Source organism: Haliotis cracherodii, unplaced genomic scaffold (genome assembly GCF_022045235.1).
Source record: "Haliotis cracherodii isolate W230 unplaced genomic scaffold, xgHalCrac1.p SCAF_21, whole genome shotgun sequence".
NCBI lineage: Eukaryota > Metazoa > Mollusca > Gastropoda > Lepetellida > Haliotidae > Haliotis > Haliotis cracherodii.
In genome coordinates, this window is record NW_027266277.1 from 522394 (window position 1) to 666572 (window position 144179).

General features: G+C 40.9%; 4 protein-coding genes and 1 pseudogene across 7 annotated transcripts; 4 read left to right on the forward strand and 1 right to left on the reverse strand.

Annotated features, from left to right (window-relative positions):
• The first annotated feature begins 3469 nt into the window (after positions 1-3469).
• Positions 3470-9181, forward strand: LOC139471012 (uncharacterized). The gene is made up of 2 exons (XM_071253315.1): positions 3470-3831; positions 6964-9181. Exons 1-2 carry the CDS (start codon positions 3470-3472, stop codon positions 9179-9181), a joined length of 2580 nt encoding a protein of 859 aa, XP_071109416.1.
• A 7896-nt stretch (positions 9182-17077) lies between these two features.
• On the forward strand, positions 17078-56271 carry LOC139470850 (macrophage mannose receptor 1-like). The gene is made up of 5 exons (XM_071253164.1): positions 17078-17239; positions 22009-22174; positions 33592-33806; positions 43457-43485; positions 51796-56271. Exons 1-5 carry the CDS (start codon positions 17176-17178, stop codon positions 52015-52017), a joined length of 696 nt encoding a protein of 231 aa, XP_071109265.1. The 5' UTR covers positions 17078-17175; the 3' UTR covers positions 52018-56271.
• Positions 43561-44517, forward strand: LOC139470897 (uncharacterized; annotated as a pseudogene).
• Positions 56272-60666: 4395 nt separating the features above from the next.
• LOC139470754 (general transcription factor IIH subunit 2-like) lies at positions 60667-80662 on the reverse strand. Its single transcript, XM_071253038.1, has 14 exons — positions 80470-80662; positions 79688-79802; positions 78078-78164; positions 77198-77303; positions 76333-76438; positions 74609-74699; positions 71721-71808; positions 70861-70937; positions 70419-70449; positions 69937-70000; positions 66454-66560; positions 65895-66000; positions 63948-63984; positions 60667-61216 (listed from the first exon to the last, which is right to left on the reverse strand). The coding sequence occupies exons 1-14, from the start codon at positions 80523-80525 to the stop codon at positions 61079-61081; spliced, it is 1209 nt and encodes a 402-aa protein (XP_071109139.1). The 5' UTR covers positions 80526-80662; the 3' UTR covers positions 60667-61078.
• Positions 80663-80996: 334 nt separating this feature from the next.
• On the forward strand, positions 80997-116952 carry LOC139470736 (dynamin-like GTPase OPA1, mitochondrial). 4 transcript variants are annotated; one of them, XM_071253010.1, is made up of 30 exons: positions 80997-81083; positions 82839-83202; positions 85323-85460; positions 87121-87226; positions 90654-90695; positions 94411-94484; positions 95738-95788; positions 96399-96503; positions 96678-96764; positions 97144-97220; positions 98460-98577; positions 99647-99721; positions 100616-100687; positions 101356-101455; positions 102209-102339; positions 102653-102725; positions 103345-103417; positions 104458-104573; positions 105653-105717; positions 106188-106264; positions 107287-107379; positions 108138-108210; positions 108975-109130; positions 109574-109682; positions 110325-110458; positions 112140-112226; positions 113352-113468; positions 115245-115338; positions 115985-116095; positions 116233-116952. In XM_071253010.1, exons 1-30 carry the CDS (start codon positions 81052-81054, stop codon positions 116295-116297), a joined length of 3015 nt encoding a protein of 1004 aa, XP_071109111.1. In that variant the 5' UTR covers positions 80997-81051; the 3' UTR covers positions 116298-116952. The 4 variants fall into 4 exon arrangements, with proteins under 4 accessions (XP_071109111.1, XP_071109112.1, XP_071109113.1 ...); XM_071253011.1 differs by having other exon boundaries at positions 87121-87217; XM_071253012.1 differs by lacking the exon at positions 90654-90695.
• Positions 116953-144179: the final 27227 nt, after the last annotated feature.

A 144179-nucleotide genomic window follows, 5' to 3' on the forward strand; every position in this document is an offset into this window, starting at 1 on the left:
ACACACACACGTCGCTATATAAGTGCAATAATCTTTGACGCGACGTTAAACCCCATTTCACCTCACTTCCATATTTCAACACATAGCTGATGCGAAAAACATCTGCCATTAGGAGAAAAAGACTTATAACAGAGCAGGGATATATTCACAAAACATTGGCCCGGGTTGTTTGATGCACTGCAACTGTATGTAGAGAGTATTATCCCAGTTAGGCCATAGTTAGTTCAATATCACTAATATCCCTGCTACATCAGTAAGTTATGAATAGACCATGCCTTTTAGAAAGTGGTCACATGGTACTTATGCTTTTACACCTTCTCAGTAAAGTACAAATTTTAGGGGCTGTCCGATAGCTTCGTTTTTACATGTATACATGGTGCCTATTTCTAGTGACCCCCGCCGTGAAATTGCTGGAATATTGCTAAAAGCGGCGTAAAACCATACACAAATTCCAGAACCTTTTCCGAGTAGTGTTCCTTCCGGGATTATAAACGCTGGTAAATGTTGTGTGTAACACCGGTTTGATCATCAGCCTGTCTCACAGTCTCTGAACCATATCTCCCCTTCTGCTCAGCCCTTTCTATCATGCAAAAGATCTAAATAAAGCAAGTCTTGATTTTCCGAATGTTCTTAATTTCCATCTCACTGGGGCTCCTTTTCAATTTACATGAAGTTATTTGTTTTGGGTTTTTTAAATAATATTTTTTCAGAAACTAAGTCTACATCAGTTCCAGTTATATCACGGCGTGTCAGCTTAATGTGGGAGGAAAGCCCAAATGATGCATGCCTCAGACGTTTAGCGCTTTGGTGAAACGACGAGCACGGGTATGGTACTGACAAACCAAGAATAATAATCAGGGCGAATGCGGGATTCGAACCCACGATAGTAGGATTCCGCCACGCACCTCTCCACCTCTGCAAATTATGGCGCCTTAGCCAACTGGGCCACCTGTGTCCCCTGGAATAGTATCTGTTTTACTCAATGTGGAAACACCCCTTTCTTAAACTTGTCGACTATCATGGGATCAATACATTTCGTACAGTGTGGATAGTACTGCCTTTGGTGTAAAACAGCATAAGCTCAAAATCTTGTCAGTGTTTCGTCACGAACAAAGCATGTCTATTAATACAAATGCCCTTTACACAAAAATAAGACCGCCTCTGTGGTCTAGTGGTAGCCTCTGCCTGGAGAGCGGAAGGTCGGGGGTTCGATCCCTGGCCTCGTCATACCTAAAGACGTTAAAAGATGGCATTGGCATTTAGGGGCTGAAACAAGGCCTGGTCGACTCGGAGTCAGTATACTTTGTCTGAGTGGAATATTCATGTTAAACTGTGGCTTGGTATCCCAGTGGGCTAGCAGTATAAAAATCGGTTACTAAAAAATCGGACTAATACAAGCAACCACACACACACGTGCATGCACGGTGCAAAATAAGTGCAATTATCTTACATTACACAGAAATAGACATGGATGTGCATTTCATCACATCTCAGTTTGCACAAAGGCTTCAAGGTTACGCCACAAGAAAATATTTGATAATTCTTCCCATTTCCGACACTCTTACTCGCTCCGGTTCCGCATCTGTTACTTTCCAGTTTTGAATGCGCACTTTTGTATGTAACCGTCCTGACGACCTACAACTCCGAACGTGGATTATCGTATCAGGAAAGGATACGGGGGATTTAAGTCTCGGGGTGCTTATGACAACGGTGACTCCTAACAATGCAAGATCAAGAAATGTTCCGTGACCTGAGAAGCTATTACGATGATTACCCATGAGAGTCATGCACATTAACAGCACAAGTTCTACTCGCATCAGGCTCATTAACTAATAAGCCTTGCAGACAAGCACCCAGACTCACCCTCTCACCCCTAGCCTACCCTTGTCCACTGAGTGCGGCCAGCGAGGTTTGTCATCGTTCGTGCTTGATACGGTACTCAGTTCATGTACATCTTCATCGATTGTCGTTAATTGACGTCAACTGGGAATGACGAACGAGGACATAGTTTACTGATGTAATCAAGTGATGCATTGATGATATTACAACAAAATTGCTCAAGCGACTGCTCAAGGAGGCTCACAAATGTTTCGTGTCATATGAGGGAAACACCAATCACACAGTCTTGAATATTTGTCAACAGTTACGTATTCTGATTATATGTTGGTGTGTGTCCGTTGTGAAAAGGGATCGTGCAACCTCTTTAAACCGGTCAGGACCCTTCTTGATACAATCTTTGGGATTGTCAATGTCCGGTTTAACGAGCTGTGTAATGGCGTTAAATTCTTAACATTGCTAGATATTCCTTACAGTACTCAACTGAATATGACGGATCAACGGGTCCTGACTAACGTGGTATTTATAGCATTCTACATGACTTTGGAAATTACTCATTCTGATTTGTCATTTAGAAATTTGAAATAACTTTAAACCCATCCCATTTAAACAACTGATTTCTTCATCACCGCCGGTGTTGATATATACAGAGAACATTTTCTTCTCATTTCTATTCATGCCGCACAAATATTTGAAAAAACGAAATTTACAGGACTAGGTTATAAAATGCAGAATTGTTGTTGCTACCATATTCAAGGTAAGTGTGGCAACATATCGTGGTAAGGTGGCCGAGAGGGGACATCCCTTTCTCGCCTTCAGTTACGGCCGCGAGAAAGTGATTACACGACACGAGAAAGCGAGAACACGAGACGAGAAAGCGCTTACTCCAGACGAGAAAGCGAAAGCGCGATATGGGAAAAGGATAGCATAAGACGAAAGAGCGAAAGCACAAGATGAGAAAGCGATAGCACGAGACGAGAAAGGGTTAGCACGAGACGAGAAAGCGATAGCACGAGACGAGAAAGCGATAGCACGAGACGAGAAAGCGATAGCACAAGACGACAAATCGATAGCAAGAGACGAGAAAGCAAAAGCACGAGACGAGAAAGGGATAACACGAGACGAGAAAGGGAAAGCACAAGACGAGAAAGCGATAGCACGAGACGAGAAAGGGATATCATAAAATGAGAAAGCAAAAGCACGAGACGAGAAAGGGATAGCACGAGCCGAGAAAGCGATAGCAAGAGACAAGAAAGAAATAACACAAGACGAGAAAGCGAAAGCACGAGACGAGAAAGGGATAGCACTAGACAAGAAAGTGAAAGTACAAGACGAGAAAGGGATAGCATAAAATGAGAAAGCAAAAGCACGAGACGAGAAAGGGATAGCACGAGACGAGAAAGGGATAACACGAGACGAGAAAGGGATAGCACGAGACGAGAAAGTGAAAGCACAAGACGAGAAAGGGATAGCACGAGACGAGAAAGTGAAAGTACAAGACGAGAAAGCGATAGCACGAGACGAGAAAGGGATAGCACGAGAAGAGAAAGTGAAAGCACAAGTCGAACAAGTGAAAGCACAAGACGAGAAAGGGATAGCACGAAACGAGAAAGAGATAGCACGAGACGAGAAAATGATAGCACAAGACGAGAAAGTGAAAGCACAAGACGAGAAAGGGATAGCACACGACAAGAAAGGGATAGCACAAGACGAGAAACTGAAGGCACAAGACGAGAAAGGGATAGCACACGACAAGAAAGCGATAGCACAAGGCGAGAAAGCGATAGCACGAGACGAGAAAGCGACAGCACGAGAAGAGAAAGCGACAGCACAAGACGAGAAAGCGATAGCACAAGACGAGAAAGCGATAGCACAAGACGAGAAAGGGTTAGCAAAAGACGAGAAAGGGATAGCACAAGACGAGAAAGGGATAGCACAAGACGAGAAAGGGATAGCAAAAAAGGAGAACGCGATAGCACGAGACGAGAAAGATAAGTATTTCGCTTTCTCGTTTTCATGTTATCACTTTCTCACAATAAAGCAATATCCCCTCTTGGCTACTACATGGGTCGCATGTATTTCTATACGATAAAAGTATACACAAAACAGTCTCGGTCAAAGGCATTTACAATCATATTAAACACGCTATTTTCATGGGAACATACTAAAGAAGAAAAGATGTGCGAAGAGCGGCCCATGGGCGAGAATATGTTCCTTTACTTAAAACTCGTGTTTTTGTTTCGTAAATACATAAATGTATTTCTTTCAAGAATCATGACACAAAATTTAACTCATTTTAACTTAATTCAACTATTTTATAGCGATATTGAAATATTTCGCCCATGGGCGAGACACTTAACATTTGATTTACAATCATCTTGTATTGAGTCTCAACTCTTGTACATGTCCCATGTCGGGAATCGAACCAGAGTCTTCGTCGTGACGAGCCAGCGCTTTAACCACCAGGCTACCCCCCCGCCCGCTTAAGGAACAGAGGCAGTGCATGTTTTAACTAAACACGTTCTGCCTTTTATGACACATGCCAGGATCTTTTATAACACATGCCCCAAATCTCAACATGTTTTGAACATAAACATGTTTATGAAAACTGTAATTATGTTAATGGTGTCAATCTTTAGTTACCGTGTCCCTTTAACGCGTCAATGCGTTTACAACAACATCGCTTTTGTTACAATCGTTATTTCAAACTCATGCAGAGTCTTGGGGAAATTCAATCGTAGGGCAAAAAAATCAAGCATGTCAGAAGAGAAATATCGATCGTTGTGCGATACCATTTAAGTCTGTTGGTGATCAATCACATTAAATTTTTCTTTTTTGACAATATCGTCTAACCCAACACATATAAACATTAAAAGTTCTTGATTATCTGAATATTGTATCAATTTGCTTTCATGAATATATCTAAAATGTTTTCATTCTAAAAAATTCCAAAACAAGTTTAGAATACAAACATTTTGGGGTATCAAAACGCGTTTAAATTATCGGACAAGGATTAAACAGTTTTTACAACGTAGTTTCAATTTAGACATCTTCTAGGGCGTGGAAGTGCCCACGATTAAAAAAAGATGGACATCATATCAGAATATTAATTATTTGATGAGATGATAATATGAGTCAGGTCATGAAATAATTTGAGTTACTACACGATACACTGCCTGGGACCCGAGCCTATATACGATAGGCCAATATTCTATTTTGGCGAATGAGATAAGGCACACTGTTAGAGTAAGATTTGTCGGAACATTAGCTCTTGAAATGCATGTCGAGTGAGTGTGTTGGATTTAACGCCGCTTGTAACAGTACTCCAGTCATATCACGGCGTGTCCCCCCACCCCCCCCTCCCGTAATTAAACGCGAGAAAGCGATGTCGTCTCACGGCCACCATATTTTGGGCAGAACATAATTCAGACGTTGGCTGAGTCTGTATAAAAAATATAGAGGATCTTCAAATTTGCTACTTAATTTTGTATTATAAATTTAGGGGCCAACAGAGAACATGAAATTTGGAACTTAATTAGGAATAATTATAAATTCAGGGAAAACAGATAGCTTGAAGTTTGGCACTACGACTCTCCGTTCCCCCGACTGCGATATTTGTTCATATCCGAAGGTGATGCGTCCAAGATTATTTAGCTTATATAGTGACGTGCATGCACGTGTGTGTGTGTGTGGCTGCTTGTACTAGACCGGACTTATGCCGATTTATAGTGCTAGCCCACTGAGATACCATGCCGCAGTTTAACATGAATACGCCACTCAGACACAGTATACTGACTCCGAGCCGACCAGTCCTTGCTTTAACCCCTTAATGCCGAGCGCCAGACAGGGTAACAACAAGTACCATCTTTAAACGTCTTTTGGTATGACGCGGCCGGGGATCGAACCCCGGACCTTCCGCTCTCCGGGCGGACGCTCTACCACAAGACCACGGAGGCGGTCGTCATTTAATTTGGATTTGCTTCGTACAAATACGCATGAAGAAATTAGATGCCCAACAGTACAACACCACTGTGCGCAATTACCTCAATCAGTTCTTTCACGTTAGGGGGGCACGGGGGGCCCAATCGTCTAAGGCACCGCGATTCGCTGTGCAGAGTTGCGTCCCTTGGGCACGCCAGAACCCCGGACCTTCCTCTCTCCGGGCGGACGCTCTACCACTAGACCACGGAGGCGGTCTCATATACGAAGAAAATGTCCATCTGGAATGCTCTGTTGGTATTCAGACCCGTGGTCAAGGTGTATAGTTCTTTAGTCTTCATTGCCAGAATCCCCAAGCGGGAATCTTTTGTGTCCAATATCATTTATTTATGTTTTTCTTCAGTTGGTCGAGCTCACTCTCATTGATTTTGAATCAAAACGTCTTGAAACAAGTTAAATAGTCATACAAAATGTATGAATACGCTCCAAAACCGTCATATGTTATTTCATTGTCATCTTAAAAGAAGCAAATCACTGCCTTTATCCTACACCAGCGTGTATGTATATTTAAACACCCGGCTTTAGGCTGATAATAATGTGTGACGTCGCAGTGAAGGGTGCGCGCCATTTTCTTTTGTTTACAGAGCATCAATCTACATGACAAGAAGTGATTTAGCGTTATTCTTAATGTGTCGAAGGCGTGAAACGGGTTATTGTTTTGCGTTCGGGGTTGTGCAAGTTCAAACAAACGTACTATAAGTGTTATGTCTTAAAATTTTCAAGACCGATTAAGCGAGGAATGTTTGGATTCAGCGATGTCCTCGCCGAGAAAAGAAACGGCGTCATTTTTTTTAAATATCGGGACATATTCAGTTTTTGTTGTGTGTCTATGTATATTATCAGTCAGTTCATTTGACTGTGGTTGGCATGGTTACGCTGTCTAGGGACAGATGCTTTCTGAGAGTCGAACGATATTTGCAACAATGGCTACTCTCTCACTTTCTCACAAACAAAAATCACACAACTTGTTGACTGAATTCAGTATCACCCATGTTGTCCATAGTCACCCCTCTGTATCCTCCGTCAACCCACCCCTTAGTCAACTCACTTCTCCGTCAACCCACCCCTCCGTCACCCATCCCTCCGTCAACCTACTTCTCCGTCAACCCACCCACCGTGAACCCACAGTCCGTCTGCCCATCTCTCCGTCAACCCACCTTTCCGTCAATCCACCCTCTGTCAACCCACATCTCCGTCAACCCACCCCTCTTTCAATCCACCTCCTCCTGGCCACATCCCTCCGTCACCGACCCCTCCTTCATTCCAACCCTCAATCAACCCACCCCTCCGTCAACCCACCCCTCCGTCAACCCACCCTGGCCACATAACTCCGTCAACCGAACCCTCCCTCAACCCACCCCTCCGTCAACCCCCTCTCCGTCAACCCACCCTGGCCACATACCTCCGTCAACCCATCCCTCCGTCAACCCACCCCTCCGTCATCCCACCCTGGCCACATCTCTCCGTCAACACACCCCTCCCTCAACCCACCCCTCCGACACCCCCTCCGTCGACAACCTACCCCTCCGTCAACCCACCCCTCCGTCACACACCCCTCCGTCAACCCACCCCTCCGTCACCCACTCCGTCGTCAACCTACATACCCCTCCGTCAAACCACCCATCCATCGACCACTCCTCCGTCAACCCACCCCTCCGTCGTCAACTTACGTACCCCTCCATCAACCCACCCCTCTGTCATCCATACCTCTGTCAACCCACCCCTTAGTCAAACCACTTCACCGTCAACCCACCCATCCGTCAACCCACCCTCCGTCACCAACCCCTCCGTCTACCATCCCTCCAACAACCCACCCTGGCCACATCTCTCCGTCAACCCACCCCTCCCTCAACCCACCCCTCCGACACCCACTCCGTCGTCAACCTACCCCTCCGTAAACCCACCCCTCCGTCACACACCCCTCCGTCAACCCACCCCTCCGTCACCCACTCCGTCGTCAACCTACATACCCCTCCGTCAAACCACCCATCTGTCGACCACTCCTCCGTCAACCCACCCCTCCGTCGTCAACCTACGTACCCCTCCGTCAACCCACCCCTCTGTCATCCATACCTCTGTCAACCCACCCCTTAGTCAAACCACTTCACCGTCAACCCCCCCATCCGTCAACCCACCCTCCGTCAACCCACCCACCGTCAACCCACAGTCCGTCAACCCATCTCTCCGTCCGACAACCCACCCTTCCGTCAATCCACCCTCCGTCAACCCACCCCGCCGTCACCCATCGTCAACCTACGTACCCCTCCGTCAAACCACCCCTCCGTCGACCACTCCTCCGTCCTCCTCTCCCCCCCCCCCCCCCCCTCGGTCACCCACTCCTCAGTCAACCCACTCCGTCTTCAACCTACCCCTCCGTCAACCCATCCCTCAGTCACACACCCCTCGGTCAACCCACTCCTCCGTCACCCACTCCGTCGTCAACCTACGTACCCCTCCGTCAACCCACCCTCCGTCAACCCACCCCTCCGTCAACCCACCCCTCCGTCAACCCACCCTCCGTCAACCCACCCACCGTCAACCCACAGTCCGTCAACCCATCTCTCCGTCCGACAACCCACCCTTCCGTCAACCCACCCTCCGTCAACCCACCCCTCCGTCAACCGACTTCTCGGTCAACCCACCCACCGTCTACCCACAGTCCGTCAACCCATCTCTCCGTCCGACAACCCATCCTCCGTCAACCCACCCTCCGTCAACCCACCCCTCCGTCATCCCACCCCTCCGTCAACCCACCCTCCGTCAACCCACCCACCGTCAACCCACAGTCCGTCAACCCATCTCTCCGTCCGACAACCCACCCTTCCGTCAACCCACCCTCCGTCAACCCACCCCTCCGTCAACCCACCCCTCCGTCAACCGACTTCTCGGTCAACCCACCCACCGTCAACCCACAGTCCGTCAACCCATCTCTCCGTCCGACAACCCACCCTTCCGTCAATCCACCCTCCGTCAACCCACCCCTCCGTCAACCGACTTCTCGGTCAACCCACCCACCGTCAACCCACAGTCCGTCAACCCATCTCTCCGTCAACCCACCCTTCCGTCAATTCACCCTCCATCAACCCACATCTCCGTCAACCCACCCCTCTTTCAACCCACCCCTCCTTTATCCAAAAAATCTTTGTCAACCCAACCCTCCTTCACCCAATCCTCCGTCAACTTCACCCTTCCGTCCTTCCCACCCACCCCTTCGTCAACCAATCCTCGCCACATCCCTCCGTTACCCACCCCTCCGTCAACCCACCCTCCGTTAACCCGCCCCTCCTTCACCCACTCCCTCGTCAACTCTCTTGTTCGTCAACCACCTCTCCGTCATCCAAAGTGAGTGAGTGAGTGAGTTGTGTCAGGATGAAGCAAGATATCAATATGTGAGAAAATGACCTCACCCTACTTAAGTGAACCCACGACCCTCCCCCACCAACACTCAACCTCAACCCTGAACACCTTCAACCTCTACACCCCCACTCAAGCAACAAATATGTTCAACTGCTTATATATCTACCAATCACTCTGACCTTCCGAAACCATTCCTAAAACAACGACAGTAAACACTTTATACACCTCAAGTGCATGGGCAGTCGTTCCAGAGTTACGTCCCTTTGCCTCGCAGGATGCGCTAATGTTATGTCAAAAAATAATTCCGCTTTAAGCTGTTTCGTTGAATCAGAATATCAACAAGGCGCCCACAATACGTCACTAAAATACAATATTGATCTTATCCAAGAACACAACATAGTGTCCAATGACTGTCACAAATATTTTGCTCTAACGATGCCATATCCTTCGATTTACATTACAGACACAATAAGGATGAATCGTTGAAATCCTTCTGTAGATGGGGCATTGTCAGTGATCTGAAACTCGTTTACAGTGTTTGGTCACTTTCTTTATGGCAAATAAGGTAATATTACACACACTGCATTTTAAGTAGGTGAATCTAGTGTAAATACACAAAACAATTGGTTTCCGTAGCAACAAGATATACATTCTCAATTTTTGTAAATGTTTTATCATTGTGTATTTGGAAAACACTTGTTTCTGTTGAATAAGGCGGCAGTACCAGCATGAACAAGCGTGCTGTTTGACTGCTATTTGAAGTGCATCGTTTGTCTAATGTTTAAAGTAATCTAAATCTATTTGTGACATGTTCCAACACTGACTGCGACCGGACTATGAATTGAAATAATAATCGTCGTGAACGACAGTTATTGCGCTTGATTCGTGAAGATCCGGGGTAGAATAGGTCTTCAGCAACCCTTGCTTGCCGAAAAAGGTGACTATGCTTGTCGTAAAAGGCGACTAACGGGGTCGGGTGGTCAGGCTCGCTGACTTGGTTGATGCATGTCATCGATCCCAATTGCGTAGATCGATTCGTATGATGTCAATCACTGATGTGTGTGTGTGTGTGTGTGTGTGTGTGTGTGTGTGTGTCCGTGCGTGTATGTGCGTCCGTGCGTGTGTGCGTGCAGGCGGGTGGGTGGGCCCGCGCTTGTACAGCGCCGGACTAATGGCGTGTTTGTAGTGCTAGCCCACTGATATACCATGCCGCAGTTTAACATGAATACCCCACTCAGACACAGTATACGGACTCCGAGTCGACCAGTTCTTGTTTTAGTCCCTTAATGCCAAGCGCCAGACAGGGAAACAACAAGTACCATCTTCTAACGTCTTTTGGTACGACGCGGCCGGGGATCGAACCCAGGACCTTCCGCTCCTATGGCAGACGCTCCATCCACTTGACCATGGAAGCGGTCTGACTTGGGACAAAACCCCGAATTAGAGCAGATCCAAGACATTTCCCACGAGCACGGATCGTATCTAACCATTGGACACCCCATACACGCACGCACACACGCACACACGCACGCACACGCACACACACGCACAATACGATTACATAGGTGCAGCTATTCGTATTCTTGAAAATACAACAGGGAATATCATCGGGTTTTTTGTCTTTCCCTATACTTGTGTGTCAAAGCTCCCATTGTGCATACACTGTTCTGCTTACTGAGTTCAACCCCTTACAAATAAAACAAGTACTCAGTCGCGCTCTTTCATGCATCCATTATTAGCTCCAGACATTATCCTGTTGTTTTAATACTGTGGGTAACTTGGGACTGTCGGCAGGTGTTCACCGACGTGTTCTAAATTTCTAGGGTTAGGATTTTGAAACACAAGTGAACTGTTCACAGATGAGAGTTTTTTACCTTTATGTCATGTAGGTACTGGGGTCAAATTGGAAGGGTCCATAGCTTAACGTTCAAGGGGTGAGTGAAAAGAGTTTGGTGTTGTGCTCAACTGGATGCTCAACCTCCAGTCACAAGATGTGGTTCACGTCCATCAGCGACATGTCAACGGTGATACGCTGGTGTTTTGCCCTCCTTAGTTTCTGATCAACAACGTGTTTCTTTACGTTGTGGCTGTCCATTCTGACGTTGCTTCTGGTTTAATCTTGGTGCGAGGCTGTTCTGTCTTGAGAAAACAACAACTGCAGATCACCCAAACATGTCACCCGAACATCTATGATCACAGAAATATCACATAATCGGTAGAATCACGAAAGGATAAAAAAATTCAATCAGGTGAAAACACAGAAGGGTCATAAAATCAGATGAAAACACAGAAGGGTCATATAATGAGATGAAATCACAGAAGGGTAATGTAATCAGATGAAAACACAGAAGGGTCATATAATCAGATGAAATCACAGAAGGGTAATGTAATCAGGTGAAAACACAGAAGGGTCATATAATGAGATGAAAACACAGAAGGGTAATATAATCAGATGAAAACACAGAAGGGTCATATAATCAGATGAAATCACAGAAGGGTAATGTAATCAGGTGAAAACACAGAAGGGTAATATAATCAGATGAAAACACAGAAGGGTCATATAATCAGATGAAAACACAGAAGGGTCATATAATCAGATGAAAACACAGAAGGGTAATATAATGAGATGAAAACACAGAAGGGTAATATAATCAGGTGAAAACACAGAAGGGTCATATAATCAGATGAAAACACAGAAGGGTAATATAATCAGATGAAAACACAGAAGGGTCATATAATCAGATGAAAACACAGAAGGATAATATAATCAGGTGAAAACATAGAAGGGTCATATAATCAGATGAAATCACAGAAGGGTCATATAATCAGATGAAATGACAGAAGGGTAATATAATCCAGATGAAATCACAGAAGGGTCATATAATCAGATGAAATGACAGAAGGGTAATATAATCCAGATGAAATCACAGAAGGGTCATATAATCAGGTGAAAACATAGAAGGGTCATATAATCAGATGAAAACACAGAAGGGTCATATAATCAGAGGAAGTCACAGAATGACCATATAACCGTTGAAATCACAGAAGGGTCATATATTCACATGAAATCAGTGTGTCACGCTCCAGAATGGAGCCTGCATGATTCAGGCATCATGATCAGCGTTGCCGTTTATATCACACAGTCGGATGAACACATTTGTAAACACAGAAACACATTATCCGAGAAAGACGCATCGTCAATACATCACTGGTTTGTAAACGTGACGTTCCTCCATCACCCGCTTTGCGGGACAGTAGCTATTTTCAACCATCCAATCAAGTCACGACTTGTTCCACCGAGAGGGAAGCCAGCGAACCAATGAGAGCTCAGATAACATCTTACAATATAAGTTGTCCACCGGTCTTGAGGGGGTCATGGTTTGATGTCCCCGGGGACCGGTGGACAACGAATCTATTTACCGCACGCCTCATTATATAGCAGGTATGTCTTATCCATTACCGCTCTGGCCCGAATCCGTAAGAATACAACAGTTAGGCATTTATCCTCTTCGGGGTTTTTCATTGTCATCGAATAATAGCAGACGACAGAAAACAATCTTAGAGTTATTCCCCCTAGATATTTTTCATTCGGAAAATATCGTAAATATCCGGAGAATGGCATTATTAATTCGAGATACAAAACTGCGGTTGGTATGATGCAAATTTAATGCCAACAGTTCGGCAATTGAGAGGTGAACATTAGGAAGGTGAATATTGGAAATAATAGAATGGGCCTCAGCCAGTCAGAATCCGCCATTCACGTGCAAGGTTTGACAAACGACAATATTGCTTTAACATAAGGAAATGGTAGGGTTTCCATAAATTCACTCGCTGACTTGGTTCATGCATGTCATCGATCCCAACTGCGTGGATCGATGCTCATGGTGACAATCACTGGAATGTCTGGTCCGGACTCGATTGTTTACAGACCGCCGTCATACAGCTGGAATATTGTTGAGTGCGGCGTTAAACAACAAACCAACCAACCATTAATTCACGTGGGGTGTCCGTGAATTATTAACGGTCTCATTTCATTGGAGGTTAAAAGACACCTGTCTAAAAAATGTATTCACGGATGGTGAAATAACGAGACGGAGTTATACACAAAATTGTATTTACGATAGGAGACTCGTATGTTTGGAAACGGTCAATTATCAGCGGTCATTATACATCAGACCGCTCCGTGGTCTTGTGGTAGAGCGTCCGCCTGAAGAGCAGAAGATCCGGGGTTTGATCCCCGGCCGCGTCATACCAAAAGCCGTTAAAAGATGGTACTTGTTGTTACCCTGTCTGGTGCTTGGCATTAAGTGGCTAAAACAAGTACTGGTCGGCTCGGAGTCAGTATACTGTGTCTGAGTGGGGTATTCATGTTAAACTGCGGCATGGTATCTCAGTGGGCAAGCACCATAAATCGGCATCAGTCCGGACTAGTACAAGCAGCCACACACACACGTGCATGCACGTCGCTACATACGTGCAATATTCTTTGACGCGACGTTAAACCCCATTTCACCTCACCATCACACATCAGAACACATAGATACGTACATAGAGACAAACACACGCCATTTGTCACTTGTCACGTTAGTCTGTATGTTAAATAACGGTAGATAATACCACAGATCAAGTTTCATACATACGTATATTGAGACATGCATACGTCATAAGTCACGTGTGATTATTTTTTTACTGATTTTACGAAACGAGTGTCCCGAGCGAAAACGAGGCTAATACATGAATTCTTACACGAGTTTCGACACATCAGTGTTACACACATGCGAGTATAATAATATAATTATTTCTTTATTACCCATTATTTCTTAATTCTTTTGAGCTCCCTTGAAAAATGCTCCGATCACGACTGCCGTCTTAGAAAACCAAAATAGTCGAATGACGTCAACAATCTTCAGCTATGACGTCGTTTCTAGTGTGACATCATTCCGGCCTTACGTCACAATAGGACGTCAACAATGCCGTCAACATAACGTAAACAACACAATGCGTGAGGTGATATTTGCACAAGTGCAAATACGATTTTTATGAACTCGGTTATTTCTAACATTACAATAATAACCTGTATGTTTAATAACGGTAGATAATATCACACACAACATTTCATACATACACACGCCATTAGTCTCGTGACACGTCATGTTGTATGTACAATAACGGTAGTTACTATCACACGTCAGGACACCTACATATTTATATAGAGACATACACACGAAATTTGACACTATTAAAAGAAAAATATAGTAAATGAATATTTTATTATCACATTTCTCGGTTTTGATTGGTTTGAAATGCAGAATAATATAAACTGACGTCCAAAAGAAACTTTACCAACTGAAAATATAAATTTCAGACAAAGTATAATTTCTTTTCCGATAAAGTGTATCTAAAACACATAACCTAAATACAACAATAGTGTATGCAGAAAATGTTAATCGTCTGTAACATGTTTGCGAGATAACACGCGAAAAAGTGAAAAACACGTGCACCACGGACAACTGCAAATGCACGTGCGGGTGAGGGTATAAAACGATTGCAACGGCAAGTCCACATCCACAGTGATAAAAAAACACAAAAGAAATGCCACGACTCACAGTCGAACAACGTGAACGAGCCTTGGGTATGGTACAGATGGGAGCCACCCGCGCCCATATTGCACGAACCTGCTCCTGTGTTGCCGTTACCAACTTGATGCAACGTTACAGACAGACAGGGCGGACCGCTGACAGGCAAAGAACAGGCAGACCCAGGTTGACCACGCCCCATGATGACCGGGACTTGCGTACCTCGCACCTCCGAAAACGCTTCCTGACAGTGACGTCATCGGCGACAAATGCAGGGTTAGTCGACAGACAGTGACCAGGAGACTCAGGGCTCATGGAATCAGGGCTTTTAGACCATACAGATGACAGCTATTGACAGCGCAACATCGTCGACTGCGATTGAGATGGGCCCGGACTGTACGACGTTGGCAACGACGTGACTGGCAGAGGGTTGTCTTCACTGACGAAAGTCGTTTCTGTATGTTTAGGGCTGATGGAAGACAACGTGTTTACCACCGAAGGGGTGAACGAACGGCGGCGTGTTGCGTGCATTAGGTCGTACCATATGGTGGAGGGAGTGTCATGGTGTGGGGAGGGATCTGTGGGCAAGAGAGGACACCGCTGGTCATCGTTGACGGAAACTTGACAGCTCAGCGTTACATGGATAACATTCTTCGTCCAGTTGTCCTACCATTTCTCCAACAGCAGCCACGTGGTGTTATTTATCAGCATGACAACGCTAGAGCCAATACAGCCAGAATTGTCACTAACTTCCTCGCAGCCAACAACGTCAACGTCCTGCCGTGGCCTGCACGCTCACCCGACATGTCCCCCATAGAACACCTTTGGGACTTGATGGATCGTCGTGTTCGACAACGACCACACTCTCCAGCCAACCGGCAAGAACTGATCTTGGCCCTCCAAGAAGAATGGCGTCAAATCCCACGTGACCTCATCAGACGACTGACTTTTTCTGTGCGTCGAAGAGTTTTTGCGTGTATTGAGGCATTTGGTGGTCACACACGCTACTAATGACTTGTTATTGAACGTGAGCGATTGTTTAATATGTACTCTGCCTATTGTCCATGATTCTGAAAGCTCGAGTTTTGTACCACACCCAACTTTGGGGGGCTCTGACGTTATTCTCGGTATATTGATCTTCTCAATACACTTTACTTCATGCATGTATGTTTTGTTGTTTTTGAGCAAGAGTGATTTCAAATTCTGGTAAAGTTTCTTTTGGACGTCAGCTTAGTTAACTAAACTAGCTTATGTTTATAATCAATATATTCCGCAGGGCTACACCTTATCGTGTTTGTTTATTCAATAACATGAATACCTTAATATTATTTATATGTAATATTACAGATTGATGCATATGAGTCCCTTCATGTGGACGAGGGGCGGTCAGGTAGCCTGATGGTTAATGCGTTCGCTCGTCACGCCGAAGACCCGGGTTCGATTCCCAACATGGGTACAATGTGTGAAGCACATTTCTGGCGTCCCCCGCCGTGATATTTCTGGAATATTGCTAAAAGCGGCGTAAAACCATACTCACTCGCGTGGATTAGCGTCAGGATCTTACGCTCTATTTCAAAATTAGGTAATCTTTAATGACGTCATAATGTCATGACGTCATTTTTGCAACTGATGAGGTAGCTTATGGTGCCTACAGTTAGCCTTGCCATTGCGACCTTTGACCTCAGTTCATTCATTGCAGCGTTAACATTCTGACAATATCAAGTCCTGAACACATGTTTACCGAATTATTTTCTTTGCAAATCACTCTGATATAGATTGCTTTTCTGTGTGAGTGAAGCCGATCGATGGATCGATCTCAATATTGAAATAGATGAATAATAGATTGTCTGTCAGCTTTAAATTTAGGGATAAATACATTGTCACTCACAAATTTGAATATCTTGCTCGACCTACATCAGACCTCAGAACATTGGATTCTCGGGAAGATAAAATCTGTGGATGATATGAGAGTCAGTCTGAATAAATAAACACGCACACAAACACGTCATTTCATCTCTGAATAATACGTGGATTGAACGCATAGAGACAAAACAAACATAAACGTTCCACATAATCCCGACTTTCCCCCAAAAAAGTTGCGTCAACAAAAGTATGAAATTAGCAAATTGATACATTGAACTACAAGCGGAGTTATTCCATGGAGCAATTCATCACAACACAATGTCCTGTCGCTACATATTGATGCGACTATATAACCTACCCGGTATAAATCGATGTAGTGATACATATTGTTTACGACACGTTGGTCTGCGCATGTCATTGAAGCGCTGGAGGAGCAAGTGTCTTGACAAACGCAGGCCAAGCAGCAGACTGTCGACAACGGCTGCAGGGTCAGCTTTTCTTGGAATTAGTTCTGCAAACCTCCGTGCCAGATTGAAAATCCAAAATGGATGTCAGTTTCTTCTACGGTTCTGTGGCTTGTATGGTTCTGGCCTTGGTCTCGTGTGTTTGTAAGTAGAACCATTTCAGTATCCATGTGTGAATTATTAACTTTTTAAGAGATACGGTTTTGGCAATGCTGTTAACCTGAGTGTAGAAAAAGCGAATGTACAGCCATGTTTTGAAGGTGGTTAAAATAAAACGAACAAGAAATGGTTATTCGAGGATTATGTATTTGAAACGGGTATCATAGTTGTGTTTTGGACCTTAAATTTGTTCCGGCAGCCGTTTTCATTCTTGGAACGTGTTGATAATGTGTGTAATTTTTTGGTCAACTCAATTTTCAAGTGTATTCTTTTTTTGTCCGTCAGTTTATTAGTTGATTGAAAGAAACTAAAGATTGGATTAATGATTGAATGATTAAAGTGTTATATTTTCTGTTAAATAAATGGGGTATGTTTACCGCGTGGTAAATATTTACTTTATTTAAATGTTATGATTTGATGGGAAACGTGACTTAATCTATCATCACTGTGTATGAAAGTATGTATATTCAAAAATAATTTTAATAGGTAAAACCCTTTAACATACAAGGAATATAAGAACGACGAACAAACGGAAGCTTTATTCATCCAGCCCATACCCAAAGCGAATTATCAAATACCGGTAATATAGACAAAACACCGTCATTATGTCACTGTTAGTTCGTATTTCTGTTAACCTATCGGAAACACCTTTAAATGTAAACACGTTATTTTCTGCAGATGGCCCCAAGATAGAATTATCCTCTGGTAACTATGGTTACACATCCATTTTATCAATATCTTTATCGTTCATGCTTGTCATTCATATACTCATCTGCCGGCTCGGTGTATACGCAAAGTCGAAGTATGTAACAAGTATATTGATTCCACGTGGGAAATAACCATGAAATCGTTGTGTATTTCTGACTATCAAAACACATTCCTCTTTTTTTTGTAAGAATCATTTTCACGAACCAACATGGCAATTGATTATTATAGATGTAAACAAGCATAGCAAGATCCGATTATATTCAATATGTTGATACACTGCTGGAAACTGGAGTATTGAGTTTGTATTGAACGATTAAAATCAGAGCGGTAGGGGCAGGATACGCTCACCTTTTCGCAAACATTGGATAAAGATTCATAAACACATGAATACCATTATGAAGCATACACTAGACTCTGCTCTAACGTTTTTGTATTATTATGACTATTATTATAATTATTATTATGATGATGATGTTTATTATTATTATGATGATGATGATGATGATGGTGATGATGATGATGATGGTGGTGGTGATGATGATGATGATGATGATGATGATGATGATGATGATGATGATTCGCCCTGATTACCATCTACATTTTCTAATCCTCATACCCTGTTCTTACCAAGTCTGTTAACTACCGCCATCTGGAATAGTGTTGGTTTCCCTCCATTTCAAGCTGACACTGATATGTAGTTCTAGAGGTGTTAAATAATCGCCAGGTCACTCTTGTTCTCAATATTGCGTTATGATTGAGAAAATAGAGACAAAACACGTACAGAAAGTACTCATCTCCGATTGCTTCTTGGCGTATTTCTGAACTAAAGCTTACCTGGTATTTTCTACACCTCAACTGTTTTCCCTTTTAGTGTCAAGGCATTACGTGGTGTCGTTACACGGAGATGTTATTTCAGAACATTGGAAGTGATATCACAGAGTCATCAGGACCCTGAACTTGAATAAATGTCACTTTGGAGGAGCAAAAATCCTTGGAACAAGTGTTATCGTGAATATACTCGAAAGGAGTTGCCATTAAGCATAGCGCCATTAAAAGAGAGTTTGTTTTCACTGTGCGGGTGTTTTGCTGGTTGTCAAGTCAACGGCTGATGCGAGTCTTCCTGCAAAGACATCAAAGAGCGATATACGACTCTTGCTCAAAAGTTGTTTGATCAAGGTGACAACATTCAAGGCCTCAGTAAAGCTTTCAAAACGTTTTATGATAAACATTTTGAGCATATTTCCAAATTTGATGCACCAGTGACAAAAATTATGTCCGATGAACTTCCCTATTTCAACTTGTCTCAGCGTTTTTTCGAATGAACAACTGACTTGCTCTTGCGTGTGTTTGTGACAAGTGCCACCGACGGGGTAGGATACGCTCACCTTTTCGCAAAAATGGTTTTGATTACTTTAGCATAGTTTTTTCACATACGCATGTAAATGATATAATTGGAATCGTGCAATCGACTCAGCCGAGATGTGCTATGATATTTTTTTGGTTCTGTCGCTTTTATTTAATGTTTCTTTTAATGTATAGATATTGCAACGCTAAAATATATGTTTGGTAATATACTTAAATATAAAACTTTTAATGACATCTTTTTATTCGTATTTTGTTCTCGTCGCTACATGGCTGAAATTCTGCCGTTTACGTTTTCATTCAGTCATTCACTACCACGTTATGTTTTAATCCTGTTATTTGTTTATCCGGACGATTTCACCAGGAACCACATTACCCGGTTTAATGGTATTGTCTGTAGAACGTACTTTCCGCCTCAACCACCGATACTGCTGTTTGCATTGTGGCTCGCGTATACTGTCATATTCTACTGGGGATGTGAGTTATTGCAAACTCAATAACCGGATTATCAATACTGGATCCAATATAGTTGATTAGGGATTCAATATCCCACAAATGGCCTGTCGTACATTGACCTGTGTGAGATGGAAACGGTGAGAGAAAGTGAGATGGCCAGGCCTTCTGCTGAGACTGAGTCGTGATGGGTTTGTCAGATGTTGAGATTAATGTCCCCCCAAAATGTCGAGTGTCGTTAACTATTGCAATACTAATATAACCAATAATGAGCCCATTGTGACTCGTCATCGACGCATTCAAAGGTATTTTCAAACATAGAACAAGGCACAGTCACAACGGAGATGGGGTTACAATGTTCAGAGTTTTAAGATATGAAGTTTTTGAAAGGCGTTTAGAAATACATGATACACATGAGGAAGAGAATTCATCGGGTGATCGATATGAGTGTTGATTTGAAATTTTGAGAGTCACTTTTATGACAGAACGCGTTAGTCTGAGGTTTCAAATGGATACTTTCCAGGTTTCAAATCTCATACGTACAATGGTGTTTTATCACCACACACACACACACACACACACAAACCACCACGACCCCCCCCCCCCCCCCCACCCCCCACCCCCATACACACACACTCTCTTCGTCTCTCTCTACTAAATCCATATCCAAAAGTTTAACCACAATCCCAAAATATAATAAAACAAACATGTTCTTTACATTCACAATAGTGAGTGTGTGAATATGGATCTACGCCGCTTTTAGCAATGGTCCAGCAATATCACGGCGGGGGACACCAAAAATGGGCTTCACACAACGTACCCATGTCGGGAATCGAACCCGGGTCTTCGGCGTGACGAGAGAACGCTTCACCACTAGGCTACCCGACCGCCCCCACTGAACTAGAATTAACAGAGACCAGTGAAACCGCCTCATTGTTTTCATACTTAGTTCTAAGCATAATGATTCAGAGTGACAAAACACTCCACAAAACTGAATGACAAGAGGGACGACTTCAACTTTCCAAACGTCAACTTTCCCTTCATGTCGAGCAATATTCCTGCCGCTCCAGCCCTTGGTGTCCTCGTTTCACAACTTTTAAGGTTCAATTCCACATGCTCTTTCCACGACGCTTTGAAGGAGTGTCATACAGCTCTTGCTTGGTCAGCGTTATGACATTCAATATTGTCTCAGTGAAGTGAGCAAATAGGACGGGTGCCACCGGTAGAGCATGATCCGCTGACCTTTTCGCGAACACCTGGTATCATCACAATTTCAAAGTGATTCACAAACAAAGGAGACGAACCGTTTCAATAATCATATGGAATCTCTAAAAAGTAAAATCCATTGTCTGATTCCGACTACGACAAAAGCATGACTTGTGTTTATATGACACGCATACTTCTGCTGTGGTCGAAATCGGGTTTTGTCGCTTATATTTATCGAATATAGGATTCAGCCCTTTGTTTCAGCACACTGGTTCCGTCTCCTTGCAATGTTTTCTTTTTAAATATGCGGACGATTCACTTTCACTTAACTTTGGAAATACCCCGGTATTATTATTATTATTATTAATATTATTATTATTAATAATAATAATAATAATAATAATAATAATAATAATAATAATAATAATAATAATAATTATTATTATTATTATTATCATTATAAAAATAAATATAAAAATAAATATAAAAATGAATAATAAATAATATAAAATTGGTCATTATGACACTATGGAATTATTTCAATAATTGTACAGAAAATACTGATTAATAACATTAATTTGTCCTGACAATACTGGGAAAAAAATTTGCTTCAGTTTTTAAAAGAAATATTATGGTTGCAGGACATGGTGCATATCCTTTAAATGCATTGTGGAAAAGACGACGACTCTTTCCAGAGAAACGTGTTTTGTCTGTTGTGTTTTGCTGTTCGTCTGCTTTTGTTTGAGACGAACACGACTTTAAGCTACACTTGAGTTCTTAAACAGGCACATATCGTGTACAGCGTGGAGACTGACTTCTCACTTGGGCGCGGTTCGAACATGATTGAAGTTACAAAATGGGGGTTCACTTCCAGTAACTAATCCGAATACAGAATATATATAATTATTCTACGGCTCCCTAAAAAAATATTAAAGGTCGGTACCTAACGATTGAGTGAGTGAGTGAGTGATGTGTTATGTCCGACATTAAACATGACATCATTCACTTCCTGAACTCCCTTTCAGGCGGTGAAGTTGACTACATGATGGGGCCAATGAACGCGTCATGGACGGAGGCGAAAGACTACTGCACGGCGAGGGGAGGCCTCATGTACATGCAGACAGAGGTCGGACAGTGGGACGATCTCAACAGAAGCCTAGAAAAACAGAATCTGGCACTTAAAAATGACAGGTAGGTGATATGATCCTGAGTGCATCTCAGCAAATTCACTGTTAAGAGTTGCGTGGATTACTCATACCAAGAGGGCACATGTGGCACATCGTCTTGGGCGCCGCAATTCGCTGTGCAGAGTTGCGTCCCGTGGGCACGTCAGAAACCTTTGATCGTTGGTTCGAATCCCAGTTCACTCCGGTTATGTTTCTAGGTCGACACCATACCCGTGCTCGTGGGTTTCACCGAAGTGGTAAACGTCTGAGACCTGCATCACTAGGGGCTTTCCTCCAACATTAAGCTGTCACGCCGTGATTTAACTGGAATACTGTTAAAAGCGGCGTTAAACCCAACTCACTCACTCACTAACTCATAGTTTAAACAGCGCACTGATCACAATACGCACCACAAAAAGCATCCTCGTCCAGTGTATTGTATTTCTATTCTAATGCGATACGGTGCACCTTGAACGTTTTGAACTTTGTTCGAAAGAGCTGCAACCCAAAAAGGAAAGGGCTGCCACCCAAAAGACACAATGGAGCGTCCGGGGATCCAGGCAATTCATCCCAGTATGAGAATCTTGATAATCGGGCTTGCGCAAAGTACTTGAGCTACATATTGATAAACGTTCGACGCCACAAAGGCCATCAAACACTCTCTCAGCGGGAATTTGATCCTCCACCTTCAATGCTTACCCTTTTCGCGAACACCTGGTGTCATCACTTATTTTCAATGATCCATTCCTAACCCTCTGCAACCAAATTTTGTCTTTTACGCCCAATGTTTGTTTGTTTGTTGTTTAACGCCACACTCAGTAATATTCCAGTTATATGACGGTGGTCTGTAAATAATCAAGTCTGAACCACACAATCCAGTGATTGACATCATGAGCATCCCGTTAGCCACCTATTACGACCAGCACGGTCGCCTTTTACCGCAAGCATGGGTTGCTGAAGACCTATTCTACCCCGGATCTTCACAGGTCTTTTACGCCCAATGGAATCTGTTTCGGCGGATAATCGGGCGTAAACGTTAAATATGTACACAGTATACCAATGTGAGGAATCAAACCCGGGATTTTGAATTGACAGGCGAACACCTTAACCAAAATGTGGGTTGTAATGTATACTATATGTAACCCGCATCACAACCCACATCAATACATGAACCGTAATCTTTCTTGACAGATTTCCTCAGTAGCCTTTTGTAATTCATAAATTGATTAATTATACATTGTATCTAGGCAGTAATATTGCGCTCGCTTAGAACAGTGAGTATGGTTTTACTCCGCTTTAAGCAACATTCCAGCAATATCACGGCGGGGAACACCGGAAATAGGCTTCACATATTGTACCCATGTCGGGAATCGAACTCGGGTCTTCAGCGTGAAGAGCGAACGCTTTAACCACCTGGCTACCCATTTCTGATGTCCCCCGCTGTGATATTGCTGGAATATTGCTAAAAGCGGCGTAAAACCATACTCACTCACTAATGCCTGGGTGAAACTAAGCCATTGTTTCTATGTAGTTGCAGTAATCATTGATAAAGTCTGTGAACTAAGAAAATATCTAGTGTTATGACTTTAAATGATTTTCAATTTATATTGTCAACACAGTATAGTTACTAATCTTACAAATACATATATTTAATCATGTGTCAAAAAAATAGAAAATGTTCACCCAACACGGCTACAGCAGCTGCTCCAATGAACACAACACAGAAAGCTTCTCCAGTTCCATAAAGCATTGTCGTAACTGCCTTTGGGCGTCCAGTGCGACCCTGCTACAGTTACTAAATGTATTGCCGTTCCTGGTCCTTGTGGTCAATTAAGCCAGGACATTGCCCTCGCCTTGTCCACCACGGCTCGGCTCCGTCAAGGAGTGATTGGCCTAATGACCCTTACTCCAAGTTGTCTCTATCAGCATTCATACTCACATAATAAAGAAACGCAACACCAGTTTATACTCACATAGTTTTACTTACTCTCAGCCCATCTATCAATACAGAACAGGATCAGACTGGTCAGGCTCGTCACTAGCTGGGGGAAACTTAGAACGATCGGGATTCGACTCGATCGACTGCAAACCGCGCTTTTCTCTCCTAATGTTGAGGGTATCATTTTATAGTGTTCGAGCCTGACCTGTCCTTGTCACATGTCTCAATACCTCCATTTGATTCGTTACAAGTTTAGATCTGACCATGAACTCATGTGTGTCGCCATCGGAAAAATACCAAAAGCCTACGTGCCTGATTGCTCATCTCTCTATTGATTCTGTGACTCGCTCCGAAGCTCCCAATGGCTTATACCTTGTAATTCCCCATTTGTTTCATTAACTCATGGACGATAGCCAGAGACCAATCCAATGATAAATGTGAAATGTCCAGAATACACTTGTGATAAATGTAAAATGTCTTTTCTCTATTGATTCCTTTCCAACTACAAGTTCTGTCACGAACTATATTTAATGCAATTCCTAATTGCAGCTATAATGGTTCTATTTATTATCATTCGTTTCTGAGATGCATTTTTGACCTTATAACAGCATCATCGCAAAAAACTTTCAAAATTGATCGATGAAGATGAATTGTTGATCGAGTTGAGATCACAATGGCAGATGTTGCACCGGTTGGCCGGGGGGGACGACCAGTACCCGAGGAACGAAAATTCCTGAGGGTGTATTTATTGCTTGGTCTATTGCTAGTCTTCAGTAACTAGTTTGTCAATATCTTTCGCCTTGTTGGAAATATTGGCAAATATACATGTATACATCAGTCACACATCATCATATCACATATCATTGTGAGGTATGGTAAGATGGATACCCTGCAGCTGAGAGATGTGCGTAAAGGGTCATTCACATGGCACAACTAGTTGGTGCAACTTGTTGTTTGCGATTAGTTGTACCGTGTAAATGGCCATTAAGTCGGATAAGGTGTTCGCTCGTCTCAAGTTCCGTTTGCGAATCCAAATATGGGTAAAATGAAGCATATGTTTGGGTCCATTTTTGGGACGTTGGTAAAACGGCGTAAAACTATATTCACTCAGCATCACCCCGGAGGCTGGCTTCGATTACCATCTCGAGTATGATATGTGAGTCCATTTCTGTTCTTTTCTCGCCTTGATATTGCTGGAAAATCCTAAAGACGGAATAAAACCAAACTCAGTCACTCACTCATTCTGAATGCCACGGGAGCCCTGTGATTCCGGGGATAAAACAGGACAAGAACTGTGATCAGTGTTCTTGTATGTTTGAACAACTGCTCACATTGTACATTGACCAAACTGTCCACCCTGCCTTCTTTTAATACGTGAAGATCCGGGGTAGAATAGGTCTTCAGAAACCCATGCTTGCCGTAAAAGGCGACTGTGGCCTCTGTGAAGCTTTCAAAACGTTTAATGTTAGACAGGTGGAGGGCATTTAAAAGTTTGACGCATCACTTACAAAAAATGATGTCAGGTGCAAAGTTTTGACCATATGTTCCCGTGGGTTGTTTTTTCAAGTGAACAACTGACTTGCCTTTGCATGTGTTTGCGACGGGTGCCACCTGGGGGACAGGATACGCTCAACGTTCTGTGAATACATGGTATCATCACTATTTGATAGTAATTCATTAATACATGCTCATGATATAGTCGGTATCGTACAATGGACTCTGTTGTATAGTTTTCTTATGACTATGGACCCGTGAAGATCCGGGGTAGAATAGGTCTTCAGCAACCCATGCTTGCTGTAAAAGGCGACTGCGCTAGTCGTAATAGGCGACTAACGGGATCGGGTGGTCAGGCACGCCGACTTGGCTGATGCATGTTATCGTGTACGGATTACATGGATCGATGCTCGTGGTGTCAATTACTGGAATGTGTGGTCCAGACTCGATCATTGTTCAGACCGCCGTTTAATGCTGGGATATTGCTGAGTGCGGAGTTAAACAACAAACAAACAATACACACAGCCCTCCGTGGCACAATGAAAGTGTATCCTGACCTTCACATCAATTGCGGCGTCCAAAATGAATTAAAATCAGCCAAACTGTTTGTTCCATTTCAGTGAGACAAAATAAGATAATATTAACAATAGCTTTCAGACTTCTGTGTATTCACGAAATCACAATAACATTCACCTCTTTCATAACTGGATCAAACCGAAAAATGGCTGCTTTGATGCATAAAATACGTACCATTGTCCAGTTTTCAGCGGATATCAGGGGCGGTAGCCTAGCGGTTGAAGCGTTCGCTCGTCACGCCGAAGACCCGGGTTCGATTCCGAACAATGTACAATGTGTGAAGCCCGGTGTCCCCTGCTGTGACATTGCTGGAAAATTGCTAAAAGCGGCATAAAACTATACTCACTCACTAAGCGGATATCAGAACCACACTCTGTGGAGGAGCATGGCCTGTTGTAATTGTAGTAGGTTCCAGAGGCAATCAGCACAAAGGGAAAAAAGAGACACTTTTAAAACAAAGGCACATAAAAGCCACAAACAAACTTAGACATATCTGTACGTTTGTACCAATGTACGATTCCGAAGAGATCATAATGAAATAGTGATGACAGGTGTTCGCGTATCCTGCTCCACCGGTGGCACCTTTACAAACACAAGTAAAGACAAGTCAAGTGTTCGTGAAAAACTCATATGGTACAAGTCAAAATAGGGAACTGCATCAGACATCATTTTTGCCATCAGTGCGTCAAATATGGATCGTTGTAGCCCTCTTCAAACAACTTTTGAGCAAGAGTCGTACAGCACTCTATGAAATCTTCACAGTAAAACTATGTTCGATTAGACCTTGTAAATGTAGACACCAATGGCTGGAGCTGCTGGAATATTGCTCGACATAAAAATGCCATCTCCCTTGTCATGCAGTCTTGTGGGTATTTTTTTTTGTCGCCCTGCTTCTTTAAACGCAGACCTAAATATGAAACAGATGAGGCGGTTTCTGGTTCAGATAGGTAAACGATTACCGAGATCCTATCTGACTAATCCAGGAGTGAGTGAGTTGTGTTTAACGCCGCTTTTAACAGTATTCCAGTTATATCACGGCGTGTCAGCTTAATGTGGGAGGAAAGCCCGAAGTGATGCAGGTCTCAGACGTTTACCACTTCGGTGAAACCCACGAGCACAGGTATGGTGCTGACAAACCTAGAAACATAATCGGGGCGAACCGGGATTCGAATCCACAATCATAGGTTTCTGGCGAACCCAAGGGACGCAACTCTGCACAGCGAATCGCGGTGCCTTAGACGACTGGGCCACCCTTGGCCCCGACTAATCCAGGAAAAGAGGTAACGAGTTAATGTAAATCAGTGGAAGGGATTTGGCTATTTGACCATCATTGAACGATATCAGATCATTGATGTTCCTCAAACTTCAGTTACCATTCTAGACATCAGACAAAGACACCAGACACCACCATGACTAAAACAAAACGACGACTACCGACTCAGTTGGGACAAAACATACCGGAGACGCAATTGTCACGAATACGAACTAATGACTTTAAAATGCTGTAAACACTAGGCTAGCATTGTGTCCAGGCTTGGTGGTGCAGGTATAGGTATAGCGACAAGTTTGTATATCTTCTTGTTGTTTGCTGTTTAAGGCCGAAATCAGCAATATTCAAGCTATATGACGGCGGTCTGTAAAAAATCGAGCCTGGACCAGGCACTCCAGTGGTTGAAATCATGAGCATCGATCCATGCAGTTGGGATCGATGACATGCATCAACCAAGTCAGCGAGTCTGACCACCAGGACCCGTTAGTCGCCTCTTACAACAAGCAGAGTGACCTGTTTGCATGGGTTGCTGAAGACCTATACTACCCCGGATCTTCACGGGTCGTATTTATATCTATTGTTTAAGGTACAATCAGCACTTTTCCATCTACATGACGTTTGTCCGTAAATATTAGGGTAATATGCTGATTAAAATTAGATGTGTGAAGAGCCAGCCTTCTTTCTTCGAAATGTTTATTTTCCACATTTTTTATCAAGACATATCGACCTAGCTGTAGAATTGTACACATAATATTTTCTTTGAATTAGTCAAATCCCCGAAGATACACACGCTTCAGTGTGCTGTTGCCCTGGATTCCCTCTGTTATCTCTGATCCCATTGTTCTGTCCTGCTTGTAAAGTTATATCTGGGCCGGAAGACATCGAGAACAATAAAGTAATTTCCCTTCGCTTTGGACACAATGCATCCATTGAAGCTTGGACATGGAATATTTATGAACGATTAAAGAAAATGATGAATATATTGACATATGTCTTCAGCCCTCGTCTGGGGACTGGAACATGGGACCCCGTGATTCGCCGAGTGATCAAAGAAGTCTGACACACGCGTCACACTGGCGTCACACTGGCGTCACACTGGCGTCAGCTGGTTGGCTAGTGCAATAGGATTTGTATTTTTTGGAGACATTTGTGCTTGTCAGATCTCCTTTTTGCTCACAAAATCTTTCGCCGCTCAACGGAACTCCGGGTGTACCGTTAACTTTAACTTTTACGTGGTCATAGGTGACGTACAGCAGAAGTGTTAGACATACGGACCCTGAAACAAATATATGCAACACAGCCCTTGCAAGTCTACAATATTTGGCAAGTCTACATTACTACAGTTGCTGTAAAGGAAGACAGTCTCCTTTCTATTATATTTAGTTTGACAACGTTTATTTCTACAAAACGTGTTCATTTCAGGGACTAAATATTTGGTGAAGTGAGGTGAAATGGGGTTTAACGTCGCGTCAAAGATTATTGCACTTATATAACGGTGTGTGTGTAAGGGTGTGTGTGCACGTGTGTGTGTGTGTGTGCGTGCGTGCGTGCGTGCGCGTGCGTGTGTGTGTATGTATGTGTGTGTGTGTGTGTGTGTGTGTGTCTGCTTGTACCAGTCCGGAGTGATGACGATTTATAGTGCTAGCTCATTGAGATACCATGCCGCAGTTTTACATGAATACCCAACTCAGACACAGTATACTGACTCTGAGCCGACCAGTTCTTGTTTTAGCCCCTTAATGCCAAGCGCCAGACAGGGAAACAACAAGTACCATCTTTTAATGTCTTTTGGTGAGACGCGGCCAGTTGATTTTAGTTTGTGTTTGAAATTCAAAAGAAAATGTCTAAAGTTGTGGGCATTCTTTAACTATTTTGCCTTGATCTAAACCAGGACGTGCTCTTAAAGTTACAGAACGAAACGTCTTCGACCTATTGTTTTCAGCAGCAAAGCAAATGTCAGAAGGTGCGGGATGTTTGCTAAAAAAACACAATATCCCGTAATCACTTCCAAGTAGCAAAATATGGAATGGTAAATAATAAATCGATATCAACCGCTGAGTTTTTATTTTACTTAAATCTTACGCATAAAATCGATATTTGTTTGTTCTTTCTGAACAGAAAGTCAATACCACGTCTCTGGAATTGAAAACTAATTATAACATATAGTTTCATAATTTTATTGGGGCCCAGCAGAGGTTCGTGTGTGTGCATTAGTCGTGCTGACAATAGCATATGGTATGCAAATTTTGTCAATTACCGGTGATTGACGAGGTAACTGTCGTCAGATATTCTAACAAAACGGAAGTAGTAAATCGGTATGGCAATGTGCGAATATTTTCAGCAAGCAAACATGTACATTACGCATGAATGCAATGCCAGTTGAGGTAGACATTATTCTTAATATATGATCGTTCTGAAACTCTCAAAGTCCTTTTAACAAGAACTTAATTCAAACGACAGAACGTATTACGGGCACGGAATTAAAAATACGTATTTTTAAAATAGTTGTTCAATAGTTACATTTGAACCGAGAGACACAAAAGTCCATGGTGTTCGCGTCCTTCCAGATCGATGGTTTAACAGTTATTTGAAATATGGTATACCCTTTATAATAAGTTAAGTGCTATCCGACTGAAAATACCATACTTTTCTAAGTACATGTTATACTCTGTATTCAAGGTCCAAGTTGTACCCATTATTCCAGGTTCATGTTATACCCTTTATTCAAGTTCGTGTTATACCCTTTATTCAAGGTCCATGTTATACCCTTTATCCAAGGTCATGTTGTACCCTGTATCCAAGGTCCATGTTTTACCCTTTATTCAAGGTCCATGTTTTACCCTTTATTCAAGGTCGTGTTATACCCTGTATTCAAGGTCCATGTTATACCCTTTATTTAAGTTCATGTTATACCCTTTATTCAAGGTCCATGTTATACCCTTTATCCAAGGTCATGTTGTACCCTGTATCCAAGGTCCATGTTTTACCCTTTATTCAAGGTCCATGTTTTACCCTTTATTCAAGGTCGTGTTATACCCTGTATTCAAGGTCCATGTTATACCCTTTATTCAAGGTCCATGTTATACCCTTTATCCAAGGTCATGTTATACCCTGTATCCAAGGTCCATGTTTTACCCTTTATTCAAGGTCGTGTTATACCCTGTATTCAAGGTCCATGTTATACCCTTTATTCAAGGTCCATGTTATACCCTTTATCCAAGGTCATGTTATACCCTGTATCCAAGGTCCATGTTTTACCCTTTATTCAAGGTCCATGTTTTACCCTTTATTCAAGGTCGTGTTATACCCTTTATTCAAGGTCCATGTTATACCCTTTATTCAAGGTCCATGTTATACCCTTTATTCAAGGCCCATGTTATAGCCTTAATTCAAGGTCCATGTTATAGCCTTAATTCAAGGTTCATGTAACAAATATACTCATTATTCAAGGTCCATGTTATACCCTGTATTCAAGGTTCATGTTATACCCTTTATTCAAGGTCCATGTTATAGCCTTAATTCCAGGTTCATGTTACACCCATTATTCAAGGTCCATGTTATATCCTTAATTCAAGGCCCATGTTATTTCCTTATTCAAGGCCCATGTTATACCCTTTATTCAAGGTTCATGTTATACCCAAGGTCCATATTATAAGTAATGTTACACCCTTTAATCTGGGTCAGTATTATGCCCTTTATTCTAAGACCATCGTATACCCCTTTTCTTGGTCCATGTTATATCCTTTATTCAAGTTATGTTATTTCTTATTTCTATGTGCATATAAAACCTTGAAATTCCATGGCCCTTTTTCCATGCAAGTTGTTGAGCATCGCTACGTCTTCTTCAAACAACTGATGCATATAACCAGACTAAAAGGGCGGAAACGCTACGCAGGTGGAACGCCAGTTTGAGCTAAACAAAACATATGCCAAGCATCAATACAGAGACAAGCATGTTGAAGAGCAGGCTAGACGGATTCTAGTTTGAGTCAGTTCCTCTGAAGCCGGTATTCACTGAAAAAAATACACAAGGAATATAGATTTATACTTGAAAGCAAGCATGCAAGTTTTGTTAGAACACTTGTGTAACAAATCAGGTGTGGCTCGCTTCCTATAGATCCGTCAGGGAACACGACACGCTTAGGTTGCAGAGTAATAAACAAACTATAGTCCTAGCTGAATCAATATTGGCCAAACTTCGTCTCGGGACATGCGAAGCAGGAACTCAGTTCCAGAACTAGCCCCGTCTGAATATAATCATATTGTTTATATGTTTATTTGGTACACAAAATATAACATGTGTTTATCTTTGCAAGTTCAAAGTACAAACTATTGTTTCTATTGCACTGTCGACTGTTTAACATGGGCCCTTATGAACAGACTTTAGATGGGGTTAGAATAAAGGATACAGTATGATCTTAGCATAAAGGATATAACATGATCTTAGATTAAAGGATACAATATGATCTTATAATAAAGGAATTAATATCTTATTAGAATAAAAGATATAACACTATCTAAGAATAAAGGATAAACTATAATCTTAGAATATAGGATATAACATTATCTTAGAATAAAGGATATAACGTGTTAATAGAATAAAGGGTATGATCTAAGGATAAAGGTTATAATGTTATCTTAGAATAAAGGGACTAATATATCTTAGAATAAAGGATATAACATACTACTAGAATAAAGAATATGATCTTAGAATAATGGTTAATATTGTCTTAGAATAAAGGATATAACATGACCCTAGAATAAAGGGTATTACGTGATATTAGATTACAGGAAGGTGTGTAATGATTGTTCGGCCTAACAATGCACCACAAATAACCATGGCCCGATGACAGTGCTACACTTAACTATCTATACTATCGACAGATGCAATAGAATAATACAAAATACATTTACATATTAACTTTTTCATCTGCTTTGATCTCAAATACATCCTGCTTGACGAGTGGGTATCCATTCAGAAACCGCTCATAACTTTATATAACCAGGAGTGAGTGCGTGAGTGAGTTTGTTTTACGCCGCTTTTAGCAATATTCCAGCAATAGCACGGCGTTATACAACCAGGACAACCTTGTGCCTACGTTACAACTTACTAATCAATCCGCTTGTCCATTATGTGGGTAGCATGGTGTCAGTCTCTGATGTTGTATTACGGAATGCCTGGTAATCTATAGAGCAGGTGTGTGTGTGTGTGTGTGTGTGGGGGGGGGGGGGGGGTTACACTGGTGGCCCAGTCGTCTGAGGGGCCGCAATTTTTCTCATCTTCCCGAATCAAGGGAGTTAACTGACTTTAAAAGTCTAGTTTACACCCTTGCCGATCTTGGCTGGAATTCCTAGGATCGATTGTAGCGCCACCAGTGACTGTTACGAGTTATGTCCCTTATATGCCTTTGCTATGGACAAATCAGATTCCACCTCTCGTATCACTTGCATTTGTTTCAAACAAAAAGGCGGCGCCCTGACAAGACGATCTGATCGACAATCAAGATCAATATTGTGATAAAACGGGTCTTAGATCGCGAAGTGCATCAAATCATGTGAGCACCTTGATTAAAAACTTGAAAAGATTTAGTATTATATATGTTGACAACGATTTGGCTGTGCACATGCTTTGTAAATCCTGCAATCGACCGAACTCTTCATGACAGTTTACGAACGGGAATTAGATTTCGGTTCGCGATTTTTATTGGACTATGCATAGACTCGTTAGTCCAGACAAAGTGTAACTCCATACTACCAGCCTAGTTCGGCAAGGGTGGAAACTGGGCTTTTATAGTTAGTTAACTCCCTTGCCTCGGGAAGATGCAATTCGCTGTGCAGAGGTGCGTCCCCTCGGCACGCCAGAAACCTATGATCGTGGGTTTGAATCTCGGTTCGCCCCGATTATGTTTCTAGGTTTGTCAGCACCATACCCGTGCTCGTGGGTTTCACCGAAGTGGTAAACGTCTGAGACCGACATCACTTCGGGCTTTCCTCCCACATTAAGCTGACGGCACAGTCTTACAGTCTTAATTCGTCTATAATATGAATGGAGTCAAGGAATTTATCAATTGGATGTTTTTGATGTTTTCACTGACAAGTAAACAAGTCGTGTTTGAAGTTCAAAAGAATGGTTTACTGCAGTCAGTCTGATTCTACATTTCAGTTATTTTTGGCTTGGGTTGAGCCGCGCCTCCGACAACGCCGAGTTTCAGTGGGCGGATAACTCTGTGTTCGAATCTGACAACTGGATGCCGAACGAGCCGAACAATGCCACTGGATACAACTGTGTGAAAGCCAGCTCACTGAATGCCAACTGGATGACGACCATGTGTGGGGCTCGTCATGGGGTGGTGTGCAAGGCCAACCCCCAGACCCCTGGTAAGTACGCCGCACCCCTCATAAGGCAGACCTCACACGAGACGCCCACCCTGAACAGGCTGACACACCCGAGTATACAGACCCACACCGCAACCACCGTACGTATACACCTCACACGAGAAGCCCACCCTGAACAGGCTGACACACCCGAGTATACAGACCCATACCGCACCCCTCATAAGGACACACCTCACACGAAATGCCCACCCTGAACAGGCGGATACACCCTAGTATACAGACCCACACCGCACCCCTCATAAGGACACACCTCACACAAAACGCCCACCCTGAACAGGCGGATACACCCGAGTATACAGACCCACACCGGATCCCCGATAAGCACACACCTCACACGAAACGCCCACCCTGAATGGGCTGACACACCCGTGTATACCGCACCAATCGTAAGTATACAGACCCACACCGCACCCATCGTAAGTATACAGACCCACACCGCACCCATCGTAAGTATACATACCCACACCGCACCCATCGTAAGTATACAGACCCACACCGCACCCTTCGTAAGTATACAGACCCACACCGCACCTTTCCTAAGTAAACAGACCCACGCCGCACCTTTCCTAAGTATACAGACCCACGCCGCACCTTTCCTAGGTATACAGACCCACGCCGCACCTTTCCTAAGTATACAGACCCACGCCGCACCTTTCCTAAGTATACAGACCCACGCCGCACGTCCTCGTAAGTACACAACTCATCACAGAGCAGTTGGTTTGTTGGTTGTTTAACGCCACACTCAGCAAATCTCTTGCTTTATGACGGTGGTTTGAAAATAATCGAGTCTGGGCCAGACAATCCAGTGATTGACATCATGAGCATCGATCCACGCAATTGGGATACGATGACATGCATCAACCAAGTCAGCGAGCCTGACCACCCGATGACGTAAGTCGCCTCTTACGACAAGCATAGTCGCCTTTTACGACAAGCATGGGTTGTTGAAGACCTATTCTACCCCGCACAGAGCAGAAACTCTGACCTTAAGAGATGTCGTGATGGGGTTCGGTAGTGCAACAAGGGGTGACTGTGGTAACGCTAACAACAAGGCAATCCATTTGTGGTTGATGATAGTACTGTGGAGTACACGCCGGGTAGGTACATGCCTTAGTCTCTGTTAACGGGGGCGGTCGGGTAGCCTAGTGGTTAAAGCGTTCGCTCGTCACTCCGAAGACCCGGGTTCGATTCCCGACATGGGTAAAATGTGTGAAGCCCATTTCTGGTGTCCCCTGCCGTGATATTGCTGGAATATTGCTAAAAGCGGCGTAAAATCAAACTCACTTACGCGCTCACTCTGTTAACGGGTTGCTTCTTTCTTAGGATTTCAACAGTTTCCTAAAGTTTCCTCTTTTTCCAGTGATTGGTGTTGGTATGGAGACTAACTGTTGCCAGCAAATGTGATGGTCGGGACTTTTTTATATGTTCCGTAAGGGCAGATTTCATGTCAGATTTTTCAACAGTGATCTCGCGTTCTTTTATTCTGGTGGCTGTGGGGCCTGGGTTCTCGCCAATATATTTATCCCCACGCTTGCAAGAGATTTTATTCACATATCATCTAGGCCTCAATCACAAATGGACATCTTCATTGTCTTCTTGCTAGTGTGAACACAGTTATTACTCCAATCGCTACAACGTAATTGCAATCAAATGCTTTCTCCTGTTAATCTCACTGGCTTCGTCATTATATTGTTATCTTTGCACATTAACCATACACCTCGTCCGTGGTCTAGTGGTAGAGCATCCGCCTGGAGAGCGGAAGATCCGGGGTTCGATCCCCGGCCGCGTCATACCAAAAGACGTTAAAAGATGGTACTTGTTGTTTCCCTGTCTTGCGCTTGGCATTATGGGGCTAAACCAAGGACTGGTCGGCTCGGGGTCACATACTGTGTCTGAGTGTGGAATTCATGTTAAACTGTGGGATGGTATCTCAGTGAGGTAGCACTATAAAAGGCATCAGTCCGGACTAGTACAAACAGAACAGCCACACACACGTGCATACACGTCGCTTTTACAGTGCAATAATCTTGGACGCGACGTTTTAACCTCATTTCATCTCATCACCCACACAAATCACCATTGCGTCAATCACAAATGGACATCTTGATTGTCTTATTAATAACGTTACCTTTATAACACCCAGTCCAATCGCTTCTTCATTTGATAAATTGATATTCATCGTATTGTTACGCGTGTACATTAATCATACATTGCGCCATCATATCATCCTGTAATAAATATATATTTGTGCTTGTCAAAACTCCTTATTGCACATAAGATGTTTCGCCGTTTAACTCTAAACGCTTACTCTGTGTTCGACGTAGCTCTGAAACGTCGTTTCAAGGAATAAAAGAAGTTGTTATCCATGAAGAAATGTCATGCACTTAACCTGATTGATCCGCGCTTGGAGATACTAAAAGAAAACTGTCTGCTACTTTACATATTGTCCAGATACTTTCAAGGCATGTTGTTCCTATCTCAATATAAAAAACAACAATGAATCCAGACATTCAATATAAACAACAGTCGCGGAATCAAGCTCTCTCATAAATAGAAAGTGTTGCAATTTGTGATCGATGTGGTAGAAACAGTTTTTCTTTGTTCATCGACGTATGCCTTATCTTGTACGGATACGTTGCGTACACAGAATGCACGAAAATGTCATTCTTTACAAAAGACTTCTGGGTTTTTTTATTTCAAGGAGTTCAATCGATTACATCCAGTCTCACCAAGTGCGTATGTATCAAGTGCATTGTTCGGAGTTTAAAAGCATTCCGTACACTTGAAATGGTTGGATTTTTCCAATCTGATTGATTGACAAACGTGATTAAATTAAATTCGATATTCAACTGGCTAGTCACTACTCATGAGTAGTTTTCTTGAGAACTATCTTTTTTCTCAATCCGGAATTTTAAAAAGTGCCATTTGGCTTGGAGGAATGGGTTCCACGTTGATTCAATATTAAGTTTGATTCTATAATGGGTATGTTTCAACGGCTAAAAACGATATCCGCTGAGGTCATTGGATAAAGGTGCAGATATGAAAGGTCAGGTAGGGACCACTTCCGGTGATAGCAAACAAACATGGCGTCGCACTTGCCTACAGGCGATCGAGTGGAACAGGACGATCAGGACTCGGGAATAATTATGTTGTCATTATCAAAATAAAATCTAAGATACACAAAATCAGGGACTAAAGGGGGCGTAGCTGAGACATTTTACAAATGTAGACAAACATATTCATAGCGAAGTCATTCAGCGGGATCAGTAGCCTAGACGTCTCAGAATAAAGTAGTTTCCCTTTGATAAAGGGCAATAACTCTAGCGGGCGGACCAATGGATTGCCACGAAATATGGCCGCTGACAAAGCTGAAAAATTATGGGTAATATGTTGGGCAAATGTCGTTTTACGCCACTGTCGAAAATACTCGTTTCAGTTATAACTGTGTGTGCTGCTGTCACAATCTGACTTAATAACTGACCCTGTGACGTAATGTATTAATGCGCACATTCCAGGAAAACTTCATGGGTCAACGTGTTGTTTGTCAGAGATGAGGATACAAATTCGACGCTAGAATTTAAGGAGGAAATTATACCGTAAAGAGCTTATCACGCTTGTGTGTTTTTAGATGGTAAATGTCCTGTATTAGGGTTAGACACAATGTAAAGGCCGATGCATGTCACTATTTTAGCCATTTTTCAGTGCTTGTACCATGTTTCTATTGAATACTTGACTTGCCTTTGCAGGTGTTTGTGAGGAGTTCTGCCTGTAGGGCAGGATGTGCTCACATTTCGCGAACACCTGGTATTACTCCTTGATAATGATTCGTGAACACCTGCTTATGATATGGTCAGAGATGTAGAATGGTTTTGTCGCGTTTATTATTATTATTATTATTATTCCCCGCCACGAAGTGGGGCGGGGGATATTGGAACGGAGTTCGTCCGTCCGTTCGTCCGCCCTTGCGGTTCTCAAAGGGGACAGATTTTCTCAAACACTATTTAAGTCAGAGAAATGAAATTTTCCACCCTGATATTACTGGTCATGATCTCAAACGAGTTCGAAAATTGGTCCCGTCAATGATTTGTTTACAGAGTTACGGCCCTTGAATCATATTATTTTACTTTGTGCACAATCTCATTAAAATCAGATCTTAGTTCTCGCTACCGCTTAACAAAGATCTGAGGACATCCCATTAGGGGTCACGTCAGAACGACCTTTCATCCGACCAATCAGAGCGTCGCTTACCAGATCATGAAAGTGACAGTCGGAATGTGTTTTCTAATCATGCAACCTCGAAACCTTTAACACAGGGTAGTCCAAACGATAGTTACGGATTTAGCGACTGAATTCGTACAATCTACACCATATATTTGTCATTCGAGAATGTTCTTTTGTTCAGGTTTCAAATTTTTAATCGAGAATTTGTCAAAATATGTTTCGAAGCGTAGTTGCCAATTCGATATTAGAGCCGTAAAGCACGAGAAAGCTGCCTTCTGATTGGCTAATATCGACATCTTCTCAGTCCTGCCATTGGTCGGTCAAAATTCGCGCAAGGTCGGTCTAACGTGACCCGTAATGGGATGTCCACAGATCTTTGTTTAGCGATAGCGAGAACTAAGATATGATTTGGATAGTGTGCATGTGCATAGTGTGTGCAATAGGGACAAGTTTTCTTAAAAAACCTACTGAAGTTACAGGAATGAACGTTTGCATGCTTATCTAAGAGATACTTGTCAAGACTGAGTTCGAAAATTGGTCCCGTCAATTATTTGTTTACGGTCTTCGATCCATGTTGTTTGTGCAATGGGGGCAAGTTTTCTCAGAAACAATTGAAGTTAGGCTTATCAAAGAGACACTTATCAAGGCTGAGTTATATTTTCCAGACAAAGGGCCTTTTGTGTGTATTAATATCACATTTGATCATTGTTCTGATGACAAAAAGAGGTCCAAGTGCCTGTATCTTCTTAAGGATTTGTTGGGCTCTTTGTTAAAGTTTATGTTCACTACTATATGAATAAACAAACTTCTAATGAGGCTCATGGCGGGGGAAAGTGATAACGCTGTTTTCTTCTTCTTGTTATTTTTTTATTTATTATTATTATTATTATTATTATTATTATTATTATTATTATTATTACTATTATCATTGACGAACCACTAGGCTACTCCGCCTTATTGTGGGCTGAACTCGAAAGAGTGACACTTTGGGAATATAGGTCTTGAAAATACTTCATGGCTACAGACCGTGAAAACAAGCCGATTCGGAATCAAACACAGTAAACTACGGTTATAACGAACTCAAACGGACTACCAATTTTAGTTCGTTATAACTGTAGTTCGTTATAAGCAAATATACAGCCTAACTACAGCAAATAGTCGGGACCAAAAAAGTTACTTCGATATATCCGTTAGTTCGTTAAAAGCGTGTTCGTTTTAACCGTAGTCTACTGTATAGAACTTGAAAACAGTGAAACCTTGTGAATTGGACTTAAAACATCTCTCAACAACCCCAAATCGGTCGTATCCATAAACACTAGCCTTTCACACATGAATAATAGCGAGATAAGCCATATTATTGAATGTGGAGAATTCAAATATTATTAATTATTCCCAGCCATACTTAGTTGGTGTATTTTTGAATCTGCTAATGCACGGCTGTTCTGCCATTGAACCGGCTGATGTGTTCTGATACGCATACAATACAGAGAGATGAGGAGATCTTGGTCTTTTATATTATTGATCTCAGGTGACAAGTGGAAAAGTTATGCAGTTGTATTATTAGCAAGCTTGTTCGTAGTTTGGTTTAGTCCGTTACCATGGAGACGTGTGTTTAATTAGTCGTCTTGTGTTAGCTCGCCACTCAGTGGATGGTGTTTGGGTTGAGAAGCAAGGGGGATAGAGCCTCATGGCGATTGTCTAGTGTCGTGAAGTATTCCAGTGTAACATGTATGTGTGGTAAGGGTTGTCGTGATGTTTGCGGAACCATGAGCGAGCATGTACATTTATAAAGCTAACCTATTACGGTTTTAAGTCCATTCTCTCTGTCGGGCTCATTTTGGTCAACGGATAGTATTTCCTTCCTGAAGTTGGCTCATTGTTCGAATTACTTTCGTGTGTGCGAACTCCTTCACTTACAATAAATTCATGAATAGTTTTGCGAGTTTCTTCATGTCAAGATGTTCATTTACCCGAGGGCGAGAATGTGATTCAGACAAACAAACATGTAATGCAGTATAAATCAATAAATCCCAAATAAAATCATACAAAAATTTACTTGCGAGAGAATTATTACAGTATTTCTATAAACATAAAACACTTCCTCATTTTTTAATACGGTAATAATAAAAACTTACACAATAAAAAATATTTTTACTCCACTAATGATATCAAATACCTTAAATGTGGCCAATCTCTGTGATACCTCAACTACTGCGCAGTTTGAAAGGACTAAATAGGACTGTGAGAATTTCTATGGCTGTAAATAATATCAACTTTTACTTTATTATGTTTTTGAAGTGTGATGTACTGGTGGATACCTTTTTAAATATAGCTGTGCAGGGGGCCACAAACAAATAAAACATGACCGGCATCTTAAATGTACGGAATCCTTTTTTTCATACTTTTCTTGAAATTTCAAGATACTAAGTTGAAATTTCAACTTATTACCTTGAAATTTCAACTTAGTTTGTATCTTGAAATTTAAAAAACCCAAATGGCCCTAAAAGGCTTCCGTATAAGAGCAATAACTATTTCGTAATTTACAGTCGGGATACAATTGTTATGAAACCGGTTGAAAATCCGGTTGCGCATGAATATTGATTTATACACCCAAACATGGCCTCGTTAACATTTCAATACACACGCTAATAAAGAGTTGCCACAAAATCAGAACTCGAGCACATATCTATGACGTTTCCGTCTGCAGTCAGCTTGACGTAGGAGAACGTGACGTAAGGACAAGAACGTTGTCCAGTTGTGACGTGCGCAGTTTATTTTTACTGCGTCTAATATAAGAATGATACCTCGGCAGTCGTATTGCAATTTTGATACAAAATATACCCGTTCAACAGATTAAAAACATGCCAATCTATCTTCGATCGACTGAACCTTTGTGCTAACGACCCAAGATTAATTTGTACAAATATCATCAAATATGGAGAGATGTGACGTCCCCAATTCTGTCCAACTATTGACATAGTTCGATCTCGCACGGCCAGATCACGATTACAAACAAAGACAGCCAAGACTCGTATATGATATTATCACCGTGCATTATTCATTGTATAAACATGCATTTCTGTAAAATGGATCTTTGTCATATTGAAAACGAATGGATGTAATTTACATATATACTGGTACAAATAAGTATTTATATATTAATGTTTTCCCTTTCAATTTTGTTTTAGTAAGATTATACTAAGTGTTGGCAGTGTAACAATAGCAAGGAGCTAGACAATGCCAAGTATTTTCTTTCTGGATAGAAAATCGAAGGTCCTGCACTTTGTTGTAATGTAGGACATGGGCGTGGCAGGTTCAGATTTTTTTCCAATATGACGCATTACACGGAGTGAGTGAGTATGGTTTTACGCCGCTTTAGCAATATTCCAGCAATATCAAAGGCGGGAAACACCTGAAATGGGCTTCACACATTGTACCCATGTGGGGGATCGAACCTGGGTCTTTGGCGTGACGAGCGAACGCTTTAACCACTAGGCTACCCCACCGCCCCGTATCACACGGAGATGAGTCTGAGCGAAAAATTTGATTTTAATGATATTGAGTGAGTGAGTTGGGTTTAACGCCGCTTTTAACAGTATTCCAGTCATATCACGGCGTGTCAGCTTAATATGGGAGGAAAGCCCGAAGTGATGCAGGTCTCGGACGTTTATCACTTCGGTGAAACCCACGAGCACGGGCATGGTGCTGACAAACCTAGAAACATAATCGGGGCGAACCGGGATTCGAACCCACAATCATAGGTTTCTGGCGTGCCCAAGGGACGCAACTCTGCACAGCGGCGACTTAGACGACTGGGACACCCGTGTCCCCTTAAATGATATCGGATGCGGTGTTACACCGCCCGTACACTTCACACGCGCACACACACGTAGGAACGTACGCACTCACATATATGAAACATGCAGCCACAAACGTACACTATTCTTTGTACAATAATTACCAAAATATAGATGCATATTCCCTGAACAAACAGTTATTAATGCTTGTATTTTTCGTGGTGTTTGTCGAAAGCAGGTGGATATCTTGATCATGGTAATCTGTCATGTAGTTTCTGGTTTAATCAATCCGTTTAGTTGACCGTGTCGCTTATAAATATTCCAGCAATATCAAGGCGGGGAACAACAGAAATGGGCTTCACACATTGTACCCATTTCGGGAATCGAACTCGGGTTTTCAGCGTGACGAGCGAACGCTTTAACCACTAGGCTACCCGACCGCCCCCTTATTAAGTGGTTTACGCAAAACATGAACACAATGAGGTCTAGCAGACCTATATATTTCGGGTGACAGAATGAATGTTATTTGAGTTATTTTACATGGTAGTCAACAATAGTCCAGATGTCACAGCGGCATGTGAGTAACCGGTTGATATCATGAGCATCGACCCAAGCCATCGGCGTAAGATTACGCCAATAAGCCAGGTCACTTTGTAATGACCTGATCCTCAATAATTGACTCTTACGACAAGCATGGGTAATCTCCATGGCATTATTCTGTCTGGGAATCTCTATGGCATTATTCTGTTTTGGAATCTCCATGGCATTATTCTGTCTGGGAATCTTCATGGCATTATTCTGTTTTGGAATCTCCATGGCATTATCCTGTCTGGGAATCTCCATGGCATTATTCTGTTTTGGAATCTCCACGGCATTATCCTGTCTGGAAATCTCTACGGCATTATTCTGTCTGGGGATCTCCACGGCATTATTCTGTCTGGGAATCTCCATGGCATTATTCTGTCTGGGAATCTCCACGGCATTATTCTGTCTGGGAATCTCCACGGCATTATATATTGCGGTTATCAAGTGAGTGAGTGAGTCAGTCAGTCCATGTTGCCCCCTCGGGGATTCCGATGAGGAATAGGTCCTTATTGGCGCGGGTGTTAGGCTCGGTGATTTTGCTAATCGCTTGTCATTCACGATTGCTTTGATCGTTGTTCATGATTTCAACCATTGTTAGGCCCGGGCAGAGCCAATGTGCTCCAGCTGGAATATTGCGCAGTGCGGCTTTAAACAACATTCACTCACTGAACCTTTGTCTTCAATTCTATCTAATTGCTGCATCGTTCCATTATTCATCGCATCGCTTCAACATTCTGACGCATCGTTCCATCTCATCTCGCCATCGCTCCATCGTTTCGTTCCATAGCTCATCGCATCCCAATGCATCAATGGCCCTCGACGAGCGAACACTTTACCTACTGGGCTATCTCATATATTGGAAATATAGAGGCACGACAGACGGGTTTACTTTCACAGATACATGTTCTGATTGTGTAATTTAGCCAAATGAAATCATGAGGTTGATACAGAGAGATAAAAATGTTGTACGAAATATGTATAGTGTTTGTTAATTGTTGTTCAATAACAATGAATATTGTCTCATTTCAGCGCCCCTAGCAACTCCCAAACCGCGACCAGTAAGTATTGATATAGTTTTATCATTTATCCTTCTGTATAACAATATCAATAGCAACCCTGTGAAAGCATTCTATATGTCAAGGTCTCCAGTACCCCCTGCTCGTGTTCCTTTTGGTTAGAGGCGCCTAACGGGATCGGGTGGTCAGACTCGTTGACTTGGTTAATGCATGTCATCGATCCCAATTGCGTGGATCGATGCTCATGATATCAATCACTGGATTGTATGATCCAGACTCAATTATTAAGAGACCGCCGTCATATAGCTGGAATATTGCTGAGTGCGGCGTTAAACAACAAACGAACAAACAAATCTTCCTATTGGGATCCCGGGGCAGAAACGGTCACCAGTTCCGCATGCTTGTCTCCTTGTGGGGATTCCGGGGCAGAATAGGTACCCAGTACGCAACATTAGACTCCCTGTGGTGATTCCGGGGCAGAATAGGTCCCCAGTAACCAATGCATGTCACACTGTGGTGATTCCAGGGCACAAGAGGTCCCCAGTACCTCATGCTTGTCTTCCTGTGTGGATTTCGGGGCAGAATAGATACCCAGTACTCCCTGCTTGTCTCCCTGTGGTGATTCCAGGGCACAATAGGTCCCCAGTACCTCATGCTTGTCTTCCTGTGTGGATTTCGGGGCAGAATAGATACCCAGTACTCCCTGCTTGTCTCCCTGTGGTGATTCCAGGGCAGAATAGGTACCCAGTACCTCATGCTTGTCTTCCTGTGTGGATTCCTGGACAGAATAGGTCCCCAGTACTCCCTGCTTGTCTCCCTGTGGTGATTCCAGGGCACAATAGGTCCCCAGTACCTCATGCTTGTCTTCCTGTGTGGATTTCGGGGCAGAATAGATACCCAGTACGCAACGTTTGACTCCCTCTGGTGATTCCAGGGCAGATTAGGTCCCCAGTACTCCCTGCTTGTCTTCCTGTGTGGATTCCCGGGCAGAATAGGTCCCCAGTACCCCACGTTTGTCTTCCTTTAGGGCAACTTAGGTACCAAGTACCCGATGTCTCCTACAGGGATTGGTGAAAAGTAGACCTGACAACTCACTGAAAAATAAGTATTGTTACGTAAATGTATTCGCACTGACAAGCACATGACAAGTATTTGACAAATGCATGGCCATCAACACTCGCATCTTGTTTTACACTGATAACAGTTGTTCAACAAAAAATTGCCACAATATTGCTTCCGCTCATGATCATCGATTGTATTGCTCCATCAACGGCGCCTTTCAGGATGAGGTGATCTCAGTCAATATTCAATCGAAAACACATTTAATTGATCTACCATATGTACGACGGACACGATATAGTTTGATATCGCACGACCGGGGCTGGTAAGAAATAGATTAATCCGGCAACTAATGGCTAGCCAAAGGAACTACATCTATTTATCTTAACCATACCATGTCAACACCATGTCATGGCCGCATTGCATTGTTTTGAAAGACATCAGGTTAACCTTCCTTGTGAAAATCCATAAAAATCCGAACGAAATCCATACAAAGGGAGATATAGTGCTGGGTCCTGCCAATATACCACCGAATCCCTGTCTCCAAGAACAAACGTAATCCTTTATACATCAAGGATGGACTTTTCTTTACATTCACAGAAAATATTTGAGAAAAGTTGAATTAATACCATGTGGGACCAAATTTAATTCTGTCAAAACATTTGATTCTTTTAACTTGTAACACCACTATCCCACATGACAAGGGAAAGGGGACAAATCGATCCTTGTGGTACTAAGCGTCAGAACCATAGATATAGTTACATATCTATCTAGGTTCAGGAAAATTTGCAAAATTCAAAGCAAATGCCATGTGAAGTTGACTGAGAAAACAATATATTTTTTTAATATTTTTTTGTTTGATTGAAGTTTATCACCGCACTCAGCAATATTCCAGCTGTATGGCGGCGGTCTGTAAATAATCGAGTCTGGACCAGACAATCAAGTGATTGACATCATGCGCATCGATCCACGCAGCTGGGATACGATGACATGCTGATGCAGCGAGCCTAAACACCCGATCCCGTCAGTCGCCTTTTACGACAAACATAGTCGCCTTTTACGGCAAGCATAGGTTGCTGAAGACCTATTCACCCCGGATCTTCACGGGTCGAGAAAACGATATGTGAAATGCTTGACTTCCTCATTGATAACATCTATGTAAAATTTGGGGGTAAGACATTTAAGAAGAAGGCCTCCCCGTGAGCGCCAATTCTTGCTGATCATCTTTGTTTATGCATATGGGCCCGTATTGGTCAAAACAAGGTCACATGGTCAAGGAGTTAAACTTAAGCTTCAGGAATATCGATGGTCTGAGATCGTTCAATAACGGCCAGAGAGCCAATTCCCTCCCACTGATCTTCTGAACGAGAAATAAAGGAGGTCAGTGACACCGCATCGTCTGTCTCATATTTAGATCTATGCATACAGATTCAGAGTGACAAAACACTCTCCACAGGAATGTATGACAAGAGGATGACTTCAACTTTCAAATAGAAAACTTTCTCTTTATGTCGAGCAATACTCGAGCAGCTCCAGCCACATGTCTACATGTCACAACGTTTGAGGCAAGCATGGGTCGCTGAAAACCTATTCTAACCAGGATCTTCACGGGACAGAAAAATGGTGGACAAAGTTTCTCGAGTCACAAACTACAGATATAACAAATATATTTCACAGGTGCCTTTAAGTTTGTTAAAACTGAGATAGTGTTGAAAGCAGCCTATCATAGCCTGGATCTTCACGGGTCAGACATGTATGTGAATTGTGGGGACAGAAAAATGGTGGACAAAGTTTCACGAGTCACAAACTACAGATACAACAAATATATTTCACAGGTGCCTTTAAGATTGTTAAAACCATGTTTTGATGTCACTGAGATAGTGTTCAAAGCAGCCTATCATAACCCGGATCTTCACGGGTCAGACACAATGACTGAATATGACATCTATTGAGTTTGTATGGCTAAAAAATCAATAATCAAAGGCAATAAATCGATCTGGAAAGGTCTGTGTCCTGGTCGGCCATGCACGGAGTGATGCGTCGTCATGTTTTGCAGGAAGATAGGTAATGCAAGGCTATGCGTTTTCCGGTCGTGTCCTTAGGGTGCCCATCCCATACAAAACTAAGCTCCGCTACCGTGAAGCACGATGTAATATTCATTATATATTGTTTCTGTGGCAAAGGTCTAATAAACATGTGTTTGGCTTGCAACAGGGTTAAATAGAAGTCATGGCAACAGTTCGTACCCCGTGCACATGAAGAAACGATCCAATCAACAAACACCACTTTACTGTTTGCCGACTCGAAAAACTTTTCATCCAATTGTTTGTTTCTGTCAATAATAAGGAGAAATGAATTCGTTATCGAACTAAAACATTCTAAATTAACTTTTTAAAGTTTGGTGTCAACCAAAACAAAGTTTGCCTTCGTCCACTGCTGCTTAATAATTGAGTCAAGTCAGTGAAGGAGGAAATTTTTGTTTGTTTGTTGTTTAACGCCGCACCCAACAATATTCCAGCTATCTGTGAAAAATCTGCTCTGGTTATGACAAGTTACAGGTTGTTTATTTGTTTGTCTGTTGTTTAACGCCACACTCAGCAATCTTCCAGCTATATGATGGCGATCTATAAATAAGTCTGGACCAGACAATCCAGTGATTGATATCATGAGCATCGATCCACGCAATTGGAATACGATGACATGCATCAACCACTTCAGGGAGCCTGATCACCCGATCCTGTTAGTCGCCTCTTACGACAAACATAGTCGTCTTTTAAGGCAAGCATGGGTTGCTGAAGAAGAGATGATGGGCGTAGATGGTAACCACTCTCGTGACTCCAACACGTGTATGTTAGACCAAGGCTCAGAAGCGGAATTTAGACCAAAGGATCAGAGTATCAGAGGATCCAGGTGTGGTATATGAAGGCAACATTACAGCGGATCCTGGTATGGTATATGAAGGCAACATTACAGCGGATCCTGGTATGGTCTATAAAGGCAACATTACAGCGGATCATGGTATGGTATATGAAGGCAACATTACAGCGGATCCTGGTATGGTCTATAAAGGCAACATTACAGCGGATCATGGTATGGTATATGAAGGCAACATTACAGCGGATCCTGGTATGGTCTATAAAGGCAACATTACAGCGGATCATGGTATGGTATATGAAGGCAACATTACAGCGGATCCTGGTATGGTCTATAAAGGCAACATTACAGCGGATCATGGTATGGTATATGAAGGCAACATTACAGCGGATCCTGGTATTGTATATACAGGCAACATGACAGCGGATCCTGGTATTGTATATACAGGCAACATGACAGCGGATCCTGGTGTGGTATATGAAAGCAACATGGCAGCGGATCCTCGTATGGCATATAAAACATGACAGCGGATCCTGTTACGACTTATAAGGCAACATGATAGCAGACCCTGGCATGGTATGTGGACCAACATGACATTGGATCCTGGTGTGGTATATAGAGGCAACATGACAGCGGATCCTCGTATGGCATATGAGACATGAAAGCGGATCCTGTTACGACATATGATGCAACATTACAGCGGATCCTGGCATGGCATATGGACCCAACATGATAGCGGATCCTGGTCTACGTCAAAGTATTGACATTAATTACAACCAAGACGTCCAAGACGTCCAAGACGTCATCACAGTACAGACATTACGACCAGATAGTCGTCACGATTGGTTAATGCTACCCACAACTGGAATGTTACAAGCTCGGTAATTCCTGACACAGTCACTTCACAACATTGAATAATAAAGCCATTCTGAAACAGAAGCAGGGCTGATTCCGTAAAGTATAATTTCACTATCGTCCTAACCAATACAACACAATTCCTCGATCCTGAAGTGGTGTATAAAGACAAACATTCGTTAATAAACACTAACTATACATATTCCTTGTGATTTCAAAAAGACCGCCTCCGTGGTCTAGTGGTAGCGCGTCCGCCCGGAGAGCGGAAGGCTCGGGGTTCGATCCCCGGCCGCGTCATACCAAAACACGTTGAAAGATGGTACTTGTTGTTACCCTGTCTGGCGCTTGGCATTAAGGGGCTAAAACAAGGACTGGTCGGCTCGGAGTCAGTATAGTATGTCTGAGTGGGGTATTCATGTCTCAAACCAAAATGGCGGTTGACTTTGACAGCGGAACAAGAATTTCTTGACTGGATCAACGAGAAACTGAGCAAAGGCAGCTAACACCCCATCATCCTCAGTCTGCTCCACATCTTCATCAGCTTGTCATTGAGCCTCTTCAATTACGTTCTTCAATACGTCAAAGCAACCAAGAGGTAGTTGCGCCGCCATTTTGGCAGAGTGGGAAAGCGGTTCGAACTGTTGCAGACCCCGGGATGAGCGATTAATTTGTTTTATCTAAGCGATTCGTGGCTTGCAACGCGCCCAAGATATAAAAGGTTGCCTTCGGTAGCGCTCTTTTTTTGTTATCAATAGGATATAATGTCAATAGCGTCCAGTTCTGACGTCACTGTGGGCATCGCTATCGCCACGTCCAAATAGATCTAGCTCAATAGACTTGAATAGACAGACTTGTCCATTGTACAGCGCTCTGTCGATGTTCAGACTGTGAAGGGATTGTCTATTCGTCCAGACAAATAGTTAATTTGTGTTTCCGTGTGATAGGTGCCAGAGTGATATATGATGTATTTTATACTATCAGCACAAGACAGTGAAGTATACTACTCAAAATTTGATAAGGATCACTAGGTGATATGTGTGTAAGTTACCACAAACATAACAAAAGACATGACTCTGACTCAGAAACGTGTTTAATCATGTTATGAATGAAAATTCATGAACGGCATGAACTTGTATAAATATGGAATGTTTGAAATCTGCAAACACCAAAAGGCATTTCATTAAAAAATGTTAACAGCAAACAAGAGAAAGAATTACACAGTTATGAGGGATAGTCCATCATTACACTTAGTCGATGAAGTGTCAATATCGAGAATGACCTCCCCTTGCATCAATGACGGCCTGACAACGTCGAGATATGCTGTCAGTAAGCACCCGGATGTTCCCAATGGGAAGGTTGTTCCACTCTTCCACGAGGGCATGTCCGAGCTCTGCCAAAGTCGTGGGTTGTGCTCTACGGCGTGAAAGGGCAACCTGCAGCATGTTCCAGACATGCTCAATCGGGTTCAAGTCCGGCGAGCGTGCTGGCCAATCCATGCGGACAATTGTCTCCTGCTCAAGGTACTGCTCAACCACCCTGGCGCGATGAGGACGGGCGTTATCATCCATCAGGATGAACTCAGGGCCAACAGCACCAGCGTAGGGTCTGAAGTACACATCGAGGATCTCATCCCGGTACCTCACCCCCGTCATTGTTCCTCTCTCCAGGACATGAAGATCTGTCCTTCCATCTTTGTTGTTTCCACCCCAGACCATGATGGAACCACCACCATAACGGTCATGTTCACTGATGTTGGCATCATGGAAACGTTCACGTTGTCGTCGCCACGCCCGCTGCCTCCTGTCTGTAAAGTCCAACCAATACCTGGACTCATCGGTGAACAGAACTGGAACCCAATCGTTCCGTGTCCAAGTGACATCAGGGGGATTCGGACACATGCCCTTCTCGAGTAGAGACCTGCATTGTGAAGACGATTCCGTATCGTCTGAGTGGACACATTCACCCCCGAGGCGTTCAGGAGGTCGTTACGTAGGCTGGTTGCTGTCCAGAAGGGATGACGTCGTGCCTGAAGAGCCACAAAATGATCTTGGCGTTGGGTTGTCGACCTCTGACGACCACCCCCATTTTGCTGTCGGGACCAGGCCCTGCTTACAACGCTCTGGCTGACGTTTAGTGCATTGGCAACGTCACGTTGTGAATAGCCAGCATCAGGCATTCCAATACATCTGCCCAGTTGTTCTGTCGTCAGGCGACGCCTTACACGTTGAGGGGGCATTGCGTAGATAAACGTAGTGTAAACACTCAATTGAGTTTAAAGTTTCAGAATGAATCAGACACCGTTGCCTGATTGGAAATTGGCAATGGTAGCAAAAGCATGAACTGTGATGTGAAACGCATTTCCCATGGCATGAAATGCACGTGCAAGTGTGTTGGAGACGTTTTTGATTTCACTTGAACACAATATTGCCAGTTATGCAGTTCTTTTGTTTTTTTATTCAGAAAAATATCTACGATCCTTATCAAATTTTGAGTAGTATATTTCAAATGGACTATCGAAAGAAATGTATGGCTCATCTGTTTGCACGGCGACAAACACGGGTCCCGGTGTTGGGTTTCTTCTTCAAAGCGATTGTCAAGGTGATAAGTACTCGCAGTTCCAACTGATTGTCCTGCACAATAGATAATGTACTGTTCAGTGTTCACGTAGATCGTAAATATCTCCCTTGAGGCGATGCGTTTATCGACGTTTTGTGGAACATTGTTTTCTGTGCTGTAAACGATGACGCTGCCACAGTTCACCAACACTGTTGTGTATAACACATTCCCTGGACACCCGTTGTGTATGACACATTCCCTGGGCACCCGTTGTGTATGACACATTCCCTGGGCACCCGTTGTGTATGACACATTCCCTGGGCACCCTTGTGTATGACACATTCCCTGGGCACATATATCACCATACTGCTGTACGGACACTCATGAAGTCGCTGCGTAAATGGTGGTATTGTTTTATTATCCCCCGCCCAACAAACTTGGCCGGGGATATAGAAACAGGCTCCGTCCGTCCGTCACGTTTCGTTTCCGGGGTATAACTCAGAAACCGTTCAATATTTTGTCATGAAACTTTGCAGTTCTGCCAAGTACATGCTGAATTGGTGCCTTTTGCTATTTAGAAATTTTAGAATTTTTTATTTGTCATGTTATTCCATGGTAGTGAGTGTGGAGTGTTGTGTTTGAGTTCCCGTTAAAACAAAAATTACTCAAAATATTCAATGTTGTCGAGAGCCTGCCTTTCATCTGGGCCATGGGGCGGTCGGGTAGCCTAGTGGTTAAAGCGTTCGCTCGTCACGCCGAAGACCCGGGTTCGATTCCCGACATGGGTACAATGTGTGAAGCTCATTTCAGATGTCCCCCGATGTTACTGAATAACACAACACTCACTCACTCACTTGGGGCAATAACGGCAATAACCGCGACAACAAATCTGAAACGAAAGATAGACCTACATTATCTAAATTAAAAAGCTTGTTCATCCAACACACTTCAAATATCCTTCAATTTTTAGCTTTGTCCGTGACAGCATTGATTGCTTTGTCCTTTCAGCAAGCCAAGCGTGACAGCAACGCCGTGATGTGGGAGGGACTCCTGAAGGGGTTCGCGTGTGCGGGTGGGCTCATCCTGGTTGTGGCCATATTGATGCACCTGCCTTGCTGCAAAAGCTGGGTGAACAAAAAGGAAACGGAAGTCTTCAAGTGGCAGAGCGAAATGAAGGGCCGGAACAGGCCGAACATGGAACCTGTGACAATGATTGGTCAACAATACTAAGTAACATTCGTAACCACTCGTGTCATTCCGAGATCTGCTGAATGTTTCTATGACGGAAAGGCACGAAGGTAGAGTCTATTTTTTCACGGCTGATCGTGACATTAGTGATCGCATCCTGAATAAGTTTCGATTAGAGGAAAAAAAACTTTAATTGTGGAGAATGTTTAATTAGACATTCGCTGACACGTGTTAATTTGGTGTGTTCAACCCTGTAATGTTCGTGTAGAAGCCACGAATTGGAAGAAAGGAAATTCACGAGTGTCGACGAATATGAACTTGGGGATAACGTACGAGTTATCACGATTGTGTAATGAGATGACGGAAATGTACGAGTGGTCACGAATGTTCAGTAAAATGACCATTCGGAACACCTCATTGTTAACAAATTTACTTGTAACACAATATAGCTTGTCCGTACTAAATGAGATTATCAAACCATTTAGGTACAATATTTACGTTGATGTATTCGATCGTTTTGGAAAAAGAATATCAGGCAGGAAAAGATGAGGTGTTTCGAATATTATGGTACAGTAAAACACCGTTGTGTCGAACTTTAATGTATCGAACTTACGTTTGTAAACCTTGTCCCTGCGTATTCCTTCTTTATTAATAATGTTCGGTTGTGTCGAACCTCGGATAACTCGAAGTATTTACGTAGGTTCCTTCAACTTTGACTCAACGGTGTTCAACTGTAAATCTATTATGTGACTAATATTTCATGGAACAGGTTTCAAAATCAACGAACACAACAGTCATGCACCTCTATCGAATGAGTTTTCGAGCTACGTTCTTCAAATGAAACTGTTTAAAATATATATTGTTTTGCTTACATCTACAATATTGACACTTCAAACATGTTAAATATTTAATTACATTATACAGTTATACAGAAGCTGTTCAAAGTCATCAAACAATTATGTGATATATTTCATCGATAATACGTAGCAACGAGTGAAAGAAACTTCATGAGAAATGTACATAATTATTTATCCACATTAGTATTCTTGTACAATGCAATATGCAATATCCTTATAGATGTCAATTTTGGATAGTCAGTCAATATATATACATAAGTATGAAACATTTCTAAATAAACAAGCCACTCGTCAATTGTATAGAGGAAGTCATCGAGCGATATCCAAACGCAGGAAGACCTAAAATACCACATGACCTAAAAACATCACAATGAAATTCACTTTCATCGCAAAACACCAGTTAATAATTACCAATCTGTGCAACAACAATGATGTTAAAAATAACACGATAATTTAAGTTTTGCTGTGGGCTAAAACAGCGGTTGGGTTGAACGATCGATGGCTACCTGTAAATGAAACAAGCAAACTGCTGAAATCTATTTTCTACATTGGCGTATTCAATTGTTTGATCTTTGTTATGTATTTTATTTTATATTGTCTATTTTCTTTTAAATGTTGCATATACGCGGTGCGTTATTTCATGTGCCATGTGTTAGACGTGGCCTTTGATCTCTAAAAATAGAATAACGTGAATCTAAGAATAGACGACCAATGAAAACCTAATTAACGGGGATAATTCTTCCGTGCATCAATTCACAGATAGCAAAAATAGGCGACCTTGGTGTCCAGTTATCGTGTTGATAATGTGCAAGTTTGAATCATCATGAATTTAAGACACAGACGGAATTGGGATATGTTCAAGTCTAAACAACATGTCGACACATTTCAATTCATAACCTCGATTCCACGCGGCTTTTCCCGCCATTTGTGTAAATAACATCGGGCATTAGGTGAGCAGGGTGACTCCACCAACAAAACGTTATAAGAGGAGATGTCTGATTGGTTCAAATCTTGATTGCACTGTGATTTCTGATTGGTTAGGACAAGCCAGTCTATTTTTAGCGATCGAAGGTAACCATGGTGTTGTTTTTGAATGGCGAGCAACCACAAAACACCTGTGTACATTTCAGAACTTTTTTTAGCAATTATTCTAATGTTCATATCAGGGATGTGAAGACTCCCATTAGTGTTCGACAAAGGGTTCTTGCCGTGTAAATCGTTAACATGTTAGCATTTGTTTCTAAAAGAATACAGAACACTGTGTTTGACGACAAAGATGTTAAGATGGAAGTGTTAAAACATAGTATGATGGCCACTTCTTGCTCAAAGCACTTAAGTCTGAAGCAAGTTCTTCTCATACAAAGCTCACCCTGTGATATTTATTTAGTTCTCGTTGTCCAATGTAACACTTGTCCAAACTTTCAGTGGTGTATATATGTACTGTCACATTATGTAGAAAATCAATACAGTGTATTTACAGTAAAACCTGTCTTCAAAACAGTACAGTATCAAGTACTCTTTACAGTCAACACTTTCTTCAAATCAATACAGTATCTAGCGTCAAACCTATCTTCAAATCAATAAAATATATACAGTCAATCCTGTTTTCAAATCAATACAGGATCTAGTTCTCTCTACAGTCAGTCCTGTTTTCAAATCAATACAGTATATAGTACTCTCTACAGTCAACTCTTTCTTCAAATCAGTACAGTATATATCGTCAACCATATCTTCAAATCAATACAGTATCTGGTACTTTCTACAGTTAACCCGATCTTCAAATCAAATAAATATATGCAGTCAATCCTGTTTTCAAATCAATACAGTATCTAGTACTCTATACAGTCAACCGTTTCTTCAAATCAATACAGTATCTAGTACTCTCTACAGTCAACCCTATCTTCAAATCAACACAATATATAGAGTCAATCTTTTTTTCAAATCAGTACAGTATCTAGTACTCTACAGTCAACCCTGTCTTCAAATCAGTACAGTATATAGTACTCTCTACAGTCAACCCTTTCTTCAAATCAGTACAGTATATAGTACTCTCTACAGTCAACCCTGTCTTCAAATCAGTACAGTATATAGTACTCTCTACAGTCAACCCTGTCTTCAAATCAGTACAGTATATAATACTCTCTACAGTCAACCCTTTCTTCAAATCAATACAGTATATATTACTCTCTACAGTCAAACCTGTCTTCAAAACAATACAGTATCTTCAGTCAATCCTGTCTTCAAATCAGTACATGTACAATATCTAGTACTCTCTACAGTCAACCCTTTCTTCAAAACAATACAGTATCTATAATTACTCTCTACAGTCAATCCTGTCTTCAAATCAGTACAGTATCTACTACTCTCTGCAGTCAAGCCTGTCTTCAAATCAATACAGTATCCAGTTCTCTCTACAGTCAACCCTATCTTCAAATCAGTACAGTATCTGCGGTCAACCTTGTCTTCAAATCAATATTAAGTTTAACCATGGTATGGTTGATGTATATTTTCTATATAGTTTTGCAAAGTGACCTATAGCTGCCTCAGGTTTACATGTAGTTACATGTAGGGAATGGCCAGTGGATTCCAACAATAGCGCGATGTCAAGATGGGTGTAAATGTAAGGAACGCCCGCCAGGTCATACTGGGAAAGAGAGATGGGAGAATTCGGGTTTGTCAAATACATGTTATATTCGAAAATATCAGGGGGCATGGGTGGCCCAGTCGTCAAATTCGCCGTCATTCGAGTTGCGTCCCTTGGGCACGCCAGAAACATATGATCGTGGGTTCGAATCCCGGTTCGCCCCGATTATGTTTCTAGTTTTGTCCATACCCGTGCTCGTGGGTTTCATCAAAGTGGTAAAGGTCTGAGACCTGCATCACTTCGGGCTATCCTCCTACATTAAGCTGACACGCCGTGAAATAACTGGAACACTGTTCAAAGCGGCGTTAAACCCAATTCACTCACTCACTCAACCGAAAAATTCAAATTGGAAAGCCATAAAGGAAGTAATGGGGGCTCCAAGAAACTGTTTAGACACCTAGGGGTACACGAGACGTATAAGACACGATCGTCCATTTTAACACATTACAAGGTGCGTGCAGCTCTCTAAATACTTAAATGCTTCAATAAGTCACAAATGTTACTCGATCTTAAACAAAGTGACCTCGTTCATCCGGACGACAGTGTTTTCAGTGGATTAGACCGGATTAACTAATGTACGGATTAATCTGTCATTGTGGGGAGCAATTAGAAAATAACTAACGAGCTACGTGTACAGGGAGGCACAGATTATCTTTCCAGAGCGAATTGGGTTAATCCTTTGGCGAGGGACATTTATATACCGTTTTGAAATTTGTATCGCTTTACAAAGGAACCGCTACCATGGCGTTATTTTAATAGGTAAGATCCCTTCTCTTCCGTGCCTTGTGATCCTTTACTGAGAAATAAAAATCTGTTGTAAGAAAGGTGTTCCTTTTATTTTTTATCAAACAACAAAATGCAGCAAGCTTGGTTAGTTTAATGACCGGCCATGTTAAATTCTGAGCATGCATGCATGCGTGCGCGTGCGTGTGTGTGTGTGTATGTTCGCGTGTGTGTGTGCGCGCGTGCGTGTAGGGGGTGAGGGTGGGGAAGGGGAGGTGGGATGGGAGAAAATTTGCTGTATAAAACCCTTTTTCACTATTTTTGATTCAGCTTTACAAGACGAGATGTGATTCCAAAGAAGTGTCATTATCCCGAGGCAAGGGCGTTAACTGACCATAAAGTCCAGTTTCCACCTTGTTAAACTAGACTGGAATTATGGAGTTACATTTTGCCTGGACTAACGAGTCAATGCATTGTCCAACCAGAATTGCGAAACGAACTAGACATCCTGATTCGTAAACGACCCGTTTTATTTCAATATTGTTCTTGATTTTCGATTATATCGAGTGACTGGGTGCGGCCATTTTGTTTGAAGCCAATGCAAGTGATATGTGTTATGGTATGTGATTGGTCAGTAGGAGGGACATAGAAGGGACCTAACTCGTATTAACCACTGGTGGCGCTACGATCGAGCCTGGAAATTCCAGCCTAATTCGGCAAAGGTGGTAACTGGACTTTTAAACTCCCTTGCCTCGGGACAATGAAGAAATACATGTGGTAGCGAGTGATTGAGAGAGTGAGTGGGCTTCACACATTGTACCCATATTGGGAATCGAATCCGGATCTTCAGCGTGACGAGCGAACGCTTTAACCACTAGGCTACCCAACCAGCCCTCCTTTAGAATATACAAATGTTTTGAAGCAGTGGCAAAAAAACTAGTCTGCCTTTTGCACGAATCTCAACAAAGAATATATACCATCGGTCCGTGAGATATTTACGTCAAAAGCCTATTGTTGTACAGTTAAGCAGGCTTGTCTGCCACGGGCAGCTTCAAAGCCATTAGCCTTTCATCACAAACTTTGGTTTTATAACTTTAATCAAATAGGAAATGTTTTCAAAGACTTCCAACAACAGAGAAATTCTCCCCACAATAATATGTATTTTATGATAGACTTTTATAGATAGATATCAAACGTGACAATAATCTCTGAATAATGTATTCAGCTGTTGGCGGTTGTTAGGAGACAGTTAAGACAAATATACAGAGCCCCTTCTGCATAAATAGTCAAAAACATTCAACACTAACAAAACGCATGGCCGACTGGATAACCTACCTGCCCAAGGCAGAAAGAAGGCTCTTACAAGTGCTTTGCTGCAAACAGATAAACCGGAAGACAAATTATTATCAAATATACATTAAGCTCCAGCGATAAATATTGACATCACATATTGTGCGATTCACCTGTGATGTCCTCAACAAGAGCTAGTGAGTTCCGTTCGACAAAATCAATGCATTTGTCATTAAACGTGGTGACCTTACATATAGTTACATCTCTATCTTTGGAGGTTCAGGACAATTTGTCCAAATGAAAGCAAATGCCATTTTGATTTTACTGAGAACGAATTGAGTTAAATACTGAACGTCCTTGAATATAACTTATGTGAAATAGAGACATTAAGGCATTCCCGAAGGCAACAATTATGTTCCTTCCTTGTTTATCTGTACCTTTATGCATACGAGACAGAAAGCGGATGGCAAAATCGAAACAAGGCAGTTTGGCCAAGAGAAGTTTACCTTAAGATTCAGGTGTATCGATAATTTGAGGTGAGATGAGGTGAAATGGGGTTTAACGTCGCGTCCAAGATTATCGCACTTATATAGCAACGTGCATGCATGTGTGTGTGTGTGTCTGCTTGTACTAGTCCGGACTGATGCCGATTTATAGTGCTAGCTCACTGAGATACCATGACGCAGTTTAACATGAATACCCCCCTCAGACACAGTATACTGACTCCGAGTCGACCAGTCCTTGTTTTAGCCCCTTAATGCCGAGCGCCAGACAGGGTAACAACAAGTACCATCTTTTAACGTCTTTTGGTATGACGCGGTCGGGGATTGAACTAGACCACTAGACCACGGAGGCGTTCCGATAATTTGATATTATTCAACAATAGACAATCCCCCACCTCAACTGGAAATAAAAGAGACCAATGAAACAGCCTCATCTGTTTTGTATTTAGATCTATGCTTACAGATTCAGAGTGACAAATGTATGATTGGTTGGTTGGTTTTTTGTTTAACGCCACACTCAGCAATATTCCAGCAATATGACGGCGGCCTGTAAATAATCGAGTCTGGACCAGACAATCCAGTGATTAACAGCATGAGCATCGATCCAAGCAATTGGGATCGATGACATGCATTAACCAAGTCAGCGAGCCTGACCACCCGATCCGGTTAGTTGCCTTTTACGACAAGCATAGTCACCTTTTACAGCAAGCATGGGTTGCTGAAGACCTATGAGAAGATGAATGACTCCAACCTTCCTATTGTCAAGTTCCCCTGTATGTCGAGAAAATATACCAGCAGCTCAAGCTTGGTGGTTACATTTCACAACGTTTGAGGTACATGCTCTTGCTCCAAAAGTGTTGGACAAGGTTACATTTAACGCCGGAAATGGAAGATATGTGGAGGATATTTAAAATTTTAGCCACCAGTGACAAAAATGATGTCCGATTATGACTTTACTATAGGTACCGTGTTCTTGTTTAAACAATTGACAATTCATGGCTTTGCGAAGGGCGCCAGCGTTGGCGCGGTATAGGTACACATTTCGTGAAGAGCTGGTACCAACACTACTTGATAATGATTCAATCAATCAATCAATCTTTATTTCAAGTACTGAAATGGCCATAGGCCTATAGTACATATATACATACAGTAGCAAAAAAAAAGAAAAAGAAAAAGAAAAAAAGATTGATTGATTGATAATGATTCATGAACACACGCTCATGACAGAGTTGGACGATAGATCTCTTATGATGATGGAAAAGGGGCTCTGCTGCCTTTATTCATATAAGGATTGACTGTGTATTTTTTTCGGTTCATCGAGGTATGAATCGAAAAGCCGATGTGCAAACTGTATGAATCCGCGTTGCAAGCGGCGAATCTCGCAAGCGGCGAGAACTGCAACAGTTAGACTGTAGTGAGTGAGTGAGTATGGTTTTACGCCGCTTTTAGCAATATTCCAGCAATATCACGGCGGGGGACACCAGAAATGGGCTTCATACATTGTACCCATGTCGGGAATCGAACCCGGGTCTTCGGCGTGACGAGCCAACGCTTTAACCACTAGGCTACCCGACCGCCCCAGTTAGACTGTAACGAACGGGAAGAAATATGTCCGGGAGAAGGCGGCTGTTTCAAATCACATGGTCAGTTACCGCCAGATTCAATTATTAGTTCACTGAGAGCGGGAAAACACAGTTGGGAAAATGCTAGTAGAAATTAAACCCGAAGACATGAAAGTTGAACCGAGGCGAGCGAGAAATAAACAGGCGAGCGAGCCTGCACGTTTGCTGTTTCATTCATTCTCGGCCTTCGGTTTCAAAGGGTAGTTTGGACAATGAATATGCATGAATGTCGCTAAATGTCCTGTGCATGACGATACATGTGAGCAGAAAGGGAATTCCTTCGACTGTAATATTGGGATTCGCAGCAATAAACGAAGTGCGCCTCGGTGGGCGTGGTTTAATTTTTTACATTCATGAGGAAATGAATGCAATAACACGTGACCAATTCAGCTGATCAGAATGCAGGAATTTCAATGAACACAACGAAAATTTGATTTTTATCTCAACAAATAACAACACTGATCCCTCATATTTGAACAACTCTTGCATTATTGGTAGAGATCTCTGATTCAAGATTCAAACGACATTAAGGGCAGGGATCTCTCAGTTTCATGAACATTTAAATGGCATTACTGGTAGAGATGTTTCAGTTTCAGTAAGTGAATGAGTATGCTTTTATGCCACATTTAGCAATATTCCAGCAATATCACGGCGGGGTACACCAGAAAATGGGCTTCACGGGTGACGAGCGAACACTTTAACCACAAGGCTACCCCACCGTCCCCTCTCAGATTCAACAACATTCCAGTGACGCTTGTAGAGGTCTCTCAATTTCCAGAAAACTCTGGTGACATTACTAGTTGATATTATACATCTGTTTCTCAAGAAGATTCAGGCAACATTACTGGAAGGGACCTCTCGGTTTCAAGAACATTCAAATGTCACTAAAGGTGGAGGTCTCACAGTTTCGAGAATATTACAGGAAGATTCCCATGATATTACTGGTTGAAATCTCTCGGTTCCAAGAACATTCCTTTGAAAATTAATTAAAAATTAATTAATAACATAACTAAAATGACAAGTTCACTTTGATCCATTTATTTGCATCCTCCTCCTCCTCCTCCTCCTCATCATCATATATTGTGTGTTAACAGTAACAAGTGAATGTTCTGTTTGCTTCTTGTCAAACACCACACTCAGCAATATTCCAGCAATATGACAACAGCCTGTAAATAACAAATTACGGACCAGACAAGTCAGTGATTGAAAGGAATGCAAAGACATTCTATCAACCAATTCATCCAGTCCGCCCACCAGATCCATTTGGTCCGCTTGAATGACAAGTACAGTGTGGTGGGGATCAATTACCCAAAGAATGTTACGTGAGAAATATTGCAGCCATATCGGGGCAGCGACAAAGTCTGTAAAGGCCTGTCTTGTCTTCCCTCCCAAAAGTACAACAACGAGCAACGGAAGCCCCATAATGGGCTTCACACACTGTACCCGTGAAACATCTTCATCTGATCATGTAATCATGGGTATTTGAGACTGGAGCTGGGTCCCCCTGAAGCTTGAGCACCCAGGGCAGGAGTGGAGTGTCTCGTGGATGAACAGGTCGCAGTCCAGACAAAACAACTGGCTGCAGCTCTCACATATATACACCTGGAATAGAAGCTACGTGTCAGTGAGTGAGTTGTTATAATATTACACAGTGCTCAGAATAAGCTATTCATCTACTCCCTGCAAACTAATGTCGTGTGGGTTCGAGAGCTTTATAGGACTCAAAAATACCACGATACTTCCACAAGAAAGTGTGATGGCAAATGATCATGATGTAACTGTCATCGTGGAGTTTGGCAAGGTTGACAGAATGTCCGTTTATAATTTCAAAATAAATTGCTGATTTGCTCATCGAATACGCAGGGTTACTTCACAATATTTTGATAGTACCACAAATTTTATTTTTGTAGCGTATTTGTCAAGTTCGTTGCGTATTTGATACGCTTGGATTTTATTTTACTGCGTATTACTGCATTTCTGATGCGTGTTTTACGCAGATATGAAGCTTATCTTGAGCTCTGATTACAGGTCAATATATCACCAGGGGTATAAATCATTTCGTATTTCAAGTTGATGACATAAACGGAACAAACACTCCACTTTCCGTTATTTCTACTGGTCCTGTGAACCCCATCCTGGAAACGGAACAAACACCCCACTTTCCGTTATTTCTACTGGTCCTGTGAACCCCATCCTGGAAACGGAACAAACACCCCACTTTCCGTTATTTCTACTGGTCCTGTGAACCCCATCCTGGATCAATCAGGCAGGGGTGTTTAAAAAGCATGGCGGACTTTTCCGACCTATGATAATAAAGTGCTGGTGTGCAAGTGGGAAAACATCATTTAGTTGCCCTTGACGGTGTTAACTTTGAAACTTAGACGATACACTGAGTGCTTCGAACATAATTTTGAATTACCTCCCTTTACACAAACTCCTCGCTGGATTAGACTGGTTCCCTGTCCTAATGCTTTAATTCTAGCTGTGACTGTCGTGTAGCAGTGTGTGAACAGAAGCAGGGTACCAGTCTACTCACTGGATAAAAATCCCATTTGGAATTCCATGGTTAATTCTGATAGTCACTTTAACATTATCAAGTCGAGATGTCAGTGTTGGTTGGTTTGTTGTTTAACGCAGCACTCATCAATATTCCAGCTATATGACAGCGGCCAGTAAATAATCAAGTCTGGACCAGACAATCCAGTGATTGACATCATGAGCATCGATCCACGCAATTGGGATCGATGTCCATGCATCAACCAAGTCAGTGAGATGTCAGTGTAGACGTTTCCAAGTTAAGAATGTATTTTTTTCGAATTTTTCTGATTGGCTGAACTGTTAATATGTTAACTAATCAAACATTGTGTATCTCTTGATATCATATTTCCAGTTTAACTGACATGGATGATCCTCTGGACAAGTTTTTCAATATAGAAATAAAGACAACTGTAAATATAAACGATAAAAAATGAAAAATAAAAGTGGAAAAGAACAAATCATATGAAATAAAACGGAAATGGATCTTGGTTGGGTTAGGTGAGTTCCAGTGGTTGACCATCGATAGTGACACTGGCTTGTCTAATTGCCTTTTTTCCTTTCTCTGATTTAGCAGAGCAAGTTGAAAATCAAACTGGGCAAGAATAGATTTTAAGTTTACTTTGTTGGAAATTTTGGTATCTGAACACCCCTCCCAGGGTTCGATATTCTACTCACAAGGACACCGTGGAACCATTGTCTCATGTCCAGTTCCAATAACATGATGCAGAACTTGGTCAGAAAATCAAATCAAACTATTCTTAGCATAAGGGGTGAGTGAGTGAGTTGGGCTTAACACCGCTTGGAACTGTATTCCAGTTATATCCCAGCGTGTCCACGTAAAGAAGCCAGAAGTGATGCAGGTCTCAGACGTTTATCACCTGGTGAAACCCACGAGCAGGGCTGACAAACCTAGAAAAATAATCGGGTGAACCGGTATTTGAACCCATGATCATTGGATTCCGGCCAAGCTCCTTCCCAGCGCGTGACACCTTCGTTACACTCCCAGTAACATCGCTGCCACCAGTGTGGGCGCGGCCATTACAAGAATCTCGAAATTTGCCCTCTAATCCCAAATGCAGTAACGTTGATACTTTTGTTTATGTCTTTGGGGATGCCATCATATTTCATTTTGAAAAGGTTTACGACTGACCATATTTTCCAGATGAATTTACTTTGTTGTTTTAATAATCAGATTGGTTCGAGATTGCAGACTAACGGAAAAACAACCAACTTCTCCTTTACATTCTTACTATATCAACAACAAGAATGTTTTAATGAAACAGAAATTCAAATTGACAAACGAAGAAAGCAATTTAGCAGCGATAAGTGTATTTGGCGTCACGACAGTCGTCACTGGTTTGTAAACATAAGGGTCATTCGGCTGCGAGTTGGTTGTGGACACCTATTCACAGTGTTTAGACTGGTGGCAGCGATAGTATAGAGAGCTCCGGGAACGTACTATCGCTGTGAGGAGTTACATCTTAGACAACTGTGCCACCTGTGCCCCTCTATCGATCTTAATTTCAAGGAAAACAACTTTTCCATCTAAATGTGCATTTATATGTCTTCTGATTTAGATAATCCATATAACATTTTGGATTGATGATTTAATGCTGAACTCTTGTTCAGAAAAGACATTTTGATTGGTATTGTTGATTTTTATCTCATTGCCTTTGTTAATAAATTGATGGGGACATTACGTCGCCTCTTTCAACAAGTAGAGGTTGATCATGTTGATGGATACATGTTCTTACCTGGAATGCAGCAAAAATCTGTATTTGACAATAACACTCACGTTTTGTTCTGTGATTTGAATCTGGCAAGAGTAGCACCTGTAACAAGAGGAAACATTGTCCAAAGTGTTGTCGTGAATGAATGATCCAACACACATAACATTTCAACCACATAATGAGTGAGTGAGTGAGTGAGTTGGGTTTAACGCCGCTTTTAACAGTATTCCAGTTATATCGCGGCGTGTCAGCTTAATGTGGGAGGAAAGCCCGAAGTGATGCAGGTCTCAGACGTTTACCACTTCAGTGAAACCCACGAGCACGGGTATGGTGCTTACAAACCTAGAAACATAATCGGGGCGAACCGGGATTCGAACCCACAATTATAGGTTTCTGGCGTGCCCAAGGGACGCAACTCTGCACAGCGAATTGCGGCGCCTTAGACGACTGGGCCACCCGTGCCCCCACCACATAATGAAAAATGATAAGTAAATTACTGACGAAAACTTGGTGATGTGAGGTGAGGTGAGGTGAGGTGAAATTGGGTTTAACGTCACGTCCAAGATTATTGCACTTATATAGCGACGTGCATGCGTGTGTGTGTGTGGCTGCTTGTACTAGACCGGACTGATGCCAATTTATAGTGCTAGCTCACTGAGATACCATGCAGCAGTTTAACATGAATACCCCACTCAGACACAGTATACTGACTCTGAGCCAACCAGTCCTTGTTTTAGCCCCTTAATGTCAAGCGCCAGACAGGGTAACAACAAGTACCATCTTTTAACGTCTTTGGGTATGACGCGGCCGGGGATCTCCGGGCGGACGCTCTACCACAAGACCACGGAGGCTGCACGACGAAACGAGATTTGCTGTGTTTCTGTCTGATCCAATACTGGACAGAGGTATAAGATATACAACATGCTTGATTAACATAGTTTCAACGTGTGCTGTTGGTTTCTCTTGATTTTTGTTTTTGGATAATACATTGTCTCTGAACTAAGCATTTTCAATAATTTTCAAAATTCATGTTGTCATAAATGTGCATATTTTCCTGAGGCATGGCGTTAACCAACTATAAAAGTCCAGTTCCCACTTTTTGCCGAACTAGGCTGGAATTTCTAGGCTTCATAGTAGCGGCACCAGTGGCTATTACGAGTTCTGTCCCTTCTATGTCCCTCCTATTGATCAATCAGATTCCAACTCTCATATCACTTGCATTCACTTCAAACAAAAAGGAGTTGCCCAGTCAAAACGATCTGATCACTAATCAAGAACAAAATTGTAATAAAACAGGTGTTACTCCGCTAAGTGCATCAAATCATTTGCGCACCTTGATTAAAAACATGAAAAGATTTGCAAACTGTCGGTCAATGCACAGTTGGCGGTACACATATTCTGCAGTCAACCGAAATCTGCATGTTGAAATCCATGGTGTTTATGTACCGGATGTCTAGTTCATTACACAATATGATTGGACTATGCATAGACTTGTTAGTCCAGCTAAAATGTTACTCCGGAATTCCAGGCTAGTTCAACAAGGGTGGAAACTGGACTTTTATAGTGAGTTAATGCCCTTCCTTTAGGGAAAATGAAATGTGCATTTCAATCAAGTTTGTTGCTTCGATCTCACTCAGCAGTATTCCATCTGTATCCCCATCCAATATCCTCCACCCCTCTCAACATACCACAGGTCATAAAGCTGTTTGACATTGGAGATAATGACAAAATTGTCCACCATCCTTTTGTTTGTTAGTTGTTTAACGCTGCACTCAGCAATATTCCAGCTATATGACGGCGGTCTGTAAATAATCAAGTCTGGACCACACAATCCAGTGATTGACGTCATGAGCATCAGTCCACGCAGTTGGGATACGATGACATGCATCAACCAACCCACACGACGCCATTAGTCGCCTCTTACAACAAGCATAGTCGCCTTTTATGGCAATCAGGGGTTGCTGAAGACCTATTCTCTATCACTATTGTGGGTGTCCACAATGCAGACTGACTTTGGATTGGCTGACAAGTTTGACACTGGGGTTTCCTTGAAAGCTGGCAGTGGAAACAGATGATGGTAGGACCGGGCGAGGTGCGGGGCAGACACTAGCGTCAAACCTGGAAATAGAAATATATCATACAACAATATAGGAAGAAACTACGTGAGTGAGTGACATCTCAGTGACATCAAAACATGGTCATAAACAAAGGTACTGGTGAAATCTATTTGTTATATCTGTAGTCAGATACTCGTGAAACCTGGTCCACCATTTTGATGTCCCCACAATTCATTCACGTCATCCCATGAAGATCCAGGTCAGAATATATCCTCAGCTGCCCATGCTAGGGCTAAGATGCGACGATGCTTGTCGTAAGAGGAGTCTAACGGGATTGGCTGGTCAGACTCGCTGACTTGGTTGATTCATGCATCGTATCCCAATTGTGTGGATCGATGCTCATGATGTCAATCACTGGACTGTCTGGTCCAGACATGATTATTTACAGTTTGCCTTCATACAGCTGGAATATTGCTGAGTGCGGTGTAAAACAACAAACATGGCCGCCACCTACCACAAGCCTTGCACTCTATGGGCAGCTCACAATATTTGCTCTTGCACTGGGGACAGAAGTAGCCGCTGTTGCTGAAGCCTTGGCTGCCAGACTTTCCATCGGCATGGCTGGAAAATAAATCAGTTATCGGCATTTTGTTCTGATTTCCATCCCTACAAGGAATTAATTGATCGGGTTTGGTTTAAAACGTCAGTCAAGCAATGGAGTATGGGGCCATCTTGTTTCTGACATGCATCAAAACTCCATTACAACAAGAAAGATCTTCAAAACATTATTTATGTTAGGGCAGATCATTGTTTTCTGGGATCAGTTACAACCAATATCAGATGATCCTGGTAGGACAAAGGCCCACAACTCTGCATAGCCACCAGTGAAACCGATAAAGCAGGAACACCAAGAAATATAATATTTGTTTGTGCTCTCCGGAATACTTGGCAATAGTCAAGGAACTTCATGGCAGCTTGTAAATAATTTAGTATCAACCAGACAATCCATACAGTCGGAGTACAATGACATGCAATCAAGAAAGCCAACAAAACTGACCACCGAATCTATAAATCACCTTGTGTGACTGGAACAGGTTGCTGGTGACCAATCCTCACCCACACGGCTTCAGAGACTGGGTTTAACATATCATACCAGTGTCGGCCATGGAACTTTCCTACCAACCCACTGTCTGTTGTGTGGCACCCTGACTATCTGTTGTGTGGCACCCTACCCCACTGTCTGTTATGTGGCACCCTACCCCACCACCCCACTGTCTGTTGTGTGGCACCCTACCCCACTGTCTGTGGTGTGGCACCCTACCCCACTGTCTGTTATGTGGCACCCTACCCCACCACCCCACTGTCTGTTGTGTGGCACCCTACCCCACTGTCTGTTGTGTGGCACCATCCCCACTGTCTGTTATGTGGCACCCTACCCCACCACCCCATTGTCTGTTGTGTGGCACCCTACCCCACTATCTGTGGTGTGGCACCCTACCCCACTGTCTGTGGTGTGGCACCCTACCCCACTGTCTGTTGTGTGGCACCCTACCCCACTGTCTGTTATGTGGCACCCTACCCCACCACCCCACTGTCTGTTGTGTGGCACCCTACCCCACTGTCTGTTGTGTGGCACCCTACCCCACTGTCTGTTATGTGGCACCCTACCCCACCACCCCATTGTCTGTTGTGTGGCACCCTACCCCACTGTCTGTTGTGTGGCACCCTACCTGACTATCTGTTGTGTGGCACCCTACCTGACTATCTGTTGTGTGGCACCCTACCCCACCATCCCATTGTCTGTTGTGTGGCACCCTACCCCACTGTCTGTTGTGTGGCACCCTACCTGACTATCTGTTGTGTGGCACCCTACCCCACTATCTGTTGTGTGGCACCCTACCCCACTATCTGTTGTGTGGCACCCTACCTGACTATCTGTTGTGTGGCACCCTACCCCACCATCCCATTGTCGGTTATGTGGCACCCTACCCCACTGTCTGTTGTGTGGCACCCTACCCGACTATCTGTGGTGTGGCACCCTACCCCACTGTCTGTTGTGTGGCACCCTACCCCACTATCTGTTGTGTGGCACCCTACCTGACTATCTGTTGTGTGGCACCCTACCCCACCATCCCATTGTCGGTTATGTGGCACCCTACCCCACTGTCTGTTGTGTGGCACCCTACCCCGCTGTCTGTTGTGTGGCACCCTACCCCACTGTCTGTTGTGTGTCACCCTACCCCACTGTCTGTTGTGTGGCACCTATCCCCGCTGTCTGTTGTGTGGCACCCTACCCAACTATCTGTTGTGTGGCACCCTACCCAACTATCTGTTGTGTGTCACCCTACCCCACCATCCCACTGCCTGCTGTGTGGCACCCTATCCCACCACCCGACACCCTGGCTGCGTGTCCCTCCTGGGGTATATGTACTGCTGAAAGCACCACCTATTCACCACATACACATGGATGCCGAGAGCACCACCTATTCACCACATACACATGGATGCCAAGAGCACCAAGTACTTACCACATACACATGGATGCCGAGAGCACCACCTATTCACCACATACACATGGATGCCAAGAGCACCAAGTACTTACCACATACACATGGATGCTGAGAGCACCACCTATTCACCACATACACATGGATGCTGAAAGCAACACCTATTCACCACATACACATGGATGCCGAGAGCACCACCTACTCACCACATACACATGGATGCTGAAAGCACCACCTACTCACCACATACACATGGATGCTGAAAGCACCACCTACTCACTACATACACATGGATACCGAGAGCACCACCTACTCACCACATACACATGGATGCAGAGGGCACCACCTACTCACCACATACACATGGATGCTGAAAGCACCACCTACTCACCACATACACATGGATGCTGAGAGCACCACCTACTCACCACATACACATGGATGCTGAGAGCACCACCTACTCACCACATACACATGGATGCCAAGAGCACCACCTACTCACCACATACACATGGATGCCGAGAGCACCACCTACTCACCACATACACATGGATACCGAGAGCACCACCTACTCACCACACACACATGGATGCTGAGAGCACCACCTACACATGGATGCCGAGAGCACCACCTACTCACCACACACACATGGATGCCAAGAGCACCACCTACTCAGCACATACACATGGATGCTGAGAGCATGACCTACTTACCACATACACATGGATGCCAAGAGCACCACATATTCACCACATACACATGGATGCCAAGAGCACCACCTACTCACCACATGCAGATGGATGCCAAGAGCACCACCTCCTCACCACATACACATGGATGCTGAGAGCACCACCTACTCACCACATACACATGGATGCCGAGAGCACCACCTACTCACCACATACACATGGATGCTGAAAGCACCACCTACTCACCACATACACATGGATGCCGAGAGCACCATCTACTCACCACATACACATGGATGCCAAGAGCACCACCTACTCACCACATACACATGGATGCTGAAAGCACCACCTACTCACCACATACACATGGATGCTGAGAGCACCATCTACTCACCACATACACATAGATACCAAGAGCACCACCTACTCACCACATACACATAGATACCAAGAGCACCACCTACTCACCACATACACATGGATGCTGAAAGCACCGCCTACTCACCACATACACATGGATGCTGAGAGCACCACCTACTCACCACATACACATGGATGCCGAGAGCACCACCTACTCACCACACACACATGGATGCTGAAAGCACCACCTACTCACCACATACACATGGATACCAAGAGCACCACCTACTCACCACATACACATGGATGCTGAAAGCACCACCTACTCACCACATACACATGGATGCTGAAAGCACCACCTACTCACCACATACACATGGATACTGAGAGCACCATCTACTCACCACATACACATGGATGCTGAGAGCACCACCTACTCACCACATACACATGGACGGCTTCTCCCCCTGGTCTCGGTCAGCATTCAGCGTGTGGTGGGGGAAGCCTGCATCATCAACACTCAACTTAACCAGGGTTATGAGTCTCAATTTAATCAATAACGGTTGTGTGAAATGCCTAGTTTGACAAAGAACTCATCCTTATTTGGTCACATTTTTTCCCTTTTCACAATAAGGAATAAATTCTTATTTTACAAAGTACCTCAATCTAAGAAGGAAGTTACTCTTGGCTCGCCATTCAAGACCAAATTTGAATCAACCTTGATTCGTTCTTTTTGCTTCCCAAACCATGCTTTTAGAATCTCTTTTTAAATCTTATTTCATTCATGTTAATATTAATCTGCTTCCAAAAACATAAAAATACATAAATGATATTTGTTCAAACAGAAAGAAGATGATGATGATGATGATGATGATGATGATGATGATGATGATGATGATGATGAAGATAATATTTTTACTCACCCATTCTGATCAAAGAGGATTCTGTATTTGACTGAAACAAACCAAAGTACAGTAACATGATGAAAATTCCCAAGCATTAAATAGTGCAAAAAGTACAGCAACATATTTATTTCTCAATGAAAAATAATTATAAGCATACCTCTTGTATTGACATAACAGTGTGTTCCCTTTCCTCGTACATCTTTTCCACACATTTCAAACATATTTGTTTGTGAAACATTTTTGACTTATGACTTATAATCGCAAAGATACTACCGGGTATCATGAATTCAACTTATTGTATCACAAATTTGTTAAATTGTATCAAGTGTAGAGCTTGTTTTCATTTTATCATCATAATCTTTATATATTTTCTTTTTATCCACTTGGGACTTATTCTGCCTCAATTTCCACATCACTGTCATGTTTAGAGTTTGTCCAACAGACACTGTGAGGAGCTTACCGTGGCCGGAGGGGGAGACACGTGTTGGTACAGCAGATCTTTGAAGTGAGACTCGTCTAGAATCACGTTGTACTTCCCTGCAGACAGTTTATCATGATACAGTGGTAATGTCATGGCATACAGAGTGGAATCGGTCTACACCAGAAATATGTATGACCAAAAAAATATCCATTTCAGACAGTGGTCTGGATCAATGAGATATTCGCAAGAGTTACGTCCCTTGCTTTGCTGTCATGGTATGAACATACGCAATTGTTCATTTGTTTGTTGTTTAACGCCGCACTCTATCTACTATCTTTTAACGTCTTTTGGTATGATGTGGCCGGGGATCGAACCCCGGACCTTCCGCTCTCCAGAGAAATGCTGTACCCCTAGAACATGGAGTGAGTGAGTCAGTTTTGGCTTTACGCCGCTTTTAGCAATATTCCAGCAATATCACGGCGGGGGACACCAGAAATTGGCTTCACACATTGTACCCATGTCGGGAATCGAACCCGGGTCTTCGGCGTGATGAGCCAACGCTTTAACCACTAGGCTACCCGATCGCCCCAGTTAGACTGTAACGAACAGGAAGAAATATGTCCGGGAGAAGGCGGCTGTTTCAAATAACATGGTCAGTTACCGCCAGATTCAAATATTAGTTCCCTGAGAGCGGGAAAACACAGTTGGGAAAATGCTAGTAGAAATTAAACCCGAAGACATGGAAAATTGAACCGAGGCGAGCGAGAAATAAACAGGCGAGCGAGCCTGCACGTTTGCTGTTTCATTCATTCTCGGCCTTAACGCTTTAACCACTAGGCTACCCGACCGCCCCCCTAGAACATGAAGGTGATCACAGATGAAGGACGAGCCTGACTCACCATGTGTTTTGTGGCACAGTTTCTTGCACACCCGGACCTCCGCCGCCAGCCCTATCACCGAGCAGCGCACATTCAACTCCTCCAGGTTCTGTGGCCAAGAAATAACAAGTTCTTCAGACAATCACTGACAGAGGCTGAGGGCCAAATATCAGCTCGTGTTCAGAGGGGTCAAAACATATTTTTTTCTAATTTGCACCTACTTGACATTTTATTGCCTGTGACAGCATTTTCACTTTGGTGACAAACTGAATGTCATAATATCTTTTAAAATTTCAAAATTCAAAATGATATGAAAATGAGACTATATATCTTAGGGAGCATCCACTTGAATCTGAGGTGGGTGAGGGTGACTTTTTTAAAAGAATGGTTTGTTCACAAATAGACCCAAAATGAATATTTTGTTAGCAGCGGTGTAAAAAATGAAGTTTATTTGGTGTATTGTTCCCTAACATAAAACAATTGATGCAAATGAATAGATTGTTTGATGTTGCTCAGTTCCCCCAAACATTCCTACCCCCCTATACAAATCAAATGGATGCTGCCCCTAACAATAGACAGGTGCACGACTGGACAACTGAACTTGACTGTCAGTCAGTCAGGTGAGCTGATAAAATACATGAACTCTAATACTTACTTACTTACTTACTTTGGAGATTTAACGTGCGCTTTCCGACTGATGCGTATTTCGCACACGGGCCCGGCCAGGCCATTTATTGTGTTTCCGAAAGGGGCGAGGGTGGTCTGTGCAACCCAAGAGGGGGCTTTAGGGGTTGCTTATATAGAATTTGGGAATTTTGAGATTTGGAATAGATGCCGATGGGGTTGGGGAGGAGAACTAAGGGAGCTGGGTATGGTGGATGATTGTTTGTTTATGTGATTTTGATTTGGTAGGTTATTATGGTTTTAGATGCGTTTTATTAGTTCCGTTTTTATTAAGAATACGCCTAAGGCCTTGAAGTTTTCTAGTTTATTTTGTGGGTTTAGTATTGCTTCTAGAGTGAGAGCCTTGTTTAGATTGAGGGTGGTTTGTAATGCGGTTCGATGTGTTAGGTAGTGTGTGCAGTGGATGAGTGCGTGTTCTGGGGTTTCTGGTTGTTTGCAGTGTGGGCAGTTACCTGTAGTGTGTTTTTTAATTTTTTTTAGGTGGTTATTTAGGTTGGTGTGTCCTGTTTGGAGTTTAGTGATTACTCTGTCGATTTTTTTTGATGGATGGAGAATTTTTGGTTTGGTTAGTGGTTTGCTGAGCACTCTTTTGATTTGGCTATTTGAGTTTAGATATAGGTTATGCCATTTTTTTGTGATTTTTTGTTTGTTTACACTTTTAATTTCTGATTTTGAGATGGGTAAGTTTAAGCTTATTTCTGGGATTTTGAGGGATAGTTTAGCTGCTTTATCGGCGTTTTCATTACCGTATATTCCTACGTGGGCGGGTATCCACAAGAAGGTTATTTGTTTGCCTGCTTTTGTTAGGTCGTTGGAGCTTTTAAGTATTTGATTTATTAATTTAGGTCGGTCATGGGTATTTTTGTTTTGGAGGGCTTGTAGTCCACTTAGGGAGTCAGTAAGTATTAGGATTTTTTGGTTGTTTTTTGATTCTTGATTGTGGAGGGCTGAGGCCATGCCCATTAGTTCTGCCGTGAATATTGATTGGTTATTTGGGAGTCGGAAGGATTGTGTGGTTTTAGTTGGTTGTGTGGTATGGACTCCGAAACCCGTGTGTTTGGAGGTCGGATCTGAGGATCCGTCCGTGTAAATGTGACACCAATTTGGCCAATTTTTGTGTATGTATGCTAGTGTGGTAGTTTTAGCTATGTTTGGGTCGGTTTGTTTATTTATTTGGCTAGCTAGTGTTGTGTCTATTTTGGGTATTTTAAGTTTAGGGGTGAAGATATTTGATTGTTTGCAGTTTTGTTTAAGATTTTTAATTTGGTGTTCATTTAGGTAGTTTGTTATTCTTTGGGATATTGGGGTAAGTAAGGGGTGTTTACGAGCTAGGGCTTGGTTTTTAGGGCTGATGTTTTGGTTTATTAAGTTTTGGATGAGAGGGTTTGATTGGGACGCGGCCCAGAAATTTAAGCTTAGCTGTTCCCTGCGTAGACTTAGTGGCATTTCTCCTGTTAAGGCCTGAAGTGAGGTGTAGGAGGTGCCATGTTGGGTGCGTGTAATGAGTTTGAGAGCCTGATATTGTATTGAGTCAAGTTTTTTAGATAGAGAGTTGTTTAGGGTGTTGTATATGGCGCAGCCGTAGTCTAGTTTTGATCTAATTAGGGATATGTAGAGAGAGAGGAGAGTATCTTTGGAGGCTCCCCAGTTAGAGCCAGTTAGGCATCTTAGGGTGTTTAGGTCTTTACTGCATTTAGTTGTTAGGTTTTGGATGTGAGCATCCCAGGTGAGATGTTCATCGAAAATAAGTCCTAAGAATTTGGTTTGTTTTTGAAATTTGATTGTTTGATTGTTTAGCTGGAGGATTGGGGAGGCGGGTTTCATTTTTTTATGTTTGAATACTATTCCTGTTGTTTTTTCTGAGTTAAGGGAGAAGCCCCATTTGTCAGCCCATTGTTGTATTTTATTAAGAGATTTTTGGAGTAGATTTTTGGCCATTTTCATGCTTTTAGTGCGGATCCAGATGGCTCCATCATCCGCGAATTTTGATGTGTTTACTTTAGGGGATAGACCCTCGAATAGATCGTTTATCATTATATTGAAGAGGGTGGGGCTGAGGATACTGCCCTGTGTGAACTCTAATACAAAATATCAAAATAAGTATTTTCTAGATTTGTCTCAGTTATGCAATTAATACTTCTAATTTCAATATATTGGTGGATCAAAAATACCATAGTGTCGATTCTCATAAAACACTGTGCGCGCGCACTCACGCATATACCTGCCTTTATTGTGGCATCAATGTCGCCAGGATCACACGTTGACAAACTCCCCAACACTACCAGCACTTCCCGACTTGCGTGACTTGGCATATGTCTGCAATTGGATAAAGGGAAATATTACAAGATACTGTAAATCTTGAAATTAATGCGAGCGTGAATTAAACGCGAAAAATGTGAGTGGTCTTAACTCGCATTATTAAACATCGATTTATATCAACAATAAGACATAGACATATGCTGAAAACAAACAACTATGTAAAACAGTTTATTGAGTAGCACTTGTAACAAGTATGTAAACAATGTCATTCAAACACAAATTACATCCTGAGAATTGTCACTGCTGGGGTTAAGACAAGCGATCTACTTGCTCATGTCATCACTTATCACACCTGCAAGTCCAGACAGACACCACCCACGCAACACTGTGTCTGTTATTTGCGAGTGCGTCAGACTGCGTCACAAGCCAGCGTGCATGCATTGTTTAAGCAGAAGTACTCTTCTGGTGCTAATAAGCTGTGCTATTTGGTGTGTGATTGGATTAATGTAAGGTTGGATTAAGGTGAGGATTCTCCTGTATTGTCTTTAGATATAAATCCACTGATGCTTCAGAGGAGAGGGGTGTCGCATTCATATTGAGTCGCATTTTTGGCTAGGGGCCAGCGGTCGCATTCTTTTGGAGACGCATTGATTTCATGATTTACAATATTTCTTTCATTTAGCAACACGGTACCAGTTTTGGTACCAGTAAAATCCTAGATATTTTTTATATTTGAATACTTATCCTCCATTACTCCATAATGCATTTACTTCTTGTTTTTTATAGAGAAAGAGCTGTGTGAGGTCCAGCTGAAGAAGAAGTTGTTTGAACTAGGTGTGTGGCGAACCCTATCACACAGCTTCAACATGAACATGGTAGGGGTGATGCCACGTGTCATCACATTACCGCTGTCAGCCAAGGAAGAAAGGCTGATGTTTTGAAACATCTTTATTATTTTCTTCAAGATATACCTTTCATTTAGCAAACAAGCTGTTGTGATATAACAGTGCAAACTGCTGAGGTTAACAACATTCACACGTCAACTATACCAGAGTTTGAGTAGGCCACACATTTTAAATTTTTCATTTCACAGGCCCACCACCCCCACTGAAAAGAAGCTGGTCGAAGAAATAAATTAAACATAATAATATTTATTTTTATCATGTTTCCCGTTAGTAATATAGACCCTCTCATACAACATAAAATGTTATATATATACATATATATATGCCATATATTTCGCAAAATTTCGCAAACAAATGACAAACAAGAAGTTGACATCAGCCAATCAGATAGCAGCTTTCACGAGCACGACAGCACGAGTTTCAAACTACGTTTTAAAAATATTTTGACAAAGTTATCGATTCAAAATTTGAAAACTGAACAAAAGACTGGAATGGCAATATATTTGCGATTTTAGATATTTTTCAAAAGTCAAAAGATTCTGTAAAAAAATTAGGAAGAATCAGTCATGAAGTCATTTACCATTCCTGTGAAACAAAAAGCACAAATATGGTGCCAGCATCATACTCATGAAGAATCTCGGAACACAAGATCCAACATATCCTGGCACAGCTGTGGGGTACAAGAGTAATGTGTGCCAATTGGTGGCGCCTGGGACAACTTGGTCAGCCATGACACCTGACTACAAAGAGTTCACAGAGAAAAACACAAAACAAACAGGACCCACTTCAAAGTCTGCATGGCCAGTTCCATGGAGTTCTGTAAAGACGGCTCGCCTTGACACGCTCTGTCTGATAATCCTTGAAGAGCTGTGATGTGGCGCCTTGGGTTGCCTGAAGATTGAGTGAGTGAGTGAGTGAGTGAGTGAGTGAGTATGGTTTGAGCAATATTCCAGCAATAACATGGCAGAGGACACCACTCATACATGTCTATGTTCAATGTTCATACTATTCTCTTTATCCTCAACAACTATTCGTGGGATAATCTCGAGTTTGGACTATCAGTGTATGAAATATAGGTGAGGTGAGGTGAACTGGCTTTAACATTGTGTTCAAGATTATTGCACTTATAGAGCGATGTGTGTGTGTGTGTGTCAATTTCATGGTGCTCGCCCATTGAGATACCAGACACAGTGTACTGACACCAAGCTGACCAGTCCTTGTTTTAGCCCCATAATGCAAAGCGCCAGACAGGGTAACAACAAGCACAGTGGGATCGAACCCTCGGCCATCCGCAAACCAGACGCTCTACCACCAGATAAAAAATCTAAATTCCACATCATCATCATCATCATCATCATCATCATCATCGTCAAACAGGCAAGGATTTCATGTGGACAAACCATTAGATCATAATCAGTTTGCATCTGGATTTCAAACCTACAATAATCTGATACTGGATAAACAAAAGTCACATTCACAGTCTTAAGCCATTACCAAGATCATAACCAGGGCGAATCTGGTATTCAAAACCCAATATCAGCACTGCCTGGCAGTACTAAGGGAGACAACTCTGCATTGGAAACTACCAGTGTCATAATCATATATCAGCAATATAGGTCATGCTAACTATTCAGTCTTATATAAATGTACCTCCAAGTTCTGTGAGTTTTTCTGCACGCTTGTTCCGTGTGGTGAGAATGCCCAGCTGGCTGATGGGGTTCTGATCAAAGTACTCTTCAATGAATTTCTCACAAAGCTGCAACAATGATAATATCCAAGACTTGACTGATAACAGTGAGGGAGTGAATCAAGCATTTTTGAATTATTGCCATACATGGCTCACACAGAACATTGTAGACATTCATACCTTATGGCAACAACTCCATGAAAGTTCAGAGTTATTTGAATAGGAAGTCCAGTCTTTGAAATTTATGATATTTCTTGGAGCCTTGAAGATTTCTGTTACAGTATCTTAAATTAAGGTCTAGGGCTGTGACGAGTCCAAATTAACTACGCGGGTACTCGACACACTATTACCCGGCCCTACCCGGATACCCCCTATAGGTCTCAAAGTTGGGTACAAAATGTCGGAATTGTTTTACTGCAGCACTGGCAAAAACTAATTAGATACATGTATAAAACGATCTGATCATGCATACACTGCAGTTGACAGACGCTTTATCCTCACTCGAACATATAAAAGTCAGAACGAATGCTTGCATTGTGAGAAAAAAATGCAAACATTAGCAATACTTGTAGTGTAACCATTGAGTTTCATTGTTAATGTCATTACAGCATATCACATGACAGTGGACTAACCACGGATCAGGGTAGTCATATGACTACACGGGTCCTACTCAGGACCCACCCGAACCGTGTCCCCGAGCATCCCAGTCCCAGCGCTACTAAGGACCTAATACATCTTTCATTTTCAACTTTAATGTTTAGGAAAGTGACCCCTGGAAGTTTTCACTCAAACACTGAAAAAGCTGAATTCATCACAAATAGTAAAAGTAAAGCATGCTTTTACCTTTATGGTAGAGAACAGTCTTGTTGGTTTCAGATCTTGATCATTCATTGAGCTTGACATGTCAATTATCAAATAAAGATGTCGCATCTGAAGAAAACACAATTTTAAAAACATGGGCACAATGTTAATACATAGAGAACCCACCCAAGTGTCTTTTGATATCAAATGTATGTTCACCATATCAGCATGTTTACTTCCCTTGGGTTTTTCTCTCCTACATAGCCTTATTATTGTTATATGGCAATGTAGTTTTTTTGTTAACAATGATTGCAACTGTATTACATTGTTTCTGTTGAGATTCAGTAGAAGTTCATTCATTGTATTTGGACAATGATTAGTTGTCAGGGATGTAGTACAATTTAATGTAAGCAGTGGTGAGGAAGTTAGTATATTTAGATGCTCTAATTATCTTTAAACTTCCAGAACAGCATGGATGGATGCCAAGCATTGTGGAAACATGTGGAATAATCTGTGACGTTCTAGTGACACTGGACTGGTCTGGCACTGTGTAGAAAGTGCTCGAAGCTGGTTAGGCTATATAAGTGGAGCGGGCCCATCCCTGTCTCATCTGACATTTCATCTGACATTACATCAAGACCACCTTTGTATGAAGATCACTTATAACTCAGATACCCAGCCTAGGCCTATATCGGAAACTTAACCCCTGTTGCGGATAGGTGAATATTATTATCACTGAACTATTTGATATCACCACTGCCATCATATTTTGTATTTGATACTGCCATTCAATATTGAACAACCATTCTATTGAATACTGCCATTGTAATTGCTGTGCAGTAGTTTGCACTGATTTGTAAACCAAGTTAATTGAGTAATACAACTGTTGATATTATATATATGTTGGTGGTTTGTTGGTTTCACATTAAATTCATTAGATACAGATTTCTTGGTTAACACTTTTGTTTTAATTTAGGAATCAACATGTAACACGTACCAACACCTGAAGCCAGAGTTTGAAACTTACATCAACGAGTGTTGATATATTTGATATAAAAAGACACAAGGGTGAAATTCTATTTACGATTCCACATCATTCTTCCCACTACTTCAGTTTCCAACAGTAATGTCCAGTGTCTTGAGTGTAACAAGTACAGTCAGCTTGGGAGGCAGAGAGATGAGGGATGTCATTTGATTGTGACATCATGGTAACCGATGAGATGAGATGAAATTTCTCTGAAGCAATATCACCTTCATCTAACCCAAGCTATATCTCCTGTTTTGGATGATGAATTATTATTTCCCAGGGAGATTTTTGCGGAAGCAAGTTCCACAATTTCCACTAAATAAATGTTCAGATGTTAACCACTTTGGTGAAACTTATGAGAATGAGTATGGTGCTGACAAACAAAAAAAAAACATTATCAGGGTGAATCAGGATACGAACCCAGGACAAAACGATGTAAACTGGTGCTGCCACACCTAGAAATTATCACAGAAAACCAGGACTTGAAACCACAGCAATAGGTTTCAGGCATGTCTACAAGGACAAAGGGATACAAGGTGTGGCACCTCAGACGACTCAGCCATCTGTTGCTCCCCTTAAAAAAGGAAGGTTCAAGATGCTGTGTGGAACTGGAAGTTGTCATTACCATTCCCAGCCGTATATTTCCGATCTTCTCCAGCAGCCTCCTCTTCTTGGCCTTCTGGATGATGTCATCCACGCTGGCCTGTAGTGAGCCAGCATCATCCTCGATCAGGGCCTCCCTGAAACACAGAAAAGTGTACTTATGATAATGATGATGATAACAATCAAACTAATAACAACAAGAAGAACAGCAAGAATAATAATACGTCCATTTATAATGCATTCGACTCCATTCACCATATGAATGCTCATGGCGCTCGCTATTATAATCCCCGTCTTTGAAAAGTGTGCACTCAAATCTTGAAGCCATATTTCTAACTAAATCACTTGTCTGAGAAGACAACTTCAATAAACAAACAGATGAAGCATGAAGGCCAAACATATAGACATCAACATTTCCACATGAGCTTTAGGCTTAGATGACGAAGATGATCATGACAGGTAACTATTTTATTTCAAATTATTTCAGTCTGATTTGTTTTTGGTTCATGGACTAGTGTTGTAAAATGCAGTGGAATGCGACAAAATACGAGACATTGATAGATGACAATATTTGTGGATGATAGATGAGATCCAACAATATTAAGAGAAACAAAGAATGAATAAACATCGCCAAATCGTACAAAGCGTATATATTACTACATAAAACGTTCTCATCGTTATTAAAAATATGAGGTGTCTTTTTCGTTAGACAATAAGTCGCCGTTTACGCCAGAGGAAATCGGTGACGTTTCGTTAACCTGCTCTGTGACAATGTCAACATTAACTGGCATAAGCGTTCAGTACCAAGTTTTTTCATATTCTGTTTCCCATCTATATCCCTTTTCATCTTCGTCTGCCATGGTCGGATGTTACTCTTCGTTATACAGCACTAACCGAGGTGTGTAATTTGAGACTAAATCAAAGAATACGATCTCTGTAAGAAAACAAGAATCACGCCGAAACAGTAGTCATCGAGAGTTACGTCCCTTCGCGTCTGCACAAGCAAGCTCCTCGCAGCAATATCCCTAGACTGGTTTAAGTGCCCAAGAGCGTTTGCGCTCCTTGCGGCACTATTTTATGCAGATCCAAAGGACAGGCTACCATTCTACCGGTAACCCAAAACGGACCATCACTGTGAGGAGCTTGTTTTATGCAAAGCTAAATATTTTCGTATTTTCAACTAGATAATGTTGATGTTTTTTTTAAACTATTCCTATTGAAATATGTTTTTTGAACTTTTAGATCATAATACTTTCTCTAAATCGACACATACTTTTCTCCACATGACGTTATACAGAATGCGAAACCAAACTTCCGTAGGTGCAACACAATTTGCTTCTTTCGTCAGACTGGAACGAAAATGGGAAAAACTGTAGTTCCTGAAACATGTTAACCGTTCTATTACGCGGGCACTTCGGGTTAGTTTTGTTGGCGAATTCTTACTCTCACATAGACGCTTGACCAGATAATTACAATCCATGGCATGATCATACACTGTTTACATTTGAAATGTATTATATTCTCACTAAACTTTCAAGATCAAGGATTCCTGGCAATGTCATTTACAGTTATGTGATATTCGGGATGAATACTCAGCTTCATGTCATCTGGTCAGAGGGCTGTATCGTAAATCAGAATGTTCTGTTTTACAAATCGATCATTGATATGTTGCACAGACAGGCATATGACAGCAAATTTCAGGGGCCGGTTACCGGTTCAATTGTATGCTACTAGCAGTGACACAGTTGGTTGTTGGTTTGTTGTTTAACGCTGCACTCAGCAATATTCCAGCTATATGACGGCAGTCCTTAAATAATCAAGTCTGGTCCAGACAATCCAGTGATTATCATGAGCAGTGATCCACGCAATTGGGATCGATGACATGCATCAACCAAGTCAGCTAGCCTGACCACCTGATCCTGTTCATCGCCTCTTACGACAAGCATAGTCACCTCTTACGGCAAGCTGGGTTGCTGAAGACCTATTCTAGCCCGTATCTTCACGGGTCAGCAGTGACACTGAGAAACCTGGATCTTTATTTTATGGAGTCACTTTCTGCCACAGGTTTCCCATAACATGCGTTGGCATTTACAGTTTAGATAAAATACATTTTCTTTCTCATATGTTGAGGTGTCATTAGTATCATGTGATATAGTCAATACAGTAGGCCCCTGCCTGCCTGGAGTCTGACGGTCAGGACATGATCTTTTATCGCCACCAAGGACACCACCTTCATAAGTCCTATTGTAGGGTCTTGCTTGGTCGACTCCATCACGGTTCTCAGCTGCAGTAGGCCCTCACTCTAATGCTTTTAAATGCCTGAGATCTACTTCAAAATAAGCACAACATGATCTCAATGCCCCAACGGCTACCATTGGATCAGTGAACATAAGTTAACAATAATCATGACTTTAATCCCTTTGGGAATAATATCATGATTATTGTTGACAAGTTGTTGGTTATGATCATCACAGAAAAACGGTGTTGTCAGTAATGTGTAACATTTGATTCTTTTCTGATAATTTTGATTCATTTTAATCTAGAAATGGACTTTTATACTGACAGTTTACACCATGACAGAGTTACAGATAAGCTGCATATTTGCGTAAAATACCAAAAAAAATAATAATAAAATATATAAAAAATATTTCAACCCAATTACTTTCTATTAACTTTCATACAGAAACACATGCATTAAATGAAAAACTAAAATGTATAAGAACATACTTTCTGATTCCAGCCTATATTTGGAACTGTTATATACGGCTAAAACGTTTCATTTTGTTTAAAATCTCAAAATGTTTACTCATTTTGGGAAAAACCCAATAGAGTGATGAATAGATAAGTGAAAAAAATATTTGTTGCCCAATGAAAAATGTAATAACCCAATTAAAAACTCAATTGCTCAAAAAGTTATCTTGAGCTCTGTAATGATATTGCCACATAATGTCAGTAAAAGACATGATTCATATTCCTGAACAAAATGAAATGTTGCCTTGCAAAAATGTTTCTGAATATCTGCAAATGAAATTTCAAGAGACTATATCACATATGAATTGTTGTAATACATGATATATAAAGTGTTATTATCATGATTATATTTGCAGCCTTTTATATCTAAAGAAAATCTCTGCAAACTAATTTCAAGAGAACACATTCATGATTTTTTTCAGCCCGTATTGTGGACGCTGTGTGAAGAAGTCACTAGCAGTTGCTCACAAGAGAGACCTCCATGTATGGCTGAGGACACAGACATCAGCAAATACTGCAGTCTTGAGGAACATTGTCTCCAAAACACAAACCCATAGACAGATACTGGCACTACAACCTCGAAATGTGTATCAGATATGTAACTTCTCAGCCCTCAGGATTGCCAGGCCTATACTCAGGGCCCCTTCTTCGCCTTACAAAGTTATCGTCTTCTCCCAGAGGGACATGTCGGTCATTGGACGACTGGCTGGTGGCTTCGGGCGCTTCCTGAGAGTTCGATATCTGATACTGACGGGCGCGGTTGGGGGAGGAGTGGCGGTCAACAAGGTTGGTGGACAGTATGGGTCAATATCAGTCTGTCAAAAGACTTTTGAGCATACTAGCAGGAATTTGTCTTTCTGCTTTCTTTTCTGTAACCATAGTAACAGATTAAGATTAAGTAAACATATCAGTTGACAAAGGAAATTTCATATCAATTATGACTCAAAAAAGACTTATGTTTACTGCTGTCAAAATATGATATTTGGATGATTTGAAATGAATCCGAAACTTATCCATTTTACACACTTTCACAAAAGGGGACATAATCCGTATCACTTCAATCTCATTAAAATCAGATCTTAGTTTTCGCTACCGCTAACCAAAAATCTGAGCACCTCCCATTACTGGTCACGTCAGAACGACCTTTCGCGAACATTGACCAACCAATGAAATGGCAGACAAGAAATTGACATTTGCTAATCAGAAGGCAGCTATCTCGAGCTTTACGGCACTTGTTTCAAACTGGCGACTACGCTTCAAAACATATTTTAATGTATTCTCGATTAAAAAATTTAAAACTGAACAAAACAACATTCTGGAATGGCTTATAGATGGTCAAGATTGTATGGATATAATCATAAAACCTGTAACTGTCGTTCCGAATACCACGTGTTAAATATTTCGTGGTTGCATGATTAGAAAATACATTCTGACTGTCACTTTCATGATCTGGTAAGCGACGCTGTGATTGGTTGGATGAAAGGTCATGCTGACGTGACCCATAATGGGATGTCCTCAGATCTTTGTTTAGTGATAGCGAGAACTAAGATCTGATTTTAATGAGATTGTTATCACTTTCATTTAGGAGATAAACATACTGTGTTTTCAATGTAGAGCTAGGTTACCTGTAGATTTAACCCCGCTAAATTGAATTTGGAACCGAACGCGCAGCGTGAGGTTTCAAATGTTAAATTTAGCGCGGTTAAATCTACAGGTAACCTAGCTCTACATTGAAAACACAGTATGTTTATCTCCATTCTACCATGACTAAATAAAACGCGAACTCTTTGGTGTTAGTAAATATACTGAGTGAAGCGGCATGGGTTGAGTTCAGTGTTTTAAGTGGGTTATCGATCTGAATTGCGGAATCACCGAACAAAATATGGTGCTGTATATACACAAGCAGTTTGTTTACACCGTAATACTTCACTCGAACATATGACAGGCATTAAAAGTATATAATCACGGCAACTTGGTAAGCTAACATGAGGTGGGCATCCCTAAAGAAAACAAAGCAAGCTTTGCAAGGCTTTCGCTCTACATTGCGCGTCACCATTATGACATCATATCGCTCATTGTGACGCAAAAGATATGACGTCACAGTCGTATATAGAAAAGCGCCAAAATTCCAAGCTCTCTGTTGTCTCCAAAACGTAAATACATTCCCTTTGTGGATTTCTGTCGTATTTTTCTGCACGAAATGTATTGCCACACATCCTTTGAATATTGTAGTAACCGCATCTGTGCATTTTGTAACCTGTAATTGTAGATACAATTATTTGAATATGCCTACCGACAATGACTGAAAATAGTACTATTCTATCAATTTTAGCTTCCGCGGTGATGCGGTCGTCAAACCAGCTGTTTCAATCAGAGGGGTTTATTGTGATTTAATAGCCTCTGATTGACCAATCAGAATCGAGTAAATTACAAATTAAATTGTTGTTTTTTAATGTTTTCTGCCTTCTGTTCTTGTGTTTTCTTGGGGCACAGAGAGCCTCATCATCAAAGGGATCGCAAATTGCTGTGCAGAGTTGTGTGCCTTACTTTTGTCAGGATCCTGTGGTTGAAAGTTTGAATCCCCGATTGGCCCAGATAATCATCCTTGGTCTGTTGGCATTTTCCTTTTGGATTTACCCAAGTGGTAGAAGTCTTTGGCTTTGGCCTTTCTCCACACCAACGGGATTCACTGTCATATTACAGAAATACTGTTGAAACGGGCGTTAAATCCATCTCATTTATGCTTCTGTTTTCTTATTTCACCATTGTGTCATGAAACCTGCATCACTTCGGGCTTTCCTCCCACATCAAGGTGACCCGCTGTGATATAACTGGAATACTGTTCAAAGCTGCTCTAAAACTCTAACTTCTGTTTTCTTACTTTTCTATTTGTTGTTTTTTTGTAGAAGATTGACAGTTGGAAAGAATACTTTCCTGACCTAGACTGGATGAAAGAATACATTCCTGAATCGGAGGCTCTGGCCCAGCTTGCATCCAGCATCCGAAATTTCGCCAAGCACACGATGGAGACAAATGAACAAATGGTTAATATCCTCGTTCCACTTGCCATGCTCTCCATCCGTACCATGCTCACTGATGTACATACTTTCATTCAAACTAGGCCCGTGAAGATCCGGGGTAGAATAGGTCTTGAGCAACCCATGCTTGCCGTAAAAGGCGACTATGCTTGTCGTGAGAGGCGACTAAGGGGATGGGGTGGTTAGGCTCGCTGACTTCGTTGATGCTTGCATCGATCCCAATTGCATGGATCGATGCTCATATTGTCAATCACTGGATTGTCTGGTCCAGACTCGATTATTTACAGACCGCCGTCATATAGCTGGAATATTGCTGAGTGCGGCGTTAAATAACAAACAAACAAACAAAATCATTCAAACTAAAACGTACAGGCTTGATTTGGGGAGTTTGATTTACCTTGCATGTTGACATAAAAAGCTAGTTGCACCCTGGTCACATTAATCTTTCACAGTTGAAACATTGATGCGTTAACTGTTCTAAAAGTACAATCTCAGATCTCTGATGACTGTGTCATGAATTATATAGAACAGGGATTTGTGATATAATATGGTAAATAAAGCTAAGCGGTGTTGAATGTGTTCAAAGATTTATGTTATGTGCACAAGTAAGGGTTGCATAAACTTTTGATTTTCTTTTACATGTATTCACTTGGTGCATGTAGACATTTTTTTTATGTTGCATTTTTCAATAATAGATTGCATTGGCGCATGTCATATGTAGCTAATTTGAGCCGTGAAGTAGATCATGTTACATGCAAATTTAAGAATGATAATATTTAATTCTAATTCTAATTCTAATTCATGCACAAGCAATTCTGAAAATTAATAATATAAGTTAGGCTTAAAAAATAAATGAATTGGTTCTCAGGCAATGACTTTTGAAAATAAAGTGCAGGCGGGTGGTGTTTTTTTGTTTTTTTTGTGCTTGTAGTATGTAACCAAATAAACAGATGTGTACCATCAACCTGGGAAAGTGCCTCCTACATAAACAACCATACAAACTCCTATGGTCACCATGACCATAACACAAGATGCGCAGTCAAGTAGTGCACATTGGGAAGTAACTGTGCTATATTGGATCACATTGTTTTTATGTATTAGTATTTTTTTTTTTTTCTTTAAAATGGAAATAAAAACGAAGCATGTGGCAGACTTTATGATGATGCGGCTGGTGCCTGAGAACCAAGACTATTGGGTTTTTTAGCCTTAGTTTGCATTGTTTGAAGATGCAGGAAGTCTACAGGATCTAAAATCAGGGCTCCGGGGTAGGCTGGGGTAGAATGGCAGTCTACGCTTTTTGTATGGGGTATCTTATCCATTGGGTGGTCACATTCGGGGACTTGGTAGATAGTGTGTACGGGTACCCTGACGACAGGGATAGATGCTCATGACATCAATGCTTGTCAAAAGAGGCGACTAACGGGATCGGGTGGTCAGAGTCGCTGACTTGGTTGATGCATGTCATCAATCCCAATTGTGTAGATCGATGCTCATGGTGTCAATTACTGGATTATCTGGACCAGACTCTAGTATTTACAGCCAGCCGTCATATAGCTAGAATATTACTGAGTACAGCCTTAAAAAGCAAACAAACAAACAAACAAAACGTCAATCACACAAGATATTTGAAAAGTTGACAGTTTATCATTGTTGAATTCTGTTTCAGAGTTGGCTGAAAACCAAACTGTCCGACAATAAGAAGGCGGTTGTTGATTGGCTGAGTCAGCACTCTCCACCTGACCTTGGGTCAACGTTGGTGGAAGGTAAAACCGGTAAATGTCGTCATCAGCTTTTGCGTCAAGGTCCAAGGGAGATAACTCATGTCAGGATTGTTGCACTTCAGGGACTTTTCAATCCTGTAACATTTTTGGACTTGTGACATTCCAGTATCTTGTGACTGCCCATGACTGCATGGCTTTCATATATATCTCACTGTCATTAAAGCCAAATCCTTTACTCCCAACATGATATCTCACTGCGTGAACAATTGAAGACACCTCCAGTAAGCATTGAGACTTTTATATTCGTAGCACAAGCAAGTGAAGCGTTCAGACAAGTATGTTTAATAATTGTATCTCGAAAACGTATATGGTCAGGATTGCCGAATGCAAAAAATTAAAGCTGTGGTTTTATATTGTTGATATCGTAAGCATCCTGTCGTTCTTGCAAATCAGTGGTATCTACAACATGAGGGTTTTCTATCAAGGCTATATTTTTGTTCTGTGGCAGTGACTCAGATGCGCTAAAGAACCCACTTATCCTTTAGATTGAGGCTCTCAGTTTCCTCATTGTTCAACTGATGGCTGATGCAACCTCCTATGGAGGGGATGTCAGATATCTTCATGCAGATCTTATCAGAAATATGTTATACGTCGGAGGCGAGTGGTATGAAACCAAATGAGGAACTCATAAAACCCCATGGACCCTGAGTGATACTGCTTCAACAAATTTATCTCACAGACATGTTTTAACATGACATTGTAAGAGAATTGAAAGAAGTTGATAGACCACAGCTTTTAGAACGAGCCGAGGTTGTGCTGTGTCGCGTGACTTTCATTGACACGCGCAGCTTCTCTCTGTCCGAAATCCACGCAATATTTTCTTTTTCGCAGCATAGAACCTTGTAAAATTTGAAGAAAGCAGAATGAAACATGTATCACCATGTATCATGTATCCCAGAAACTGGATATTATTTTTTTCGTATAATTTTCATTAGAGTGTAATAGTATCACCTGGACTTATTAGCTGAGCTTACTAGTATAAACCAAACAGAATCTTACTAGACTCTGGCTTCAGGCTTGTGGCAAAGTCGCAGATTGTTGTGTGGAGGTAAAATTGTCATCATGGAAGTGAAGTGCATTTCCTTCGCTATATTAATTATAATCTCACAACTAACATGCTTTGCCTGTAACATATCCAAGATACTGTCTTAGGATCAAAACAGTCAGAGTTGATTTTAATGTGCTTTTAATAAAATATATAATCAATAATGATTCACTGAAATGATATGAGTTATCTCCCCATGCCTTTCACCTGATAACCCAGCCTCTCTTTGGTCTGTATCTTTTAGTTTGCTCTTAATCTGTTACATCTCAATTACTGCTTTGTTACCATGGTTACAGTTGTCAGTTTCTTTTTATAGTTTTGGTGTTTCCATCTATTTGTTTTCAGTGCACATTGACTGCACATCATTTTGCTTATTATTCAATTGTCATTTAAGTAAGTCTAGTTTTCAACAAACTTGTCTCAAATTTAAGATCTTTGCAGTGATACAGAAGTGAAAAGAAGTGTTTCAGAAGCATGTTCTTCATAATCATTCTTCTCATCTGCCCAGGGAGTGGATGGTCCGGGGTTGATCCCTGGCCGTGTCAGACCAAAAGACATGAGAAGATGGTACTTGTTGTTACCCTGCCTGGTGCTTGGCATTAGGGGCTAAAACAAGGACTTGGCAGCTCAGAGTCAGTATACTGTGTCTGAGTGGGGTATTCATGTTAAACTGCAGCATGGTATCTCAATGGGCTAGCACTATAAAATCGGCATAAGTCAAGATTCGTACAAGCAGCTACACACACACACACACACACACACACACACACACACACACACACACGTGTGTGATTGCATGTCGCTATGTAAGTGCAATAACCTTTAATGTGATGTTAAACCCTGTTTCACCTCACTGATTGTTGATGCTATTATATTGAGTTCTTTTTATTTGATTTCCCATTCTAAAGAAAATTTGTGCATGTGTTTCATGTAATACCTGTATATCAACATTATATGTTTTGCTATGATAAAACAGTGATGTGTATCTATTGACTGCATGCTCATTTATACATATCATTATCAATAAGGTATCCACAATATTCATATGGTAATGGGAGGCACGAGTGGCCCCGTCGTCTAAGGCACCGTGATACGCTGTGCAGAATTGCGTCCCTTGCGCACGCCAGAAACCTATGATTGTGGGTTTGAATCCCGGTTCACCCCGATTATGTTTCTAGGTTTGTCAGCACCATACCTGTGCTCGTGGGTTTCACCAAAGTGGTAAAAGTCTGAGACCTGCATTACTTCGGGCTTTCCTCCCACATCAAGCTGACATGCCGTAATATAACTGGAATACTGTTAAAAGCGGCGTTAAACCCCACTTACTCACTCACTCATCTGGTAATGTTAATTATGTGTTATATAAATTGTGATTTTTAAGGCCAGACTTGTTTATTTGTTGGTTTACGGATTTCAGTTAAGAAATCCTTGTCGATATTAGTGATGGGATTTTGGCCGGACTTCTGTGTCGCAATTTATTGCAATTATTTCTATGAACCTTATGCTTAAAAAAAATAAAAGAATTAGTTCCCAGGCAATGACGTTTGACAAAATAGTGCAGACGGGCGGGGTTTTTTTGTTTTTTTTTCATTTTCAAACTATCATGTAACCAAATGAACAGTAATGTGCTGTCAACCTGGCAAAGGGCCTTCCTACATAAACAAGCATACAAACTCCTATTGCTGCCATTACCACAACATGTGGTTCACAGTAAAGGGAAGTAACTACATAACTTAAGATTCTTATGGGTTTTTTTTTAAAATGGAAACAAAAACGAAACGTGTAGTGGACTTTATGATGATGTGGCTGGTACCTGAGAACCAAGACTAATTGCTTTTGGCCTAAATACATCAGAATTCCCCAGCAAATGTTTTTTACAACTTTGTAGTCGTCTGCAATTTTTTTTGATGATGCTATGATCACAACAGTCGTAACAGAGGTATTGTGTACAGGAAGCTAGTCACAAATAGTTTCGCTTTTTCGATCCCAGGAATCAAGTTGCTAATTTCTGAATTTGAACATTTCATTCTGACTTGTCACTTATGTAAGTTTTGCCAACAAGATGATAATATGTTTGATTTTCAAAAATGTTATATACTGATACATTTTCATAAGTATAGTACGTCATGATATACCTGTTATACTGCGCACTTCTTCTTGATAATGGGAAAAAACTGAAAAAGAGATCTGATCTTTTGCCGTTTCACCTCTTGTATGCGTAATTCTTTTGTGTCTTGAAAGCAAAGGTTTGCATTCATCAGAATTAAAATAGATCCCTTTTGTCACCGAAATCCGTAAACCAATTTTAGAAAAAGTCTTGCCGGATGAGTTGTATTGTATTCTGACATGTTGCTGCTATTTTGCCTCCATCAGGGTTAAGTCGAGAGGTGCCCTTAGTCCTAGGCCCAACTCCAGGTGTGTAGAATGCAAGAACATCTCTGTCATATATATATGTGTCTATTTGTAGTCGGTGTGTGTTGTCCTAGCAACCTGTTTTGGGCGTGTATCTTCACTGTTTCCTTTTAAAGTTTGCTGTAAAGTTTGTTCAGTTTGGAGCAGTGAAAATCTTGTTCATCCAGTCATGTTCCTGGTGAGATCATCCATCTCTCCGAGGCCAGAGTGTGAACTGACTGTAATAGTCATCTTCCCACCCTTGCCGAACTAGGCTGGGATTTCTGGGCTCGATTGTAGTGCCACCATTAGCTCCTGTTGATCAATCAGATTCCATCTCTCACATCACTTACATTTGCCCAGTCAAGACAATCTGATTGATAATCAAGATCTTAATTGTAATAACGGGTCTTACATCACGAAGTGCATCAAATCACATGAGCACCATTATTCAAAACATGGAAAGATTTGGAAAATATCTGTTGAAGCTGAGTTGGCGGTGCACATGCTTTGCAAATCCTGCAATCTTCCGAAATCTTCACGACTTTTTATGAACCGGATTTCGATTTTGTAAAACGACTTTAAATGGACTATGCAATGACTCGTCAGTCCAGCCAAAATACAACTCAAAACTCTGCCTGTTTCGGCAAGGGTTGAAACTGGACTGTTAAAGTCAGTTTACTCTCTTGCCTTGGGAAGATGAAATCATCAGGATCATTACGTTTTTGGATTAACGACTCATCGCTGGAATGTTGCTGAAAACATCATGAATTCTCACTCACTTACTCACTCACTCACTCTCACAGGGTTTCAGATCGGCTTATTTTCATGGACATTGACTAATTGTCATTCAGAATATTGATAAAGAAGTATGTCCTATCCAAAACTGATGAAATGTCCTAATGCCATTTGTATCTTGCAATTTCCCTGACTCGGTGTGGTTGTGAGTTTGTTAATTTCATTTGGAAACTTGCCAGTTTTGAGAGCCGCGTTTTTCACCCCTTAAGACGTTTCATGACAAAATATTTGTTGAGAACATCTGTGATAATGAGCATGGTGAGATATGAGTTATCATGTGAAAACTACAGATAACAGGGCTTTACGAGATGCAGTCATGGATCGAATGGATGCAGACAAAAATATATTGCATTCCAAGAGACATGCAATAATATTATTGTCCCATATTCTTGACAAGAAATATACAGGTCCTGTAATTAAAAAAAAAGTACAGTAAACCTTTTCATTTCTTTAAGGAGTTGATGCATGTCATCGATCCCAATTGCGTGGATCGATGCTCATGGTATTTATGATCGCGATCACGGTGATCAGCTGATAATGTGTTCTGAGATGGGGGGGAAAACATTGTGTCATTGGAAAACTTGAGTTTATTACAAATGTTAGTAAATTTTGGGAGCCATGCTTTATTGCATGTTAAAACCGAGTTAGCGCTGTATTGAAGCGCAATAATGAGGGAACACTGAACATACAACTTGTAATGTATGTGAACAGTCCGCCGTCATATAGCTGTAATATTGATGAGTGCGGTGTTAAACAACAAACAACAACTTTACAGGACCCTCATATTTCCTGTAAGAACCCTTGAAATTAATTATTGGGGGTCACACATCCAAGTCCCTACTTAGAGCTGCAGTCTAGATTCAGTAAAAGATTGTGTTTTAAGGTTTTCGAGGCTTGTCAAGAGAATAAAAAAACACCACTATGAAGTCAGTTTAATAAATTTTGATGCATGTTTTTAGATCAGTTACCATGGTGATGGTGATTGTTTGCTGTGTACCACCTATGCTGGTGGTGGATCCGAGGTTGGGAAGCAGCGCTGAACCCTTATCACAAAAACTAACAATAATTTATTGTATTGCTTGGTTTACAGATTTCTTCTTCAAGACAAAATTAGAGCCTATGTTTTTTTGGTTAAAAGTAGTAAGAAATTAAGAAAAGTGGAACCTCTGATTCTGTTTTTCATTTGGCATTTTAACAGTATTCCAGTTATATCATGGCGTGTCAGCTTAATATGGGAGGAAAGCCCGAAGTGTTGCAGGTGTCAGAAGTTTGTCACTTCAGTGAAACCCACGAGCATGGGTATGGTGCTGACAAACCTAGAGACATAATCGAGGCGAACCTAAGACAACTGGGCCACCCGTGGCCCCCCCCATTTTTGGTGAAATGTGACAGGCATGTGTTAATGTATTGTAGTGTATTTACAGGAAGTAAATAAAATGTGCTCGAACGTACAACTAAAACTATCTATTGTAGTCATTGAGCATGTATTTGGTTCAAGGAAACTATTTATGATTTTATGTTATGTTTAGAAGCATGATAATCAGTTTCTGCTGTATTTAAAAAAAATAATCTTATTGCTCCTTTTTATGGTCTGTAGATTTGTAAACCAAGCAATTTGAAAGAAATTTTGAAAGAAAAAAATGTGTACATTGTCAAGTTGACTTTCGGTTTAAAAAAATGTTATCCCTTCTGTTTTTGACAAGCCCTGGATCCACCTCGGTGTGCTTTATGTGATTGTGAGGATTGTGTGTTATGGTAGATGGGGGGGTGAGTGGTGTTCTTGTATTCTGCACACAGAGGAAGGCTGGGTCATGCCCTGTGACCTGTGCTGTTTCCCCACCCCTTGTGCTAGAACCTCCGATGGACACCTTCACATCTTGTCACAACCGTTATTACTTTCACACTGGCGTAGGAACAACCTGAAGAATGATGGGGAAGCAGTTGAATCCTTGACCTGGTCGAGTAGCGTGCATTTCTTTTATAACCAACGAGGCTCTGTTTAATACCCATTCTATTTCTAAACACAATAATTGGAAGATACAAAGCTGCACTCGTAATAAATTTCTGTGAGGTGGCTTACTTGCCTCCAGCGAGATCTGGCGCTACAGGTCCTTTGTTGTGTGACGTTACATTACAAAATCAGTTTATTTGGACCAGATTGTTGTTTATAAGTGACCATTTGGCTTCGAGAATCCCATATTGTCTGTAAGGATGCTACACTTTTGCTTCCAGTTGTTAACAGTCAGTATTCAAAATCATGCATTGAAAACAACCAAACTGATGGTGTATGAAATTTATTGGCAATTCAATTGGCATAAATAAATTTGATTTGATTCTTCTTGGATATATTTGCATACAAAGGAAATTATTTTGTCATACTTCAAAAATTGGTTCCTAACCCCCAGTTCCTGTCCCTGTTTCAGTACTTCATCCATCATGAAGATCCCAATTGGTCTTCAGCAACCCATGGTTGTGACCAAAAGGGTGGTCAGGCTCGCTAGCTTGGTTTGATGCATGTCATTGTATCCCAATTGCGTGGATCAATGCTCATGATGTCACTCACTGGATTGTCTGGCTCAGACTTGATTTATTTATAGACCACCATTATATGGCTGCATAGAAAGGTGTAGTGTTTCTCCCAGACCCTTAGCCTAAAGAATAGAGAAAGGAATCCAACTCAAGTGTAGAATGATTGGGCAAGTCTAGATTGCCTCAGCAATTGTTCTGGTCTTTATTTGGATTTTATGTGTTTAATTTTGTAGACATATATTTTAAAATAAGGTAACTTTATTTCTGGGACTAACTGTTTGTGCAGCTGTAGTGTTGAGATTGAAACTGATAGTTTTAGGATATAAATTTCAAAATGGAGAATTATGCCATGAATATTTTTGTGTTACCATGACTACCTGTGTGTGTTACCGTGACTATCTGTGTGTGTCAGATGCGAATGTGTCGACCACGACGGCAGTGTTCGGAGAGGCCAAGGCTTCTGGTGCAGAATACAGCTCTGACTCTGTGAGTACCGCAACAAGCAGATTTTTTTCTGTTTTCTTTGATTGCAAGGTTTTAAGCAGCGGAAAATACAACTGAGACTGGGAGTTTCAGATACTGTCGGTCTTTGAGACTGGCATAAATCCTGTTGACATATTGTTGAAATATTGTTAAAATAAGTATGAGATCAACTCAAGCTGAGCCTGTACTTAACAGCACTCCACGTAAAACATAAAAATAAACCAAAATTTCACAATGTTTCTTACCATATACGCACCCAATGTGTTATGTACTTCCTGGATTTATTGACGGCCTCCGTGGTCTAGTGGTAGAGCGTTCGCCTGGAGAGCGGAAGGTCCGGGGTTCGATACCCGGCTGCGTCATACCAAAAGACGTTAAAAGAAGGTACTTGTTGTTACCCTGTCTGGCGCTTGGCATTAAGGGGCTAAAACAAGGACTGGTCAGCTCGGAGTCAGTATGCTGTGTCTGAGTGGGGTATTCATGTTAAACTGCGGCATGGTATCTCAGTCAACTAGCACTATAGATCGGCATCAGTCCGGGCTAGTACAAGCAGCCACACACATACACACACACGTGCATGCACGTTGCTATATAAGTGCAATAATCTTGGACGCGACGTTTAACCCCATTTCACCTCACTTCACCACCTCCTGGATTTATTGATGACGTTACACCGCATGTGTATTTCGGGTTTCAAGAGGTCCCCAGCAACCTGTGATGGTCGTGAGGGGCAACTATGTGGATCTGATGGTCAGGCTCTGTGATTTGGTTGATTGTGTGTCATCGCACCTCGATTGATTACAATATGGTCTCTGAATTAGCTACCCAGACTCAATTATTTACAGGCCATTGTTATAAAATAATGCAGAGTTTGGTGGTAAACTACAAACAAAACCAAAAACATTATGTTCAAGCACATTTGGCGCGGATGGGTAGCTTAGTGGTAAAGTCGTTCGCTCATCACGCCGAAGACATGGGTTCGATTCCTGACATTGGTACAATGGTGTCCCCTGCCATGATATTGCTGGAATATTGCTAAAGGGCGGTGTAAAACCATACTTACTCACTCACTCACTCACTCACTCACTCTCTCAAGCACATTTAGTTTGATCAGAACAAATAGAGAAGTTAACAAATAACTATTATTCATTTAATAACATCTTTTTACACTGGCTGATGCACAGTAGTTGTGCAGCGAATTCAAACAAAACCATGTGAGCAGAAATTCATGTTGACATGCTCTCCCTCTGCTGCAGACTGACAAGAAGAGGCTGGAGCGCGTCCAGGGCGAGATGATGGAGGTTCAGGTACGACCCACATCAGCATCTTGTGTCCATTACAAGGATTAGCAGAATAGAAGATAAATCAAAATAATTTATGTATTTCTTAGGGTCAAATTATCAGATTATGATTTTTTGATGATACCATGATAATATTATGATATACCATAGCAGACTACGATATATTGATATTACCATAACAGACTACGATATACTGATGTTACTATAACAGACTACCATATACTGATATTACCATAACAGACTATGATTTACTGATATCATCATAACAGACTACGATATACTGGTGTTACTATAACAGACTACCATATACTGATATTACCATAACAGACTACGATATACTGATGTTACTATAACAGACTACCATATACTGATATTACCATAACTGACTATGATTTACTGATATGATAACAGACTATGATATACTGATGTTACCATAACAGACTATGATATACTGATATTACCACAGCAGACAACAATATACTGATATTACCATAACAGACTACGATATACTGATGTTACCATAGCAGACTACCATATACTGATATTACCATAACAGACTGATATACTGTTGTTTACATGGTAAAACTACAATATGCTGATGTTGCCATGGTTACAGCTGCGGTACCAGAAGGAGATAGAGCGTCTGGAGAAAGATAATCGAGAGCTGCGGAAACAGCTGCTGCTGAGAGAGCAGAAATCAGGGAAGAAGAGGGTCATGAAGGTGGGTGGCGCCACGGGTGGTCCAGTTGTCTGAAACTTGCTGTGCAGAAATATGTGCCAGAAACCATTGATCACAGAAGCACCTCGATTATCTTGGATGTTCATTTCAAGGAGTGTGTTTCCATACAAAGGCTTCAGAGGAATATCTTTCCCAATCCTGTTTGTTTGTCCACAGAAGTCCTTGATTGACATGTACTCGGAAGTCCTGGATGATCTGAACGTGTACGACTCCAGCTACAACACACAGGACAACCTGCCCAGAGTACGTAGCAATGCTGGCAAAATAGGACATTACAGCAGGTCTTGCTCTCAGTCTGTATGACAAGCCCTTGTTTAAAGTGTCTTGAAGCTAAATGTAGTTTGAGATTGAATTAGGAGATAAGCATTGTGTTATAGATAGACATAAATTCGGAACTCTGCAACCTCATGCTCTCTGTTGATCGTGTTTCTTTCCAAAATGTACTGCCAAACATGTTTTGATGAGGGTGCAAGAATTTGCCTTGAAGTGTCATTACAAATAATGAAGAAGTTGTTATTCATGAAAGCTTCATGTCTTAAAGGAGATGACACATCGAGTAACTTTCTAAGCAGAGGGACGTACCTTCTAGACAGGTCCTAATTATTGTTCTGTTTTGACACAGGTTGTTGTTGTGGGAGACCAGAGCTCCGGGAAGACAAGTGTCCTTGAGATGATCGCACAGGCCAGGATATTCCCAAGGTCATATTAATAGAGATAATCTCTCACTAATTTCCGTCGTATTTAGTATGTTTCCAGAGACCCCAATATTGGTTGATACATTTGATTCAAAGATGTTGTCACTTGAATTGCCTTTGCATGTGTTTGTGATGGGTTCCACCATTGGGGCAGGATACCCTCACCTTTTCGCAAACCCCTGGTATCATCACTATTTGATCGTGATTCAGAAACACATGCCTATGATATAGTCGGAATCTTACAATGTTATAGACAATTACAAGATTTCTTATGAAAATGGAAATGATTTTGTCGCTTTTATTTTCATAACATTAAGGTGTGAATCAGCTTCTTTGTACGCATTGTGAAAACTATACATTTGAGTTTTTCATTTAATGCATGCGTTTCTGTATGCATGTTAATTGAAAGTAATTGGGTTTGGGATATTTTGGGGGGGTATTTTACGCAGAAACGCTGCTTGTCTGTAGCTCTGGAGTTGTAAATGAAGCCTCAATAGTGGAGCAGATGTTGTTTGTCTATGAAACTTGAAAGTCAAAGGAAGATTTCAAAACTTGTTCTGTCCCTCTTGAAATCATTTCATTGGCTACAATATTCATTGTATAAATCTTGCCAACCATTGGGTACCTCTGTTAAGGTATGGTATCAAGGGCTAGCCATAGACAGCCATGTGGTATCCAACTCTGTGTGGTACCATGCATGTAACCCTGTCTGCTACCATGCATGTAACTCTGTCTGGTACCATGCATGTAACTCTGTCTGGTACCATGCATGTAACTCTGTCTGCTACCATGCATGTAACTCTGTCTGCTACCATGCATATAACTCTGTCTGCTACCATGCATGTAACTCTGTCTGCTACCATGCATGTAACTCTGTCTGCTACCATGCATGTAACTCTGTCTGCTACCATGCATGTAACTCTGTCTGCTACCATGCATGTAACTCTGTCTGCTACCATGCATGTAGCTCTGTCTGCTACCATGCATGTAACTCTGTCCATGTAACTCTGTCTGGTACCATGCATGTAACTCTGTCTGGTACCATGCATGTAACTCTGTCTGCTACCATGCATGTAACTCTATCTGCTACCATGCATGTAACTCTGTCTGCTACCATGCATGTAACTCTGTCTGGTACCATGCATGTAACTCTGTGTGGTACCATGCATGTAACTCTGTCTGCTTCCATGCATGTAACTCTGTCTGGTACCATGCATGTAACTCTGAATGCACTTGTTGACAGGGGCTCTGGCGAAATGATGACAAGGTCACCTGTGAAGGTCACACTCAGTGAAGGCCCTTTCCATGTCGCAAAGTTCAAGGACAGCAACAGAGAATTTGACCTTACCAAAGAATCTGATGTGAGTGTGTTTGTGCATGTTTAATTACCTCTTGGGAGTTAATATCCGTTTATTTAATTTCTCCTTTATCCTGAAAGGTCTGTGCATATATCATGTACGTTTAGAGGAATTTGAATACCCTTCATCACCAGGATCTTATGATTGTTTTTCACCTCTGCTATCATAAGATTGGTTAGTCACGTGATATATTGTTTCATGACAAAATTTCACAATATAACTACATGGTTACACGACAATTTTAAGTCTCTAATGTTTGTATTTCTTCATGACTATGAACATGTTGCTTCTGACTTATACATGTTTGAACAAAGCTAAAACGTCAGTCTACTTCAGTGTTTGCATGACCACATTGTTTAATACGTGTATCTAAATACATTCTGCCAGGGCTACTGTCAAACTATTCCCAATCGGACATTTTGTACCTATCTCTTGACACCAACAGTGGGTACCCGGGTAGGGTCGGGTAATAGGAGTGTGGGTACCCGGGTAGTAAAATTGGACTTGTCCCAGCCCTATTATATATAATTACCGTTTTGGACGTAGTAAGCGCCCTGCCCATGGCAACATTTGCTAATATATTGGCAAGTGAACAATCACAATTAGCACCCCTTCCGATTGATCAATGTACAAAAGACTCATATATTTGCGTATAATGCGCATTCGTGTGTAAAATGCACCCTTAATTATGGACAATTAAATTCTGGAAACATATATCTATCGTATATAAACATTTCAGGCTGTCAGCATAAACCACAAAATTAATCTTTCAACTCTGTTTTTATCACCAAAATAATATTCTAATAAAAAAAAACTAAATCTAATTTCGAGAGCGCCCTGGGCGCTTATTACGTCGAATACAGTATGTATCATCTTCGATTGTCTTCATTTTACTTTGATAAATACCCACTTGTAACGGTACCATAAAAAACAGCTTTGAGAATTGAAGGGGTTCTGCTGGTAATTTAAATCTTTGTTTATTATGTAAAAAAAAAGACCTTAGAAACAAACTGAGCAAACTGTACAAGCTGTACAAACATTGATGGATGATGCAACTCATGTTGTTTGGCAGCTGGCCGCCCTGAGACGTGAGGTGGAGCTGAGGATGAAGGCGAGCGTACAGAAGGGTCAGACAGTCAGTAACGAGGTATGCTCAACTTGGTGCTGTCACATAGCTAACAGGATTGGGATTGACATTCTCTGAATCACATCTCTTGACATGCCCTTTCATACTAAAAGGGGGCATTGGTGACCCAGTAGTCTTAGGCACTACAGTTTTCCTGTGCAATGTTGTGTCACTAAGCCATAGCCATAGCCATAGTCGTTATAATGGCTACTACATTTTGAAATGTACATTTGAAAACATACTCTGTAATGATGGGCCAAAAGCCCCTGTCATTGGGAATATAATATTTCACAACCCTTTGAGGTGATCCCTGTTAGGATTCCAGGTAAGAATTTGTCCCCAGCAACCTATGCTTGTCATAAGAGGCAACAAAATGGATTGAGTGGTCAGACTTGGTGAAATGTTTGCTTGTGTGTCAGTGTACCCACCGGTGTGGTACTTTTTCAATCACCGCTTCCGTTGTCTAGTGGTACAGCATCCGTCTGGAGAGCGGAAGGTCGGGGGTTTGATACCCAACCACATCATACCAAGATATGTAAAAAGATGGTACTTGTTGTTACCCTGCCTGTTGCTTGGCATTAAGGGGCTAAATCAAGGATTGGTCGGCACGGAGTCAGTATACTGTGTATGAGTGGGGTATTTATGTTCAACTGTGGCATGGTATCTCAGTGAGCTAGCACTATAAAATCGGCATTGGTCTGGACTAGTACAAGCAGCCACACACACACACACATGCATGCATGTTGCTATACAAGTGCAATAATCTTGGATGTGACGTTGAAGCCCATTTCATCTCACCATTGGTTTGTCTGGTCCAGACTTACTTTAGCCGTCATTTAGCTGGAATATTGCTCATAACGAATATGACCATGTTGATGTTTACTTACTGTTATTGCTGTGTCTCCTCCTCCACAGTGTATCTCCATGTCAGTAGCAGGGCCAGGGCTTCAGAGGATGGTTCTTGTGGACCTGCCCGGAATCATTTCTGTAAGTTGAAAATAGAAGTAAGAAACAAGGCCTCATGAAAATATTGAGAATGGAGTTAAAATATGAAGTGTCATGTAGCTGGAATATTGCTGAGTGTTGCAGTTTATTCATAAGAAGTGTTGATCTGATTCTGCAACGCAAGAAGGCCAAACTGTCACAACCTTTTGCCATCACCTCCATTCACTGCATCTTATATGCTACTCTAAAGGAGTTAAGGAATGACTGATTCTTTCATATTACTACAGTTGATCTGTCATGGCATGACTGTTATTTTATTAACTATTGTAAAATGACAGAACCAGGTTTCCTGCCACTTAGCTGTCATGCTCTGATATAACTGGAATACTGTTCACAGTGGCGTTGACCCGTGAAGATTCCGGGGTAGAATAGGCCTTCAGCAACCCATGCTTGCCGTAAAAGGTGACTATGCTTGTCGTAAACGGGATCGGGACTAATGGGATCGGGTGGTCAGGCTCGCTGACTTGGTTGATGCATGTCATAGATCCAAATTGCGTGGATGGATGCTCATGATATTAATCACTGGATTGTCTGGTCCAGACTCGATTATTTACAGACCGCCGTCATATAGCTGTAATATTGCTGAGTGCGGTGTTAAACAACAAGCAAAAGAAACATCTCCTAATTCAGCGACTATGTTTGTTGAACAGACCGTGACGACCGGCATGGCGCCCGACACCAAGGACTCCATCAAGGGAATGTGCAAGTCTCACATGGAGAACCCCAACTCCATCATCCTGTGTATTCAAGGTAGCGTCAACCTCCCTCATCTACGTCACGGAGGACAAGGGAGGGGTCGAGTCCTCACACTGTGTTGGAGGCAGTACCTTGTATTCCAATGATTTCACTTCTCTGTCTTGAAGCATTATTTTCAGGACACAATTTATCCTCTAAATGTAGTATCTGGTAGCATTTATCAGGATTAAGGTTGCACCGCCGATCAAATGGCTGTCTCTATCAATCTGAACAGGTTTTTGCCCATACTGATTTTGCCGAACATAATAATTATTAGTTATCCAAGGGTGACTTTAAAATATTGATCAAGTATAAATTAGACAATAATATTTCAAATCTTGGCCATTTAGGCATACAGATCATCTTTAATGATATGTTGCCATTTCAAAGTAGAAATGCACTGTATCTCCTTATGCACACATTGGCAGACATTCTAACAGGTCGACCTGTAGCCCCGAGTAGTGACATAGAGCATAGATGATGATAAACAGTAAGCAGATCGGAGGACACAGTAACAGACAGACTCGGTTCCTGATCAACTCAAGGACTTGTCCAAGCTTATTTTCATATAGACATGTCGTCTGATGTCTACAGTAAAACCAGTTTAAGGTTATGCCCTTAACAGTGAGGCAGACACATTTTCCATTGCTTGTATTGTACCTGTGCCTATGACACAAGAGTAGATATACCCAGAATATAAGTGCAAAATCAGATCCACTGGAAGCACCCATAAAATAGTGGTAAGACTGTAACTATCCCCTGCTGCAGATGGGTCTCTGGATGCTGAGCGGAGCAACGTGACGGAGCTGGTCAGTCAGATGGACCCCCAGGGCAAGAGAACCATCTTTGTGTTGACCAAGGTCGACCTGGCAGAAAGCAGCTTGTACAACCCAGACAGGGTAAGATCGTCTTCAGTGGGTACAGTTTCCTGGAGCATGATATATCATATGCACCATGATGATGTGATACACATACAGAATCTGAGTATCTTTTGACCCCAATGTGAGATTCTATTTATCGTCCAATATGATGCTTCAAACTTTTCCAGTTTGTATACCATAACATCCAGTGTCTTGAGTGTAAAAGGTGCACCTAACAGGTATTCTTATGAGAATGTTAGATAAAGAGGAACAGAGACAGGTGACCAAACATTAGCTTCGGTTCTACTTCTATCCTTGCTGTTTTCCTAAATCTGTTCTAACTTTCTTCCAGATTAAATCAATTTTGGAGGGCCGACTTTTCCCCATGCAAGCTCTGGGTTACTTCGCTGTTGTCACTGGAAGAGGTAGGAGATGCTGTGTTGATGCTGTTGTGTCGGAAGCATATTTAATATATAAACATACTGTGGTTATGTCCTTTTCACCCAGACAATTTATAGAAATGGCAAATGGGATGTTGATTTGGAGAAAACACTGACGACTGCCTTCAAACAAAGTTTGGTGCTTCATAATTAATATGACTGAAGTTTGTGTGACAGAAATTGAATGCATTCATTATAAGTCAATATGGACGTGATGAAATGAGAAATAAGTGAACCTTCAGTTAAACACTGCAAGGGTCAAGGTCATCATCAAGGTCCTTGTCTGAAGGACAGTTTCTTTGAATGATAACTTACAAATCAATTTGTAAATTGGTACAAGTCTTCCGTGACGTAAGGCAACGATCTGAAAAGGTTATGACTCGTCTATGTATAAGGTCATGGTCACACTGAAGGTCATTTATAAACCAGACACAACACACACAAAACACACACACCAAGAAAAGCAGGTGGTGCTGTATCAATCAATCAATCAATCAACCAAACAATCAATCAATCAATCAATCAATCAATCAATCAATCAATCAATCGAACAAAGAATCAATCAATCAATCGAACAAAGAATCAATCAATCAATCAATTTCAGGCAACACCAATGACAGTATAGCCAGTATCAAAGACTATGAGGATCGATTCTTCAGGAACTCGCGGCTCTTCAAGTAAGTGTGTGTACTTGTATCTGGTCTGTATCACTTGTACCTGAGGCAAGATGAAGTATTATGGGTGTCACTAATAAATCTATCACATATCGTCATACATACCATATTTGTGTGACGCTCATTATGGCAGCTTCAATGGTTGATGCAAAACTTAAATATTGATAAAACAGGACAATCGATACATGGATAGGTGTATCATGTATTGTCTGGTGCAATTTTACGATGAACTGATGTCGGTGAATCTTGACGCCCGTACTGAAAATATTGTCAACCATTTAATGTAAACATTGACTTCAGGGCAAAGTGGGTTCCCAGTACTTCAGGCTTGTCATTAGATGGGGGCTTGGGTGGCCCATTCATCTAAGGAGCCACAATTAACTGGGTAGAGTTAACCAATTAACCTATGATTGTTGGTTCTGATCCCGGTTCGCCGCGATTTTGTTTCTAGGTTTGTCAGCCCCCTACCCGTGCTCGTGGGTTTCACCGAAGTGGTAAACGTCTTAGGCCTGCATCACTTGGGGCTTTCCTCCCACATTAAGCTGACACGCTGTGATATAACTGGAATACTGTTAAAAGCAGCGTTGAACCCAACTCACTCACTCACTCACTCACTCACTCACTCACTCACTCACTGCCATTAGACAATTATGTATTATATACAGGTCGCCAACATTGCTGGAAAATACTGCTGACAGTGGATTTGTGCTAAGACTATTGCTTGTCATACGACGTAACTAAATCGATTGTTCCAATGGAGATCCAGGTAGAATAGTTCTTTAGCAACCCATGCTTGCTGTAAAAGGCGACTATGCTTGTTAAAGGCAACTTACAGATTAGGTGGTCAGACTTGGTTGATGACATGTCATACTGCGACGATGGCATTTGATGTTGCTCATAACATCAATCACTGGTTTGTCTGGTACAGACTTGATAATTTACATAATCATGGGCTTATTGCTGGAGTATTGCTGTGTGAGGTGTTAAACAACAGATTTGATGCTCCTTGACCGAGGTGTGTAAGAGTTATCTGCTCCTGACAGGGATGGGGTGTTGAAGCCCACGCAGATGACCACACAGAACCTCAGCATGGCCGTGTCCGACATCTTCTGGAAGATGGTCAAGGAGACCGTGGAACAGCAAGCTGATGCCTTCAAAGGTAAGCATTATAATGTGTAAACCATTTTTTGACTCAAGGCCACATTCTACAAAGAAACTTAAGCATCTTCAGTACTTGTATACTCTTCAGGGAGCTGAGAATGAAAATCAGGTGCACACTAATCCATTGACCGGGGTAATAATTATGTTAATAATTTGAGCATTCACTTGTTGAATGGAATTTGGCACATAATAAATGCACTTTCTCATTATTATTCCTTTATGACAGACACACAACTTATTGCACGAGGGATACTGTTGGGCATTAAACCAAACTCCAGTCCTCACTATTGTTGTGGGTGTCTAAGAGCACCTTGGAAAATAATCTTATCACTTTGACTGTTAATGGTTATTTGTTACAACTAAACTGGGCTTGTAGGGCGTCATAGCTTTTATGATTTAGCATGTTTATATTAAAGGGCAATTTCACACGGAAATGAACCATTTTTTCTTGTACTTTTTCCACATTAAAAGTGTTAACATAGAAGTGTCATAGACAAAAATATAAAAGCATCATATTTAATTAACATATTTATTGCACTAAAACGATTTATATTTTTCACATTTACCAAGTGTTCTATTTCCATAACAAAAACACCATGGCTTATGCCCCTTGCAATATGACGTCATTGGTGCCAATTGATAAACATTATGACGTCATCATGCTTTGTTAGAGCCGCTTCACGTGGTGTAGGTACAGTTTTGTGATTTTGTGATTCCACCAATTACGTCATAATCTAAGGGGGATAACTCAGGCCTATTTCGCTCGTAAAACGAAGGCCTCATAACAGCATGACACTTTCACACTATTGTGAGCTTCCTACTTTCACTGTGAAAAAAATGAGTGTATATTTTCAAACACAGATACTAACTAATTCTAAAATTGCGTTTTGTTTAGAAAAAGAAAGAAAGTGATTTTTGCATGTACACTTCCCCTTTAAGCAAGTGACAGTCAAATCCTGTACATTATAGACAGGTCTCCAATATTTTCAGATAGACTTTTAACAGTAATTTCTCAACAGCCAAAGCAAACTAGTCTTTGCATTCTTTCCACTGGAAATTGAAATTGTATTTTGACAGCCACAAGATTCAACCTGGAGACGGAATGGAAGAATACCTTTCCTCGCATCCGGGAATTGGACAGGGTAGGAATACATTCCCTAATGTTAATAATAATACCAAAGGTCATGTAACTTTTCTGGACATATTGCCTCCCGTAAATCCATTTGTCCCCTGAAGATTTGAGTCAGTATGCTGGATTTAGCGATTACTCTCATTCAAGTCCAAGGCGCTGCAATTTGCTGTGCAGAGTTGTGGCCCTTTGGCATGCCAGAAACCTGTTACTATGGGATCGAATCCCGGTTCGCCCAATTATGTTTCTAAGTTTGTCAGCACTATACCAGTGATTGTGGGTTTCACCAAAGTGGTAAATGTCAACGACTTGCATCACTTCTCCATTTTCCTCCAACAGTAAGCTGACAAGCTGTGCCATAACAGGAATACTGTTAAAAGTGGCTTTGAACCCAACTCACTTACTGATTTTAATGTGTTTATATATGACAGTGTTATGAAATCCTGGCTGTACATCATGACATCATGTTCTCTGTTCTGACAGAACGAGCTGTTTGAGAAGGCACGGGGTGAGATCCTCGATGAAGTTATAAACTTGAGTCAGGTTACTCCCAAACAGTGGTAAGTTCAGACAAAGTCAGGGTTCTTATTTTAAGAAAGATCATATTGCTTTTCTTAACTTTGGAGAACTCAGTCTTTCACACTGAAGTGAAATCAGTATAGTCTGGAAGGTAATTTAAGGTACCGACGTTTACTACAATATCTGAAAAACTATTGGGCCTACTCCAGTCAAAGTTGGTATGAGATTATTAAACACTCATACATAACTGGATATTAAATTTAAAGACAATCGGTGCATGAATAAAAAATCTGTCTATTTAGCTATCACTATATTTCATCAACAACCAGACCTGTTCGTCACGGGTGGAACGAGCATCACTGTAACAGCCATCTGCATGATGCTACCCCTGCGTCACAGGGCCATATGACACAGTTGAACCAATCAACTCAACTCGAAAGGGTGCACGGGAATCACGCACGCACGAATACGGTGTTAGCGTTGGACGTCTCAACGTGTGTGATTCCTGTGCACCCTTTCGAGTTGAGTTGATTAGTTCAACTGTGTCATATGGCCCTGTGACCTTAAATTACCTTCCAGACTACTACATGGATATGGTGTTCATGCTCCGTGAGCTTGTTGATTGGGTGGCATCTTGACTCAATTCCCCTTGTAACATCAGTGACTGGTTACCCTGTCACATGGCTGAAATATTACCTGCTTAATGACCCTGTGAAGATCCGGGATAGAATAGGTCTTCAGCAACCCATGCTTGCTGTAAAAGGTGACTATGCTTGTCGTAAGAGGCGACTCACGTGATCGGATGATCTGGCTTGCTGACTTTGTTGATGCATGTCATCGTATCCCAATTGCATAGATTACTTTCTTGTGATGTCAGTCACTGGATCATCTGTTCCAGACTTGATTATTTACAGACCGCCGTCATATAGCTGGAATATTGCTGAGTTAGGCGTTAAACCACACACAAACAAACAAACAAAACATCGCTATAAGAGAAACACTAACACTGAAACAGCTGGCCTTGCTTTCCCGTGATGTACCCATGTTGTGTCCTTCTTTGCAGGGAGAATATCTTCTACAAGAAGTTGTGGGAGAAGAATGCCACCCATGTACTGGAGAACATCTATCTACCGGCAGCCCAGGCTGAAAACTCCGGGTAAGGGAGGCCTCACTCACTCACTCACTCACTCACTTCTTCACTCACTCACTCACTCACTCACTCACTCCTTCACTCACTCACTCACTCACTCACTTCTTCACTCCCTCACGCACTCACTCACTCTTGTAAGAGGCGACTAAATGGATCTGGTATATCAGTCACTGGATTGTCTAGTGCAAACTTGATTATTTATAGGCCGCTGTCATGTAGCTAGAATATTGTTGAATTTGACATTAAATGCACTCCTTCACGATTCTTCACTCACTCCTTCACTCTCCTTCACTCAGTCACTCCTTCATTCATTTGCTCATTCACTCCTTCACTCTCTCCTTCACTGTTGGCATATTCACTCCTTAGCTTACTCGTTCCTTCACTCTCCTACACTCACTCCTTCACTCCCTTATTCATTCACTCCTTCACTCATTCATTCAATCCATTGCTCATTCCTTCATTCACTCCTTAGCCTGCTCACTCCTTCACTCTCCTTCTCTCAATCCTTTGCTCACTTATTCATTCACTCCATTGCTCATTCCTTCATTCACTCCTTAGCCTGCTCAGTCCTTCACTCAATCCTTTGCTCACTTATTCATTCCCTCCATTGCTCACTCCTTCACTCACTCCTTCATTCACTCCTTAGCCTGCTCACTCCTTCACTCTCCTTCACTCACTCCTTCACTCACTCCATTGCTCACTCCTTCATTCACTCACCAACTCCTTTACTCACTCACTATTTATCACTATGTTTGATGTTACAGAACCTTCAACACTGCTGTGGACATCAAGCTCAAGGGATGGGCCGATGTGCAGCTTCCAAAACGATGTGTCGAGGTAAACCAATACCACCTTTCATATGTTGCCGCCATTCACATTCACTTTGAGAATTCGAGTGGATGTTGTTCACTGTGTGTTGGTTTCCACTGACTGGTGATAACATTTAGATGCGTGTTTGGTCCAGATACAAGATGGTGGATATAAATGTTCAGAGATCAGAATTGCTTCCAAAATGCTTCAATATGGATGAAGACTTTCGATCTTCAACCAGCAGGTCTTTGAAAGGCATTTAGAAGTGATACACATAAGGAAGGGAATATATGGATGTCAACTTTTATATTATCGCTGCTTTCTGATTGGCTTGTGTCGGCTTCTTGTTTGTCATTTCCCTGGTCGGTCAAAACTGGGATGTCCTCCTATCTTTGTTTAGCGATAGCAAGAACTAAGATCTGATTTTAATGAGATTAGGTACCACCAAGGTTTAATGTCTATGACAAATGTCTACAACCTGTGACACTGAAATACAGTTTATTAACTCACTCACTGTTGACCTGAAGATCTGGGAAAAGGATAGGTCCTCAGCAACCCATGCTTGACGGAAGAGGCGACTATGCTTGCGACTAATGGGATTGGGTGGTCTGGCTCTCTGACTTGGTAAATGCATGTCATCATATTCCAATAATGTAGATTGATGCTCATGATATCAATCACTGGATTGTCTGGGCCAGACTTGATTATTTACAGACCGCCATCATATAGCTGGGTGCAGCGTTAAACAACAAACAAACAAACAAACACTGACTGTCATGGTCATACTTCAGGTTGGGTGGGAGACGCTACACGAAGAGTTTGAGAAGCTGGTTGGACGCGACCAAGACAAGAAACACCATGATGACATTTTTAACCAACTCAAGTCTGCCGTCATTGAGGGTTCCAAGGAACGACACAAGTGGGATGAGAAGGCCGAGCAAAGCCTGGTAAGTGGCTCCACAGAGAGTGATCTACCTGTGTGTCAAAGAGTGATCTACCTGTGTGTCAGAGAGTAATCTACCTGTGTGTCAGAGAGTGATATACTTGTGTTTCAGGGAGAAATCTACCTGTGTGTCAGACAGTAATTTACCTGTGTGTCAGAGTAATCTACCTGTGTGTCAGAGAGTGATCTACCTGTGTGTCAGAGAGTAATATATCTGTGTGTCAAAGAGTGATCTACCTGTGTGTCAGAGAGTGATCTACCTGTGTGTCAGAGTGATCTACCTGTGTTTCAGGGAGAAATCTCCTGTGTGTCAGACAGTAATCTGCCTGTGTGTCAAAAAGTGATCACCTGTGTGTCAGAGAGTAATATATCTGTGTCAGAGAGTAATATATCTGTGTCAGAGAGTAATCTACCTGTGTGTCAAATAGTGATCTACCTGTGTTTCAGAGAGTAATCCAGGTGAACATCTTGGAGGACAGATCTGTGAGTGACAAGCGCCACTGGGATTCTGCCATCAAGTTCATGGAGGATACCCTGAAGGAAAAACTTAAGCAGTGTAAGTATTTACAGCACTGTCCAAGCAGTCAGTTGTCTTGTGGTTAAATCATATGCTTATCATGTCTGTCGCCCAGGTTTGAACCCACACAGGGGTACAATGTGAGAAGTCCGAGGTTTTGATGAAAGGTGTTCACTGTATCATGTGGGGAATAAAACCTGGGGCTTCACTATGACCGGCAAACACATGACTAGCCTACCTAGCCTCTGTTAGATAGTTTTATAATTCCAGACAAAGTGTTGAGTGTGCATTTGTTGGAGCATGTGACACCCCCAACATTATATAGCGTTCGCCCGGAGAGCGGAAGGTCCTCGGTTCGATCCCCGGCCGCGTCATACCAAAAGACGTTAAAAGATGGTACTTGTTGTTACCCTGTCTGGCGCTCGGCATAAAGGGGCTAAAACAAGGACTGGTCGGCTCGGAGTCAGTATACTGTGTCTGAGTGGGGTATTCATGTTAAACTGCGACATGGTATCTCAGTGTGCTAGCACTGTAAATCGGCATCAGTCCGGACTAGTACAAGCAGCCACACACACACACACGTGCATGCACGTCGCTCTAATCTTGGATGTGACGTCAAACCCCATTTCACCTCACCACCCAACAATATATGTCCAAACAGTATGTTTGTTTATCTTACAGCGGAGGACTCGCTGCGGAAGCTGACGGGCCCGAGTACGACAGAGCAGTGGATGTACTGGCAGAAACAGACTCAGGACAACAAGGACAGGTCTGCCACCAAGAGTGAGCTGGAGAAACTCTTCCACACTGACCCTGTGAGTGGACATTGAACATTGAAAATTGACTGACATGTAAAAGAAAGCCCTCAAAATCTTTTAGATGCAAAGGATGTCTTCATGTCCGTAAAGACCGGCGGTGGGAAGTCCCTCCCTTACCTGTTACCTTTTTACTTATCTCAACGCTTTATTGGTCAGTAAAATGGAAACGGAAACCAGGGGTGGGTAATTTGAGATCACGAGATCCACGAAAATGGATCCAGGTGTTGGTACATGTTTACCGAATTGCTAGCCCTGGAGATATGGAGGATTGGGACAGTATTGCTGTAGTTAAAATAGCTCTTGCAATATTTGCAATTGTGGTACAACTAATATTTTTCCCTCCAGTTTGTTTTGTGTTTGGTTATGTTCAGTTACAGAAGGGAGGCAACTCTTATTAGATTTCAGCATATTTCTTTTCAAAAGATAAAAAAAAATATATTTTCAGGTAATTTACTTGAGATGTAGATTAAAGATATTGTTTGATCTCATCCAAGCAATATCAGCTGTTGAAGCCAGCTTTTGGATGATAAATAGTTACTGGATTGATGTGGCTTGTTCTTTCAAAAAGCCAGAATTTGTGACTGGAATTCTGCACACCCACTGTATTACTAGTATATTTTTAGTTCCCAATTCACATCATGAATCCCTTTGTGATCTTAGGCCCTTGGGTACTTTTATTATCATTTGGCTGTTAATTTTTTATACAGATCAGTGTTCCTGCTGGCTCTTAAAACTGGTAACTCTATAAATTACCAGTCTCAGATATTTCAAGATGAAGTCACTACAAGTATTTTTAATCTTGAAGCAAACCAAAATGTCATTTCCTTGCACTAAAAATCGACGAGGGGAAACTCTGATGGTAACAGACAAGCTGACTTCGTTTGAAAAATATACTTATATGAATATCACAGATTAATAAGATACTTTATTTGCCGGTGCACAGGGACTGGCAGTCACATGAATTACCGGTCCAAGCCTAATTTTACCAGTAAAAAACGAGTAAATACCCGTAAACGGGAACACTGCAGATGTCATACATTACTGATGGGGATTCTAGTGTTACAGTGAAAAAAGTCAATGACATTCTTAACTATTGTTTTAATGTATTTCTTATCAGAATTTAAATAGTATTGTAGGCACCTTGGTGGATATGGGTGTAACAGGGACTTTGTATGTGTTTACAAGATTTGTGTTTACAAGAAATATCCCATTCATTTAACTGGGTACCGGCTCAGTGGTCTTGTGGTAGAGCGTCCGCCCGGAGAGTGGAAGGTCCGGGGTTCGATCCCTGACTGCGTGATACCAAAAAGACGTTAAAAGATGGTACTTGTTGTTACCCTGTCTGGCGCTCGGCATTAAGGGGCTAAAACAAGGACTGGTCGGCTCGGAGTCAGTATACTGTGTCTGAGTTGGGTATTCATGTTAAACTGCGGCATGGTATCTCAGTGAGCTAGCACTATAAAACGACATCAGTCCGGACTAGTACAAGCAGCCACACACACACACATGCACACACACACACACACACGTACATGCACGTTGCTATATTAGTGCAATAATCTTGGACGCGACGTTAAACCCCATTTCACCTCACCTCCATTTAGCCGGGGATAATAGTCAGGACTACAGGACTTGCAATGTAAATTGTTTGTGTCTTAATTTATGTGTTATTTTCCAGCAACACAAGTCCCACCTGTCTGGCGACGAACTGACCACAGCGAGGAAGAACCTGCAGAGTTACAGTATAGATGTCTCCAATGACTTTGTGAGTGGTCACATGATCATGTGAATTGTTTGATTTGTTTGTTATGTTTCATGTCTCACTCAGCAATATTGCAGTTATATGACGATAGTCTGGAAATAATCGAGACCAGACAATCCAGTGATTGATATCATCATCATTAACATACGATGGGATACAGTGATTAATATAATGAGCATGGGGATACAATGGGATACAATGACATGCATCAACCAAGTCAGCAAGCCTAACCACTTGATCCTTTTAGTTGCCTCTTACAACAAGCATAGTCACCTTTTACAGCAAGCATTGATTACTGAAGACCTCTTTTGCTCCTGATCTTAACGGGTAACATGATCATATGAATAGGCTTGGTTGATTTATCACTTGCTGGCCTTGTCATCTAAGGTGACGAAACTTGTTGTGCAGAGTTTGGGCCCTCAGGGATGCCAAAAATAGACTATTGGTTTGAATCCCAGATTATGTTTCTTGGTTTGTCAGCACCATACCTGTACATGTTAGTTGATAAACATGTTGATAAACATATAAGATCTTCCGCTTGCCTCCCATATGAAGGTGACACTCAATGTTATTAAGGAAACACTGTTAAAATGCTGTTCAAGTGATGTCACCAGCTCAATGTGTTTCATTCTCAATCTACGTATCAAGCCCTCGGTATTTTTCATCAAATCAGACGTTGTAAAAGAATTTTATATGGAAAAGATGTTTTCCAAAGTCAGGGGGTGGAAAATCCTCTTGAATTTGAGTCGAGTCGAGTAATGGCAATATCCCCAACCCACAGACCCATCCACCCACACACACCACAAACACCCCCCCCCCCCTCCACACACACACACACACGCACACACACCCCACAGACCACCCACCCACACACACACCCCCCACACAGACCACCCACAGATCCCACCCACATCCACGCACACAAACCCACGCACAAACACACAACACAGACCCCACCCACATTCACACACACACAACAAACGCTTGAAGTTTATGATCTGTCACTGACAACACACTTGTTTGTGACTGGTGGTACTGTTCTTGAAAAGTGGAGAATAGTTTCTTGCTGTGGGATGGATGTCTAGTGCCCCTGCTTTCATTAGTAAGTCATTCTGTTCCTTCTTTCAGATCCGTGAGACATGGTATCACGTGTTCCGGCTGAACTTCTTCAAGAAGGCTCTGTACCAGGCCCAGCAGTGCAAGAAGGGCTTCTACTACTACCAGAGAGGGTTCTCAGAATCCGGGGTAAGTGCGGCCATTGTTTCACATTGCTGGATCATCAAAAATGGAGAGATAAAAATATATATTCAAGCTCTAAATTTCCTAGCCAAAACATCACATGTGAAAAAATATTGGAACTTACAAGCAAATCGACACCAAATCAATGCTTTTTTGGGACATTCATATTTTGCCAAATCAAGTAGTTGCTGTTGATGTTTTGTACATTTTTCTTGATACACAGACTTGACAATATATACCTTCCTGTCACCCCGAGGAAAGCTGACACTTCACACTCTCACAGAGTCAATACATCAAAGGTTAAACCCCGTGAAGATTCCGGGGTAAAGTAGGTCTTCAGCAACCCATGCTTGCTGTAAAAGGTGACTATGCTTGTCGTAAAAGGCGATTAACGGGATCTGGTGGTCAGGCTCGCTGACTTGGTTGATGCATGTCATCGTTCCCAATTGAGTGGATCGATGCTCATGATATCAATCACTGGATTGTCTGGTCCAGACTTGATTATTTACTGACCGCCGTTATATAGCTGGAATATTGCTGAATCCAAACCAACAAACCAAACCAAAATCAAAGGTTAAATCTGATGTCCTCTGACTGAACACTTGTGATCCAAACTGATTCAACAGAGATTTATCAGGTGTCAGTTAGAATTCCCACTTTGGAATTGCGTTCACCTTTAATGTTCTGTGTTAACAAAGGCAACTTGCATTTTATTGATAATGGAATTGTGAACATAGCTGGATCCAGAGGAGGTGTTAAGTTGGCCCGAACCCCTCCCTTTAGAAAACCAGATGTAGTATGTTGTAGGCAGTAAAATTATCTGAGAGTGGATTTTGATATTTGGACCCCTCCCTTGTAAAAATGCTTGATCTGCCCTTGGTGAAAGTGGAATAGCTGATGCTTAGGTGTACATTATTGCATTGAATGCAGTGTTATGGTACTGTGGAAACGGTGTGGCCTTGTATTTAATTACTGAGCGAGATTATGGGACAAAACCAGAGCCAACAACCTGTGCCAGGTCGAGTCTAAAATTGGATTTGATGGTCAGTGTGTGTGTTTAGAGAGAACTACAGAAAATGGCATAAAGGAATTTGGTGTCACATCGATGAGCTCCTGTAGTTATGATGGAGCTATGGCCCTGGCAATAAAAGTTGATATTGACATGAAGGACGATGGTAAATAGAGAATCTCACCCTTTTGATATCAAATATATCAACACGAGTTGATAAAAGTGGAAAAGACTTGCTGATGAGTTGTCATTGTTATCAACGACTGTTGATGTATTTGATATCAAAAGACACAAGGGTGAGATTTTATTTATCATCCAACATCATTCTTCCAACATCTTCAGTTAGTAGACAGTAATAAGCAAGGTCTTAAGTGTAAAAGGTATTGCTAACAGCTTCAGTTGCAGAGCTATTAGTAATGTCATTTGATTGTGACATCATGGTTACCAACGACGTCACAATGGTCTGCAAAGCATTGTGATGCAATTTCATTGCAGCGATATCTACAGTGTAGATATAGCTTGATCTTACACAAGCCATATCTCCTGTGGGAGCCAGTTTTGGATGATAAACCAGTTTTCAGAATACGCAGGGTTACTTCACCATATTTTGATGATACGCACAAGTTTTATTTTTGTAGCGTATCTGTAATGTTCGTTGCATATTTGATACACTTGGATTTTATTTTACTGCATATTTCTGCATTTCTGATGCATAATTTACGCAGATACGCAGCTTATCTGTAGCTCTGAGTTTTGTCCTTGTGTTGGTTCAGCTGGAGTGTCATGATGTTGTGCTGTTCTGGAGACTCCTGCGTATGTTGGAGGTGACAAGCAACTCACTCCGCCAGCAGGTCGTCAACAATGAAGGTCAGTGTCACTGTGTGTCTGTATGTTCAACTGTATCTCTGTCTGTGTGTATGTATGTTCAACTGTTTCTCTGTCTGTGTGTCTGTATGTTCAACTGTTTCTCTGTTTGTGTGTCTGTATGTTGAAATGTTTCTCTGGCTGTGTGTATGTATGTTCAACTGTTTCTCTGTCTGTGTCTGTATGTTCAACTGTTTCTCTGTCTGTGTGTCTGTATGTTCAACTGTTTCTCTGTCTGTGTGTCTGTATGTTCAACTGTTTCTCTGTCTGTGTGTCTGTATGTTCAACTGTTTCTCTGTCTGTGTGTCTGTATGTTCGTCTGTATGTTCAACTGTTTCTCTGTCTGTGTGTCTGTATGTTCAACTGTTTCTCTGTCTGTGTGTCTGTATGTTCGTCTGTATGTTCAACTGTTTCTCTGTCTGTGTGTCTGTATGTTCAACTGTTTCTCTGTCTGTGTGTCTGTATGTTCGTCTGTATGTTCAACTGTTTCTCTGTCTGTGTGTCTGTATGTTCAACTGTTTCTATGTCTGTATGTTCAACTGTTTGTCTGTGTGTCTGTATGTTCAACAGTTTCTCTGTCTCTGTATGTTCACCTGTGTCTGTGTATGTTCACCTGTGACAGTATGTTCACCTGCGTGTGTGTTTTCAGCTCGGCGGCTGGAGCGAATCATCAAGGACACGCTGGAGGATCTCGGGGAGGACAAGGAGCGGCTGGAGAAACTCCTCACCGGGAGACGGGTGATGCTGGCCGAGGAACTCAGTGAGTACAACCCCTGGAGTATTGCTGAGGGCTGCATTAAACAAATCCAAATCCAAATCCAAATCTTAATCCTTTCCTTTTATCAATAATGAAAATTGTAATGCCAAATAATTTCATTCGATTTTAATTTGTTTCAGAAAAAGTTCGACAAATCCAAGACAGATTAGAAGAATTTATTCAAGCATTGAACAAAGAGAAATAGTGCATAATCTATGTAGAATATCTATGAATCATCCCATTTCTTGGCTGATGGCCCTCGAGACAGGGAGTGTGCAATGAAGGGGACAGCTGAAAGTCATAAACATACCCCTGCTTCATCTGTGGATGAATCTGACAGTGATGAAACTGTTCTGATTGTTTTCTGTCAGATCTGGTTTCTTTCCAGCAGGTGCCATGAGTTATCTCCCCTGGAAAATGGCCGCTCTTCAGTGCTAAACATTTTGTAGGGTGTGTGTGGATGAGTGTTTGTAGCTGGGTCGGCAGAATGAAGAAGCCATTTGGATGGAGCTATAACAATTATTTATGAGTATTTTCTCATTTTTGCATCGTTCGGGTTATAATGAGCATTCTTACTGGCGTCCATTCCCTGTTCTCATCAATTCCTGCAGCGTCAGCAGTTATCACCTGACCTGCTGATGTATTAGATCAAGATGATGCCATAGAAGTGTTGCTTAAAGACACCAGCTTTTGAAAGTTCCAATCGGAAATTGCAAAAAATGCCTTAGAGTCACTCAATACATTTCACAAGTCATAAACGTTTATGCTTTTATAGAGTTTTTATTTGTGAAAGTAGCATCAGTAGTTAGGGACAAAGCATTTGATATTCGGGGGATGTGGGTGTTTAAATAAAAAAAAATAGATTGCCCCAGACAATGATTGAAAAACTGTTGAGAAAAAATGAAATTGTCTGCCACAAAAAATACATTATGTTAAAAGGTATTTTAAAAATATTTTTGGCTCATAAGAAATATCAGGTTTTGCAACTGAAAACTGTAGTTGAAAAAAGATCCAGTCTCCATACAAAGTCCCAGCCCCCTCCAGAATATCAAGTTGTAGGTCGACTAAGGTGTCTGTTCATGTCCTTCTACATGTTTATCATGCTTGATGTTGATGTAATTGGAAGCAATGGTTTCAAATGAATTTTTTCAGAAATTGTTTGGATGAAGGCATTTCACAATTGTATTAAGAAAGTCTAGCCATGTTGAAGAAAATGTGTTGAATGAGAACAAGAATTCCTCTGTCATGCTTGCTGACGCCTTGATCCCCAAAACTTTATAATGGACATAATAAATTTTTAATATTTTCATCCCTGACTGTCTTACAACCACCTGTCCGCCTCTATGATTGTATAGTCCTCATATACCTAAAGACAAGAAAAAACGCCTTGTATTTGCCTTCTTTATTTACTTGATGCCACACATCATATTCCCAGTCCAACCAGACAGGGGCCATGGCTGGCCTTGTGTTTAAAGCGTTGCTAATTGTGCTAGATCCCAGTTTCGATTTGTCACAAGGGTACAATGTGTGAAGCCTATTTCTTGTGCTGGAATATTGCTATAAGTGGCGTAAAACTCACTCTTACTGTCTTTCTTACCGATATACCTATGACCTATGTTATCTGCCTAGTGCCTGATCTGTTTTTGACATTTCCATATGCAACTCTCTGAAATAAGGGACAGTCTCGGAGAAGAAAACTGGAATTCAATACCAGTAAACTGTGGCTTGCCCTGTACTAATCACTGATGTATGTTTGTAAGGGAGTGGTCCTTTTGGACAAGTGAAAAACTAAAGGTAAGCCGATCCATAAAACAAAAAGCTCCAAGCGTAAAATGATATTCTTTGTTTTCGGGCGTTGGTGCCTGCATCTACAGAAACACTACGTAACAGGGGTTTTATGCAACTTCGACAAATATATGAACAGATTGTAATTCTTGTCATCAAATTTTCAGTATCTCTCTCCATCACTTCAGTCTCTCTCAAACCCTCAAAATTAGAATTTTCTTATGAGTCAAGCATGTATGCTTTTAAATTTTCAGTACGAACTGTGAGGAAATCGGAGCATCATATCTGATTTCCGTATCTCAAAAACAAATGCAAAGGGGAAGTTCTGAATGGGAAATGATAAAGGCTGTGCATTTATTCGCCATCTGCACCGAGGAGAGTGTACTGTCAGAGACCACATAAGTGTTCTGTGAGGGTTTTATTTGTTAAGGTTGAAATTTTCGAAAGCAAGTGATAAAGTAATGGAGCCTAATTCTTTTAGAACGCCATCATCTGATTGGCCAAAGATATGACACATCCTTCAATTTGATTGGGTGATTATAGTTCATGCAGGGTTCACCTCACGTGTCCTGTGGATGGTTTGGAAGGCAGGTGTTGAACTGGAGTAAACTATGTTGACTTTAATGATATTGTGGAAAAACTAGGAACAGCTAGTATTCGAGGACAAAACAATATATGATCACCAAGGTTTTAGCTCATCTTTTCATGCTGAAATTGTTTTGGCGTAACTTCAAAAACAAATGTTTTCTGACTTGTATGCCATTATTGACATTTTAATGCTGACATCATCTCTCTGAAGCATGGTATATATAGGTCAATAGAAGACCTATCACATACAGGACATAGTGTTTTTGTCAAATATTGAAATATGCTGTCCCTGTTGATCTGTATTATGTTCATGTGTGTGTAATATATGTTGTAGGTGTGTGCATTAGGAATGAGTAGAGAGTTGGTTTTGAATGATTTTGAAACAGATGAATGAAATTGAAAATGGTATTCTGGAACGAAACAGACACTTATTACCCATGCTTTTTGTAAGGCAATATGTTTGTATTTTTCAGTTTATGGATTTGATGGAGACAAAGGCCACGATAAGAAAAATTAAAGAAGAAGAGTATATATTTGTTCTTATTTTCCTGACAGATCTATCTTTGAAGATTAAAAAAAATAAAAAGATGCTGTTAACTGTTAACATCTTAAATACCAATTGATCAATGGATTGTTTTTTATCGGTATTTTAATTATCTGTACATATTCTATTCTCCAGCTTTCACTTTCTATAAAAGAATCCCTGACTCCAATATCAAATTGTCAGTTCCCTTAAAAGGCTTTGCTGTAGACATTGGTTGAATCCTTGTTGTTCTTTGTTCAAGAAAATCATGCAGACTTTATCATGCAGAACAGTTTCCTTGTGTCCTAGTGGTGACGGGGGCACGGGTGGCCCGGTCGTGTAAGGCGCCGCGATTCGCTGTGCAGAGTTGCGTCCCTTGGGCACACCAGAAACCTATGATTGTGGGTTTGAATCCCGGTTCGCCCCGATTATGGTTCTAGGTTTGTCAGCACCATACCCGTGCTCGTGGGTTTCACCGAAGTGGTAAACGTCGGAGACCTGCATCACTTCGGGCTTTCCTCCTACATTAAGCTGACACACCGTGATATAACTGGAATACTGTTAAAAGCAGCGTTAAACCCAACTCACTCACTCACTCCTAGTGGTGACAATGTGCTGCCCACACAATACTCTAACATGACATACGTATTGACACCAACCATAGACATTACATGACATTCTGTATTCAGTGTCATAAACACAGTGTGTATAGTTAAGAATCCAGGGGCACTTTATTTCATCGTTGTTTCCAGTTGCTTTCTGAAGTATGATAAACGGTTATTTGGTTCGATGGCAGTAGTCTTCAGGTTGGTTGTGATGTTTGTTTTGATTTTTACACATCAGTTGGGGTAAACAGATTCTTGGAACAATACATCATGATTGAGTTGGTTGCTAATTTCTTTTACATAATCTCTGAGGTCCACACATTTCTGCTGCTGATGCTGGGGTGCCTGGATCCCCCCTGGCAGAGAAGGCCTTGGGGTGTAAAGGTCCTCCGCAACAGAAATGACATCATCATTTGCATTATTGCCAAACAGGTTTTTTTTCAAGTTTAGCAAGAAGTAGAAATCTGATCTGGTTAATATTTTAAATACTCTTCATCCTCAATCAAAAAGGTTTGGGCCAAGGGATAATACAGGTAGCTCTTTGATCAGTGTTTGAGGACCCCAAACAGTACAGGATTATATAATCCCATAAAATGCATATTTGAGGTGGTAAAAATTATTGGAGTTTTAATAATAATCTTGAATCAAACTAGAAATTATAGTTTCAATGCTTGCTTGTACCTTGTTCTCTGTGGCCTGTGTGAAAGCAAGACACAACCGCGGGGGAAGTGTGTAGGAACTGAACAACATTGTTAGAAATATCCAATGCAGATATGACCTGCTTCAATACTGCTGCTGTCAGAAGCTCCCCGAGGTGTATTCAAGTGGACTTGATCCTGTCAACACCTACTGGTTTTATTGTACAAAGCCATTTGAGTTCTGGATTAAATATGCAGTTTTGTGATGCCTGGATACTTCAGGTGTGTAAGTGCTACATTAAATATGATATAAAGAGATGACAGACTCTGTTTTATTTTTGTATGAGTTACGTGAAGTGACATCAAGGGAATGTCAAAATGTTGTGTTCTCGCATAGACAATTGGACAGAATCAAAATTGTTCACAATATAGTATCTTCTTTGATGACAACACACTTGGTCAAGCGATGCTCCAGGTTTGTTGTCATTGAAGTACAGTCAAGTCCCGTTGATCCGACATCGATGGTTGCATATGATTATGTCGGATTATCGAGTATGTTGGATAAGCGAAATTAAGTAGTATAAACGTTTGTGATTGAAAATCGGACAACTGCACAATAGATAACGATACAAACTCGTAAAACAAAAATGAAATATTTATATTGTTATGTTACATTGTTGGCGGAATATGTTTTCTAATCATACAAACTCTGAAGCTCAACACACGGGCTGTGTACTCACGGACAGATGACCAAGGAGTACGCTGATTAACGAGACTGATTAATGAGTGATTTCGGTAATTCGTTGCAAATTGGGTGTGTCGGAGTCGGAGTGCGAGACTGTCAGATTAATGGGTCTGAATAGCACTGATTTAATGGGTTCCAATCATTAGTGTCGGATAAAGCCGATTGTAAGTTTAACAAGTCTTGACTGTATGTTGGGTTCCGAAAAAGACTTCGATGGTGGCAATCACCTCGCTATGACTTGAATTAAAGAGATGAAACCCTTTCCGTAGCCAACTGAAATCTCTGATACAATCAGAGTCCATCGTACGATTCCAACTCTATAATGACCATATGTGTAATTATCACTATCAAACAGTGATGATTCCAGGTATTTGTGAAAAGATGCATGTATCCATGGCACCCATCTCAAACACATGCAAAGACAAGTCAATTATTCACTGAAAGACACGGGAACATATTGTGTAATTCTATATATGGTTTATTTTCTACACGTTACAAGAATTAATTGATAAATATTCTAAACGTACAAATTCTATGATATAAGAAGGAATTAGGAAAAGCTAATGAGGATAGACACCATGGTCTCTATTGAGGATAACAAGCAAAAGCTGAATTTAGATATTTAGGAAAGCTTTCCAGTCCTCTACTTCCTTATAACCTATCTGTTTTGACAAAAAAGGTACGAGAAAGTATTACAAATTCTTTTCAATTTAAGGTTTACTTGACAACCTTGTCACAAAAAGATATGAAGACATGCTCCTTAAACATTTCACATATGGATATTTTCAATATTATATTATATTAAGATTTGATTTGGTTACAATACAGAATTTTGCCAAATCAAAGACGTATATAGAATTGTATGTACGTCCATGGCCAAATGTATTACCAACAAGAAATTCCCTTTTGAAGATGAGATAAAAAGACTCCTCTGTGCGAAGTTTCTGTGGACAGCATCTTCCGGAGGCAAGGGAGTTAACTCACAATAAAAGTACAGTTTATGGAGTAATGTTTTGGCTGGACCAATGAGTTAATAGAAGGGACATAACTCGTAATAGCCACTGGTGGTGCTATAATCGAGCCCAGAAACAGTGATATTAAAAGTGATGTATCCATTTTACGAGGAGACATAAAGGTTATATGTACATTGAATGAGGTAAAAATGAAAAGATGTAAACATTTTAGGAGGAGACATAAAGGTTATATGTACATGGAATGAGGTGATAATGAAGTGATGTATACATTTTTGGAGGAAACATAAAGGTTACATATACATGGAATGAGGTTATAATGAAGTGATGTGTACAATTTAGGAGGAGACATAAATGTTATATGTACATGGAATGAGGTGATAATGAAGTGGTGTATACATTATAGGAGCAGACATAAAGGTTACATATACATGGAATGGGGTGATAATGAAGTGATGTATCCATTTTAAGCGGAGACATAAAGGTTACATATACATGGAATGAGGTGATATTGAAGTAATGTATCCATTTTATGGGAGACATAAATGTTATATGTACATGGAATTAGGTGATAATGAAGTGATGCATCCATTTTACGAGGAGACATAAAGGTTATATGTACATGAAATGAGGTGATGTTGAAGTGATGAATCCATTTTACGAGGAGACATAAAGGTTATATGTACATGGAATGAGGTGATAATGAAGTGATGTATACATTTTAGGAGGAGACATAAAGGTTGCATATACATGGAATGAGGCGATATACAAGTGATGTTTTGATTTTAAGGTTTGACATAAAGGTTGTATGCGCACCCTTAGTTAACACCAGAAATAAAACTTATTACGTCAATTGTACCAAACAGTGTCATTTAATAGCTGCTGTACATGTACTCTGAAAAAGGTTGTGAACTTTTCCGTTTGTACATTTGGAATAGAGGTTAACACCACATTTGTTTTGAACCATATGAACGATACATTTCATAACATATTATAAACACATCAATTTAGCCCGCGCATTGAAGGACTCCAACTTGAAACATCATTGACTCTCCCGAATCCACTCATAGCAACATCGTCAGCGCTATGCATTTCCTGGATGTTGCCATGACTACATATTGTCAGCTAGCCAGCACTCCTCCTCCTCCGAGTCACACTCAGTATCAGATGACGTAACCTAGTGGTCACTCAGTAACTCACTCACTCACGCTCGATGTTTGTGTGTCCATTTTATTGATAAAAAAAGTGCCGATGTATTTTGTTCTGACAGTTTTATTCAGGGTACCTGTTTAAGTCCATTGGACTGCGACATAAAGAACGCTAGCTACGCATTCCCAGTCTAGACTACAACCTCATTTCGGTAAGCAGATGGCCCGAACTTGTCAGAGTGCATAATGAGCAGGGTCTTCAGGGCCGTCAGGGGTCGGTCAGGAGAAGACATCTGGGGAATCAGATGACACCAAGAACGTACGTCTTCAAGAACTAGCAAGGGCTACCTTGGGCTATCGGGGGTAGCAACGGCCATCTGGGGCTAGCAAGGGACATCTGGGTCAAGCAAGGGTCTTGTGGGGCTAGCAAGGGACATCTGGGTCAAGCAAGGGTCTTGTGGGGCTAGCAAGGGACATCTGGGTCAAGCAAGGGTCTTGTGGGGCTGTCGGGGATAGCAAGGCGAGCAAGGGCCATAGGGGCATGCAAGGGCCACCAGGCGCTATCGCGGGCTATCGGGGCTAGCAAGGGATATCTGGGTCAAACAAGGGTCTTGTGGGGCTAGCAAGGGACATCTGGGTCACACAAGGGTCTTGTTGGGCTGTCGGGGCTAGCAAGGCGAGCAAGGGCCATAGGGGCATGAAAGGGCCACCAGGCGCTATCGCGGGCTATCGGGGCTAGCAAGGGATATCTGGGTCAAACAAGGGTCTTGTGGGGCTAGCAAGGGACATCTGGGTCACACAAGGGTCTTGTTGGGCTGTCGGGGCTAGCAAGGCGAGCAAGGGCCATAGGGGCAAGCAAGGCCCACCAGGCGCTATCGCGGGCTATCGGGGCTAACAAGGGAAATCGAGAGCTATCGGGGTCTAGCGAGGGACATCAGGAGCTATCGGGGGCTAGAAGGGAACATCGGGGGCTATCAGAGACTAAGCAAAGGCCATCAGGGACTATGTATCGAGGAACATAACATTAGGATAGTCTAGGGGGCATGGGGATATCAGCACCATCCTGGGGACCACACGCCGCCGTGGAGAACTGGTTCAGCTGATGATGAACATTGTCTTGTTTGTGCAGGGACCATCATTTTACGGTACTGGTTAATCTTGAGTTTCAGCTTAGCGACCACCTCGGGCTCCTGCAGGGCTATGTTCTTCCGCTCTGTTGAGGTCCTCTGAACAACAGCACGATTCAAGAGAGAGTCAGTTTTCAAACCTGAACGAAATGTGGAACACAGTAGCTGGGTAGGCGCTCCCGGTGCTGGTGAAGGACGTGACAATGTATACGTCTGTTCAGGGATAAAGGACTTTATGTCAAAATCTGTCTGAAAAGTGTAAATATTTGACGGCTTTTTTAAGAAAATACATCTGTTAGATGTATTTTATGGGAATCTCCGAGTTGACACCATTGTCGCGGGTTGGTAAATGCTCGCCTTTAGTGAAGCGACTGTACACCCAGGATGTCAGTATACAACGTAGCTATATATAGTGACACATGTACACACAGGAAGTCAGTATACAAAATAGCTATATATAATTACGCATGTATACCTACGATGTCAGTAGGAACGTAGCTGTATGTAGTGGTATATGTACACACAGGATGTCAGTATACATCGTAGGTATATATATATATATATATAGATATGTACACCTATGATGTAAGTATACAACGTAGCCATACATACTGATACATGTACACACATGATGTCATTATTCAACGTAGCTATACATAGTGACACATGTACACACAGGATGTCAGTATACAACGTAGCTATATATAGTGACACATGTACACCCAGGATGTCATTATACACTGTAGATATAAATAGTGACACATGTGCACACAGGATGTGAATATGCAACGTAGCTGTGTATAGTGACACATGTATACCCAGGATGTCAGTATACAACGTAGCTATATATAGTGACACATGTACACCCTGGATGTCAGTGTACAACGTAGCTATATATAGTGACACATGTATACCCAGGATGTCAGTATACAACGTAGCTATATATAGTGACACATGTATACCCAGGATGTCAGTTTACAACGTAGCTATGTATAGTGACACATGTACACCCAGGATGTCAGTGTACAACGTAGCTATATATAGTGACACATGTACACCCAGGATGTCAGTATACAAAGGAGCTATATATAGTGACACATGTAGACCGAGGATGTGAATATGCAACGTAGCTATATATAGTGACACATGTACACCCTGGATGTCAGTATACAACATAGCGATATATATTTACGCATGTATACCTACGATGTCAGTAGGAACGTAGCTGTATGCAGTGGTATATGTACACGCAGGATGTCAGTATACAACGTAGCTATGTATAGTGACACATGTACACCCAGGATGTCAGTATACATCGTAGGTATATATAGTGATAAATGTACACCCTTAACGTAATTATATAACATAGTTATGCATAGTGACACATCTACACCCAAGATGTCAGTATACAACGTAGCTATATATAGTGACACATGTACACCCAAGATGTCAGTATATAACGGAGCTATATATAGTGACACATGTACACCCAGGATGTCAGTATACAACGTAGCTATATAAACTGCTACACGTGCACAGCCCCGTTGTCAACACAGAACATTATGTTTCAGACAAAATGTGTAATCAGTCAGCGTGTTAATGGACAATGAACAGATTTGTCACTTAATTTGTAAAATGACTAAAATATTTAGACATTTAAGAAATTGCCTAAATGAATCAGATTTAACCCATTGAGTGCAACATGTATATTGGTACGTATTCACATTGGGTGTTAGTGTAGATCATAGCAGGATGCGCATGCGCCTGAATAGCATGTCGCTGAAAAGAATGCTCCGTCACAAACGCGTTAATTATGAGATGATGTTGTGCAAAAATAATGTAATGTGACCTTGAAAGAACCCGGAATGGGTATATGCGAGTGAATCATGAACATTATTGAGCGCTTTGCTTAAAATCAAGTGTCCAAAATGTAAACAAATGTGAAGGCGAATTTACACAAGTATTGTCACTGCTGACTGACCCAAGCGTCCAGGCAATCAACAAACAATGGGCAGCCCGAGCAGGGTCATTGAAGCACTGACCAGTTCTCACAGCAAGGAAGATGGCCCACGATATCCAAAGTGTGGAGGATACACGCATTGACATTTTCAAAGCAATACACAGACGGCTTGGACAACGTGATGGAATTTATTTTGAAAATGAACTGTTTGAAACATTACACTGATGATAAAGAAAACGGAACGAAGAGAGGAAGAGTAGACAAGAATAGTCGACGTGATTCCCCAAAATGGACGTCCACCAAAACGTGTTCACAGAGAGCATTCCAGGAAGTCGGTGAATTAGAAATGTGCGACTGGTGTATATTGCCTATATGACTTTTTTACAAACACAACCCCCTCCCGCATACTGGAAAAAAAACAAGCACTCAGCAATTGCAAGCCCGAACCCCGCCCGACCCACATGGAGACAGTTCAATGGACAAACAAAGAGGTAAAGATTTTTCTACCCTTATCTATACCACGTCCAATTTTCATTCTTTAACAATCTGTTGCCCAGAAACTCTAAGCATTGTAGCTGGTTTTACACAGTTGATCGTGTTGTTTCCACGGAGACATCCTAAGGTGTGAAAAGCGCAGCAATATGCTGTCGACAAACCACATGGTGACCATTTTTTCTTTGCACAAGGCTGATATTTTCTGCACTCAAGACATATAACTCAACTGATGTCTAATATAATTCAACGTTTAGCGTCATGTAAACATTTGTCCCATGAACCAGCGCGTGTTCCTTCACTCAAAAATCATTTCTTTGTTTTGAAGAAACACAACCGTGTAAATATAAATATCACCACACGTAAGTTATGCATTTATTGAATATGATATAATAGACACTGTGATTTCACAAAAAAAATACATGTTGTAAAACAACCTTTTGATAAAACCAGTCAGATGTAGTGATTGGTAAAGACAATGAGGGTAGGGGTGGGATACTTGTGTTAGGAGGGTCACCTCACCTGTTAGTGACAGCTTGGTGTCACTTGTAACAGGACAGGCTTTGGGCACATTTAGACGCCTAATATTTTCACGACTTTGCGTTGTGATTCTTTTATCAAGGAGATATTGATGCCGAAAATACTAAACGGTCTACGGTCCCTCCGTCCGTCCTTTACGACCTCAGTTCCTTGGATGTAGGGAGGTGGTTCACGACAAAATATGATCAATTTTTAACAGTTTATTACAGAAAAAAACAACAACACACAACAAAATATAAAAAAACAATTACAAATTAGTCAATACTATTCCTAACTAAAATTTACATCATTAAGCCAAATCCCCCCCCCCAACTAAGCCACTTTAATAAATAATCACTGCAGCATCCTTAACACAGTCTACGAGGACAAACAAACCACCCTTCCAAACCTCCTGACACAATCACATAGCTTACATTATTTCCTAATTAAATGTAACCTCTGGGTCAACACGTCTAAACGGTCCAGCCACTGGCTTATCCAGTCTGTCACCAACCAATCGGGGCGCTCCTACCATACGACCCACGATTGAAAACACTAAATCTGCATGCAACCGACAAACGCACGTGCCCGCACGTGGGGCAAGATCTGAAACGTGTTGTCCCAAAGCGAACTACATATCGGTAAAGGGCTATTAACCACGTTAATATATCCTACATAATCAGAGGAAATTTCAATATTTCTAAACCAGAATAAGGGTAGGGAGTTCGGACATTACCCCAACACCAGATGCACTTTACAACATGCGCCGCAATGTAACATGTCTGCAGTTTCTAAATACGATGTCTCTACAAATATTGAATGTTTACCGATAAAAGAAGCTGTCATATTACGATTTCGCGACAGAAACCCTGTAAATTTATTTACAAGTCATTGCTGCAGTTTGTCAATATTCTTTGTTACTGACTAGTATATCACATAGATGTGTCTTTGACGATATTCATCTTTACTCACGTGCTTCCAAAAGCTTAACATTCTCAAGTTCGACTACTTCAAACGTGTAAACCTAATTAAATTGCATTAAACATTATTTTGAAATGAAATGCCATAGTTTTCATATTTACAGCTGTTACTTCCGTGTGTTTACCGGTAAGCATACAACGCTTACAAAAAAACATAGCGAAACAAATGGTCATGAGCGCCTTTTGAAAATCTTTATTAACAAAGTATGTACGTAATTAAAGTTTTAATGCCAGAGTAATTTATACGTAATCCAAAGTCTTAATGCTTGAGACAAAAAGGCCTTGCCGTGACCTCGTGAACAGAAAGTAATGAACTATTACTCTGTGAACTCTATGATATAATCTCTGGTGTTCTCACGAGTAGTGTCGCATATGGTCGACACATTTCACTCACTACCCCGAACATAACTCGGTGTCAGTTTGATGCATAATATTGGACTGAGATGAGTTGACTGTCAAGCCAGTATTCCTCTTTTAAACAGCAAGATACTACTTTGTATACAGCGGTCTAATGCTCATTTAATTGCAAAGTACTCTTTGTTAGCCATTTAGAAGTTGTGGGAACATGGGGACATAAAACGGTTATGGATAGCAACTTTAATGTTTGTAGGGATGTTTCAGGGTTACTCTATCATGCATGGATCGATGTTCATGATGTCAATCACTGGATTGTCTGGTCCAGACTCGATTATTTACAGACCGCCGTCATATAACTGGAATATTGATGACTGCGGCGTAAAACAACAAACCAACCAACCAATGTATGCCATGACATATTTCGCGTGACACAACACATGATACATCACACAAACCACATTTCACATGATACGACACACGACACATGAGACGTATATATCACCTAGGACATGACACATGACAAAACAGGAATGACACTTCACACATCATATGCCCATGACAAATACCGGACGCCACATATTACGAAAAACCTTTCGGGGCTCATACCACAGAATACATGACACATATCACAGGTAAAATGATACATATCATAAACATATCACATATCACATAAAACAAGACACATCACGCATAAAAAGTTAATCACATATCACATAACACATTACAGAACACATATCACAGGATACATGATATATATGGCACATTACTTAATACATGACGCACTATACAGGACACATATAAACGAACCCATGACAAACATCACATGAAACATATCTCCTGATATATATCGCAAGACAGAGGACATATAACATCGCATTACACATATCTCACCTCACATATAAAATGACAAATGAAATATGAAATGAAATAGAGCACATATGATATGACGCATATGACACGCATACATGACATATATGGCACATCCCAAATATCACATCACATCACATATTACAACAAAAAAACATTGCATGCTACAGATCACATGATACATGACACATATTGCACATGGCACATCACACATATCCAATTACTCACATAACACAAAATATACATGACACATATCACAGAATACATGACAGATATGGCACATGCCACATCACACATATACAATGACTCATATGACATATCACAAACAACATTGAATGACAGATCACACGATGCATGACATATATAACACATCACATATATACAGTTACACACATTACATGTCACAAAAAACAAGATTACGTGACATATATCACAGGATACATGACGCATATGGCATATCACACATATACAATTACTCCTACCATATATCACAAGCAACAGTCCATGACCCAGATCACTGGGCCCAACGTTAGATTACGCCTGTTTTATTCCTCAATACCTCCCTGGCAGCCAGAAATGTTTGTACCAATCTGGTTAAATCAAGGAAATAAGCCCTACTTTCTGCAAGCTGAATTCACTTTAATCTCTAGCCGTGAAATAATTGAAATAAAAAGAAATATTCGAAGTGAAAAACATGTAAAGAATCATATCTTTTTCCGAAAATATGGATATCAAAATCAAACTTTGCACCAACGTTGGACCAACTTAGGATCGCCGATCAAAATAACGTTGGCCCAGAGTTGATAACCAACGTTGGCCCAACGTTAGATTACGCCTGTTTTATTCCTAAATACCTCCCACGCAGCCTGAAATGTTTGTACCAATCTAGTTAACACATCAGGTAACAAGCACTTCATTCTGCAAGATGAATTCACTTTGAACCCTGACCATGAAAGAGTTGAAATAAAAAGAAATATTCGAAGTTAAAAACATGTAAAAAATTCTATTTTTCTCCGAAAATAATCATAATCAAACATTGCACCAACGTTGGCCCAACGTAGGACCGCCGATCACAATGACGCTGGCCCAACGTTGATCGCTAACGTTGGCCCAACGTTAGATTACGCCTGTTTTATGTTTGTACCAATCTAGTTAACACATCAGGTAACAAGCACTTCATTCTACAAGATGAATTCACTTTGAACCCTGACCATGAAAGAGTTGAAATAACAAGAAATATTCGAAGTTAAAAACATGTAAAAAATCATATTTATTTCCGAAAATATACATATCAAAATAAAACATTGCACCAACGTTGGCCCAACGTAGGACCGCCGATCAAAATGACGTTGGCCCAAAGTTGATAGCCAACGTTGGCCCAACGTTAGATTACGCCTGTTTGATTTCTCAATACCGCCCAGTCAGCTTAAAATGTTTGTACCAATCTATTTGAGACATGATGTAACAAGCACTACATTCTGCAAGCTGAATTCACTTTGAACTCTATCCGTGAAAGAGTTGAAATAAAAAGAAATATTCGAAGTGAAAAACATGTAAAGAATCACATTTGTTCCGAAAATATACACATCATAATCAAACACTGCACCAACGTTGGCCCAACGTAGGATTGCCGATCCAAAATAACGTTGGCCCAACGTTGATAGCCAACGTTGGTCCACTGTAAGATTACGCCTGTTTTATTCCTAAATACCTCCCACGCAGCCTGAAATGTTTGAACCAATCTAGTTAACACATCAGGTAACTCTATCACAAACATCACATGAAACATATTTCCTGATATATATCGCAAGACAGAGGACATATAACATCGCATTACACATATCTCACCTCACATATAAAATGACAAATGATATATGAAATGAAATAGAGCACATATGATATGACGCATATGACACGCATACATGATATATATGGCACATCCCAAATATCACATCACATCACATATTACAACAAAAAAACATTGCATGCTACAGATCACATGATACATGACACATATTGCACATGGCACATCACACATATCCAATTACTCACATAACACAAAATATACATGACACATATCACAGAATACATGACAGATATGGCACATGCCACATCACACATATACAATGACTCATATGACATATCACAAACAACATTGAATGACAGATCACACGATGCATGACATATATAACACATCACATATATACAGTTACACACATTACATGTCACAAAAAACAACATTACATGACATATATCACAGGATACATGACGCATATGGCATATCACACATATACAATTACTCTTACCATATATCACAAGCAACATTCCATGACCCAGATCACTGGGCCCAACGTTAGATTACGCCTGTTTTATTCCTCAATACCTCCCTGGCAGCCAGAAATGTTTGTACCAATCTGGTTAAAATAAGGAAATAAGCCCTACTTTCTGCAAGCTGAATTCACTTTAATCTCTAGCCGTGAAATAATTGAAATAAAAAGAAATATTCAAAGTTAAAAACATGTAAAGAATCATATCTTTTTCCGAAAATATGGATATCAAAATCAAACTTTGCACCAACGTTGGACCAACTTAGGATCGCCGATCAAAATAACGTTGGCCCAGAGTTGATAACCAACGTTGGCCCAACGTTAGATTACGCCTGTTTTATTCCTAAATACCTCCCACGCAGCCTGAAATGTTTGTACCAATCTAGTTAACACATCAGGTAACAAGCACTTCATTCTGCAAGATGAATTCACTTTGAACCCTGACCATGAAAGAGTTGAAATAACAAGAAATATTCGAAGTGAAAAACATGTAAAAAATCCTATTTTTCTCCGAAAATAATCATAATCAAACATTGCACCAACGTTGGCCCAACGTAGGACCGCCGATCACAATGACGCTGGCCCAACGTTAATCGCTAACGTTGGCCCAACGTTAGATTAAGCCTGTTTTATTCCTAAATACCTCCCACGCAGCCTGAAATGTTTGTACCAATCTAGTTAACACATCAGGTAACAAGCACTTCATTCTACAAGATGAATTCACTTTGAACCCTGACCATGAAAGAGTTGAAATAAAAAGAAATATTCGAAGTGAAAAACATGTAAAAAATCCTATTTTTCTCCGAAAATAATCATAATCAAACATTGCACCAACGTTGGCCCAACGTAGGACCGCCGATCACAATGACGCTGGCCCAACGTTGATCGCTAACGTTGGCCCAACGTTAGATTACGCCTGTTTAATTCCTAAATACCTCCCACGCAGCCTGAAATGTTTGTACCAATCTAGTTAACACATCAGGTAACAAGCACTTCATTCTGCAAGATGAATTCACTTTGAACCCTGACCATGAAAGAGTTGAAATAACAAGAAATATTCGAAGTTAAAAACATGTAAAAAATCATATTTATTTCCGAAAATATACATATTAAATAAAACATTGCACCAACGTTGGCCCAACGTAGGACCGCCGATCAAAATAACGTTGGCCCAAAGTTGATAGCCAACGTTGGCCCAACGTTAGATTACGCCTGTTTGATTTCTCAATACCGCCCAGTCAGCTTAAAATGTTTGTACCAATCTATTTGAGACATGATGTAACAAGCACTACATTCTGCAAGCTGAATTCACTTTGAACTCTATCCGTGAAAGAGTTGAAATAAAAAGAAATATTCGAAGTGAAAAACATGTAAAGAATCACATTTGTTCCGAAAATATACACATCATAATCAAACACTGCACCAACGTTGGCCCAACGTAGGATTGCCGATCCAAAATAACGTTGGCCCAACGTTGATGGCCAACGTTGGTCCACTGTAAGATTACGCCTGTTTTATTCCTAAATACCTCCCACGCAGCCTGAAATGTTTGAACCAATCTAGTTCACACATCAGGTAACACGCACTTCATTCTGCAAGATGAATTCACTTTGAACCCTGACCATGAAAGAGTTGAAATAAAAAGAAATATTCGAAGTGAAAAATCATATCTATTTCCGAAAATATACATATCAAAATCAAACATTGCATCAACGTTGGCCCAACGTAGAACCGCCGATCAAAATAACGTTGGCCCAACGTCAGCTTGAAATGTTTGTACCAATCTATTTGAGACATGATATAACAAGCACTACATTCTGCAAGCTGAATTCACTTTGAACTCTATCCGTGAAAGAGTTGAAATAAAAAAAAGAAATATTCAAAGTGAAAACATGTAAAGAATCACATTTTTTCCGAAAATATACACATCATAATCAAACTTTGCACTGCACTCACAGAAAAAAAGACTTTGGAAGTAAGGACAGACGGATATCCTTGGTATGACTTTATAAACCCGCCTTTTAAGAAAAAACATCTCCACACCTAACATTTTCTATTATTGAAGATGCAGGGCAAATCACACAGTAATCACATCACATATCACAAAAAAAACATTATATGACACAGATCACAGGATACATACCACATATGTCACATGGCACATCACGCATGTACAAATAATCACATCACATTTCACCTAACACAAACATTACATGACAGAGATCAATGGATGCATGACACATATGGTGCACGGCACATGACACATCAGACAATAAGCCCGGCAAAAATTGCAACATTTAATTTTTTCTTGGCCTTACCCCATACATTCAGCATTGAGAGTAGCACTGAGACAGGCAAAATAGTCCATGCATCGGATGTCCTATGATCCGTTGCCTTGATCCATTAAAAACTATGATGACAGCAACAAAATGACAATAGAATTCTGGTTTAGGTGACCTTTATATATTTGTTAAATGACAAGTCAGAACTTGGGCTGAGTGGTTGAGGAGCCTTTTCAGTCCTCAAATGAAGCATCAGACGAACTAATCACAGGGATGATCTTCAACCTTATCCATGGTCACTCCTTTTGCCTTGGTAACTGATTAAAACAATGAAACACATATAAAAAAATATTACAAGCAAAGGGACATATTTTTGACATAAAAATAGTTGCCTTCCCCAAAATAATAATTTGATGTCTGAAAAAGTCTCAGCAGTGCTACCTCGACCCGTCCAAGTCATTAAACTGTTCAAAACTGCTAAAACTGTGAAGGTGGCATGGACAGTTATACCATGATGCTCATACATTTGGATAAAAGCTTTTAACACTAAAATGAACAAGGGTAACCTCAACCCATTCAGTTTTCAAAGTTCAAAACATGTACAAAATCATATTGTTTCATAAAATACACATACCAAAAACAACCTTTGCACTACACCACTCTATTTGTAGTGAAAGTGTTCCTCACATTTTGAAAGAATCAACGAAGTAGTTCTTAAGTTAAAGGTCGCACAATGTTGAATTAAAACAACAAAAACATTCTCACTTCAAAACATGTAAAAAATCATATTGTTTCATAACATACACATATCAAAAACAACATTTGCACTGTATCTCTCCAATTAATATAGAAGGGTTCCTTAAATTTGAAATAACCCCTGTAGCAGTTCACACGTTAAAGGTCGCACAATGTTGAATTAAAAAAAAACATTCAAAACTTTTTTATTAGAATAGAATGTGTTTCTTACACTTGGAAAGAACCCATGTTGCAGCTCTCAATTAAAAGGTAGCACAAGCATGGAATAAAAAAATAACATTCTTGTTTTAAAATGTGAAAAGGAAACCTGCAGGCGATATATCTCCTTTTTACTATCCCATCACTCCACGAAATCCAGTTGAAATGTAGTGATTTTGTAGCCATAATTTCAGCAGTGCTACCTCCACCCGTCCAAGTCATTAAACTGTTCAAAACTGCTAAAACTGTGAAGGTGGCATGGACAGTGATACCATGCTCTTGGATCATAAATTGGGAGAAAGGCTTTTAACACTAAAATGAACAAGGGTAGCCTCGACCCATTCAGTTTTCAAAGTTCAAAACATTCTATGTTCAAAACATGTACAAAATTATATTGTTTCATAAAATACACATATCAAAAACAACCTTTGCACTACACCACTCTATTTGTGTAAAAAGTGTTCCTCACATTTGGAAAGAATCAACGAAGTAGTTTTTAAGTTAAAGGTCACACAATGTTGAATTAAAACAACAAAAACATTTTTTTAAAAACCATTCAAAATTTAATTATTTAAACAGAATGTGTTTCTTACACTTTGAAATAATCCATGTTGCAGCTCTCAATAAAAAGGTAGCACAAAAATGGAATAAAAAAATAACATTCTTGTTTTAAATTGTGAAAAGGAAACCTACAGGCGATATATCTCCTTTTTACTATCCCATCACTCGACGAAATCCAGTTGAAATGTAGTAATTTTGTAGCCATAATTTCTGTTGATTGTATACCCAGAATAAGTTACGTTTGCATTAGTTTTAAAGATATACGTTAATATTAGTATTATACTTGTTAATTTACAATCATTTTCCTATCAAAACATTACAATCAACTAAGCTATAATCAATTTCACTGTCCTATCAGAACCAAACACCCAGTTTGAGTTTTACCAATTTGATTGCCCTCACTCAAGGATCACAGTCAGTCATAATCATAGAGTCATATCATGAAATTGATGAGATGTTTTTTTACACGTTCTTCTCTCATATACTGCTGTTTGCAATATACATGTAAAAAGAAATATAATTATATAGATCGATTGTTATATATTCATGGGTACAAAATCACGAAGCATTTTGGGTAGAAAATATTTTTACGGTACATCACAAACATCACGTGTATCTTGTTTCATCCGTTTTGAGAGAGGCTGTGGGATAGCATAGTGGTTAAAGCGTTCGCTCGTCACGCTGAAGAACCGGGGTAGATTCCCGACATGGGTACAATGTGTGAAGCCAATTTCTGGTGCTCTCCACCGTGATATTGCTTTAATATTGAATAAAGCGGCGTAAAACCATACTCACTCACCCACCCATCCGTTCTGAGAACGGGGGATTCTTAGAAAAAGTTTGTAAAGACATTCTAAGTTGTCCTTCTTGCAATGATAGACCAATAACACCATTATTTGGCTACAATTATGTCACATCAATATGTTATATATCTCTCCCCGCCGTCCTGTTTCAGAAAATAATTCGAAAATCATCGAGCGTAGAATCCAGGACTATTTCCCATTTCGGCTTCAAAACTTAGATTTCGATATTTACGATGCTGTATGTGCATCCGATTTCAGCAAGGAGTTATAAAATTGCAAATAGTTTGATAATTTTACATAATCTGCATAATGTTGCTATTAAACCGTTTTGTTTCTATGTAAACAAGTTCAGATTATAAATAAACTCATTAAAGTTTTGATACTTAGAAAGCTACAGGCAAAATGTTCCAAGAGAATAACTCGAGGCATTAATTGCCAAGAATATATTTAGTGGCACGAAGACACCCTGGAGGCAGAAGAATTCTAAGAGGACATTTAGAAGCATTGATTGCCAAGAGTATACCGAGTGCCACTTCTATGCCACGAAGACACCGTACAAGAGGCATTTCAAGGCACTGATTGTTAAGAATATGTTCAATGACACTTAACTGTCATGAAGACACACTGGAGGCAGAAGATTTCTGAGTGGACATTTCGTGGCAATGATTACTAAGAATATATTCAATGACACTTCACTATCACGAAGACACCCTGGAAGCAGAAACGTTTCAAGAGGACATGTCGAGGCGTTGATTGCTTAGAAGAAATTCAGTGGTAATTCACTTTCACGAAGACAAACTGAAGGCAGAAGTGTGCTAAGAGGACATTTCCAGGCACTGATACCTGAAAAGATATTCAGTGACACTTCACTGTCACGAAGACACCCTGGAGGCAGAAGCGTTCCATTAATACTGTCACGAAGACACCCTGGATACAGAAGAATTCCATGAGGATATCTCGGGACATTGATTGCTAAGAATATATTCAGTGGTAATTCACTTTCACGAAGACAAACTGAAGGTAGAAGTGTGCTAAGAGGACATTACGAGCCATTGATTGCTGAAAAGATATTCAGTGGCACTTCACTGTCACGAAGATACCCTGGAGGCAGGACAGGCCCAATAACTCAACTATGAGTTATGATTGCCAAGAAGATTTTCAGTGAAAATTCACTTTCACGACTATGTCCTGCAGCTCATGAAGCAATTATTTCTAGGAGATATTCGGTGACAATTCACTGTCAAGAAGACATCCTGAACTCTTCAACCAATGATTGCCAAGAGATATTCAGTGGCACTTCACTGTCACGACGACACGATTGAGGCTGAAAGGTGCCTTGATTTCTTCTGGAAACATTGATGTCCAAGAGGATAGTCTGTAACAAATCACAGAAGAGACACAGACGAGTTGCAAGGAGACGTCTGGGGGCAATGTTTGCCAAGAAGCTGTTCAGTGGCAATTGACTGTCACGAAGAAACACTGGAAGCATTAGATTGCCAACAAGACTTCTGGAGGCAGCAAATGACCAAGAAGACCTCTATAGGAATATGTCTGCCAATAAGACATCCTTGAGGCAAAAGGCATCACAAGGAGACTCTCCGTGACCAGGTGGTTTTTTCACCTCCCATGGTCACTGGTACCCAAATAAGACCTCTGGAGACCTCGATCTAAGGGTCGGGTATGCTTCTGAGGCACGTTAGGTTCAGAGACTTAACACTGCACTAACCTGCACTAACCCGCACTAACAACCTGCACGTAGGCGCATCACTTTATAGAAAGACACTTCCAAATTCTTTAGATTTAGGTTCAAAATCGGGGATTGTTTGGTTGTCAGAGGCAGTGTCAGCCTCTTTGTATCCGCCTGAAGCATGCCTGACCACTGGATAACGACGGTCACACACTGGAGGCAAAAGGGGGTCAAGAAGATTTATGAATGCAGTGATGCTGCTAAAGACATTCAAAGGAAATTGACTGTCACGAAGGCACTATTGAGGTAGAAGTGCACATTTCGAGGCATTGATTGCCAAGAATTATTATTAAGTGGCACTTCTCTGGCACGAAGACACCCTGGAGGGAAAACAGTGGCATGTAGCATCTTGAGGCAATAAATGCCAAAAAGATTTTCAGTGACACATCACAGTCACGAAGACTCCCTTGAGGCAGAAGAATTCCATGAGGACATTTCGAGGCAATGATTGCCAAAAATATATTCAGTGGCATTTCTCTGTCACGAAGACTCCCTTGAGGCAAAAGAGTTCCAAGAGGACATTTCGAGGCATTCATTGCTAAGAATATATTCAATGACATTTCCCTGTCACGAAGACACCCTTGGGTGAAAGATTTCAAGACGACATTTCGAGGTATTGATTGCCAAGAATATTTCTAGTGACATTTCACTGTCACGAAGACACCCTGGAGGCGGAAAAAATGAAAGTGCACATTTCAAGTCATTCATTGAGAGGACTGTATTTAGTGGCACTTCACAGTCACGAAGACACTCTGGAGGCAGAAGATTTGTGCCGTCGGTCAAAACAACGTTGGCCCAACATTAGATTACGCCTGTTTTATTACTCAATAGATCCCAGGCAGCTTGAAATGTTGAAAGGTAGCACAAACATAGAATTTAAAAAAAAAAAAAACCTTCTATGTTCAAAATATGCAAAAATTCATATTGTTTCATAAAATAAACATATCAAACTCAACCTTTGCACTACATCTCTCCAATTGATATCTCAAGTTACAGGTCGCACAATGTTGAATTAAAAGAAAAAAAACATTCAAAGTTCAAAACATGTAAAAAATCATATTGTTTAAAAAAATATATATACCATCAGCCACCTTTGCACTACACCTCTCCTATTTGTATAAAAGTGTTCCTTCAATTTGGAAAGATTCCCTGGAATAGTTCTTAAGTTAAAGGTCGCCAATGTTGAATTAAGAAAATAACACTCTCAGTTCAAAACATGTAAAACAATCATATTTTTTCATAAAATAAACATATCAAAATCCACCTTTGCACTACACCACTGCTATTTGTATAAAAAGTGTTCCTTCAATTTGGAAAGAATCCATGAGGCAGCTCTTAAGTCAAAGGTGGCACAAACATAGAATAAAAAACCCAACAAATTTCTATGTTCAAAATATGCAAAAAATGCATATTGTTTCATAAAATAAACATATCAAAATCCACCTTTGCACTACATCACTGCTATTTGTATAAAAAGTGTTCCTTCAATTTGGAAAGAATCCATGAAGCAGCTCTTAAGTCAAAGAAAGCACAAACATAGAATAAAAAACCCAACAACCTTCTATGTTCAAAATATGCAAAAAATGCATATTGTTTCATAAAATAAACATATCAAAATCCACCTTTGCACTACACCACTGCTATTTGTATAAAAAGTGTTCCTTCAATTTGGAAAGAATCCATGAAGCAGTTCTTAAGTGAAAGGTGGCACAAACATAGAATAAGAAAAAAAACCCTTCTATGTTCAAAATATGAAAAAAAATGCATATTTTTTCATAAAATAAACATATCAAAATCCACCTTTGCACTACATCACTGCTATTTGTATAAAAAGTGTTCCTTCAGTTTGGAAAGAATCCATGAAGCAGCTCTTAAGTGAAAGGTGGCACAAAGATAGAATAAAAAAAAAAAAAACCTTTCTATGTTCAAAATATGCAAAAAATGCATATTTTTTCATAAAATAAACATATCAAAATCCACCTTTGCACTACACCACTGCTATTTGTAAAAAAGTGTTCCTTCATTTTGGAAAGAATCCATGAAGCAGCTCTTAAGTGAAAGGTGGCACAAACATAAAATAAAAAACCCAACAACTTACTATGTTCAAAATATGCAAAAAATGCATATTGTTTCATAAAATAAACATATCAAAATCCACCTTTGCACTACATCACTGCTATTTGTATAAAAAATGTTCCTTCAATTTGGAAAGAATCCATGAAGCAGCTCTTAAGTGAAAGGTGGCACAAACATAGAATAAAAAACCCAACAACCTTCTATGTTCAAAATATGCAACAAATGCATATTGTTTCATAAAATAAACATATCAAAATCCACCTTTGCACTACACCACTGCTATTTGTATAAAAAGTGTTCCTTCAATTTGGAAAGAATCCATGAAGCAGCTCTTAAGTCAAAGAAAGCACAAACATAGAATAAAAAACCCAACAACCTTCTATGTTTAAAATATGCAAAAAATGCATATTTTTTCATAAAATAAACATCAAAATCCACCTTTGCACTACACCACTGCTATTTGTATAAAAAGTGTTCCTTCAATTTGGAAAGAATCCATGAAGCAGCTCTTAAGTCAAAGGTGGCACAAACATAGAATAAAAAACCCAACAACCTTCTATGTTCAAAATATGCAAAAAATGCATATTTTTTCATAAAATAAACATATCAAAATCCACCTTTGCACTACATCACTGCTATTTGTATAAAAAGTGTTCCTTCAATTTGGAAAGAATCCATGAAGCAGCTCTTAAGTGAAAGGTGGCACAAACATAGAATAAAAAACCCAACAACCTTCTATGTTCAAAATATGCAAAAAATGCATATTTTTTCATAAAATAAACATATCAAAATCCACCTTTGCACTACACCACTGCTATTTGTATAAAAAGTGTTCCTTCAATTTGGAAAGAATCCATGAAGCAGCTCTTAAGTCAAAGGTGGCACAAACATAGAATAAAAAACCCAACAACCTTCTATGTTCAAAATATGCAAAAAATGCATATTTTTTCATAAAATAAACATATCAAAATCCACCTTTGCACTACATCACTGCTATTTGTATAAAAAGTGTTCCTTCAATTTGGAAAGAATCCATGAAGCAGCTCTTAAGTGAAAGGTGGCACAAACATAGAATAAAAAACCCAACAACCTTCTATGTTCAAAATATGCAAAAAATGCATATTGTTTCATAAAATAAACATATCAAAATCCACCTTTGCACTACACCACTGCTATTTGTATAAAAAGTGTTCCTTCAATTTGGAAAGAATCCATGAAGCAGTTCTTAAGTGAAAGGTGGCACAAACATAGAATAAGAAAAAAAACCCTTCTATGTTCAAAATATGAAAAAAAATGCATATTTTTTCATAAAATAAACATATCAAAATCCACCTTTGCACTACATCACTGCTATTTGTATAAAAAGTGTTCCTTCAATTTGGAAAGAATCCATGAAGCAGCTCTTAAGTGAAAGGTGGCACAAACATAGAATAAAAAAAAACAAAACCTTTCTATGTTCAAAATATGCAAAAAATGCATATTTTTTCATAAAATAAACATATCAAAATCCACCTTTGCACTACACCACTGCTATTTGTAAAAAAAGTGTTCCTTCATTTTGGAAAGAATCCATGAAGCAGCTCTTAAGTGAAAGGTGGCACAAACATAGAATAAAAAACCCAACAACCTTCTATGTTCAAAATATGCAAAAAATGCATATTGTTTCATAAAATAAACATATCAAAATCCACCTTTGCACTACTACACTGCTAGTTGTATAAAAAGTGTTCCTTCAATTTGGAAAGAATCCATGAAGCAGCTCTTAAGTGAAAGGTGGCACAAACATAGAATAAAAAACACAACAACATTCTATGTTCAAAATATGCAAAAAATGCATATTTTTTCATAAAATAAACATATCAAAATCCACCTTTGCACTACACCACAGCTATTTGTAAAAGAGTGTTCCTTCATTTTGGAAAGAATCCATCAAGCAGCTCTTAAGTGAAAGGTGGCACAAACATAAAATAAAAAACCCAACAACTTACTATGTTCAAAATATGCAAAAAATGCATATTGTTTCATAAAATAAACATATCAAAATCCACCTTTGCACTACATCACTGCTATTTGTATAAAAAATGTTCCTTCAATTTGGAAAGAATCCATGAAGCAGCTCTTAAGTGAAAGGTGGCACAAACATAGAATAAAAAACCCAACAACCTTCTATGTTCAAAATATGCAAAAAATGCATATTGTTTCATAAAATAAACATATCAAAATCCACCTTTGCACTACACCACTGCTATTTGTATAAAAAGTGTTCCTTCAATTTGGAAAGAATCCATGAAGCAGCTCTTAAGGCAAAGAAAGCACAAACATAGAATAAAAAACCCAACAACCTTCTATGTTTAAAATATGCAAAAAATGCATATTTTTTCATAAAATAAACATCAAAATCCACCTTTGCACTACATCACTGCTATTTGTATAAAAAGTGTTCCTTCAATTTGGAAAGAATCCATGAAGCAGCTCTTAAGTCAAAGGTGGCACAAACATAGAATAAAAAACCCAACAACCTTCTATGTTCAAAATATGCAAAAAATGCATATTTTTTCATAAAATAAACATATCAAAATCCACCTTTGCACTACATCACTGCTATTTGTATAAAAAGTGTTCCTTCAATTTGGAAAGAATCCATGAAGCAGCTCTTAAGTGAAAGGTGGCACAAACATAGAATAAAAAACCCAACAACCTTCTATGTTCAAAATATGCAACAAATGCATATTGTTTCATAAAATAAACATATCAAAATCCACCTTTGCACTACACCACTGCTATTTGTATAAAAAGTGTTCCTTCAATTTGGAAAGAATCCATGAAGCAGCTCTTAAGTCAAAGGTGGCACAAACATAGAATAAAAAAAACAACAACCTTCTATGTTCAAAATATGCAAAAAATGCATATTTTTTCATAAAATAAACATATCAAAATCCACCTTTACACTACATCACTGCTATTTGTATAAAAAGTGTTCCTTCAATTTGGAAAGAATCCATGAAGCAGCTCTTAAGTGAAAGGTGGCACAAACATAGAATAAAAAAAACAACCTATGTTCAAAATATGCAAAAAATGCATATTTTTTCATAAAATAAACATATCAAAATCCACCTTTGCACTACACCACTGCTATTTGTATAAAAAGTGTTCCTTCAATTTGGAAAGAATCCATGAAGCAGCTCTTAAGTCAAAGGTGGCACAAACATAGAATAAAAAACCCAACAACCTTCTATGTTCAAAATATGCAAAAAATCCATATTTTTTCATAAAATAAACATATCAAAATCCACCTTTGCACTACATCACTGCTATTTGTATAAAAAGTGTTCCTTCAATTTGGAAAGAATCCATGAAGCAGCTCTTAAGTCAAAGAAAGCACAAACATAGAATAAAAAACCCAACAACCTTCTATGTTCAAAATATGCAAAAAATGCATATTGTTTCATAAAATAAACATATCAAAATCCACCTTTGCACTACACCACTGCTATTTGTATAAAAAGTGTTCCTTCAATTTGGAAAGAATCCATGAAGCAGTTCTTAAGTCAAAGGTGGCACAAACATAGAATAAGAAAAAAAACCCTTCTATGTTCAAAATATGAAAAAAAATGCATATTTTTTCATAAAATAAACATATCAAAATCCACCTTTGCACTACATCACTGCTATTTGTATAAAAAGTGTTCCTTCAGTTTGGAAAGAATCCATGAAGCAGCTCTTAAGTGAAAGGTGGCACAAACATAGAATAAAAAAAAAAAAAACCTTTCTATGTTCAAAATATGCAAAAAATGCATATTGTTTCATAAAATAAACATATCAAAATCCACCTTTACACTACACCACTGCTATTTGTAAAAAAGTGTTCCTTCATTTTGGAAAGATTCCATGAAGCAGCTCTTAAGTGAAAGGTGGCACAAACATAGAATAAAAAACCCAACAACCTTCTATGTTCAAAATATGCAAAAAATGCATATTGTTTCATAAAATAAACATATCAAAATCCACCTTTGCACTACACCACTGCTAGTT

Coding starts and splice junctions, on each gene's coding strand:
- LOC139471012 (XM_071253315.1), top strand. CDS start 3,470: ATGATAGCACAAGACGAGAAAGTGAAAGCACAAGACGAGAAAGGGATA. Junction 3,832..6,963: donor GCACGAGACGAGAAAGATAA/GTATTTCGCTTT, acceptor GTGAACCCACAG/TCCGTCTGCCCATCTCTCCG.
- LOC139470850 (XM_071253164.1), top strand. CDS start 17,176: ATGGATGTCAGTTTCTTCTACGGTTCTGTGGCTTGTATGGTTCTGGCC. Junction 17,240..22,008: donor GGCCTTGGTCTCGTGTGTTT/GTAAGTAGAACC, acceptor ACTCCCTTTCAG/GCGGTGAAGTTGACTACATG. Junction 22,175..33,591: donor CTGGCACTTAAAAATGACAG/GTAGGTGATATG, acceptor TCTACATTTCAG/TTATTTTTGGCTTGGGTTGA.
- LOC139470754 (XM_071253038.1), bottom strand. CDS start 80,525: ATGGCAGACGAAGATGAAAAGGGATATAGATGGGAAACAGAATATGAA. Junction 71,809..74,608: donor ACATTGATGCCACAATAAAG/GCAGGTATATGC, acceptor TCTTGGCCACAG/AACCTGGAGGAGTTGAATGT. Junction 70,450..70,860: donor TGTCTCCCCCTCCGGCCACG/GTAAGCTCCTCA, acceptor GGTTTGTTTCAG/TCAAATACAGAATCCTCTTT.
- LOC139470736 (XM_071253010.1), top strand. CDS start 81,052: ATGTTAACCGTTCTATTACGCGGGCACTTCGG. Junction 94,485..95,737: donor CAGAATACAGCTCTGACTCT/GTGAGTACCGCA, acceptor CCTCTGCTGCAG/ACTGACAAGAAGAGGCTGGA. Junction 101,456..102,208: donor CATCATCCTGTGTATTCAAG/GTAGCGTCAACC, acceptor CCCCTGCTGCAG/ATGGGTCTCTGGATGCTGAG.